The 114,320-nt window shown below is 40.7% G+C and overlaps 2 protein-coding genes and 1 pseudogene across 5 annotated transcripts; 1 reads left to right on the forward strand and 2 right to left on the reverse strand.

Moving 5' to 3' along the window:
- Window positions 1-8,529: 8,529 nt before the first annotated feature.
- CHMP3 (charged multivesicular body protein 3) lies at window positions 8,530-44,851 on the reverse strand. Of its 3 annotated transcripts, none has more exons than XM_084900284.1 (6): window positions 44,675-44,848; window positions 27,676-27,736; window positions 22,152-22,331; window positions 15,807-15,928; window positions 15,169-15,283; window positions 8,530-9,040 (listed from the first exon to the last, which is right to left on the reverse strand). In XM_084900284.1, exons 1-6 carry the CDS (start codon window positions 44,717-44,719, stop codon window positions 8,895-8,897), a joined length of 669 nt encoding a protein of 222 aa, XP_084756410.1. In that variant the 5' UTR covers window positions 44,720-44,848; the 3' UTR covers window positions 8,530-8,894. The 3 variants fall into 3 exon arrangements, with proteins under 3 accessions (XP_084756410.1, XP_084756411.1, XP_084756412.1); XM_084900285.1 differs by lacking the exon at window positions 44,675-44,848 and adding an exon at window positions 44,584-44,606; XM_084900286.1 differs by lacking the exon at window positions 27,676-27,736 and having other exon boundaries at window positions 44,675-44,851.
- Window positions 33,053-33,566, forward strand: LOC311631120 (myotrophin homolog; annotated as a pseudogene). The gene has a single exon. The product of its transcript is annotated as a myotrophin homolog (transcript).
- Window positions 44,852-61,764: 16,913 nt separating the features above from the next.
- RNF103 (ring finger protein 103) lies at window positions 61,765-81,919 on the reverse strand. Its single transcript, XM_084900235.1, has 4 exons — window positions 80,751-81,919; window positions 77,472-77,611; window positions 68,273-68,388; window positions 61,765-63,774 (listed from the first exon to the last, which is right to left on the reverse strand). The coding sequence occupies exons 1-4, from the start codon at window positions 80,974-80,976 to the stop codon at window positions 62,202-62,204; spliced, it is 2,055 nt and encodes a 684-aa protein (XP_084756361.1). The 5' UTR covers window positions 80,977-81,919; the 3' UTR covers window positions 61,765-62,201.
- Window positions 81,920-114,320: the final 32,401 nt, after the last annotated feature.

A 114,320-nucleotide genomic window follows, 5' to 3' on the forward strand; every position in this document is an offset into this window, starting at 1 on the left:
AGGACACACCAGGAACAGGAAAGGGTGAAATCATGCTGCCTTTGCCTAAAGGAAAACACTGGCATGTCATCATGTGTGTCTCACCCGAATCTGTTGAATGTATTTTAACTTAGTGAAGGGGGTGAGTTATGGTGGTGTCGTGATTGCATATGTAGTAACTGCGGAAAGCATGCCAGGGTCCCCAGAGAGTCAAGGCCAGTGGGAGCACAGAGGTCTTGTTGTCAATACATCAGAATGGCCAAGGCTGCCCTGAGCATGAGCCTGAGCCGGGTGCCCAAGGCCAAGATACCATGAGCGGGAGCAAGGACACAAGGCACACTGTGCCCTCTGTAATCAATGATGTCACTGTGGGCAGCTAGCCTTCTTTGTCTCTGGAGTAATGTGCAGGTTCCTGACGAGAGAGAGAGAGAGAGAGAGAGAGAGAGAGAGAGAGCGCAGAAGTAGAGAGCTCCGAGAAGCAGAGGCGGTAGACACAGAGGATGTAGCTCCCGTGTGTGCAGGAGAGGCCAGAGAGCTCAGACGGAGTGGGTACTGATAAGATGTAAGACTAGAAGCTCATAGAGAGCTCAGATATGGCTACCCTGTTAACCAGCCAGAGTGTGCTGAGCCAGAGAGCTTAGATACCACTACGATGTGAGGTGGTGAGTCTAGGGGGAGCTTGCGGCTGCTCAGATAAAAGCTGTGGGTACAGAGACTAATGCTGCTTTTGTGGGAAAGATGTATCTGTTCACTAGCTGGTGGGCGGCTGCCTGCCTGTATGGACTTTGCTGTAAAGCAGTGTTTCTCAAACTTTTGACATATGTGTACCCCTTCTATAATTTCCGTAATGCTGAGTACTCTTCATACTCATGAGAACGTAGAATTAGGCGCAGCTAAGCACGGTGCAGTACATACCCCCACCAAACTCTTCCCGTACCCCTGGGGGTACGCGTACCGCACTTTGGGAAACACTGCTGTAAAGAATTGTTTTGCCTGTATAAGACTGTTGTGCCACTGGCTTCTGCAATAAAGACTCGTTCTTATACACCCACTCTCGTGGCTTCTCCATCTCAGACCCGGCATCCAAGGAGGTCCAGCCCTAGGCAGAGGGGCTCAAACCCAACACCTATAACGGTGAGCAGAGAATAAAGGAGGAGCTTGGAACGTGTTCCCAACAGTTAGAACAGTGGGCGGGACTTGAGACCGAACTTGCCCTGGTGTAGTTGGGAAGAATTTAGAAGAATATATGGCTCTGGCTGGTTTGGCTCAGTGGATAGAGCGTCGGCCTGCGGACTGAAAGGTCCCAGGTTCGATTCCGGCCAAGGGCATGTACCTTGGTTGCAGGCATATCCCCAGTAGGAGGTGTGCAGGAGGCAGCTGATCAATGCTTCTCTCTCATCGATGTTTCTGACTCTCTATCTCTCTCCCTTCCTCTCTGTAAAAAATCAATAAAATATATATTTTTTAAAAAAGAATATATGGACTCAGAACAACTCAGAGAAGCAGAGCTGAGCAGTGCTCAAGCAGTGCTCCTACTGTCGCTGACAGTAGCGGGGTTTACTTCTTTAATAAGCACCTATAGAATGCCTACTTCGAGCACAGGGGTCTGTCAAGCATCTCACAGATACCATTATCAGATGCACCACACACTGGCCCCATAGGAGAGCAAAAATGATACTGACAGACCTCTACGTTGTCAAGAGAGACCCCAGCAAGTGTTGGGGAGCTGCTGGTTAGACAAGCTGATCTTCAGCCATGGGGGAAAACCAAAGCCGGAGTCACTGACCTCTGAGCACCAGCCCCTTTGCTAAACTTAACAACCTAATGCCCTTCTTCAACTTTATTTAAAATGTCAGATGGAAGCTGTAGGCAGATTCCAAGCATACTAAGTTGTAGGTGGGAGTTAGCTGATAGTTATCAATTCCAGAAGGCCAGAAATTGCAAAATACATGCTATTTCTGTGCAAAACTCCTTAAAGCCCAGCATTCCTAGTTGAGCACTTCTCCTGCCCCACTGGACCAAGTACATGGAAATAGCATCAGCGGCTGCAGTTAGAAACGCAGCTGCTGTCATTATTACCACCCAGACAACTGGGAGGCCCAAGGCCCTGATTTCCAGAATTACGAAGTTAGCAATAGGAGGTATGCACGTGTGGCAGTGAGAACACAGGAAAGGCGGTGCCACGGAGGCCCTCCAGGCTCATCAGGGAAACCTTGGGCCAAGGCTCCTCTCTTTTCTCTTCTTGCAGCCAGCCCATCCCACTTCCCCACTTCCTCCTCAGGTCTGAGCTCTCCTCCACCACAACCTGCCTGACCTTGCTGTCTACTTTATTCTCTCCAAGGATATGTGAACAATAATATTTTCCTGAAAATATACCTCTCCCAAGAAGACATATGAACCCCCAATAGATATATGAAAAATTGTTTGACCTCACTGGCTGCCGAGGTTCTTGTTCCGGCATTAAGAAGGGTTTAGCAATCTGGAGAAAGGCTGTGTGTGTTACCCTGTGTCTTTTGATTGGAGCATTTAATCCATTTACATTTAAAGTTATTATTGATAGGTACTCATTTGACGCCATTTTTATTCTATATCCCTGTGTTCCTTCTTCACTTCCTATTTCTTTATTCTTACAGTAGACCCTTTAGCATTTCTTGCATTGCTGGTTTGGTGGAGATAAATTCCTTCAGACTGTTTTTGTCTGTGAAGCTCCTGATTTCCCCTTCAATTTTGATTGATAGCCTTGCTGGGTACAGTATTCTTGGATTCAGACCCTTCCTTTGCATGACTTTGTATATTTCATCCCATTCCCTTCTGGCCTGATAAGTTTCTGTTGAGAAATCAGTTGCTAGCCTGATGGGGGTTCCTTTGTATGTAACTTTCTGTCTCTCTCTGGCCGCTTTTAAGATTCTTACTTTGTCATTGTTGTTTGCCAATTTAATTATAATGTGCCTTGGTGTCGGTCTTCTGGGGTTCATTTTGCTTGGGACTCTGTGAGCATCTTGGATTTGTGTGGGTTTTTTCTTCTCTATCTCAGGAAAGTTTTCTGTCATTATTTCTTGAAATACTTTTTCCATGTCTACCTCAGTTTCCTTTCCTTCTGGAACCCCTATTATTCGAATGTTGTTTTGTTTTGTATTGTTCCAAAGCTCCCGTAGGCTCTCCTCCTGTTTTTAAATTTTTTTTTTCTAGAAGCTGCTCTAATTGGGTATTTTTTTCCATCTTGTCTTCTAGCTCCCTGATGCGGTCCGCTGCTTCATCTAGTCTACTCTTGATGCTTTCTATTGAGTTCTTCATGGTAGCGATGTCATTTTTCATTTCTTCTTGGTTCATCTTCATTTCCACTTGGTTCTTCTTCAATTCCTCTTGGTTCTTCTTCAATTCCTCATGGTTCTTCTTCATTTCTTCTTGGTTATTGTCAAATTTCTCTTCCATTCTTTTTAGCCATCTTATGACCATTACTCTGAATTCTTGCTCTTGTAGGTTGCTTGCCTCTAACTCGTTTACTTCCTTTCCTGGTGATGCCTGCTTTTCTTTCATGTGCGGGCTATTTCTTTGTCTGCCCATGGTCTCTCTTTTCAAGATGTCTGGTTATGTGGTTATCTTTCTCCTGAGACCTGTGATCATGGGATCATGGAACGGAGTGCAGAATCTCTGAAGGAAGGTCAGATATGGGAGGTTTTAGCCATTGTGTTTTAAGTACTATTTCTGCTCCTTTCTCATCTTCTGGAACTCCCATAATGCATATATTAGTGAGCTTTATGGTCTTCCACAAGTCCTTTAGGCTATGCTCATTCTTCATTTTTCTTTCTGCTCCTTGGTCTGGATCATTTAAATTATTATGCATTCAAGTTCACTGATCATTTCTTCTGCCTACTCAAATCTGATGGTGAGCCTCTCTAGTGTATTTTTTCTTTCTTTTTTTTAAAAAATAAATTTTATTCTCTGTCTTTATGGACTCTTTGCTGGGGCAATCTTTAAACACTTACCCAGACATTTATGATTCTCACAGCCTGTAGGTTAGCCATGTTGAATGTTTATGTACTTGTCAGGTTTTTCTGAGCATATTTCCTGTCCTGGGCATGCATGCGGCTTTCTAAGTTCCCCAATATATACTGATGCTTTTGAGTACTTTAGTATCCCAAAGAAACCCTCTGCCTGGCTTTTCCTCCCAGTATATTTTTGGTTTTGTTTTTTTCAGCAAAAAAACTGGCCACAGTAAAAGCATACTCAGATGGGATGCTTATTAAAGCTTATTAGCATAGAAGCAACAGGGAAGTCAAAGAAAAGGGGGCCTTGGAGACAGGTGGAGGGGTTAGCTTAGTATGAGCTGCCACAGCCCATTGCTCCCCTGTTGCAAGTCTTTGGGGTCCTTGGGAGTTTAGATGTGTGCCTGTGGGGGAAGGGGGAAGGGGATGACAAGGACATGCTCTCCCGAGGGAGCACATTTTAAAAATCTCCTTTAACATGTTTTAAAGCAATGACTGCTGCTTTTCCACCATAAGTTCCAAGATAGGCACACCAAAGATGAGCACCTTATGGTAATTGTTCAGAATGACCCCTGGACAGGTTAGGGTAGGCAAACATAATTTGTGAACTAGGTCTGCTCTGTGTCTCTGCAATTAGGAACAAGGGCTCCATGCTGATAATGTGGGCTGCTTCAAGACTCTGCCAAGCTGAAGCTTGGAAACAGATGAGGCAAGGACACGTAAAGATGCCACAGGCTTTGTGTTTAAGTTTCTTTTTTTCTTTATGCAGTGTTCATTTGGATAGTGTAAACTTTTTGCTTTCCAGAATTCTGACAAAGTTGGTTGACTTTTTTTTTTTTTTTTCTTTAATGTTTCTCAGGAGGGCTGTTTGGAGCTGTCTACTCCACATTTTTGCTGACATCACTCTATAAACCTATTTTTTAAAACTATAACTATGTATAGAATTTTCTTAGCTTAAAAACAGATATTTCCCTACTGTGGTTTAAAGATTTGCATTTTTTAAATGGCTCAGGAGCTATAAAATGTTAATTCTGCTACCTCAAAAGGAACTGTTTTGGTCAAACACATTTGGAAAGAGCATATGAAAGGCTCTGAGAAGTTGTAAAGAAACGTATGTATGTACTTTTACTTTAACCAAGCATTTCCCAAGTTTATTTCACTTAAGAGCCTTGCTAACTGGTAACGTGTCAGCATTTGAAGAGCACCTGTCACTAGGGCAGGAAAAGAAAAACAGTCCTAGTGCTTCAGAGCTTTGAAAGCTCCATGTTTCACAGCTGTTTTCATAGCTGGGTGTCGGAGAGGTGAACAGGCAGGCATGACTTACTAATTGAGAACAAATATGAGTCATAGCCCCTTCTTTCCAGGAGTAATGAGACACACCTGGAAATATGCAAGACAAGGGGCCCAGGCCATGTGAGCCGTGGGTGCTGACAGCTGTCATCGCTGACAGGTGACACGGGGAGAGGTTACAATCTACCTAGAGTGCATTGCTGCCTGCTGAGTGACTACCACAAGCTAGACAGCGAGTTTTACAAAGTAAGCTGTGTTTGAAAACAAAACAAATGAGTGGGTGCTGTGGAATGCTATTATGATTACCCTTGACATTGTTTTAGGGCACCAAATAGATTGCATCTGTAGTTAATGTGGGAAGAGTGGAGGGCCTGAGCAGAGGAACACTTTTATTGCAGCTGTTTACACCACTCTTTCCCTTCCCGGCTCGGGGATACTTCCAGGGCCAGGAGAGGCTCCGACTCACCTTTATTCCAATATGTCCAATAGAGTTTCGAGGGGAAATGCAACATGAACATGATACTGAGCCAACACTGTTCTTTCCCTGGCCTCAAAGCAGGAATGAAGAATATAGAACCCCCTCTAAACAATTAAAACAAGACATACATTTAGACCCTTTTACTTAAATGGCTGGAACAGTGGTTATTATTTATTCTGACTGTCCATCCACCCACCTGGATAAATCCTGACTATCCACATAAGATCCAAAATGCCCACTTAATGAGCACTTAATTCCAATATCATGCTGTGTGTAAACTAGCCAGATAAATGCAGTCGTAAAACGGTATCTTGCCAACAAGGCAATACTTCTCAACTTGATTTATGGACTCAATGCAATCCCAACCACAATCCCAGCAAATTTGTGGATGTTGACAGATCAATTCTACTGTGTGTATGAAGAGGTGAAAGACAGAATACCCGACACAATACTGAAGGGAAAAAACAAAGCCGGAGCACTTGTTCTGACTTCAACATTTACTGTTAACGCCACATGAATCAACAGAGTGGAAAGTAAAAAGACAGTGTGGTATTGGTAAAAGACTAGGCAAATACATCAATGAAGCAAATAGAGCCTTAGATAGGCCCACATAAATATAGTAAACTGATCTTTGACAAAGGAACAAGGATAATAAAACGCAGCACAGTCTTTTCAACAAATGGTACTGGAACAACTGGACGTCCATGAGCAAAGATAAAAATCTAGATAAAGACCTTAAATGATTCATAAATATTAAATAAAAATGGATCACAGACCTCAATGTAAAACGCAAAACTATAAAACCCCTAGAATATAACACAGGAGAAAACGCAGGTGACCCTGGGTGTGGTGAGGACTTTTACAATCCAACACCAAAGGCACAATCATGAGACAAATAATTGCTAAGTTGGACTTCAGTAAAATGAAGAACTTCTGCTCCATGAAAGACAATGTGAAGAGAATGAGAAGAGAAGCCACAGACTGGGAGAAAATACTGGCAAAACATACATCTGATAAAGAACTATTACCCCAAGTACACAAAGAACTCTTAAAACTCAATAATAAGGAAACGAACAACCCAATTCAAAAATGGGCAGAGGGTTTGAGAAAAAAGAAAAAAAAAAAGACAGGAAGAAAGAATTCACGGACATGGACAACAGTGTGGTAACTGGGGGGTGGGGGGTAGAGAGAGTTTGGGAGGTGAAGGGCGTTATGGGGGAATAAATGGTTATGGAGAAAAACAAAAGAGAAATGAGCAAAAAGATTCAAACAGATCCCTCTCCAAAGAAGATCCACAGATGGCAAAAACAAAACAAAAAACATGAAAAGATATTCAACATCATGTCATTGGAGAATTGCAAATTACAAGTGAGATACTACTACACAGCAGTTAGAATGGTCAACATCCAAAACACGACCACCAAAGCGGCTAAGCATGAAGAGCAGCAGGAACTCTCATACATCGCTGGCAGGAATGCAAAAACGGTACAGACAGTTTGGCAGTTTCTTATAAAACTAAACATACTCTTACCGTGTGATCCAGAAGTGGTGCTCCTTGGTATTTACCCAAAATGAGTTGAAACATATATCCACACAAAAATCTGCACATGGACATTTACAGCTTTATTCACAGTTGCCAAAACCCGAAAGCAACTAGGATGTCTTTCAGTAGATGAACAAATAGTGTGATTCATCCAAACAATGGAAATTCAGCAATAAAAAGAAATGACCTACCAAGCCACCAAAGGACAAGGAGAAAACTTACATGCATTTTAGTAATGGGAAGAGGCCATTACTAATGTAGCAAATGTACTTCTGTGGTGTGGGAGGTGAATAGGCAAAGTGGGAAGTCTGCATGAGTTGGGGCAGGAGGCATATGGGAACTCTGTATTTCCCAGGCATTGTGATATGAACCTGAAACTGCTCTAACAAAGATGTTTACTTAAAAAACAAAGTGGATTCTGAAGATAAAATCAAGAGTAATAGGACGGTCCCTGGATTCAAGATTTCCGTTTTGCATGACGAGACTAGAGCAGCCTCACTGCAGGGACCCCTGACACTTCAGGATTTCTCTATGCAATCTACAAAAACCAACCTGTGACGATCGGCCGGGTTTTCTCCTGTCTGGTTTCCTGTACGTAGGACCTGGACCACAGGGATCTGGGCTGCATCCTGTGCAAGGTGAGCTCTTTTTCTTATTTGTAAAGATTGAGTGAAATCACGTGTCAAATGCAGAGCTTTATAAACTGTCAAACACATATAAATTGCTACTGATTTATAAATGTGACGTAGGAATATTGCAGATGTGTGAGAGCTGATTACAATGCATGGCCACACCATGCCTCTCACTGGTCAGCCCTGGCTTAGAGAAAGCACTTAAGGGTAGACCCATATCCCATGCACCCAAGACAACCAGCTCAAAGCAGGGACAGGCAACCCGAAAAGGTGCTAATCTCATAGCTCTCTGCTCTGGATACAACTTGCAATGGGAAGGAAGGGAAGAAAAGCCCACCTATCCTCCCTCTACATACCCTTCAGGACGTTAAAACAGCCACTGAAACAGGACAAAGGGTCATAATTTCCAAGCATCTTTTGAGTTAAACAGAAGGCAAAAGCACACAGCGGCCCCCATGCTACGCCTGTGAAGGCTGGGGAGAAGCATCTACAGGGGAGAAGCCCTTCTCCTGAGCTTCCAAGTCTTCTGCTCTCTTTCCACATTATTTCCATAATGAAATAATTTGGAAGAGCCAATACCTGGAAAGTTCATTGCACATGATAACCTAAAAGGAGACCAAGTGTTAAAGCAGAAATTTATTAAAACCCATTCATATAGTGTTTTACAGACAAAAAAATGTACAGAGTCCTCAACATCAGGCAATGAATTCTATTCTCAGAAGTGTTTTGCGAGAAGACCAAATTCTTGCCCTCCCTCCAAAGATTCTTCTGTTTCTACTCCAGTAAACGATGCATTTATTACATCACGTCCCCAAAACAATCCTTTGAGACCCCAAAACCTCTGCAGAGAGTGAAGTAAACCTTCTCCAGAGCGCAAAGCTTCCTCACAGAGGCGTAGTGCAAGAGATACATAAACAGCGGCCGTTCAGCGGAGTGCGCACACCGGCGGGCTGGCCATGGGAGAGCTTCAGGCGCAGCGGGCGGCCCTAGCTGCGGAGCGTGGCCAACCGCGACTGCATGGCCTCCAGCACCTCCTCCTCCTCCTCCTCCTCCTCTGAGGCGGCCGTGGCTCCTGGAGGCTCAGGCTCTGGAAGGGCATCAGTCACTTTACTAGGTGCTTTGCCCAAGGCCCCTGAAAGGAAACAGTGAACAGATCAACAACACGTTGGCTTAGGACATGGTCCATCGCCATCCCGCCTTTCAGGCCAGGGTCAGCCTGACAGAGAAGGGGCAATAGAACAAGCTGTTTAGGTTGAGGTTTTGCTCATGATGACAAATGTGCAAATACCAACTTGTAATGACACCAAAGTCATAATAACCAGAAAGATTCTGATTTTAAGAATTTTGGTTGTGAATGAACAAACTGAATACCAAGTACAATAAGGACAGACTCATAAGAGCAGGCAGACAGATCTGGGGGCAGGGGTAGAGGCGTGGAGGGACTAAGCAAAAAAAAAAAAAAGAGAGAGAGAGAGAGAGAGAAAGAGAGAGAGAGAGAAAGAGAGGGAGGGAGGGAGGGAGGGAGGGAGGGAGGGAGACACCTTGTAGACATGGACACCAGTGAGGCGACTGGGGGGGAGGGGTGGGAGAGGTGGAAGAAGGCACAGAGGAAATAAATGGTGATGGAAAAAATGAAGGAAAAAAAAAAAGAATTTTGATTCTGAAGCTCTTGATCTAAATACCTAAACACTATTGAACACTTAATTTTTAAGATTCATAAAGATTTCAAATCTAACTAAATTGTTTCTAAATCTTCAAAAAATGTTTTTTTTTTTTAAATATGGAGTAACTACCCTTCTCTCCCCCAATAAATGAAAACAAATAAAAAAACCAATAATTAAATCTCACCAATTATATATATTTTATCCAACTTGAAATTCAGAAAATCCAGAAGTAAAAATAAAGATTAAAAACTCAACTTCTGATCAAGATGGCAGAGTAGATGCTGTACTCGCCTTCTCCCACAATCACATCAAAACTACAACCGAATTACAGAATCACCACTGAGAACCCCCCGAAGACACGCCGAACAGAATTCACATCTAGCTGAACAGATCTCACAACCACGATGTGGCAATTAAGAAATGGGAGGGAACCTCGTCCGTGTCAGCTCAGAGGTTGAGCGCTGACCCATGCACTAAAGGTCACAGGTTTGATTCCCAGTCAGGCACATGCCCAGGTTGCAGGCTTGATCCCCAGTGTGCAGTGTGCAGTGTGCAGGAGGCGGCTGCCGACTGATGTTGATGTTTCTCTCTCATCGATGTTTCTATCCCTCTCTCCCTCTCAAAACATATTTTTTTAAAAAGAAAAGAAATGGGAGGGGCATCTTGGCTGCAGAGGTCCCCCTGGAGAGTGAGGGATGTCAGTCACAAACCACTTTCCAGTGCTGGGAAGGGAAGTGCCCATAATATCTGGCTGTGAAGATTAGCAGGGATTGCTCTGAGCAACACGAAGGGCCGCTACAGACTGAGGTGCTGATTATATGGAGAGAGACCACACAGACTCACTCGTTCACATACTCACTGGCTCTAAGTTCCTGCACAGGGGCAGCAGCATGAAAAGCATCAGGAGTGTATGGGAGGAGGGACATGTGGGGAGGAACTAAATTGACTGATTTCAGGGAAAGAGTTGGAGGGATAGGGGAGAAGGCAACTCTCTCCAGGGGTCAAAGTACTGGAAGGTATCAAATTTGCTCTCTCGTTTAAATTGGCTAACACCGCTCACCCTGCCTTGGTGATACCAAAACCCTGCCCCACACAAGTCCCTTGCCTGGCCTGAGCCTCTTCAGCAGCTCTTTCACACAAACAGCCCACCGTGGCCAAGCTACAGACTTTCCCCAAAATCTGTACACCTCTCATGGGTGGTGGGCACCCTAGACTTACACTGCAGACTTTTTCGAAGATCCACAAATGCCATGTCTGATGGCTGGCCTCAGCATGCATTGTAGCTCCTAAGACCAGCACAAGTGGTGGCTGACCTTGGCCTGCACCGGAGACACTCCCAAGTGGCCTCAGACCCAATAAACCTAGTGGCCAGCTTCAGATCAGACCGGAGTCTGAACCAAGTAGCTCCACAACTGACACACCCTAAGGTCAGGCTTGGCTGGCACCAGAGCCCCACCAAAGTGACTCCAGGTCTGTGGGATCAGCCTTGCACCACACCTTGTCCATTATCCTGGCAGCCAGCGCTCACAGCCAGTCAGCTGAGGGTCAAACCAAACCGCTGACATGCTGGCAGCATTTGGAGCTCAACTATAATACATCCTACAAAGGGACACTCCTGGAGCACCTGGCTTAGAAGACCAAGGAGACTGTGTCAATGAGCCACACAGGATACTTTTTATAAAACTTCACTCTGTCAAGACTGGGAGACAAAGCAGATCTACATAATACATAGAAACAAACACAGGGAGTCAGCCAAAAGGAGACAAAAACATGCCCTCAAGTAAACACTAGGACAAAACTTCAGAAAAAAGAATGAAAAGAAATGGAGAGAAGCAATCTACAAGATACAGAGTACAAAACATTGGTTATAAAAATGCTCAATAAATTTGGGAGAAAAACAGATGAACTCATTGAGAACTTCAACAAAGAGATAGAAAACAGAAAACAGGATATAGGTTGAAAATATATTTAAAAAGTCAGAAATGAAAAATACAATAGCTAGTGAGAATCTACAGCACATTAGATGAAGCAGAGAATCAAATCAGTGATCTGGAAGACAAGGCAACATGCTGCCAAGAGACCCACTTTAGATGGAAAGACACACAAAGACTGAAAATAAAGGGATGGAAAAACATATTTCATGCAAATGTAAATTTAAATAAGGCTGGAGGTAGCAATACTTATATCAGACAAAATAAGACTTTAAAACCAAGACTATCACAAAAGACAAAGAAGGTCATTTCATATACAATAACCAAGATATGGAAACAACCTAAGTGTCCATCAATACATGACTGGATAAAGAAGATGTGGTACATATATACCAGTACAATGGCCATAAAAAAGAATGAAATCTTACTATTCACAACAATATGGATGGACCTGGAGGGTATTATACTAAGTGAACTAAATCATACAGAAAAAGACAAATACCACATGATTCCATTTATGTGTAGAATGTAAAAAATAAAGTACATGAACAAACAAAAAACAGAAACAAACTCATAGATACAGATGGGAGGAGGGTTGGACAGATGGGTGAAAGTCATTATGAAGTACAAATTACCAGTTATAGAGGACTTGGAGGAGAGAATCCAAGATGGCTGCTCGGGTAGGCACCTAGCCGCAGCCGCACGCAACAATTTCAATAAAATACAACTAAAATATAAAATGGACATTACCCAGAACTACAGGAAAGTCGACTGACTGGAAATTCTACAACTAGAAGCAAGGAGAAAACCAGAAGGAGGCGCGGAGGAGCTGTAAAAGCCCAAGGTACGGAGACACACGCAGCGCGCGGAGAGGACGGAGCCGGAGAGGAGGGAGGCCGAGTGCCTGGCTGGCGTTCCCTAACGGGAAGGAGATAAACACTCCGACTGTGCTGGGCCCCTGACTGCTCTGAACCCCCGTTCTAGGCCAGACCCCGGGGACCCAGGCTCATCCAGAGGGAGCTGGGCTGTAAGGCGAACCCGGGGAAGCGGCGAAAGGAGGTCCCAGAGGCACGCACACAGCGCGCAGAGAAGGGCCGGCCGTAGGACTGCCCTGGCGGGAAGGAGACAGGGGCTCCAGACTGCTCTGAACGCCATCTCCAACTCCACTTCCAACTGAACTGAACCCCAGTTTCGGGCCCATTGCGGCAGAGCATAGACAGTTTGGCAGCAGGTGAAAATCGAGGGCACCTTTCTCTCAGAGGCACTTGCAACAAGTACTGAAGGACCCTGAGTCTCGGGAGTCGCATAGGGCGGGGCTGACGGAAGCCAAGGCTGTAGGCTCCACCCTCAAACTCCGCCCCATCAGAAAAGCTGCCTGCGAAAATGCCTAAACCAAATAGATCACAAACGAAAGAAATGGAGGACAAAAAGCGACTGGATATAGAGTTCAAAACCACACTTATAAGGTTTTTCAAGAGTATCCTAGAAAAGGCTGATAAAATAAATGAGACCTATGAGGATATGAAAAGGGATCAACAAGAAATAAAGAATACATTGTCTGAAATAAAAAATATTATACAGAGTCCTAAAAACAGAATAGAAGATCGCAACAATCAAGTCAAAGAGTTGGAACATAAAGAGCCAGAAGACACTCCTCTGCAGAAGCTAGAAGGCAAGAGAATCCAGAAAATTGAAGATAATGTAAGAAACCTCTGGGACAACTTCAAACGATCCAACATCAGAATCATGGGGGTCCCAGAAGATGAGAGAGAGCAAGATATCGAAAACATACTGAAAGAAATAGTGACAGAAAACTTCCCCCACCTGGGGAAAGAATTGGACTTACAAGTCCAGGAAGCACACAGAACTCCAAATAAGAGGAATCCAAAGAGGACCACACCAAGACAAATCATAATTAAGATTCCAAGAGCAAAGGACAAAGAGAGAATATTAAAAGCAGCAAGAGCTAAGCAGGTGGTTACCTATAAAGGAGCACCTATACGATTGTCAGCTGATTTCTCAACAGAAACTATGCAGGCCAGACGGGAATGGCAAGAAATATTCAAGGTGATGAATAGCAAGAACCTACAGCCAAAAATACTCTACCCAGCAAAGCTATCACTCAGAATCGAAGGTCAGATAAAGAGCTTCACTAATAAAAAAAAGCTAAAGGAGTTCATCACCACCAAACCAGAATTATATGAATTGCTGAAGGGGGTTCTTTCAGAAGAGAAAGTAAATAAAGATAAAAATTATGAACAACAAATACGTAACTATCAACAAGTGAATCTAAAAACCAAGGAAATTAAAAAAAAAAAATCTGATGAACAATATTAACTGTTGAATATAATAGATTCAGAGGTATGGAAGGGGAGTGAACTAATGATTCTTGGGGAAAAGGGGAGAGGGGAATGTGGGAAGAGACTGAACATAAACTGTGCACCTATGGATGAGGACAATGGGGGGTGGGGAAAGGACAGAGGGTGGGGTGGGAAGGGGGGGGGGAAAGGAACACTTGTAATAATATGAACAATAAAAATTTATTTAAAAAAAAAAACAAAAAAAAACACAAATTACCAGTTATAAAAATAGTCACAGGAATATAAAGTACAGCACAGGGAATATAGTCAATAATATATATGTGCCCTGGCTGGGTAGCTCAGTAGATCAAGCCCAATACACTAAGGTTATGGGTTTGATCTCTAGTCAGGGCACATACAAGAATTAATGAATGCCTAAATAGATGGAACAACATATCAATGTTTCTCTTTCTCCTTTCCTCTCTAACAACATCAATAAGTGAAAAATTTAAAAAATATATATGTATGTATTGTGTCAGATGGGTGTTAGACTTATCAGGGTAATCACCTCATAAGGTGAACTGTCTAATCACTATGTTGTATACCTGAACATAGTATGAACACATGTTGTGCCCATCATATAATATTGTATGTCAACTGTAAGTGAAAAATAACTTCAAAAAAAGAACAGGGAAAAAACCCAAATAAACCTCATTAACCATCACTCAGAAATAACTACCATTTTCCTATAGATGTGACTTACATAAAAATGTGTAATTCTAAAGGCTTTTTTCACATTAATACATTATGAACATATTTACATGTCACTAATATATTTATTTCTACATTACCTATCACAACTGTAATGTATTCCATTAAAACATATATAACATACTTGACTTAACCAATATTCTGTTATTAGGCATTTAACTTGTTTAGAACTTCAATATTATAAACAAGACTACTATAGACATCCTTGAGTTAAATCATTCAGCCTCTTTAATTACTAGGGTAAACTATCAGAAGTCAACCTTTTAGGTCAAGGGCTTTTGATAGCTATTGCCAAATTACTTTACAGAAATTCTACACCAATTCAAACTCCCAAATGCAGTGTGACACCAATACTTCACCTTTCAACTTGAAAACTATAGGAATTAAAAAAAAAAAATCTCTTTATTTCTGTGTCCTAAAAAAGATGTTTATAGATAATGTGCTTATTTTTCAAGAAATAACTTGCACAATCTAAAATTAAAAATGTGTAAGTAAGGAAGTTATAGCCTAAAGAAAAAGCCACTAGCTAATTCAGTGAATGCAGGAAGAATGGCCATAAAAGGAGATGAGGAGGGATGAATGTCAGGGTCATACCTGCTGTAATTTCAAACAGAATTTTGTCAATTTCCATTTCTGCTTCTTCTTCCATTTCTTCCTGGTCTTCCATGCTTTCAAAAGTGTCCTCCAACATCTCTTCTATGATCCCTGCCTAAACACAGATAAACCAGGTGACTTCCAACAGTTAAATCTGTTCTCCAAAGACACCTTTAAGGGCGAGTGCCCAGTGAACACAGCGTCTCCCAGGCCAGGCCACCCTTTTGAGGGTTAACACACAAGACCGTTGGCCACAGGAAACCCTGGATGCTGCCCTCTCCGCAGAAAGGCAAAGGGCCAAAAGGAAACCCTTCTCCAGAGGAACCTGGGCACTGTCTGTCTCTGTACTCCTGTCGGAGCCTGTAAACTCCAGCTTCCCGAATCCAAAACACTCGTTCCCTGGATCCAACTTCCCCAAGAGTTCTGGGTACACTTCCGCTTCCTCTAAGGGGCACTCTGGCAATCTGACCCAGCCTCTGCCATGCTCAGCTCAGGTGGTTTTAACCGATATTAACTGCTGCCCCTCTGTCCTCAGTGTCTGGCCACAGTGCTCCGTCCATTCCTGCCCAACCCAGCCCCAGCCTTTGCCACTTGCTGAGCGTGACAGCTGGCAGGATGCAGGGCTAGCCCAAGGTCACCTTCATCATCTCTTTGGACAGCTCCCTCATGGTGGCCTGGATTTCCGGGATCTTCACAAGAGTCTGCATGGCCTTCATCACTTCTGTGCTCTTCTGCAGAGAACCAGCCACTCGCAAAACCGCTGAAAGAGAAGCACTGCTCAATAGAAGGACCACAGGATGAAAAACAGAGAGTAAAATCACAAGCCATTCTAAGAAAAGGAAACAGTAGCCTGTGAATTTCCAAAGCCATTAATGTATCTGCGGAATACACTTCTGCACCAGGTGACCAGGTTCTCTGCATGCAGAACAGTTCCTCCTCTAGTCCTCTCTTTCCTGCCCCACCTCTGGACCTCTCTCTTCACTTTCTCCCCTCAATCAAAGCATACTTATCATCTCTTATTAGTGGAAAGCTGTTGTGAGAAAGCTTCACTTGGAAAGCATCTGATCATGACAGTGTACTCACAGCTGACAAAGTTAGCATACCACCCCTCCCAGGGACATCTGCACTTTAGAAAAAGGAATGACTGCATCCAATCATGGATTTTTCAAAGCAGCAACAAGCCAAGGGGTGGGATGGGGCACATCTGAAGCAAGACCTCTCAGGAACTCTCATTACACCATTTCTAATTTCCCCCTCTCACTCCCTCAATGCAGACTCCTTCCTCTTGCCTGTCCCAAGTCCTGTCCTCATGTACCTCCTCTGCTGTATTTATCAACAAGCAACACCTTATAATAAACCCCCCCATTTCTCTCCCTGGGGGTTCCTCTCACCAGGCAGGGAAGCCAGGGGATCCTCCTCCAGCGATCTGGACCACCCGGAATCTCCTTTCTCTCCCAGGCCTTTTCCTCTCCCTCGGTTCCCAGTGTCTTAATGGCCCTGCAGCCTTTCCATGTTCAAGGGTTTGGCACATCTCCGGCTTGTCTATACCTTCTAAGGTGACCAGACGTCCCAATTTTTAACCATTTGTCCCTCGGCATTTTGTCACTTCCAAGTCCCACTCACTAGTACTCTGCATGCAAACAGCTCCTCCTCTAGTCCTCATTCCACGCCATCCAGCAGACGGACGTATCAGGCCCTGCCCCCTACCCCCCAGGTCCCGCTGCCCCACTCGCTGCACCTGCAGTCTGTGCCTAAGTGAGCCAAGGCTCTCCGCTGCCTAAGAAAGAAATGACAATTCCTCAGCTAAACTCTCAGCTTGACTCCAAATCACCTTTGCAGCTTCACCTCCCACTGCTCCCCTTAATGCACTCTCATCAAACTGAATCAAGCTCAGTTGGCTGAACACAGCTTGAAATACTTCACCTGAGCCTGTGTGCACTCTAGTTCCTCTACTCAGCTGCCTCCCTGATTCTCCCCCAAATACTTTTCCTCTGAACTCCCACTGCATTTTATCTGCTCCGTAGCCACAGGGCATCTCAGTTTGAACGTGTCTCTAAGAACTCTTGCTTTTAACAGCTGTAAAAAAATGCTTTCTTATCCTAGCCGGTTTGGCTCAGTGGATAGAACATGGGCCCACAGACTGAAAGACCCCAGGTTTGATCCCATCTAAGGGTACATACCTGGATTGTAGGTTCGATCCCCAGCCCTGGTCAGGGTGCATGAGATACGCAACTAATCGATGTGTCTCTCTCATATTAATGTTTCTCTCTGTCTCTTCCCCTCCTTTCCACTCTCTCTAAAAATCAATGCAAAAAAATATCCTTGAGTGAAGATTAACAAAAAATAAAAAAAATTAAAAAAACAAAACAAAAAAAAACCCCGTCTTCTTCACTGCCCTGCTCACCCTTACTGGCCATCAACTACCCAACCTCCCAGACCTTCCTTCAGAGCGGAGTGCACTATTGTCTCTGCCCCGTCACCTTTGCACATACTGACACTCCAGTTGGAGCATCCCACCAACACATACACTTAATTGTTCCTTCTCCTTCAGGTTTCATTCGTGCTGTAAGGAGCCACTTTTTTTTTTTTTTTTTTTTAAAATATATTTTATTGATTTTTTACAGAGAGGAAGAGAGAGGGATAGAGAGTTAGAAACATCAGTCAGCTGCCTCTTGCACACCCCCTACTGGGGATGTGCCCGCAACCAAGGTACATGCCCTTGCCAGAAATTGAACCTGGGACCTTTCAGTCCGCAGGCCGACGCTCTATCCACTGAGCCAAACCGGTTTTGGCAGGAGCCACCTTTGACTGCATTTCCCTTTTACAGTCTCCTAGTGCTTAACACAATTATAAATATACACGTATTTTATTACTTTATTAAACTTATCCAATTATTTGCTTTCACTCCATAACTAGAGGGCAATGCTGTGCCTGTAATGTTCACTGTTTTATCTCCAGTGCCCAGCATTTTTATGGTACATAATAGGGACTAAAAGAATGTATTTATTAAATTAAAACATTTTGCTCTTTGTAACTTAGTCTATTTGCTGAAGAGACTGGAGAAAGTTCTCATGAAACTTACACTTAATGCAACCTCCCCCATTTTCCCTCTCTCTTCTTTTTTAAAACAACATTTTTATTTATTGCAGAGAGGAAGGGAGAGAGAGAAATAAAAACATCAATGATGAAAGAGAATCATTAATCAGCTGCCTCCTGCACACCTCCTACTGGGGATGTGCCCGCAACCAAGATACATGTCCTTGGCCGGAATCGAACCTGGGACCCTTCAGTCTGCAGGCTGATGCTCCACTGAGCCAAACCGGTTTCGGCTGGGCATATTAATTTTAATATACTCATTAAGACTTGAGTGGAGCCGAAACCGGTTTGGCTCAATGGATAGAGCGTCGGCTTGGGGACTGAAGGGACCCGGGTTCAATTCCGGTCAAGGGCATGTACCTTGGTTGCGGGCAGATCCCCAGTAGGGGGTGTGCAAGAGGCAGCTGATGGATGACTCTCTCTCATTGATGTTTCTAACTCTCTATCTCTCTCCCTTCCTCTCTGTATAAAATCAATAAAATATATTTTATAAAAAAAAAAAAAAAAAAAAAAAAGACTTGAGTGGAGATGCCAACTATACACTTAGTGAGGAAGTCAGGCTGAAGACAAAACTTCAAATATCAACAGCATTTAAAGGCACGAGGCTAGATGGAATCATGAGGTTAGAAGATGGAAAAGAGCCGACGCCAAAACAGAGCCTATAGCCCTTTAACACTTAAAGATCGAAGGGCAGATACTTTACTTCTCAGTTGAGATAGAACTACAGGGTAATATACATTTTAAAAAACAACATATTGTTAGGAATGTACATTTAAAGGGTAACAAGCTCTTGACTTATGTGAAGTACCTGAGAAAGCTTTTGTCATGTTTACCACTGAAAGTACATGCTATGGGAGAAAAGATTTTTTTCCCCCCACGTAAATTAATGGTGATCTGTGAGTTATTGATTGAAAAGATTTTTTGGACTCAGTACACAGGGAGAAAAGGTGACAGAAGAGAGTGATCAAGTTCACTAGTTCCCAGAAATGTTAAACAAGGTAACACTACTTAAAGCTTAAAAAGTCTGACTATAAAAAGATATGGAAAAAAGAACTCTCATCTGCTGCTGAAATATAAATTAGTAAGACCTCTGTAGAGAGCAATTTTGCAATTCTAGAATAATTTAATGCAGCCATTCCACTCTGCATATATAATTGTCTTAAAGAAACCACTTGACGTATGCAAGAGTGAAGAGACATTCACAGCAGTACTGTTAGCAACAGCAAACACTGGAAATAGCCTAAATGCTCACCAATGGGGGAAATAAAAATAAAATATGACACATACATATAATGCAATACCAACCACTAAAGTACATATTTATCACTGAGTATATTTCAAAAGTACAATGATACATGGTACAAAGATAACGAACTGGTGTATATAATCATGTAATACCATTTATACAAATTTTAAGATTCATGATACTGGTTTCCTCTAGGGAGGGTGAGAGAGAAGGAATGGAATTGGAAAGGTATATTAAAGGAGCTTCAAGTTTAGTAATAATATTTTATAATATAAAAACTGAGGCAAATGTAACAAAATATCAAATTTTATTGGTTCTAGGCAATAGGTACATAGTCTCTACTGTATTATCCTGGGTACTTTTAACTTTGCAATTGGGGAAAAAAAGAGGCTATGCATACAGTGCTCTATTCCTAGATGGGGTAGGGGAGAGAAGGCACAATAAGCACAATGTTTTCTGATGTTGATTCAGTAACGAAAATAATGAAAAATTTTATAGTAAGTTTCTCATGGTCAACTGAACATGCATCTTTTCAGCATGTTGCAGAAAAATAGGGAATATGAAAATAGGGAATAAACATGAAATTTTCAAAGCTGGCTGTAAAAGGCAAGAGTATTTACTTAAGTTTTCAAAATGACAGATAAGCCCAAACTGTGTGGCTCAGTGGTGAGCACTGACCTTTAAATCAGGAGGTCACAGTTCGATTCCTGGCCAGGGCACATGCCTAGTTTATGGGCTCAATCCCCAGTAAGGGGTTGCAGGAGACAGCCAATCGATGATTCTCATCATTGATGTTTCTATCTCTCTCTCCCTCTCTTCTTCTCTGAAATCAATAAAAATATATATTTTTTAAAATAACATAAGATAAAACTATTTCTTCATGTTACTGAACACTTGGCTTGTTCAAAGGCATAGAGAGAAGTGATATATCCAGTATTTAAAGAGCCTAAATACATTACTCTACGGCTGAAATAACAGTTTTTAAAAGTTAAGAAGACGTACCCTAACCAGTTTGGCTCAATGGATAGACATCAGCCTGCAGACTGAAAGGTCCCATGTTCGATTCCAGTCAAGGGCATGTACCTTGGTTTGCGGGCACATACCCACCAGGGAGTGTGCAGGAGGCAGCTGATTGATGTTTCTCTCTCATCAATGTTTCTAACTCTCTATCCCTCTCCCTTCCTCTCTGTAAAAAAATCAATAAAATATATATTTTTTTAAAGTTAAGAAGATGTGGTACAATGAGTTTGTCATATTTTTACTCTTTCCCAACCCATGATTATTTTCCTCAGTATCTGGAGAAAGAAATTGATGATGCAGACATTGTGCATATTTAAAAGCTACATCCAAGTGTTAAAACTGAATGTAAAGAAATAACTTCAGAACTAAATACAATCAAATAATGGATTAGGTACTAATTTGGAACCTTTACATGAAAATTCAGTCTTCTAACTTTTGAGGGTGATGTGTTCTTCAATGTAGGATCTGACAGAGCGCTGACAATACTCTTTAGTGAAAAATTCCTCCATAATTTCTGAGCTCATACTAAGTATAAATTTCTGATAGTTGTTTGCTGCCATTCTCAGCAACTATAGTTCTACATTAGGATGTCTTCATTTAATAGAAATTAAGTAAGAACAGAAACCAACTGGATGCAAAGTTTAACTCCAACTCAACTCTCAGGTCACTCTATAACACTGTTCACATGAGGAAATACATTCTAATTTTTTAAAATATATATATATTTTATATTGATTTTTTATAGAAAGGAAGGGAGAGGGATAGAGAGCCAGAAACATCGATGAGAGAGAAACATCAATCCGCTGCTTCCTGCACACCCCACACTGGGAATGTGCCCACAACCAATGTACATGCCCTTGACTGGAATCGAACCTGGGACCCTTCAGTCCGCAGACCAACGCTCTTTCCACTGAGCCAAACCAGTTTTGGCTAACTTTCTTTTTAATATATCTTTATTGATTTCAGAGAGAAAGGGAGAGAGACACATCAAAGATGAGAGAATCATTGATTGGCTGCTGCCTCCTGCACTCCCTCTACCGGAAGCTGAGCCCAAAACCCAAGCATGTGCCCTGACTAGGAATTGAACCGTGACCTCCTGGTTCATGGGTTGATGCTCAACCACTGAGCAACACCGTCCAAGCACATTCTAACTTTTAAACAAAGCAGTTTTATGTGTAGACAGCCATTACTTCAACAACACTAGCAAAAGACAAGTAACAATAAAATAATGATAGTAATATTCTGCATTTTATAAAACAGCCAAACTAAGACGATGATAAAAAATATATATATATCAAAGCCCTGGCTGAGTGGCTCAGTTAGTTGGAGCGTCATCTAATGCATCAAAAAGTTGCAGGTTCAATTCCTGGTCATGCTTAGGTTGTGGGTTCAATCCCAGTTGGGGTGTATATAGGAGGAAACAAATAAACATTTCTCTCTCTCTGGCTTCCTTCCTCTTTCTCTAAAGTCAATGAACATATCCTCAGGTGAAGACAAAAAAATAAAAATAACATGAAAAAAAAATCAGAGCTGAGACTGTTCTTTCTATTCATGGAAACCGGAACTGATAACAGCACGAGCATCAGCATTAACAAGGTGGCGGCAGGTAATGCCTTCTTACCCAGCTGGTTCTTCATCCCCATGAGCACAGAGTTCATGTGAGCTTTGGATGCATAGAGCTTGCTTACAGCCTTCCTTGACCTGATCATTTCCTTGGCCAGGACCACACAGACGTCTTTCTGACCCTTCTTGGCAGCATCTTTCACAGAGCGTTTCACTTTTTCTTCTTCTCTTTGAATGTCTAAATTTAAAGCACAATAAATAAATTAATTAATTTAAAGCACAACACAAAACTACACAAATTTAAGGGTAAACCAGGAGATTTATTGGTACTCAAATTTGTTCTTATTGTAATCTAAATATGTCTGTTAAATAGGAAAACAGGAGAATATAAACAAAAGTAAGCTAATTAACGTGGTGGGTATTTGTTATTTCCAGATCCAACGTTAAAGTAATTTAAGAGTAAAAGTAGAAGTTGCCCGGCCACTGTAGCTCAGTAGTTGAGTGTCAACTTATGAACTAGAAGTCACAGTTCAATTCCTGGTCAGGGCACAGGCCCAGATTGCAGTTCAATCCCAGGTGAAGGGCATGCAGGAGGCAGCTGATCAATGATTCTCTCTCATTATTGATGTTTCTATCTCTTCCTCTCCTTTCCTCTCTGAAATCAACCACATCTTACTTTATACCTCTTTAAGACAGCTGTTTTAGAGTTTTTGTTTAGTAAACATGTCATCTAGTCTTTCTCATGAACATTTTCTGCTCATTTACTTACTGTTGAATGGACAATACTTTAGGTTTCTTTGTATGCCTTGTGATTTTTGTTGTTAAAAATGGGACATTTGAATCATCACATAACTCTGGAAATCAGGTTCTCCCACTTTCCCCAGGATTTGCTATTTTTTAAAACTTTTATTGTATTAGGATGCCTGTGCTGAGACTCAGCTTGAGGTGTAAACTTAGACTCCTCAGGTCTTCCAGAGTCTCATCCTTCCCCGGGCATGCACTCTTAAATTACTTTCTTCTACATCCTCCTTTTCATGTGGCTGCTTTGTATCTTAGTCCTTGATGTCAAAAATGTAAAATGGTACAGTCCTATGGAAAACACTACAAAATTCTTCAAATTCTTCAAACTACTACATTCTTCAAAATTTAAATACAGAATTACTATTTGACCCATTTCTGGGGTATATACACAAAAGAATTTAAAGCAGGGACTCAGCCGGGACCGGTTTGGCTCAGTGGATAGAGCGTCGGCTTGGGGATTGAAGGATCCCGGGTTCGATTCCGGTCGGGGGCATGTGCCTTGGTTGAGGGCATATCCCCACTAGGGGGTGTGCAAGAGGCAGCTGGTCGATGGCTCTCTCCCATCGATGTTTCTAGCTCTCTATCTCTCCCTTCCTCTCTGTACAAAATCAATAAAATGTTTAAAAATAAATAAATAAATAAATAAATAAAATAAAGCAGGGACTCAAACAGATAATTGTACACTCATGTTCATAACAGCATATTCACGACAGCCAAAAGGTAGAAATAACCCAGATGTCCATCGATAGATCAATAAACAAAATGAAGTACAAACGTACAATATGATATTATTCAGGGTTTTTTTAAAATTTTTTAAAAATATATTTTATTGATTTTGTACAGAGGAAGGGAGAGAGATAGAGAGTTAGAAACATTGATGAGAGAGAGTCATCAATCAGCTGCCTCTTGCACACCCTCTACTGGGGATATGCCCGCAACCAAGGTACATGCCCTTGACCAGAATCGAACCCGGGACCTTTCGGTCCCCAAGCCGCCGCTCTATCCGTTGAGCCAAACCGGTTTCAGCTATTATTCAGTTTTAAAAAGGAAATTCTGATATATATTATTACATGGATGAATCTTAAAAGCATTATGGTAAGTAAAATAACCTTTATTCAAAGAAAAACATTGTTCGATTCCACTTTTATGAGGTAACCTAACAGTAAATTATAGAGACAGAAGGTAGAACAGTGATTACGAGGGAATGTCAGAGAGGGGGAAATGGAGTTATCACTTAGTGGTACAGAGTTCAGTATGGGATGAAATATTAGTTCTGGAGATAAACAGTGGCGATGGTTACAATGCAATGTGAATAGACTTAAGGTTACTGAACCGTATACTTAATATTTAAAATGGTCAATTTTATGTTATGTATATTTTACTGTAAGAAATACATAAAGCAGCAACAAGAGTATTATGATCCATTTATAAACAAGTGTTTGTGTATAGAGGCAACTATAGACAGAAACATATCTGGAAGAGATGATCACCAACATGCTCTGTCTAGATGGTAGGACTTTAGAGTGGTTTTAACTTTCTTATTTATACTTTTCTGCCTCAATAATAATAATATGTATATTATTACCTTTCTAGTTGGTGGGGGGGGCCAGGCTGTGTTCATCTGAGAGAGGCAACATGAATGATCTAAATTGTGATATGCCTTGGTATGGTTTTGTGTTGATCCTGTTTGAAGAATTGCTTGTTTCTGTGTGTTTGCAGTATTCATCAGTTATCATTTTATCTGATCCTTTCCTGACTCCTCTCCTTCTGAGACTCAAATTACATGCTGGGCCACTTGATAATGTTCTACAAGTTCATTTAAAAAAAACACACAAAAAAACTGTTCCCTCTCGTCCGGCTAGCATAGCTCAGTGGTTGAGCATCAACCTATAAACCAGGCGGTCATGGTGTGATTCCCAGTCAAGGCACATGCCTGGGTCGTGGGCTTGATCGCCAGTGTGGGGTGTGCAGAAGGCAGCTGGTTGATGATTCTCTCTCATTACTGATGTTTCTCTCTCTCTCCTTTCCTCTCTGAAATCAATAAAGATTTATTAAAAAACAAAAAACAAAAACATTTTTCCTCTCTGTACTATAGTTTTGGAAGTTTGCATTGGTATCTTCAATTTCATTGATCTTGTGTTCTGTAGTGTCTAATCTGCTTATTAAACCTGTTCAATGACATTTTTATTTTATTTTTCTTTATTTCAGAATAGAGGCCCGGTACATGAAATTTGTGCATTCGAGGGGGTGGGGGTGTCCCCCAGCCTGGCCTGTGCCTTCTCGTAGTCTGGGAGCCCCTGGGGGATGTCCGACTGCAGGCTTAGGGGAGCAGGCCTAAGCCGGCAATCTGACATCCCCAGCGCTGCCCGGAGGCAGGAGAGGCTCCTGTCACCACCGCTGCGCTCACCAGCTGTGAGCCCAGCTCAGGGCTTCTGGCTGAGTGCACTGACTACTTGGGGCAGCTCCTGCATTGAGCATCTTACCCCTGGTGGTCAGTGCTCGTCATAGCAACCAGTCATTCCACTGTTCAGTTGATTTGCACATTAGCCTTTTATTATATAGGATCTTTTATTTCTAGAAGTTCCACTTTGCTCTTTTCTTTCTTTTTTTTATTTTATATATATTTTTTAATTTATTTCAGGGAGAAAGAAGGGAAGAGAGATAGAAGCATCAATGATGAGAGAGAATCATTGATTGACTGCCTCCTCAACACCCCCCACTGGGGATCAAGCCAGCAACCCAGGCATATGCCTTTGACTGGAATTGAACCCAGGACCCTTCTGTCCATAGGCCAACATTCTATCCACTGAGCCAATCCAGCAAGGGCACACTTTGCTCTTTTCTTTATCTTCTATTTATCTCCTTACTGTGTTCATGCTTTCCTTTAAATTCTTCAACGTATTTATAATAGCTGTCTAAAATTCTTGTCTGCTTTCTACCATTATTGTTTTTTTTTAGTCTATTTATATATTTTTTTATTTTGATTCCCACTTTTCTGCTTCTTCCCAGTAATTGCTAAGTGTCTAAATTTTTTCTTTTTCTTTTAAAGAGCAGCTATACTTGGAAGACAGTTAAACTGCCTGCAGATCAGCTTTCAAGACTTGAATTTAGGCTCTGTTGGTATGGCCTGTAATCTAGGGCTATTTAGCCTTAATTTTAGGCATGGTCCTTCTGGGTTCTCTATTAACTGTACTAGATGCTCAAAAAGGTCTCATTACTGTGTGGGATCAGAACTCTACCATCTCTCAGTTATTTGTTAGTGCTGGGACTTGTTTAGTCTGTAGCTTCCTAGTAGTTTGTTCTGTTCTCAGTAATTGTTCTTTGACCAACCACTTGAAATCTCATTCTAAGTATACAGGGCACAGTATTTGGCCAGAGACTCAATGAGACGCCATGCAGATGTTTGGGCTTTTTATCAGGAAATGCCCTTCTCTCTGATACACTGGCCCACAAAGTCCAGCCACTGCAGCTTCCTTGATCCCTGATTTGTTTCCCCAACTCATGCTCTGTTTAGAACCCCCTTCCCATGTACTGTGTATGATCCAGAAAATTGCTCCAGGCAGAAAATCAGGGGCATACTAGTACCTATCAGGGCTCTCTCCCTTTGTTTCCCTTCTATCGGTGATCAAAATTCTGTACCGCCAGTTGTCCAATGTTTGCAAACAGACATTTCATAGACTCTGTCCTGTTCTTTCTTTATTTACAATGAGAGTGCAAGTCTGAATCCCTCACTCCATCGTGGCTGGGAATGAAATTCCCCTCTCCGATTCTTTTTTTAACCAAGATATTGGGAATACTTTTATGGTATTAATTTTATTCTAATCATGAAAGTGTTAAAAATCATTAAAGTTTTAAATGTCATTATCTCTTTGCAATTCACCTTACTTTTAAGCGATAATCAACAATACTTAATTTTATTTCCCTCAATTTAAAGCCATGCTTGGAGTAGTAAAAATGGAATTGCATTCCTTACTTATGTAAGTTTATTTAATTTGCATTCCATAAAATCATTTCTTTAGAGTTTTCTTTAGTTCTTTATTATTAATGGCTTAAAACAACGCATTTATTCTTCTGTAATTCTGGTGGTTAGGAGTCTAAAAAATCAATGTGTTGGAAGGACTGTGTTTCTTCTGGAAGCTTTGTGGGAGAATCCACTTCCCTGCCTTTTCTAGCTTCCAGAGGCCAACAGTGTTCTCTGGCGCACGGCCTGTTCCTCCGTGTTCAAAACACATCACTCCAACACCTGGTGCTGTGGTCACATCTCCTTTCCCCTCACTTTCCTCAACACAGTGCCTCCCTCTTCTAAGAACCTTTGTGATTACACTGGGCGCCCCCAGACAGCCTGGATTATATCCCCACTTCAAGAACCTTAATTTAATCACATCTGCACATTCCCTTTTGCCAAGTAACATATTCCCAGGTTGTCGAGATTAAAATGTGGACATCTGTGGGAGGACATTATTCTGTCTACGATAGTATATGAGCATCTGCTTTGTTTCCAACTCTGAGCTCTAGAAAATCAGTAATGAATGAGCATGACCCCTCTCCCTTGAATAGCTGAATTCCAGGCCAGAGAAAGATTTAGTTCTAACAAAATATAAAGTTTCTTTGAGTTCATCGGAGTTAGTTCTTCTTATAATTATTAGAAAGCAAAACAGGATAGTTAGAACAATTATAAATAACTTAAGAATCAACTATATTTTGAAGCAGCTTATTTTTAAGAACTAATGCAAAATACACTAAGGGAGTGAGGGAACAGGAGACATAAAATAATAATTTACCTCTTATTTGCCTGTCAACAACTCTCATTTCCTTTCTTATCTTCAATGACCACTCATTGACCTGGGAAAGATTTTAGAAAAGGAATTATAAGAGAAGCCAACCTTCTAACTCACCAAATTTTATAGAATTTTATATTAATTCTATGTTTATTCTAGTACAAAATAAATAAAGCCATTTTCAAAAAAGAGTTTTAGGGAAAATTCCATTTTTCATCTATTTAATCATAGTACATAGAAGTCCCAAGCTATTCAAAGAGTCTTATCTGAAGGTAGGCAGTAAAAAGCATTTCATACAAGATCTCAGAGAGAGTTCAGTACCCTGCAGCTACATAAAGATTTTTCAAAAGCTGCATGGGTACAGACAGGTTTTAAGGGTATCAGATTTTCAACTACTACAGATAATTATTTCAAACTGCTCTGCCAGTGTCACGAGAGTTCTCCTTTTCCTTTTCCCTTTTAACAATGCTTTTTCATTTCACAAAGAAAGACAGTCCTCTAACCTATCCCTCTTATTACCTTGAATGTGTTTCCCTGAAAGGCAAAATCTCTAAAGCAGTAAATATAAGGGCAACTGGAAATACTGGTGTAAATGCTGAGGCAGTAGTGAAAATGACAGACTCTAATGATTATCAAATTCTTATGCAAGTATAAAGTGTTTTCCAATTCTTCAGTTTCAAAAAAACTGAAGGAAAATCTGAATTATCAACTGATAAATCACTACAACTAAATTTTACAGTAAATCACACTGTGTGTTTTTTTGGCATATGACATAGAAATTCAAAGAACTGAGTGACACAGACATACAAAATGTCCATTACAATCTACTTATTTATATTAACGATGTTTCTCAGTTCTTATGGCTAACAAAACATAAAACAGGACTTTTTTTTCTGCTTGCAGAGCCTCACAATGAGGACATCTCATGTACACCTGCAGCCATGCCATCCGAGGGTCCTCTGCAGTTGGGGCAGGTCTTAGGACACAAGAAAACTGCTAGCGCCATGGCACATGGCAAACGGGGCAACTGCCTCATTAGATTATGGGTGCTCCCTGAACATGATCCAGCTACACACTGCAACACAAGCTCCGGGAGCCTGCTCTGCCTCTGGGCAAGGAACAATGAGCTGGCTGTGTCCGTGTGACGGGTGATCACGTGACCCAGATTTACGCAATATGCCAGTCCACCTCCAAAACCCTGGTGACCTAGTACCAAAAATATGTGGATAGGCTCCAAAGAAAGAGATCAAAGACATTCTCACCCAGTATGAATATACTATTCTGGTTGCTGCCTGCCTCCGCAGCAAACCCCAAGAGTTAAGCGACCCTGGTGCCCATAATCACTACCAGAAATTCTATAAAAAAGCCCATCATGAAGATCAGAATTCACCTTTCTAGTAGACAATGGTTGTGAGAGTTAAGATTAAAAATAATCGTATCTAATAAAAGCCTAATATGCTAAGTGACTGGTCAGTTGTTCAACCAATTAAAGCATAATATGCTAATGATATGCTAAACACTGCTCACTGACCACCCTTAGGAGGCAGACAGTGGACTGGTCGACCAGTCACTATGACATGCACTGACCACCAGGGGCAGATGCTCCAATTGGTGGGGCAGATGCTCTGACTGGTAGGATAGCTGGCTTTTGGGGTCTGGCAGATCAGGACTGAGCAAGATGGGCTGGGCACGCCCTGGAGCCCTCCCTGGTTGGTCAACCTCCCACATCCCTCCCCGGCTCTCCTGGTGCACTGGCGGGGTCCCTTGGCGTGGCCTGTGCCCTCTCACCTTTGGCCTGCCGGAGAAACGACCGGTTACCAGTGGTCCAGGGTTGTGAGAGGGACATCCCCCAAGGGATCCCAGATTGGAGAGGATGCAGGCTGGGCTGAGGGGACCGCACCCCAGCCTGCATGAATTTTGTGCACCAGACCTCTAGCTTACTATAAAATAGCTCATAGAAAATTGAAAAGAATATTTAAAGTATCACATTTCTATCTTGTTTTAACAGTAATAAAAATCAAGATTGCTAATAACCATTAATATTACAGTTGATTTAAATCTTAAAAAAACAATACTATCCATAGTATTGCTATTTTCATACCAAGAAAAAGATATTAAGATTTTTATTTTATCTTTTATATTTTATTGATTTTTTTTTTACAGAGAGGAAAAGAGAGGGACAGAGAGTTAGAAACATAGATGAGAGAGAAACATTGATCAGCTGCCTCCTGCACACCTCCCATTAGTGATGTGCCCGCAACCAAGGTACATGCCCTTGACTAGAATCAAACCTGGGACCCTTCAGTCTGCAGGCCAACACTTTATCCACTGAGCCAAACAAATTTTGGCAGATATTAAAAAGATTTGAGAATTCAAATCTGAAATCTGCTGAGTCTGTCTCCAGTTTTATAAAGGCTGCAGTTCTTTATCTGAACTGGCCTTTTGTAAGTGGACTCTTCCTTAATTTAGGATCCCCATGCTTTCCTCATTGGACACTCTGTACATAGTATTAGTTTCAGAGCTTGTGGTGCCCCTTACTTTATCTCCTCCTTAGAGCCGTTTCTGCCCTTCACATACCCATCTTACCTGTTCAAGTTGGAGCTGCTTTTAATCCCCCTTATGGCTCCCTCAGCTGCTCAGGTTAGAACTGCTTTTGATCTACCTTATGGCTGCTTTGATTACTCAGGCCAGAAATACTTTTGTCCTTGGTTTATGGCTGTTTTAATTGTCAGGCCAAAAATGTCTCCATCCTTTCTGCTCCCCGCTTCCTGTTTGCCAAATTAAGCTAGCTAGCTACTCTTATAAATCTGATTGGTTTATTTGAGGATTTAAAAAATATATATTTTTTTTATTTCAGAGAGGAAAGGAGAGGGAGGGAGAGAGATAGAAACATTAATGATGAGAGAGAATCACTGATTGGCTGCCTCCTGCACACACCCAATGGAAATGGAGCCCCTCCCTGGCCATGTGCCCTGACTGGGAATCAGAAATCAAACTGTGACCTCCTGGTTCATAGGTCAATGCTCAACCACTGAGCCATGCCAGCTGGGCTATGAGGTTTTTTAAAATAAATTTCATCTTTAAAACAAAACTTCTGACTGAGCCTGGCCAGCATGGTTCAGTGGTTGAGCTTTAACGTATGAACAAGGAGTTCACGGTTTGATTCCTGGTCAGGGCACATGCCTGAGTTTTGGACTGGATCCCCAGTGTGGGCATGTAGGAGGCAGCTGACCAATGACTCTCTCATCATTGATGTTTCTATCTCTCTTTCCCTTTTCCTTCCTCTCTGAAATCAATAAAAACATATTACAGTCAAATAGTTCATTTTATGTTAAATGACTTTCACCTCAATAAAGAAGAAAGCAGTAAAGAAAGAAAAAAGAAAGGAGGTAGCTATTAAGACAAAGCAGACTTCAGAACAAGGAAACTTAGCTGAAGAACATTACATAATGATACACAATTCAACACAAATACATGCAATCCTTAATGTATATGCACCTACAACAGAGTGTTGAAATATATGAGGCAAAAACTGATAAAACTGAAAGGGGAAATGGATGAATCCACTATTATATCTGGAGACTTAACACCTCTCTTTAGGTAATTAACAAATGAAACAGGCAGAAAATCAGTAAAGACACAACTGACTTGAATAGTACCATCAGTCAACTAGTTCTAACTGGCATTTATAGAATACCCACGATGTCCAACAACAGAATATATATACTTTTGAAGCTCAAACGGAACACTCCTAAAAACATGACTTTCTGAGCCATAACACACACACCCTAACCCACTTACAAGAATAGAAATCATGCAAAATAGGTTTTGTTTTTTATAAACTTTTTCTTTTCTTTTTTAAATATATTTTTATTGATTTCAGAGAGAAAGGAAGAGAGAGAGAAAAAAACATCAATGATGAGAGAACCATTGATCCTGCATGCCCCTCACTGGGGATTGAGTCCACAACCTGGACATGAGCCCTTGCCTGGAGTTGAACCCAGGACCCTTCAGTCCTCAGGCTGACACTCTATCCACTGAGGCAACTGGCTAGGATCATACAAAATATGTTTTGAGACCACAATGGAGTTAAACTAGTTATCAGTAACAGAAAGATAGCTGGAAAACCCCCAAGTATATAAAGATTAAACCACACACATCTAAATAATGCCATTCTGTTTTCCACTGTGGCTGTACCAGTCCGCAATCCCACCAGCAGTGAACGAGGGTTCTTTTTTCTCCAACAATCTCCATTTTATCAACATCTGAAAATAACAAATTCTACCTTATACTTGGCAAAGTATTTCTATTAGAAGCACTGAGGCATGAATTGTAGCAATTTAATAACATGTCGGAGGTGGCAACTAGCTGATAGCACAATTTCACATAACCAACAGAGAATATTTCTTTCCCTAAATGTTAGTAATAGTCAGGAAAATAAAGAGTATGTTATCTGAATTTGTTCTTCAAGTCTCAGCTTAAATGTTACTTCGGGGAGGGCTTCCTCCACCCCCAGAATATGTTAAATTCCCTTGCAGTATAAATACAGAGGCTTATTCCTCCTCTCTTCTGTAAACTACATTATTCTTAGTTACTTACACACTCCATGCTCCAGAAAGTCAAAGGCTTTCCTTACTCACTAAGCCCTCGCACAATGTCTGGCACAAAGCAGATGTTCAATAACTACCTGCTGAATTTAACTGCATGGAGTGTGTGTTGTGCAGAAGGAACATAAAATTTTAGGCATCAGTAACACAAACAAAACATGTTTTTAAATGTCAGAAAAGGTTTCATAAAATCTGTCAAACATTTTTTAATTTACACAAATCAAAAGGGATTTTTGCAAAAGAAAAACTTACCTAAGAGAAATGGGAATAACCAAAATTATCCAGCCAGGTCCCAGATCAGTGGTTCTCAACCTGACTGCACTTTGTCACCTGGGAAATTAGGCTGGAAGTAAAGCCCAGATGACTGATAGGACTTAAAATCTCTCCAGGTGATTCTAATGTCCCATTAGGGTGAAATACAGCCTAAGACAAAAAACTCAAGGACCTATATCAAGTTTCATAACTATAAAGATCACTACGATTAACAGCAAGAAATTAAAAAGATAAAAAGGAGGGGAAAGCGAAATGGAGGGGTTTGTGTCCAAAGGTTGTCAGTTTGTGGTCGGCAAACTGCAGCTCGAGAGCCACATGCAGCTCTTTGGCTCCTTGAGTGTGGCTCTTCCACAAAACGCCACAGCTTGGGTGAGTCTATTTTGAAGAAGTGGCGTTAGAAGAAGTTTAAGTTTTAAAAAATTGGCTCTCAAAAAAAATTTCAATCATTGTACTGTTGATATTTGGCTGTTGACTAATGAGTTTGCCGACCACCGGTCTAACCTAATGGTCTGTAATCTGGCCTACAGCGGGAAGCTGCAGGAGTTGAAGGAGGAGATCCTGGCCGATAAATCCCTGGCTACTAGAACTGACCAGGATAGCAGAACTGCATTGCATTGGGCATGCTCAGTAGGACATATAGAAATTGTTGAATTCTTGCTGCAAATTGGAGCAGCAATGAATGATAAAGATGATGATGATTGCTGTCATGTTACTGGAAGGCGGGTCTAATCCAGATGCTAAGGACCATTATGAGGCGACAGCAATGCACCAGGCGGCAGCCAAGGGTAACTTAAAGATGATTCATATCCTGCTGTGCTACAAAGCATCCACAGACATCCAAGACACTGAGGGTAACACTCTTTTACACTTAGCCTGTGATGAGGAGTGGAAGAAGCAGAACTGCTGGTGTCCCATGCAGCAAGTATTTACATTGAGAATAAAGAAGAAATGACACTCCTGCAAGTGGCCAAAGGTGGTCTGGGTTTAACACTCAAGGGAATGGTGGAAGGTTAAACAGTTGGATTTGTTCTTACTTTGTATGTTTTCTGGTTGTCCTATGTCCTGGAACAAATGTACTTCGTGCATAAGACATCATCTATGAATGATGAAGTTTTTTTCACCTTCAAAGTCTTATAAACATTTTGAATATTGTTCCTGAGATATTTGTTCTTCTGAGTTTACAATTTGCTTCCCAGGCATGTAAAAACTGTTGAAATTGTTCTACTGTTGATGTATAGTCTATATAGCATTTTGGTTAATTTTGAGTGGTTCTGTGGCTGAGACTTTAGCACTCTCCTGTGCACCCTGTCCCTCTGAAGCAGAACCACCCAGCTGCCTCAGGCCAGTTGTTCTGCCAAATGTTTTAAGGTGGATTCCAGAATGTTCCTTCTGTCTAGTTGAAACACATCCTAACTTGTTTTGCAAGCTCACTCAGAGACCTATAGCAAAAATCGCTGTTTTTTCAGCAGTACATTTAATTTCTTTTTGTTATGGGAGGAATACTTACATATTTAGAGGACCAAATTTTCAGTTGGAGGGCCTGTTATTCCAACTTTGGTATTCAGAAGCACTAAAATGATGAAAAAAATGGTAGCCTGTGTACCATGTATCTTTTTAATAAGCTGTTTCCCTCCATAAAATGTGTTGTTTTTAAAAGGAAGTTTAGCCGGGACCGGCTTGGCTCAATGGATAGAGCGTCGGCTTGGGGACTGAAGGGTCCCGGGTTCGATTCCGGTCAAGGGCATGTACCTTGGTTGCGGGCATATTCCCAGTAGGGGGTGTGCAAGAGGCAGCTGATTGATGACTCTCTCTCATCGATGTTTCTAACTCTCTATCTCTCTCCCTTCCTATCTGTACAAAATCAATAAAATATATTAAAAATAAATAAATAAATAAATAAATAAATAAAAGGAAGTTTAAAGTACCTATATTAAGTCATCCTGTATTGAAATGAATGTAAAGCCTGTTAACATGCTTTATTACAAAAAAAAGTACTTTGATTTGTATTTCAGAAACTAAAAAAATAAAATGTTGAAAGAAAAAAAGATAAAAAGGAAATTGGACAATCATTTATCTAAAACCAGTAAGTTTCATAATAAATTAGAAATATTTATAATTGGCTAGAGGCCCAGTGCACAAAATTAAGCACTCGGGGAGGGGAGGTCCCTCAGTCCTGCCTGCACCCTCTTGCAGTCTGGGAGCCCTCGGGGGATGTCCAACTGACAGCTTAGCACTGATGGACATCCTAGCACTGCCACGGAGGGAGGAGGCTCCCGCCACTGCTGCTGCACTCGCCAGCCGTGAGCTTGGCTTCTGGCTGAGTGGCACTCCCCCATGGGAGCACACTGACCACAACAGGGCAACTCCTGTGTTGAGCATCTGCCCCCTGGTGGTCAGTGCACATCATAGTGACCGGTCATTCCTCCATTTGGTCAATTTGCATATTAGCCTTATATTATATAGGATAAGTAAAATAGAACATAATCAAGGAGCACAGTATAAAAAATTAATTTAGCCCTAACCGGTTTGGCTCAGTGGATAGAGCGTCGGTCTGTGGACTGAAAGGTCCCAGGTTCGATTCCAGTCAAGGGCATGTACCTGGGTTGTGGGCACATCCCCAGTAGGGGTTGTGCAGGAGGCAGCTAATTGATATTTCTCTCTCATCGGTGTTTCTAACTCTCTATCCTGTCCCCCTCCTCTTATTAAAAATCAATAAAATATATTTTTTAAAAATTTTAAAAATCAGTTTATAAATTAGATAATATACTGTGAAAACCATAAGGAATCTACAGAGACATCCACACTATCAAGATGTATATTTTATTCAAATTAATTCACAGAGAGTCTACATGCCAAGAAAACTAGGCACAGAAATGAAACAAGACAGCATTTTCCATAAATAGCATGGAGACAAATGGTAAACCAAATGGAAAACAAAATGACTCTCATCATCATTCACTGGAATTAATTCCAAGTGGATTGAAGGCTTAACTAGAGATTGCAAAACTGTGTTACTTTAAAAAGACAGTATAGGAGAAGACCTTTATGATTTCAGATTAGCAAAGGATTTCTTAAACCAGACCAAAAGCCAATAAGCACAAAGGAAAAGACTGATAATTTTTAAAAATATATATATTTTATTGATATTTTACAGAGAGGAGGAAGGGAGAGAGATAGAGAGCCAGATACGTCGATGAGAGAGAAACATTGACCAGGTGCCTCTTGCACACCCCCTACCAGGGATGTGCCCACAACCAATGTACATGCCCTTGACTGGAATCGAACCCGGGACCTTTCAGTCCGCAGACCGATGCTCTACCACTGAGCCAAACCCGTTTCGGCAAGACTGATAATTTTTATTTATGTTGAAATCAAATCTTTTATTCATCATAAGACACCATTCAAAGGAAGAAAAAAGGTTACAAATTTGGAGAAGATGGTAACAAATAAAAAGCATTTATAAAGACTTGTATATGTTAGGTCTGATCAAATAATTGAATTGATACCCCATCCCCTGGAACTGACCTTTAGGCCACTTCACAACAGACATTCCCTTTTGCTTAGACCACATTCCACTTGCTATGGCATTATCTCTCCCCTCCAGACCTTCCCAGGATCCGGACCTGCAGAGAATTCACCACCCAGAAAAAGCCTGCATAGAGTCCTTTAAAAACCTCTGATTCCCCCAACCTTTTGGGGCTCAGCCAATCTAGTATCCAGATGATCTAATCTACACTAATAAAAGGGAAACAAGCAAATTAATCATCACTACACTATGCCCACAAGCCATGCCCACCAGCCAATCAGGAGCAAGTATGCAAATTTATTTAACCAAGATGGAGCCAGCCACGGAGCTGGAGCAAGCAAGAGGCTTGGGTTGCCCCGGCAATGGAGGAAGCCAAGCTTACCGCCCATCCTGGCTGGCCCTGGCCTCCACTCAAGACTACAAAGTTTCAATGATAGAAGACTACAGGCCCGGTGTATGAAATTCATGCATGGGGGGAGAGGGGGGGGTTGTGTGTGAGAGGTGGGGCGGTGGGTGTCCTTCAGCCCAGCCTACACTCTCTCCAATCTGGGACCCCTTGAGAGATGTCCGACTGCCTGATCCTACTAGGATTGGGCCTAAACAGGCAATCAGACATCCCTCCCATGATCCAAGACTGCTGGTTCCCAACTGCTTGCTTTCCTAATTGCCCCTAACCACTTTTGCCTGCCAGCCTGATCACCTCCTAACCACTCCCCTGCCAGACTAATTGCCCCTAATTGCCCTCCCCTGTAGACCTGGGTCCCCCCAACTGCCCTTCCCTGCAGTCCTGGTTGCCGCCAACTTCCCTCCTCTGCTGGCCTGGTCACCCCTAATTATCCTCCCCTGCAGGCTTGATCACCCCTAACTTTCCTCCCTTCCAGGCCTGGTCCCTCCTAACTGCCTTCCCATGCTGGCCTGATTGCCCACAACTGCCCTCCCTTGCAGACTTGGTCCCTCTCAACTGCCCTCCCCTGCTGGCCTGATTGCCCACAACTGCCCTCCCTTGCAGACTTGGTCCCTCTCAACTTCCCTCCCTTGCTGGCCATCTTTGACCACATGGGGGCAGCCATCTTGTGTGTTGGAGTAATGGTCAATTTGCATATTACTCTTTTATTAGATAGGATAAGTAAATCCCAACCAAGGGCACTGGCCAGAGCTGAAGCAAGCAGGAGGCTTGGGTTGCCCCCGGCAATGGAGGAAGCCAAGCTTTCCGCCTGCCCTGGCTGGCCTTGGCCTTCGCTCAAGGCTACGAAGTTTCAATTATAGAAGATAAATAAATCCTAGATACTTCCTTTCGGCCAGCCCTGGCCTCCGCTCAAGGAGGCGCTGAAAAAAAAAAAAGAAAAAGAAAAAAAGGAGGGGCTGGGACCTTGGGTCACTGGGTGGTGGTGGGGAAGCCGGGGGTGATCAGGCCAGGATGGGATGGCAGGGGCCGTTGGGGATAAGCAGACCAGTGTGTGTGTGTGTGTGTGTGTGTGGGGGGGGGGGCAGTTTGGAGTGAGCAGGCCAGCAGGGGAGGCAGTTGGGGGTGAGCAGGCCAGCAGGCAGAGTGGTTAGGGGCAATCAGGCAGGAGGGCAGGCAGGCAGGCAGGTGAGCGGCTGGAGCCAGCAGTCCTGGATTGTGAGAGGATGTTTGACTGCCAGTTTAGGAAGTAGGGCATCTTTAGAGGGGTCCCAGATTGGAAAGGGTGCAGGCCGGGTGAGGAACACCCCTAGCCCCCACCCATGTGCACAAATTTCATGCAACAGGCTACTAGTAAATTTATAAGCCCTTATCACTTTGGCCTCATGCATTCTTCCTTCAGCAACCCTAACAGCATCCAGAATATATAGACTTTTTATGAATCAAAGTCTCTCTTTTCTTTAAAACTGAATTCTGAATATTGTGTATAAAAATTGGCTGGCTAATCTGTCTCTGGATGACGTCATTCTTCTTCCAGACAAGACTTATATTTGCTTCTGGTAAACATCTAATCTAAGAGTACTGGCAACTGGTTCATAATTAAGCTTAATGAATCCAATCAGGGATAGAGATCATTTGAAACTGGACATCAGTCTTTGTGAAGGTCAGTTTATTTCCTGCTCACTGTTACTGCTAAGGTGTATCATAGTCTCAACCAAAACCCTGGGATTTATCTGAGTCCCTTATCCTTGGTAAACTCTAATTTTTGAATCCCCTAACCACAGGGTTTGTCAAAAGCTCTACTCAAATTCTCAGTTTCTCAACCACTGCATTGGGAATTAGATGATCACTTTAAGGTAAAGTGGTCCCAAATAATTGTCTCGTGTAATTGAACTTCCCTCTTTTCTAGGATCTTGATTTTTAATTACTTCACTGCCTTGGTAGCTTTCAGTGATTTCAAATAGTTATATTTTTTATCTAGCTCTTCTATTATTTTCAGCAGAATTGATACGAAACACCTATTTTTAATTACCCTCATGAGTTTTTTAAATAGTATATAGCATCATTCAATTGAAAGGTCTAGAAAAGGGGTGAGGAACCTTTTTCTGCCAAGGGCCATTTGGGTGATTATATCTTCCCTGGGCCATACAAAATTATCAATTTAAAAATTAGCCTGCTATATTTGGACAAACTTTTAATTAACTCACCCCTAATGCCTTGGCAGGGCCAGCCCAAATGATTTTGGTGGCCTTGCACGGCCTGCGGGCCAGGTGTTCCCCACTCTGGTCTAGAAACAAGAACACTCCAGTAGCAGTAAGCACCAAAAGCACATAAATTTTGGTTTCTAAATGCTATTCCCATTAAAACAAACCAGAACTCCTTGGAGAACTGGCTGAGAGATACAAATCACCTTGCTATCAACACCAAAGTTCCTATGTTGAAACATACTCCCTGATCTGAAAGTAATATATTGTATGACAACTCTAATTGAAAAATAAAAAAATATTTTAAAATAGAAAGAAAGAAAAAAAGCTAATTCCCAGATGTGATGGCATTTGGAGGAGGGCCTTTGGGCAGTAATTAGGCCACAACAGTAGAACCTCAGGAACAGGTTTGGTGCCCTTAGGAAAGAGACCCCAGGAGCTTGACTCCTCCTTCTCATCTTTCACTATGAGGACACAGTGAAAAGACGGTGGTCTATCAACTAGGAATGGGGTCTTCAATAGTCACCAAATCTGTGGGTGCCTTGATCTTGGACTTCCCAGCCTCCCGAACTGTGATAAATTTATGCTGTGAATAAACTACCCAGCCTATGGTATTTTGTTACAGCCGGGGACTAAGAGGGTATACAGTGACAATTAAGTTGTTCTCCCACTTTTGACCCTCAGCTATCCAGCTCCTCTCCTTAAAGGCAATCTCTGTAAACTAGGATTTTGGTATCATTCAAGATTTAAAGCAGATGTAAAATTAGAAATTAGCCCAAAGCAACAAGCACAAGTGAACTTAGGCCAAAATTTGCCTATTCTGATCACTCTCAGCTGTACTTCAAATGTGTTCGCTTTTTCTCTTGCCAACTCTACTTCTATTCATCAAGCCAATATTTGTTAGGCACTTTATTCTTATTAAGAGAGTTTAACACTATGTTGGCCCAGTGGACGACAAATAAAAACATGATCCTTTCTCTTAAGCTTATACTTATGCTGTGTAGGCAAAGTAGAAAAATATATATTTTCCCAGGATAACCCACTCTCTAATGTCTTCCCTGATCTCCTGAATTCTGCCTAAAATTGAGCTTTGTGGCTCCTCCCCCTCCACCCATAACCATCCCATCAAACCTGCTCTTTTCCTGAATTCTCTCACGTTCAGTTCAAGGTACAGACACTCAGGGGGAAGGTAGGTTTGATTAGGGGTGGGGTTAAATAAAAACCTACCAGTAATTTTTACATTCATCCTACATCCAACAGATGAGCAAATTCTAACTGTATATCATAAATATTCCTAAAATTAGGAATCCCCATTTTCATTTAGTTGTAAATCCACATCATCTCTCACCAGGGTCATTAACTGGCCTCCATCCCTAAGTCCCTTCCCTCCAATTCTTACTCCAAACCACTATTCTGAATGCTCCCCATAGGCATGGCACACAGCCCTTTGCTAATCTGCCCTCTAACTTACCTCTCTCTCACTCCTGCATCCCACTCTGATATAACAGTATCTCTTCTTCCAACCACTCTGAACTTTTTTCAGGTATTTCCACCTATGTTCCACACCTCCACACCTTGTACATACAGTTAATTTTGCTTGGACTGCCTCCCCTTTCCTAATCCTACACCAACCCATCCGCTAACGCCTCTTATGACAAGGCCTGATACCCTCCCTGACCAGTTACACTTTTCCACTCTGAACTGTTAATCACTTCTTCCACTGTGACATCACAGATCTTGTACATATTTCTATTATTCCTTGCTGTTGCTGTATTTAACCTAAAATATAAATGTGGTATTCTTTGAAATCTTCATACAGTTTTATAAACCTGGTATCCAACCCAATGCATAACAAAATAAACATTCAAAAAGGAGAAAAAACAAAATAAATGTTTGTTGTACAACCGAGTGAAGCTTTATCTTTTTCTACAGATTCCCTTCTCATTTTCTTCTCTTTTATGATTAATGCCCCACAACCATGAATTACGACCCAGTCTAAGTTATGTTAGTAAGATGATTTCAGAATTCTGATGCCATGGAAGGAGACAACTCTACCCAAAGGCTAAATCAGTGAAGTCTCCAAGTAAAAATAGCAATTTTCCAACAGAAGCTCAACTCCGAGAGAAATCTCTCTTTCCAGTACAATCTCATGTCTTCTTGCTTCCTTGGGTTATCCCAAGAGAGTGACAGGCTTCTAAATGAATTACAAGGTTCCTTGATCCTCAGCAGGCCCAATCTAGTCAGGCTGCACACTTTTTAAGATAGAACAAGTTTCACTACTAGGATATCTTCATCAAGGAGTCTGAGATGCCTGGGGGCAAAGACTTTAGTCTGTAAGGCTTCTTGTGTAGCTAATGTTTCTCTGAGTGTCTTGAATATTACTCATTTTAGGACTGTTGACTTTAAACCTTACTTTCTCTTTTTCTGATACTCATTCATCACTTGATATTTATTTAGCACCTACTCTGTGCTGCACACAATACCAGAGCTCTGGGACCATTACCCACAATTTTCTTTTCTTTTCTTTTCTTTTCTTTTCTTTTCTTTTTTTTAATATATTTTATTGATTTTGTACAGAGAGGAAGGGAAAGAGATGGAGAGTTAGAAACATCGATGAGAGAGAGTCATCAATCAGCCGCCTCTTGCACACCCCCTACTGGGGATATGCCCACAACCAAGGTACATGCCCTTGACCGGAATCGAACCTGGGTCCCTTCAGTCCCCAAGCCGACGCTCTATCCATTGAGCCAAACCAGTTTTGGCATTACCCACAATTTTCTTACTTGCCTGACCTAACTGGTTACCTGACTTATGGCTGAAATGACAACCAGAATGCTGTGGCATGGCTACACCTAGCCAGTTTATCCTGTGCTGGGACCTAGACCCGCAAGCCCTCATGTTCCAGTCCCCAGTGGAAAGGGTACATACATTTATACTAACTCAAAAGGTCCCCAGCTAAGACTACAGCCTTTAGTAAATTATCTCCTTTTTTCTCTAAATTTTTTCTCTCAATATTCTTATTTTGTTTTAAAATTTTTAACCTAGCTTCTTTTCTTTTTAGAAATATATATATTTTTATTGATTTCAGAGAAGAAGGGAGAAGGATAGAAACATCAATTTTGAGAAAGAATCATTGATCAGCTGCCTCCTACATGCTCCACACCAGGAATCAAACCAGGACTTCCTGGTTCATGGGTCAATGCTCAACCACTGAGCCACACAGGCCGGGCACCTAGCTTCTTTTATAAAGTTGAACATATAATTTTTTTCCTTTTCCTTCTTAAAGAAACACCAACAGAAAACTAAAACATCAGACATAACCTGTTTTCTTATTCATATACAGCTCCAATACAGTGTCTGTGTGTCAGCAGCTCTCCAGAGAAAAAAGTGTTTATCTCTGCTCTACTGGCACTTTCCAGAATTACAAACTCTCTGCTAATAATTGTGGCAGGTGACAAAACACTTTGCTTAGTCATAAATCACAAGGTAGAAAGAGGGCTTGGTAGAAGCTGAACCTAAAGTAAACACAGATTTCTTATGATAAATTCGAATAAGATATAATCAGAACTGAAAGGGAAGCTTGGAGTACTGTGAGGGGGAAGTTGAAGAAAATGCAAGGTAGATCCAGCACCAGTTAAAGTAAAAAATCTAATACTTGCCTAGCTGGTTTGGTTCAGTGTATAGAACGAGAGCCTGTGGACTAAAGGGCCTCAGGTTCGATTCAGGTCAAGGGCACAAGCCTGAGTTGTGGGCTCGATCCCCAGTAGGGGGAGTGCAGGAGGCAGCCAATCAATGATTCTCTCTCATCATTGATGTTTCTCTCCCTCTCTGAAACTAATAAATATATCTATTTTTAAAAATCTCATACTACGTAAATACCGTATTCTCCGGCGTATAAGACGACCCCTTAATTTTAGTTAAAACATAGGTTTAGGCCTATATTTGCTGTATAAGACTACCCCCCACTTCTGAGGCAACACCAGTTCTTTTTTTACTGTTTCTTCAGTAATATCATTCCAGGCTTTTATGACAAAGTTACACAAAACATCCAATTGTGGCGCACGCATGTTTCCGCCAGACGATTTTCGGGATTGAGTTGGAAAATTCATTTAGCGGTATATCGAGACGGTTTTTGGGATATTCTTGGCATATAAGGCGACCCCCGATTTTCGGTTGACTTTTTTTCGTTTCAAAAGTCGTCTTATACGCCGGAAAATACAGTACTCAACCAACTCACACAGACAAGAGGTGTGTGGAAAATATAATAGTGGAGGGCCAAATCATTTCTGATTATCCCAGTGTGGGGCTGATCACTCCAATTCCTGTAACTATTTATGTGGTACCCAATCCAGACTTATTCTTGTAATGCTTATCTTATTTGCTTGGTAATTTCCTTGGCTGTCTATTTCATCTTTATAATTTCCCTCTGGCAGGCAAAATTAAAAAAAAAAAAAAAGCAAATCTCATGCATCAATTTTGATATTTTTCTAGTGTTATTTTCCCAAGGTAGGTTAACTCACTGGAACAATATACTAACATCATGTTCTCAGCAATTATATTTATCACCTAAAAATAGTCTAAGTATTATACAAATAATACATAAACTCAAGATCAGTTTAATAGTAATGAGACTGTTTCCCCATTTGTATCTCATTTTGTGAATGGCAAAGCTAAGGCCAAACAATGAAGGTAATGACCTTTTTCTAAAATCAAAAATGCACTTCTAAAATAACAAGCATCTTATAACACATACATGCCACAAAAACGTGCATCTATATAGTGCTCTATATTGGCAAGTGTCACACACTCTTACCTTATTTAAGCTCCACAATTTTTATTTTACAGGGAGTAAAACAGTATTTACAGGGAGTACTTCCTGAGGGAATTAATATTTATTGAGTACCTACTGTTCTTTGATCCATGACTAACAAATATGATAAAAGTTAACACATTATATGCCAGCAACTTCATGATGCACATTGGTTTTTAAAATGCCTGCCAGGGAGGAATGGGTGAGATTATTTATTAAATAAAATATTTTAGGGATCTTGCCAGAATTCAAATTATTACTCATCAGGTCTTGGGTAGGACCCGAGTTTCCTAAGAAGCTCTTAGGTGACGCTGGTGCTATTGGCCTGCACTAGTGTAAGCTGTAAAATTTATGAATTATGAACCCTAGCTAGCACTACTAAAATAACAAATATTATAGAGTGCGGATGTACCGGGCACCTCTCACATCCTTTCACCTTCAATGACTCTGAAGTAATACTATTATCATTTCTACTTGACAAACAAGACTAAGACACAGAAAAGTGAACTTTTAATAGATCGCACGTCTGATAGATGAGGAACCAGGATTCAAACGTAGGCAGACTGGACCCTGCAGGGCACTGTTAACCATTACACTTACATCTAAGTCAACAGTCAGATCAGAACTCAAAGCCCGGGTCAGTGATCTTCGGTGCCCATCTCCCATGCCTAGTCCTGCTATAATGATTGTGTCGGGACCACATGATGCCAGAGGGCTGGGAAAAAGAGAAAAACAGAGCCTTCCTCTCAGCAGAGCAGATGGGGGACGGGTCGGGGCAGTGTCCTGGATCTTCGCGCGAGAGGTCCGACGGCTGGCTATGGGCGGAAGTCAGAGGGCGGGGCCTGCGCCAGGGGGAGGTTCCGGGCGGGACGGTACCACCGGGCGCCGGGAAGGGGCTTCAGCGTTAGGACTACGTGGCTGCTCTCGCGCCTTGTGCCGAGGCTGAGCATCACTCCGGCAACTCGGCTCTCTGGAGTTGTGAGCGCTGAGTAGCGGGGCTCTCTCAGGCCACCACCGTCTCCTTAAGAGACTCTTCCTCCCGCCCCTCAGCCGAGTGGGAAGCCCCGGAAATGGCGGCCCAGCGGTACCTGGCCAGTCGGGGTGGCAAAGTGTCCGGTCGCTTTACCAACTCCACTGCGCCCCACGCACATCCACCCATTCCTTCGCCGCAGCCCTTACCAGCTCTTTGGGCGGCTTCTCCTGGGTCTTTCCAAACAGCCCCATGGCCTTTATTGAACTCGTCTTGCCCCTTCCGGCTGTTCGCTCCCTGCGCCCAGGCAGGTCACGGGCAGCCGCCGGGGCGGGGCCGGAGAGGGAAGGAGCCCGCCGCCCGGAGAAGGGAGCGGCCGCAGGGAGGGCAACGCGCATGCGCGGCGGCGCGGGCAGGCGGAGCTTTGTCCGGAAGATTGACGCGAGTGCGCATGTGCTGGGAGGGGATTTCTTAAGGGAGGCGGCCCCGTAGGTGTTTTTCCGTGCGATACGGAAGGGAGTCACCTGAAAGGTAGGAACTTATTGACTCCACCTGGTGATTACAGCTGCTCCCGGTACTTCCTGGATGTTGTTGTGCCAGAAATCTGAATCTCCGCCCAGAAAAGGTACAATTACAGCCACTTTCCAAACAGCTTCACCTGAGTCCGGTAGGCCACTCACAGGCTGCAGCCAGATGAGTTGCTCCTCCCCCCTGTTGTCACCACCATCACCTGGTCTCTAAAACCTGAGCATCGTCTTCTCTCTCCCCTTCTTGCCGGTTCCCAGCGATTGTAAACTTTTCAATACACTGAACTCCAGCCTCTTGTTTTCCATTCCAAGTATCCCAGCTTTTACTCAGGCCGAAGCCATGGCAAACGTGGGTGATATCTGTGTGTTTGTTCCTAGACTCCAAATGGACTGTGACCTTTATCAGATTCTCAGAAGAATCAGAGACTAAAAAGGTCTTCTATTATAGATCCCTTTTAGTTGGCCAGTCTGGTTGAACTACACGGGTAAGCTGATGGTTAGTCACCTCACTTCATGATAGGGAAGAGACCATTCATTTAGTGCAGCAACCCCATACCATCTCATGGGAATATAATATGGTACAACCACTTTGAAAACATACTGGAACTTCTTAAAATACTAAACATAAACCCCTCTTAAGTCATTCCACTGCTAGCTATTTACCCAAGAGGAGAAAATTTAGATGGCCTTACAAAGACTTGTACACAGTGTTCGTAGCTTATTTGTAATAGACAAAAACTAAAAACAATTCAAATGTCCATCAATAGGTGAATAGATAAAACCCATTATGATAGGTTCATACAATGGAATACTACTCAGCAATAAAAAGACCAAGCTTTTGATACGTGCATCAACATGGATGAGCCTCAAAATAATTATTTGAGTGAAAGAAGCCAGAAAAAGAAACTCTCTACTATATGATTTCATTGATATATATTCCAGAAATGGAAACTATAATGATAGAAAGTAAATCAGTGGTTGCTAGGAAATGGGTTGGCTTGGAAAAGGAGGAAGAATTACAAAGAGACAAAATGAAGCTTTTATGGATTATATAAATTATCTTAATTGTGTTGGTTTCACAAATGTATATGATGTCAAAATAAACTGGACCCTTAATATGTCAAGTTAATGTCAATCAAACTCAATAAATTTCTTTTCAAAATAGCAGTATATATTTATTGTAAAAGTAAACCTCCCATTTATACTTCCTCATAGGTAAAGGGCACAAAGAATTCGCACCAACTAGTTAGTGTCAATCTATACATATAAAAGCCTAATATGCTAATTGTCCCTCTGACCAGGGGGCACACGAGGAACACGGCAGGTGCTGACTGTGATGGGATGGTGGAGCAGGTGAGCGGGGATGCCAGACCAAGGCCATGGAGCAAGCCTCTGGTGATTACTGAAAATTCTTTGCTCCCGCGCACTGTGGTCCCACCGGACACTCACACCTGCTGCCAGCACCAGAGTCACTTCTCACACCCGCTACCAGTACCTGGCATTGGCCCTGATTGCCCCTCAGGGCTACTTCACCTCCCCCTGCTCCTGAGAGGTGATTGGGGCAGCAGCTACCTCTCGTACCCACTAATTGCGCTGGCCCCAATCGCTTCGCACCATTAGCGGGTGTGAGTGGTGCCGGTGTCAGTGTGTGGGAGCAACCTACAGATGGGACAGGGGATGGAGGGCCAAGGCGGGAGGGGCCAAGACCTTCCCCTGTGCCCACTGCAGCCTTGTGGCCCACAGTTCATTTCAAGGTGCACAAATTCGTGCACTGGGCCCCTAGTTAAATTATATCGATAAGTATAGACACAGTTTTGAAATCCCAACAGTATATAAGCCCATCCTATTACTTAAATCCTTGCTAACAATTATTATTAAAAGTATTGTTTCTAATTTTCATTTCTAAATGAGCATCTTTTTGTATATTTGTTGGCTACTTTACTTTCTTCTGTGAATTGTCTCTTTGAATCCTTTGTTCATTTTCCATAGAATTATCTCTCTTCCTGCCACCTTCCCCACTTTCCTTCCTACCTTCTCTCTTTCTTTCTTTTTTTTTTTTTTTAAATGGGAAAGAGCTCTTTGAAAATGAGGGTTCTGTGGAATGTTTTAAGGACTTCTTATCTTTTTTTTTTTTTTTTTTTTTTTTTTGAGAATGAAATATAAGCCAGCAATTTTTCAGGTAGGAGAACATTGGACTTCCAATTAGTCAATGGTATTTATTGAATGTCTACTATGTTTCAGACATACTACAGAATAGGAAAACTGCAGTGAACAAAAAAGAAACCCATACAATCCTGTGAGAAAAACAGTGGGGATAAATAAAAATGATGGTAATAAACAAAATTGAGTAAATTACTACAAATGTGAAAAACTCTAAATATTAAGAAGAACATGGTGATCAGTGAATCTTTCCTGAGCAGGTGATGTGTAACCTGGGACCGAAAAGATGAACTAGCAGGGAGATGAAGAGTACCTAGTGCTAAAGAAAGAACATGCGCCCCAAGAGTCTTCCCAGTCTCCGGGTGGGGATTTTGGGCCCCAAGGCATTTCAGTTCCTAAAGGGGACTTGTTCTGAAGTTGGTCATCAAGGGCAGAGGCCAGAGTGTGGAGGAAGGTTTAATTTGGCATGTGGCATCTCACTGAACTACAGAGCCCTCTGCTAGTAAACACATCAATGTGGTTGCTCCTCAGCAACCAGAAGGGCACTGTACATCTTCCACATTTTCTGGGCTCCATCCTCAGAGGAACGTATACCTTCTATTCATGTCCTGACATTGTGTTGGTGTTGGACAAAGTTTAAGCTGTGGTAATGCTTTTTTCCTATATGGACCTTATGAAGCAGGCACCAGGTCCTCCCACCCGCTAAGACTCACATCTGAGGGGGTGGGAAGAACTAAGTGAGCAGGCATGCTAGCTCTGTGCTCCTGCCAAGCACAGCAAGTGTTTAACAGGATCACCATTCCCTGCCATATGTCACAAAGATGTTTACTCACACACATTTTTAAAGGCTGCGTGTACGCACTCTTCCCGATCCATGAAAAATATTATAAATGCATGCATATCCTTGACTTGAGGAGTCCTGCAATGCCTGATGCTTTAAATCTTTCCCTGATTTTAACATGAAAAATAGGACTGTGTTTCCTCCATTCCCCGGGTTGTCCTTGCTTATTTCAGTCAAATTTTAAATTTTAGGGAGCTTCCTGGCTCACTACTATTCCCCACTTACCAGGTAGATTATTAAATGAAATGCTTTGGGCAAGAAAATCACAACCCAATTCCTGGCAGGAATTTTGGTCTAATAAGTCCAAGATACACTTTATTTCCTAAAATTCCTTATTTTATTTACTTATTTATTTATTTATTTATTTAGTTAGTTAGTTATTTTTATTGATTTCAGAGAGGAAGGAAGAGGGAGAGATAGAAACTCCAATGAGAGAGAATCATTGATTGGCTGCCTCCTGCACGCCCTCTACTGGGGATCAAACCCACAATCCTGGCATGTGCCCTGACTGGAAATAGAACTGTGACCTCCTGGTTCTTAGGTTGATGCTTAACCACTGAGCCCCACAGGCTGGGCAATACACTTTATTTTTATAACAAACTCTTAAAATATTAGATATAAAACAACCTTTGGAAAGTTGAATTCCTTCCCATAACTTATAATTTTGAAGTGGATTTATCTTCACTTCTGACTAACCTGCAGATTCCACAGACTCCTAACCACGACTTGAGATAAGGAGAAAAAAAAACAAAAAAAAAGACCTTCAGTGATCTCTTACCCATTTCCAACCTCCCTCCACCAACCTTCGATGACACTTGTATTAGTTTCCTAGAGTGTGTTATAATAAAGTATGACAACCCAGGATAAGTTTATCCTTTTATAATTCTGGAGGCTATTAGTCCAAAATAAGGTCAGCAGGGAAATGCTCCCTCTTAGACTCTGGGAAGAATCCTTCTCTGCCTTCGCCTCGCTTGTGGTGGCCATCAATCATCGGCATTCCTCAGCTTGCCTCTATCATCATAGGGTGTGTTTGTATTGCTCAGCTTGGGCTGTCATAATAAAATACCATAGACTGGGTGGCTAAACAATAGAAATTTAATTCCTCACAGTTTTGGAGGCTGATATCTGAGATCAGAGTGCCAGCATGGTCAGGCTGTAGTGAGAGCTCTCTTCCTGGCTTGGCCATCTCACTGTGTCCTCACATGCTATTGCTTCCTTTTATGAGGACACTAATCCCATCATGAGGGTGCCACCCTCATGACCTCATCTAAACCTAATTATCTCCCAAGGGCCTTGTCTCCAAATACCGTCACATTGGGGTTTAGGGCTTTCATATATGAATATTGGGAGGACACTATTCAGTCAGTAGCAATGTTCTCCCTCGTGTCTTCTTATAACACACCAGTCATACTAAGGACACCACCCTAAATCCAGTATGACCTCATCTCTAATTACCTCTGCAATTACCCTATATCCAGATAAGGTCATTTTCTGGACTTCAGCATGTCTTCTGAAGGGATATAAATTCAACCTGTTACAACCCTCATCCATATACGTGGGTCCCCCATTTTAGAGAAGAAAAAAGGTGATAGAGGGTGGAGGAGCTGAATCCTTGGAAAATAAACTAATCTCTACCCTCCATGAGTGGCCCCGAAGTAGAGACAGTTTCCACTTGGGAAGGTCAAGTAGATACCCGAGACCTGACTCTAGCTTAGAGGCATACCTTCCCTGAGAAATCAGAAATCACTGCAGCCACCCACATTGCCACTTAGAGCACTGTTGCTACCACTTAAGACTCTTCTCATGGGGGACTTTACACACCTTCCTGTATTTTCCCAGAGCACAGCAGAGACAAAGCCTGAATTAAAAAAAAATTTTTTTTCAATTGGAATATTTAAGCAATACTTTACTAAAGTCTCCAAACACCATCAAAACTAGAAGATTAGCATGCAATTTACACATTCAATATTATGGTAGACTGGAAAGTCTCTTTAAAAAATATATTGATTTCAGAGAGAGAAAGGGAGAGGGAAAGAGAAATAGAAACATTAATGATGAGAGAGAATCATTGATTGGCTGCTTCCTGCATCCCCCTCACTGGGGATCGAGCCTGCAACCCTGGGCATATGCTGTGACTGGGAATTGAACTGTGACCATAGATGGATGCTTGACCACTGAGCCACCCCAGCAGGGCTTCAGTAATATTCAAAGCAGCTTATACACAACAGCAAAAAACTAGAAACAAATGTCCATCAGTAACCAAATGAATAAATACATAGTGGGTTATTCATACAACGATATACTACACAGTAATACAAAAAATAAACTATAGGTAACTGCATCATCATGGCTGAACCTCAGTGTTAGGTTCCCTAACCCTAGCCCTGACCCTAACCTTAGGGTTAGGGTCAGGGCTAGGGTTAGGGTCAGGTCTAGGGTTAGGGTTAGATCTCCCATCAGGCCAGCAGTGATGGGAGATCACTTTGCTTTGCTTGGACTTGAGCTCTAATCAGGAAATTGCCCTAGGCATGCAGAGAGCTGGGTAAACATTGGCTTACTAGGTTAATTTCTCTTCTTTCAGGGATCAGCCTTGTACTGCCGGTTGTCCACTGCCTGAAAACAATGTCCTCGTATATATTTGTTTAGTCTTACAGTTATTTGTGACAAAGGAGTGGGTCTAGTACCAGTCACCCCACAATGGCCAGAAGTAGAAGTTGTGAATCATTTTTAGGAAGTCATATGAACTGCACTTGGGAAAACAAGGTGAGAGTAAAGATGAGAAGGAAACTACAGGAATCTTTACTCATGCTGGGACTGTTGATAGAGGACATTTAGATGGATGGATGGTTAGTAAAGTTTGGGTATCATATGATTGAGATGCTATAATAGTTAAAGAATAACATGCTATAACAGAAGGACCCCCAAAATGCAATAATTTAAATAAAATAAAAGTGTGTTTATTTATTTATTTATTTAGAATAGTATAGTGATCTCCATAGTCAGGCTGTTCTGCTCCATGAGGTGATGCAGGGACCTAAGCTGGTGAAGTAGCTTTGCGTATTGGTCACACCTAATTTCAAGGTTGCTTCAGTTGTCACCATACCTTACAGGTTGGAAGTAGAGAAGAGAGAGTAGTAATACACATAACCCACGTTTTAAGTCAAGGTCTGGAAGTGGCATGCATCACTTTTACTTACATTTCATTGGCAAGAATTGCATTGTTCACATCTCACTACAATGTGGGCTGAGAAATATAGACGGATAGCTGGGTATTTGTTTAGCTAAAATTGTATTATTAATGGAAGAATAAATTGGTGGTGGGTTTGGGAGGGTGACAATCAGCAAGTCTGCCCTGGATGCTTTTGGGTCATCCAGGTGAAATGCCTAGCAGATAGCTTTATATAGGGATCTGGTATGGAATAGTGTGTTCTGGTCTGGAGATGTGGACTCAGAAGCCAAAGGACAAGAGTACTGATAAAATCACTCACATGGCACTAGCCAATTTGGCTCAGTGTTTACAGTTCTGGCCTTAGGACAGAAGGTTCACAGGTTTGATCCCCAGTCCTCGGTCAGGGCCTGTGTGGATACAATTAATGGATGTGTGTCTCTCTCTATCTCTCCCCCTCCCTTCCATTCTTTCTCTTAAAAAATAAAATCAATGGAAAAAAATACTCTCTGGTGAGGATTAATCACCCACATGAATTGAGCACTGGAACAGAACTCTGGTGGAACAATAACTCTGAAGAAGCAAGGTATGAAGAAGAAAGGAAATTGTGAAGGAAGGATAAGAGAAGTAGCAGGGAAAACTAGGTAGGACTAGAGAAGCCTATGAGAAAGGTATTTCAAGGAGTAGTCAACAGAATTGCCACATGCAGAGAGCTCAGGTAATATAGGTACAAAAACATATTCAGTAAATTCAACTATTAACACAATTGGATTTAATACAATCTATCTATACCAATAAAAAGGTAATATGCTAATTAGGCCAGGAGACCATCTGGAAAAAGCCATGGTGGCAGAGCCAAGGCAGAAGTGATTAGGGGCAATCAGACCAGGAGAGGAGGGCAGTTGAGGGCAAGCAGGCCAGCAGTGATGGGAAGTTGGGGGTGAGCAGGGCAAGGGGGGGGGGGCAGGGACAGTTGGGGGTGAGCTGGCCTGCAGGGGGGGTTATTTGGGGGTAAGCAGGCTGGCATTCTGAGTGGTTAGGGGTGATCAAGCAGGCAGGCAGGTGAATGGTTAGGAGCCAGTGGTCCTGGATTGCGAGAGGGATGTCCAGCAGTCGGACATCCCTCAAGGGGTCCCAGAATGGAGAAGGTGCAGGCTGGGCTGAGGGACCCTCCTGTGTGTGTGTGTGTGTGTGTGTGTGTGTGTGTGTGTATGTGTGTGTGTGTGTGTGTGTGTGTGTATGCCTAATATGCTAATTGTCCAACTGTTTGACCAGTTGCTATGACATGCACTGACTTCCAGGGGGCAAATGCTCTGACCAATAGGTTAGCTTGCTGCTGGGGTCCGGCTGATCAGGCAATCTCTTCCCGTACTCTAGTGGCATCTCTCGGCCTGGCCTGCACCCTCTTGTAATCTGGGACCCCTCAGAGGATGTCTGCAGGCCAGGTTGAGGGACCCCACCAGTGCACAAATCTGTGCGTAGGGCCTCTAGTAAATATATAAAGAATAAACAAAGGAGTGTTAAGTGAAGTAATAAAGGCTTAAAGGATTGCCAATGAAAGCAAAATGACAGATAAGGGTGATGAAAGAGGGTGATTTTTAGTGGGGACACTAAACGATTTGCCGTGAGTTGATAATTATTGAAGTTGGGTACATGGGGATTCATTATAGTAATGTCTCTACTTTTGTATATGATTGAAATTTGCCAAGGAAAAATAATTTTTAAGAAATCCTTTTTTACCCCAAATATATATATATTGGACAAAGGACTTATTATCTAGAATATATAAAGAACTCCTATAATTCAATAAGAAAAAGACAGACAGCAACCCAGTAGAAAAATGGAAAATATATTTGAACAAGAATTTTTTTAAAAAGCAGTAGTAATTCAAATGGCCAACAAACATATGATAAAAGTCTCAGCCTCATTAGTCATTGGAGAAATGCAAATTAAAACTACAAAGAGAGATCTATGCATCCACCAGAATTGTTAACATGAAAAAACAAATCATAGCATCAATCTTATTAAGACTACGGAACAAGTAGGACTCATAATACTGTTGAAGAGGGTGTAAATTGGTACAACCACTTTAGAAAACTGTCAACATCTACCAAAACTGAATTTAGGCATAATCAGTAACCCAGAAATTCCACCCTCAATAGAAACGTGAATACATGTGAACCAAAGTCATATATAAGAACTAGAGGCCCAGTGCATGAAATTCATGCATGGCTGGGGCCCCTCTTTGCATCCGTCTTGGCCTGGTGCCATCTGCTCACCTGTTCCACCATCCTGTCTGCCATGGTCCCACTTTCATCGGGTCCCATCGGAGTCAGCAGTGCCCCACTGCTGCCGTCTACCCTTGCCGAGTTGCTGACGCCCGCCATGTTCTGCACTGTCCCCTGGTGGTCAGTGCATGTCACATGTCTAACTCCTGGTTGGTTGAACTCCCACCCATAGGTACATTTTGCATGTTAGCCTTTTATTATATAGGATTTTCTTAGCCTTATTATTTGTAATTGTCAAAAGCTGGAAAATTGTGGTATGCTCATACAATGTAAAAGTAATGAAAATGAAAAGACTTCTATCCACAATAGAGATGAACCTCACAAACATAATTTTAAATAAAACTATATATAAAATACTACATGTTATATGATTCTAAGAGAATCATTTAAAAATAGGCAAAACTAATCTATTATTTTAGAAGTTATCAGAGAGGTTACATTTGGAAAGGATGGTGAAAGTAGTGACTATAAAGGAATCATGGGAGATTTCTTGGATGTGGTAATTCTGTTTCCTTATTTGGGTGATGTGTTGACTTTGTGATAATAATATGCACATTTAAGATTTATATAGTTTTATATATATATATGTTGCCTTGTAAAAACTTCAACTAAAGGGAAAAAACTAATGTATTTTCCCTAAATGGCTGAAAGTGATTAAAAGACTAGATGGTGAAGATACTGTGTTTTTGTTTTTAATATATTTTAATAATTTTTTACAGAGAGGAAGGGAGAGGGATAGAGAGCCAGAAACATCAATGAGAGAGACATTGATCAGCTGCCTCCTGCACACTCCCTATTGGGTATTTGCCTGCAACCAAGGTAGATTCCCTTGACCAGAATCAAACCTGGGACCCCTGAGTCCACAGGCCAACGCTCTATCCACTGAGCCAAACCGATTAGGGCTGAAGGTACTATTTATTTGCTCCATCTTTTTAAAAAATATATATATTTTATTGATTTTTTACAGAGAGGAAAAGAGAAAGAGAGTTAGAAACATTGATGAGAGAGAGTCATCGATCAGCTGCCTCTTGCACGTCCCCTACTGGGGATGAGCCTGCAACCAAGGTACATGTCCTTGATTGGAATCGAACCCGGGACCCTTCAGTCCACAGGCTGACGCTCTTTCCACTGAGCCAAACTGGTTTTTGGCTGTTCCATCTTTTTATTGCACTGTTTTTAATTGATTAGTACCTGTTACGAAGCATTGGAATCCTTTCCCACTTCCCTCCTTTGGTTTGCCCTATAGGAATAATGATATTTCGGGAAACACTGGTATGCATTTGGACTATGGAATCATTCTCAGATAAATAAGCAACGTAGTTAACACCACATTCTCGGCTAAAAACTCCAAGCTGTTTAAACAAACTCCAGGTCTCTGATTACCAGATTCTAAATAAAACATATATATTTCCCCTAAGTGAGTCAGTTAATTTCTCCTTAGAGTTGAAGGAATATATCTGAATGAATTATTGCAGTTGTATTTCGCCCTTAGAAAACATAAAGGGTTATTTCTCCAATTTCTGTATAACTCTGTCTGGTGCTCATTATGCTATACACTCTCTTTTGTTTTGGTCATATTACCTCTCATCCTTTCCATAGCCAGGAAGTCTGCCTTCATTTGGTGACAGCAGAGAGTATGCTTGGCTGAAGCAGAAGAAAACTGTTCTTATGTCTTCTGTTCCCTGATTTGGAGATAGACATACAGGATAATAGAAGGAGTTTGGAGCTGAACTCATGAGGATGTAAATGTAATACCTTACAGTTGACAAGTTTCTTTCTGAATGAAACTCCAGGTTAAATATGTGTCAGTGTGATGAGTAAATGTAAATATTTATTTATATTTCAAATTAAGCTTTTCAACAGGTAAACTCCTGATTTATTCTCTTTCCCAAAGGTGGTGACAGGGAGTGTCCAACTAAGTGTCCAAATCTCGGCTTTCAGCACCTGCTGTTGCTACATTGCCAGTTTACTCCATGCTTTGTGGGCCCTGGCAGGCAGACTGTTTATAGACTTTTGCAAATGTAGCATGCTTTTTGATAGGTGATGAGTGTGCCAATTGAGTCATTACAGGGACATCAACAATCTAAATTAAGATAGAAGGTTGGAGAACACGGCCTTTGCTTCCAACACTTAGATTCTATTATTTTAACCAGGAAAACTGTAAGAACTACATTCTTTTCTCTCTCTCATCAAACAAAAAGAGGTGTTTTAAAGCAAAGCAATGCAATATACATAAAAAATTGGTCACAGTCCACCACGTTCTATACTAACAAATCATTTGAACTCTGCTGTTTTAAAAGCCCAAGATGCTGCTGTGTTTGGCATTTTAAGAGGTGTCTCCCATACCAGCCTGTGGCAAGAAAGCCAACAGTCAGCTTGAGGCATTTTTGTTCCAGAAAACTGTTGTTTTAGCAACGTGACTCAGGAATTCAGTAAAATGAAATGGATAACATTTAAACAATAAAAACAGAAGCAGCCCTGAAAATACCAGAATTTCATTTTTGCTGTCTGAAACCCTGCTTTGTCTTTGTGACAGGACTTAAGAAAGCTCCAAATAAGTTACCTCTGTGGAAACATGTCAGCAGATTCTGCTTTACCAACAAATAGACAATGGTCTTAAAGTACTTTACCAAATGAAAAGAGCAAGGGATTTTACTTTACTAACAGTTGTGACACTGACAGTGTGACACTGTGTATGTAAGTTATTTTTCTAATATACAACCGATGGCATCGTTTATGGCAAAGACTGCTAGGCAATAACCTTTTATAAGGGAGACAAGGAACAAGGTTTCTGTGCCTCTAAAGGGGTTTTCCAAGAAACAGAAACTTTTCACTTTGTTAAAATGTTTAAAAGTTAACAATTTTGAATATCATAAAATGAATTTTCTGACTTCTTTTGCAGATAGTGCTGGTAAAATGTTCTGGTGTGTGATGACACAGCGTTATTCTTGGCAAGTCAGTGATATCCTCTCAGGAAATTATTTGCCATGGCACTCCCTGGCCACACACCACTGTTTTTTTGTTTTGGTCCCTCCTCCCCTCCCCCTTCCTTAATACTTTTATCCCTTACTGTCAAACTATTGTAACAATACCTTCCTTGCCTGGCCTTCCATTAGCAGGATCCTCCCCTATTCCATAGTCGCTTTACATGGAGCTTCTATTCTACAGACTAGGAAGCTAGGTCACTAAGCCATTCAAATTCTATGTAAAGTAAGAATGCATTTTCTCTGAGTAAGCATTATCATGGCTCTTCATTCATTCAGTAGATGCGTATAAAATATTAGATGTCATCAATTAATGAATGGGGAAAGAAGACATGGTATCTATACTAGTATATATACAACAGACTATTATTCAACCGTGAGAAAGAAGGAAATCTTGCCATTTGTGACAACATGCATGGGCCTTGAGGGCATTATGCTAAGTAAAATAAGTCAGACAGCAAGACAAAACTGTATGATATCACTTCTATGGGAGATCAAAAGGCAAAAATGGGGAAACTTCCAGTTAGAGGGGAGTAAATTTGAGGGATGTAATGCAACACATTGTGATTGTAGTTAACAGTATTATATTATATACTTGAAAGTTGCTAATAGAGTAGATCTTAAATGTTCTTGGCACAGAAAAAGAAATGGTAATTACGTGATGTGATGGAGGAGTTAGCTAATGCTACAGTGCTAATCATATTGCAATATATAAATGTATCAACACATTGTGCAACTTCAACTTACATGATGCTATATTTTAATTATATTTCAATAAAGCTTTAAAAAACAAAAATAAATAAAAAACAAATAAGAAAAGGAAACACTAGTACCTGAACTTTCACATCTTTTTGGGTACCTTTCTATTTTTAAGCTTACTTTTGTTAATTAAATCATGCATCCTGTAAGTTCATGATTACAGTTCTAAGAGTATATTTTAAAGGACTGTAAGTGAGAATATCCAAGCTCCAAAGGGCCTATTATCCCATCATACACATAAACTAAAAGGACTTGACAATAACAAGTGTGCGATTTAGCACCAACATAAAAGGCAATATAAGTTTTACATCAGTTATTTTCCCATAGCTGTCTTTTCCACAAACACAATTCTAAGCAAACATATGGTAGAAAGAGCCCTGAGCAAGATAGCATGTTATCCAGAGACTACAGAGGCTCCCACCAGCTTTGATTTGCTGATGTGATCTTCTAAAAAATATTTGAATACCTTTAGGTGGAGCATACACCGTGTTGCTCCCACCCCTCCTTACTCAAACTGTTTCCCTGGGCCCTGAAGGCATTCAAACTTGAAAGCTGTGTCCTAGTCACATCTTTAACTATCTTGCTTGTCCTGAGTTCTTGTAAAAGGACAATCAGTGGGTTCGTGCTGCCTGTCACTACTTGAGCCAATTAAGCAGAGACAGGGTTGAATCCTGTGTGAGCAGTTATTCCAATACTGCGGGCAAAGTGGGAGAGCAGCAGGTCGTCCACAAAAATCTGTTCTGCTCTCCACCACAAGCCAGCTGCTTATATTGGGTAGAAGGACCAAGATTACCAGGTACGTATATGGGAAAATAGACAAAAAGGGTATGCCAAAAGGGCAGTTTACAGGTAATGAGGCTGGAGATTTGTAATGGCCTGAGGGTATGCAAAGGCTGGGGGTCTTTAAGGGGCCAGCTCTGGTTTCTGGCTCTGGTTTCTGCAACAAGATTGTTAATCTTTGCATGATAATAGGCAGCTCCCTGTGGAGGAGGAGAAGCTGTGTTTCCAGATGAGCTCCCAGCTAGAACATGCCCTGGAGCAGTGGTTCTCAACCTTCCTAATGCCAAGACCCTTTTTATTCAGTTCCTCATGTTGTGGTGACCCCCAACCATAACATTATTTTCGCTGCTACTTCATAACTGTAATTTTGCCTAAGACCATCGGAAAACACAGATATTTACATTACGATTCATTAACAGTAGCAAAATTAGTTATGAAGTAGCAACGAAAATAATTTTATGATTGGAGATCACCACAACATGAAGAACTGTATTAAATGGTCGCAGCATTAGGAAGGTTGAGAACCACTGCCCTGGAGTGACAAGCAAAATGTCCCAGGAAGTTTAAGATGTAGGCCATTAGAAGATTATGCAGGGCCTTGAAAGCCAGTGTTAAGGAGTCTGGTTTATCCTCTAGTCTAGTAGTTTTCAAAATGTGGTGTGCCCAGGGATGGAGTGTTGTGGGTCGAACCCTGGAGTCAAAAATAAGACCACAGGTGGCAGCTAATTGATTAAAAAAAGCAAGCTAGGATTTATTGAACTGGCCAGGACAGCTGCGAGAGCACCACACAGGTGGAGTCCACTCACCACCGCACTATTCCAGGTGTAGACAGTCCTTTTAAAGGTCTAAACCACAAAAATTTTCCTTTGTTCTAAATTCTAAATGCTGGGAAGCCACATCCTGCTGGACATTGGAATGTGGACCTATCTTGCGATAGCAGATAGTACAGAAGCACAGTTAGTAATCTCTAAAGGTCATCTATAGTTTCTACTCCTGAAGCTACCGAGTCAGTGGGAATCAATCTCCTGTGGTCCTGGTCCACAGGCAAAAATTGCCTTAGCCTCCAGGTGTCAATCTGGAAGCTGAGGTAACTACCCTATTGTTTAAGCAAGTGAGTGAGTGCAAAAAATTTTAGCAGGGTTGAAATTCAAACAGCAGTTTTTATCCAAGTATGGTTGCTACCATACTTCATGGAGGATAAATTTTCATTGCCTTTTAAAATGCCTATACTTGTGTGTATATTTCATAGTGGACAGTATTTGTATGTATATGATGACTAACTGAAATCAGCACCTTGAGAGGATGGAGGGTGCAGAGAGAGAATGAAAAGCTGTTACACTTACTAAGTACTTAAACACATCCAGGATGAGCTGCTTAGCAGACAGCTCTATATGAACTGGAGATTTTGCCCTGGCCAGTGTTTCTCAGTGGTTAGAGTCTACACACAAAAGGATCATGGGTTCGATTCCCAAAGGCATGTACTTGGGTTGCAGGTTCGCTCCCCATCCCTGGTTGGGCACATGCAGGAGGCAACCAGTCCATGTGTCTTTCATATCAATGTTTCCCTCTCTCTCCCCTTCCCTCCCTTCCATGCTCTCTGAAAAGTAATGGAAAAAAATATCTTCAGCTAAGGATTAACAAAACAAACAAACAAAAAAAGATTTAAAAAAATAATAAAAGTGAAGATCTGGGGAAAGGCCTTTGCCTGGACACAGATTTGGGACATCCATTTGAATACATGAGAGAAAAGATGGTGGAATTCTGGGAAACAGTAACATTTACAATAACACAATTACTTTTTTCCAAAACTAAAATTAGAACACAAGGAGCAGTGTGTCCCTTTTTTTCTTTTAAATATGTTTTTATTGATTTGAGAGAAAAGCAGATGTGAGAAACATCGACTGGCTGCCTCCTGCATGACCCTCTCTGGGGATTGAGCCCAAAACCCGGTACATGCCCTGACGAGAATGGAACAGGCAACCTTTCAGTGCACAGGACGATGCTGAACCAACTGAGCCACACTCGCCAGAGCTGTGTTTGCCCTTTTTAAAATTTAAAGAAGTTCCCAAAGATTAATACAAAGTAACTGTTAATCTTTACCATTTCCATTAGTGTATGAAAATGAGGCTCAGTGCACCATGAAGAAACATTTCAGCAGCAATCCAGGATGTTAATTTTTTCTTGCTGTTTTGAGGGGCACTCAGTAAAAGTTCACCATGAAACTTGGGCCTTTTGAAGAAATGGCTTGATTACAGGGCTGGGCTAGGGAAACTGCAAAATGAGCCAGAAAATCTTGCATCAAAAAGCAAGGAAATACCAATAAGATTTAAGAGTTGGCTTAGAGGGACTCTCACCAAATCTGGGATGATTTGAGCACAAGAATAAATTTTGACACATTGAATATAAAAAGAATCTGTGAGTCTACAGTAACATTCAAATGTGAAAGCAAAGTGGAAAATGGAAAGCTCTTCTTCACACACACACAAATGCCAAACTCCTGATTAATAACTGGTCCAGTTTAATAATCATCAATGGATAGTAAAACACTGAATTAAAGGTTATTATTTTTAAATATGTTTTTAGTGACTTTAGAGAGGAAGGGAGAGGGAGAGAAAGTGAGAAACATCAATGATGAGAGAGAATCATTGATCGGCTGCTTCCGGCACGCCCTGCATTTGGGATCAAACCTGCAACCTTGGCATATGCCTCTGAGTGAAACCGAACCTGGGACCCTTCAGTCCGCAGGCCAACGCTCTATCCACTGAGTCAAACCGGCTAAAGGTTATTGACCAACAGGATAGTCACATGGCCTCACAGATTAAGATAAAGTGAGACAAACTGACTTCATGTGCCTCCTGATGTCAAGCAAATGGAAAGTACATGTAATCTAGGCAAAATCTTTAATTTACATCTAATCACGAAGAAACACTAAAACAAATCCAGAACACAGAACATTCTGTAAGCCAACTAATCTGTACTCTTCAAAAATGTATTAGCTAAGACATTAAAAAAAAAAAAAATTAAAAACAACTTTTAAAAGAGGAAGAGAAACTGCTCTGGAGGAAAGAATGAAATAGAAGGATACTAAACTCAAGGTGTAAACCTTGCCCAGTTCACAACAAAACAAAAATACATATAAATAATACTTTGGGAGCAATTGGGGAATATAGATTATGTATTAGATATTAGATGTTATATTTGTTAGGTATGATAATGGTATGCTGGTTATGTTAAAAAAAATGCCTTTGCTCTTGGGAGATAGGTAGTGATATATTTAGCTATAAAGCACCATGAAAACTGAAATTTATTTTCAAAGGGATCAGAAAAAACAACCAAAGAAAGAAAAAAGATAAATACATACAGAGAGGACAGAAAGCAAATGTAATAGAATGTAAATACTTGGTGAATTAGAGAAATGAATGCTTATTTTACTGTATTTCCCAATGTCTCTGTAGTTTTGAAATTTTTCAAAAAGCAGGAAAAAGATATAAAGTAATCTATGTGAGGCTAATTACTATAGTTGATTTTATTTAGATTTGGTAAATACTAATAAGTGATTGAAAACTTATAAAAAAAAAAAAAAGCCCACTATAAAGTTCTTTCCCATTAAAACTAATCAACCTAAAAGATCAACTAACATCACCTCTGGCCAGTGTTATCACATAATTTCTGCCTTTATTTTCCCCACGAGACAAGAATCATATTTGCCTTATCTGTGAAACTAACAAATCAATAAAATGCCTATAAAATTCAGACACCTTATAAAAAACAATTTAACATTGGAAAAGCTATAATCTTTTGGTTTTAAAATAATTTATTTCATAGATCTGTTTTAATTTCATGTCTCAGAGCATACATTATTTAACCAAGAGATGCTGGACAGATATTGTAAAAAGGGAGGAAACATTTAGGATAAGAAACTGCCTCAATTTCATTAGGTTTTGATCCTACTTTATAAAGTCTTGCTAGGATAAATTTCTATCATACTTCTTTTGTGCTTACAAAAAAACATTAACTTCTCAATTGCCAATGTTGTAAATAAAAATCTTTACAATTAAGTATGCATTCAATTGACACACAGGCAACCAAATAATTGTCATCAACATTAGTATAATGTGTTCTGTCACTGCACTAACATTAAACTAAACTTCAAACCACAAAAACATCGTGACTAACATTAAAAAGGCAAGCTGAAGATACTCAAAGCTTATAAAGGACAAATTGCACATGGTTAAGATGGGACATCATTTGACAGGGGCTGATGTTGTGCATATGGCTGCTTTTTTTTATAAGAAGGCCACCGGCAAACAGGGCAACAGTGTCGGCCCCCAGCCAACCACATTGCAATGCAATTCTGATGGAATACATGACCACAAGGCAACCCCATTAGCAAACATCCATTTTCAAAATTCTCTAGACAAACAACACATTCAGTACAGTGCAGCATATCAGCAGGCCAAGTTAACCAATCAGGTTCCATATCTTCATTAGTGTTATATGATCCATATGACCTCCCTTTCCTTTCATGTAGGCTGGTCTGACAATAATTATTGGCACACGAACAAGCCTCAGCACCACAGTGACTTACTCTTCCTAGAGAATTGTGAATTATGCTTTGTTTATCTTCAAATACTTCCTTCTCACTGTTCAAAGTGTCTGTGCTCTCGACATCTGAGTCATTTTCAGTATCGCGAGAACTCTCCGACAGTTCCTCTTCAGACAGGATTCCCAGACACTTAAATTGCCACATTGGCAAGTTTTTTATATAATCAGTTGGTATCAAAGGGTGAAGCCAAAGGTCAGGGAAAGCTAATCGCTCCAAGTATAAGTCAGGGTCTTCATCCCAATCAGATTCCACAGGGAAGTTCTGAAAAGAAGCAATCGGGTGGAAGAGGTAGCTGGTGTACCAGTCCCAAAGACTTGATAACCACTCTAAGTTATTGGCATTGATGTCATCATTGTTGTTGCGTCGTCTCTTCTTCTCAAAGTAATCAATTAGTAAACCATGTCCAAGGTATGTGCTGAGAAACAGGGCTGGGTGTGAAGAATAAAACATCCAGTCCGCCCTTACCCAGGAAGCCAGTGTGGTTGTATTAGAATATCTCAACAATTTTAAGCTATATTCATAAAAGCTATCTAAGTAAGGGAGCTGTAGAAAGCCCAATACTGGTAGCCAGGAAATAATTAATAGAGAATTATATGTTCCTAAAGTGCTTATGAGAACCACAAATCTCTTTATGGTAGCTCCTTGTGTGATAAATAAGTCCATCCAAGCCATAAGGTTAACTAGAACCAAGCTCAAAACAAACAAATCGTTTACTTCAGGTTGTAATGAGCGCAAAAATGAATCCATGGCCTGAAGGGAAATAAATTCACCTGTGTGATTTCCATATCGGTAAATTCCTTCAGGAGTTCTAAGTATGTATGATGGCATGTTATATATACCAATATCTGTCATATAACTCCTGTTGTTCCAATTTTCCACATTAACAAAAATAAACTCAACTCTTCCAGTAAACTTTATACTTAGTGCAGAGAAGAAAGCTGGGGGTTGGTCAAGGTTTGCAAACAGGTATATTTTTACCCAATATTGATCACTTTTATTCCATTCTTCTTTTAAATGTTCAGCATTATAAATGGTTTTGATCCGAGAAGCTGCATGAGTAGTTATCCACTTAAAAATGTGTTCTACTTCAATCTTGCGTCCACTGTATTCTTTAAGCATGACTTTTCCTTTAGAAGTACTTGTTTGTGGGACAGACATAATGAGTGTGGATCGCACCCAGCCTCTTCTCTTGCAGTATCTGTAAGAGAGTAAACTGTAAGTCAACAGCTGGGCTGCTCGATAAGCTTCCTGAGTATTATGCAAACAATCTGTCTGCTCCTGACAAAGTTCTTTAGAACTTGAAAGATACCCTCTCCCCGAAACCAAATAAACTCTACAAAATTAAAAGTAGTATCAGTATCTCACAGTTTGCTCAATAGTTTGAAAAGTAAGCTCTCTTTTTGTAGTTTTTTTTGTCTAACCTCTCTTTTTAAGAAGGTGTAGCTTGAAAAGTAAGGAATCAGCAAATACTTCAGCATCTATTATGAACCTACTAACTGCATTAGTGTCAATAAGATCCAAAAGATAAGAGAAAAATAATTCCTGCTCACCAGGAATTTAAAATCATATTAAGGAAACAAAACAAGTATAAAACTGTACATATTCCATTATTAAATATGTTAAGAAAAAGTCCAGAAAAGGAAATATTGATATTATTGGAAGTTTGAACTGGTGAAGATTTTGTGAAAGGTTTGGAAACTAAAGTAGGTCTTGAAGATTCAGATGTGCAAAGAAGAGAGAAGGAAATGGATTATCCTACAGCATGAGTCGTTGACTTGAATGCAAGCTCTCTGAGGCTAGGAGCCATGCTGTACCCAAACACCCACCACAATGCCTGAGGCACACAGGCAGTAAAAAGTAATGTGCACAAGCTCCTCTAGGAAAGAGCAAGTCCCATATTGTTTTGTAGTCTCTCATCTCGTTAAAGAAGACCATGAAGAGGAGTGTTTAACATAAAGACAGTAAGTTTTCTGTTTAAGAAGAGATTCAGTGCAACTATGACCCCATTTTATAACAGAGTAAGTACAAAAAAGTTACCTAAAATTAAATTGTTTAGATTTATTCATAGGGTCATGACTCCAATCCCTTTGGAAATAAATGGACTGATTCTTACTATAATAATTGTGATATCCCTCTCCTCTAAAAAAACTAGATTACAAATGAAAGGGAATACTAAAAAATAAAAATGGCTATTGTATTACAGTGGTGAGATAATAAAAGTTTTAAAAAACCTACCCTGTGGAATTTTATGTTATATAAATTTACTTCAATAAAGTTGTGGGGCAGTTTACCATGTGTATACATTTTTTTTTTTTAAGTACAAACAACTATCAGTTGATACATTTTGTTTGTTACAGATTTGTAATGGATGGTGATGAAGTAAAGACAACATGTGTCATAAGGACAAGATTAGTGATGACTCTGGGAAATGATCTGGGTGACTCCGGATCATAGACCATAACTCAGCTTCTTGTTGAGTTGATTCACTTCCTTAACAAGATAAGATTCCATTAAAATGAATATTGCTTTAACTGAAATGTTTTAGAATTATATATCCTAAAAAATAAAATGTTCTATCCCTTAACAAGATATTTTTCTAATGCAAAATAATTCATTGATATTAATTCTATTTTTACCCCCCAAATCAACAAATTAAATGAACATATGGATAAGTGCCTTATTAAATATCTTTAAATAGCTTTATTTTTTTAATTGCATATGGTAGTTATGATGACACATTTCTTCTCTTGGTCATTCTTTTTATCTTTGAAACCACTTCAGAGAATATTTGGCTTCTGATTTGTGTTATAAATGGAATAACAGCCTTTCTGATAGAAAACCTTAGTCCTTTTTTCATGCGAGAAAACAAATGTACTATGTGCTTTCTTTTCAGTTCAGAGCTAAATGATAGTTTTAAGGTTCATCATTACAGATGAAATTTAAGAGTAACCAGGAAAAAGTAATTCTTCATGTTATCATTACCTTTCAAATTAAATCATGTTTTTAGATTTAAAAAAAACTCTAATACTTACTTATCTAAACACTGTTCTAAAGAAATAAAATACACAAATCAAGTATATCATTAATTTAAACTATACTGCTAAATAGAAGTAAAGCCTAATGTACATTATTATTTTTAATGAATATACTTATAAAACACCAGGCTACTAATATATATTTAAACACCACTCTAAAAAAAAAATCTAATACACAAATAAAGTATAGCATATTAATTTAACCTTTACTGTTAGAAATAAAAGCGAATGTAAATATTATTTTAAAACAATGTTATATTACCATTTATCTGTATAAAAACTTTTATTGTAATTTAATAAAAGCTTTTGAAAGGTCTGAATAAATTCAGTAACAACATCATGAAAATATCCTCTAGTTTTTATTTTATTTTATTTTATTTTTTTTAAATATATTTTATTGATTTTTTTACAGAGAGGAAGAGAGAGGGATAGAGAGTTAGAAACATTGATAAGAAACATCTATCAGCAGCCTCTTGCACACCCCCCACTGGGGATGTGCCCCCAACCAAGGTACATGCCCTTGACCGGAATCGAACCCGGGATCCTTCAGTCCGCAGGCCGACGCTCTATCCACTGAGCCAAACCGGTTTCGGCTATCCTCTAGTTTTTAAAGTAAAATTTTTGGGATCTCTTAGAGAATTTGAAGACTAAAAATGATAGAAAACTTGGCTTATGAGTTTTGGTACTTGAGTTTCTGGTGAGGCATGCTAAATTAAAAAAATTTTGGTATTGTGTTTATGTAATGCTATTTTTTCAGATGAAGTCATTGGTCATCTTGGCCTTCCTCCAATCTCTCCTTCACTACTTATTCCATGGGCCTCCATCCCTGATATTCTCACTGTACACCGCCCTGTTTACGACTTAGCTTCATGCAATTCCATTGTCCTCCCATTTGTTCAATGCCCCTAATCTCTCTAACCGCCCCCCGCCCCCCCCCCCCCCCGATATATACTCATTTTACTTTCTATTTTCTCAAAAAAAGAGAGTATAGACCTGAAAGGAACAGCTATCTGAGCTAATCTCTTGTTGGGGGAATGAGGGGAACTATGGCCCGGCAAGCTGGATTCTTAAGTACAAAAATTAAAACTTCTGCCATAGAAGGAGCCAAACACTGCCCAGAAGTGGGGATCCTGAACAGTCTCATGGGGGTGAAAATGGGCAAGAAACTACTGCTGTACAATGGGACTGGCACACTAGAGGCGGCTGTCCTGAGGCCACCCAGAGAGAAAACTACACACTACAGCCGGCTGCGAGTTTGATATGCTTGCAACACAGCCCTAGCCAGTTGGCTCAGTGGATAGAGTATCGGCCTGTGGACTGAAGGGTCCCGGGTTCAATTCTGGTCAAGGGCATGTACCTCAGTTGCAGGCTCCTCCCCAGCTGGGCCCTGTGGGCACAAGCGGGAGGCAACCAACCAAAGTGTTTTTCTCATATCAATATTTCTCTGTCTTTCCCTCTCTCTAAAAATCAATGAAAAAAATATCTGCAAGTGAAGATTAAAGAAAAAATAAAAAGAACAAATATTAGAGGGAAAAAAAAGGAAGGAAGAACACAGACGGTGGAGTAGAGAGTTTTGTTGTTTTAAAAATCTGAGATCAAAATGATGGCTCAATTATTCAAAATATGATTAAAACACTTGCTGAATAACTGGATTCCCTGGCCAGTTCTTCTATATCTCCATAATCCTTAAAAGGAGAAACAACTAACCCTGAATAAGCACAACTTCCAGAGCAAGCACAGTTCTTACTCGAGGTGAAACACTTTCCAAAGAAAAGGAAAAGTGAACATGACAATATTGAAACTGATACAAGTAGCTGTGCATCAAAATCTTCATCTTTGTGCCCTGGCTGGTGTGGCTCAGTTGGTTGGGCGCCGTCCTGTGCCCTGAAAGGTTGCCGGTTCAATTCCCGGTCAAGGCGTATACTGAAGGCAACTAATCGATCTTTCTTTCTCTCAAATAAAAAAAAAATTTTTGAAAATAAAAATTTATTGCATAATTAAATAAATAGGTGAATTTAGATGAATTTAAGTTGTATAACCTGATGGCACTACAATTGAAAATAAAATGCATTATAAAGAACAAATAATGGAAAAATAAAACATCAATTTGACAGACTAATATTAGAGATGATGACAAAGAGAAAAACAAAAATGCCTGCAAAGATTCTTGTCTGAGAAAATGGGAAAAACAAACAATAAAAGATAGAAAAGGAAAGGTTTATTAAAGAAAAAGAGGATGAATCTGAATTTGGATACCAGGTTTAGCAAACAGAATGTATGAGAGATAATGGTAGAGCAGGTGAAAATGAGTGTCAAAATGAAAACCAGAGATCAGAATTATGGAAGAAGATTTAGGCCAGTACAAAGATGTCACCAAAAACTATAAATGTGAAGTCTCTCTGGGAAAGAAAAGTGAACCAAAAAGGACTGAAGACATACAATTAAGAATGTCCCTCACTAGAAAGAACACAGAAGCAGCAAAAGGAGAGAAAGTAAATAACTGCCAGCTTATCAAAAACTATTAATCAAACATCTGCGTAACTAACAGTGTACTAAATGAGAGAACTAGCTTTCATTTTAAAGAGGCTTCTAATAGCACTGTCTTTATTTTTAAAAATTCTGGTCAGAACTCAGATTCTAAGAACTGTCTAATCAACTTACCTGGGGTCACTAGAACAGTTGAAAGTGCCTGTCCGTATTCCAAATCTTGACACCTTTTTCACCATTTTCTCCCAGTGGATTTTACCCACTAAGGGACTTCTGTCATTTGCTATGACCTATTTTCCCCAAAAGAAAAACAGAATCATTAATAACTTAAAATAGAGTCAAACCAACAATTAATAATATAACTTCACTTAAAAAAATTCTGTTTACAGTTCTTTGCTGTACCATCATATCACAACTGCAATTCTTATAAAAGGAGCCACTGTTCAGCTGGAAAAGCTTCAAATATTGAATACAGTACATTCAACTCCCACGTTCTTTGGTAGTTACACAGAAGGGGCGTCAAAGCCATATTAAAAGGCTAGCCACATCCTTTTCTCACCATGTGGCCTGTTCTCTAGAATTTCTCTGCTTAGAAATTTTGGGAAAAAAAATATTTTATTGATTTTTTTACAGAGAGGAAGAGAGGGATAGAGAGTCAGAAACATCAATGAGAGAGAAACGTAGATCAGCTGCCTCTTGCACACCCCCTACTGGGGATGTGCTCGCAACCAAGGTACATGCCCTTGACCGGAATGGAACCTGAGACTTTTCAGTCCGCAGCAGACGCTCTATTCACTGAGCCAAACTGGTTTTGGCTCTGCTCGGAAAATTTTAAACAATAATACAAATAAAGCTTACTTCAAAATGATCACATGCTCAATGAGTTCAAATTTTACTTTTTTAAAAATATAATTATGGAGCCGAAACTGGTTTGGCTCAATGGATAGAACGTCAGCTTGGGGACTGAAAGGTCCCTGGTTCGATTCCGGTCAAGGGTATGTACCTTGGTTGCGGGCATATCCCCAGTAGGGGGTGTGCAAGAGGCAGCTGATCGATGACTCTCTCTCATCGATGTTTCTAACTCTATCTTTCTCCCTTCTTCTCTGTACAAAATCAATAAAATATATTTTTTAAAAAAAATAATTCTAAAAAAAAAAATTATGGAGCCACGAGTCAAACACATGTTTTATATTAAACTAGGCTTTGACTAAAATCAGTACTACTACTTCTATGTCTTTTCATAAAAATCACGAAAGGTTCTAACACATAAAAAGAATTATCATAATGAATTCTACATTTTTGAATTTCTACTTCAAATATGCAAGTTGCTTTCAAACACAATTAGCATTGGGAGAAGAAAATACTTTTAAAAATATATATTTTATTGATTTTTTACAGAGAGGAAGGGAGAGAGATAGAGAGCTAGAAACGTCGATGAGAGAGAAACATCGACCAGCTGCCTCTTGCACAACCCTACCGGGGATGTGCCCGCAACCAACGTACATGCCCCTGACCAGAATCGAACCTGGGACCTTTCAGTCTGCAGACCGACGCTCTACCACTGAGCCAAACCGGTTTCGGCAGGAAATATTTTTTTAAAAGAAAAATAAAAACACTAACCTAAGTAAATGAACCTTCAAATTATGTAATGACTCCTTTCTCTGTCTTTCTGATAGTTAAAACCCTTTTCCTTTTTTTTCTAATAATCCTGCCTTGAATGAAGGCAAAAATTGAAAAGTATATATGTACATTTGCCTTCATTCAAGGCAGGATGGTTCAGTTGGTTTGAGCATTATCCTGCACACACACACACACACACACACACACACACACACACACACAAAAAAAGGTTATGAGTTTGATTCCTGATCAGGGCTCATATCTAGGTTGTGGGTTTTATCCCTAGTTGGGGAGCATAGAAGAGGCAACTAATCAATGTTTCTCCCTTTCTCTCTCTAAAAATAAAAACATATCCTCAGATGAGGATTAAAAAAACAATAAGAAACAAAAACACAAACAAAAATAACTAAATAGAAACTGAAAGGAAAGCCAAAAACATCTTCATGAAAACATCTGTTTGATTTAAGCCCAGGGTGTACATATTCCAAGTGTTGTTTTTTCTTTTCTTTAAAAAAAAAAAAAAAAAAAAAAAAAAAAAAAAATATATATATATATATATATATATATATATATATATATATATATATTATTGATTTTTTTACAAAGAGGAAGGGAGAGGGTAGAGAGCTAGAAACATCGACCAGCTGCCTCTTGCACACCTCCTACATGCCCTTGACCAGAATTGAACCTGGGATCCTTCTGTCTACAGGCCAATGCTCTATCCACTGAGCCACACCAGTTTTGGCTGTTATTGTTTTTTTCAGAATGCTGCATTACAAGAACTATTTAATTGAAAATTACAACACAATACTCGGAGGGCCTCTAATCTTTCTGGAAGGAAGGGCTATTTTCATGTTCACAAAACCTCCAGGAAGTGAAATCCCAGGGGAGTGTGTGAAATGAGTGCCAATAGTCAACTCCCAGGAAGAGGCAGGAGACAGTACAGCTACCTCATCTGTGGCCCCTCTGCTTGGAAGACTAACAAATTTCAAGGAGAGCACATGTAGTGACAAGTGACACTTTTAAGTGCCAACAGTCCAATAAACCCTGCCACATACCATTGATATTATCATCCTTGTGCCTACAGAGACATATATACATACGTAACATTTTGTAACATAACTTTGATGCTTAATAAGTAAACATACATAGTACTTTTTAGTGACAATAAATGGTCATATTTAGGAAGGCATGAGTTATTATTCAAATGCTGAGATGGTTGAGGTAACTAGAAAAAGGGCAATTTGAAGACATGATCTTAGTAGATGTAGGCTCTTTCTGAGGAGATACACATCGGATACAAGTAAGTGCCTACCTTTCAAATTTTTCCACAGTCCAAAGGTGTGTATAAATTTTACTTGAAGAATAAGGGAGATCAAGCAAGACAAGTATTTCTTTTCTTTTTCCCCTACCATTCAGGAGTCAATGTAGTAGTTCTTTTTCCCGCCAAGTAATCAAAGAAATCATAAACTTATTTTTTTCAGATTACTCAGCGTTAAGAGATCACCATAATCCTGGTTCTGCCTTCTTTTTAAAAGAACTCCCTTGCAGAAAACCAGTTTGGCTCAGTGGATAGAGCATCAGCCTGCAGACTGAAAAGCCCCGGGTTTGATGCTGGTCAAGGGCATGTATATTGGTTGCAGGCACATCCCCAGTGGGGGGTGTGCAGGAGGCAGTTGGTCGATGTTTCTAGCTCTCTATTACTCTCCCTTCCTCTCTATAAAAAATCAATAAAATATATTAAAAAAACCAAAACACAAAGAACTCTTTTTCACTCCCATTTTCTAATCAACCCTGCAAATAAACATTTTCAGGTCTGTCTTTAAAATTACATTGCATTAAGAGATTAATCAAGAGGTTGCTTGAATCAATTTAAGGTTTGGCCCTAAGTCTAGGGGCATCTTCCAGTGAAGTTCCTGATTACTGCACAGGACTCTTTCAGACTTATAAGAGCTCCAGGGCTAGGAAAGGAAGTAGGAATGACAGGGGATTGTTCCCAGGCACTCAGGTTACAGTACAGACATAGAAGTGTGTGAAGAGAGGTGGGAACATCCTTGTGGCAAGTACATGACAATGTTTAACCCCAGGGCCTTATTTATATCGATTCCAACACATGCTTTTGAAGAGTTTAATGATCCCTGACTGAGAGAGCCACACAAAAATGAAAAATTCCCTGGATGTTGCATGAAAGCATTTTATTTGACTCTATAGTTGTTTATGCAATTAGAAATTATTTTGTTCAATCTCCTACAGTTATATTTATTCAATTAGAGGCTTAGCATAAATGAATTTGGTGGAGGCTGAATTAAACTGCCACTAAAAATCTTAATATTTTCACAAAATAACTCATCTGACTGAGTCACATGGCACAACAAAACTACTTTAAGCCTATTACTTCTGGGTCACACCAGTAAGAGTTCCCAATGATTGCTTATAACAAAAAGTATGCATAATAATTCTGAAAGTCTCTTACACTTCTGGTCTTATTAAAGGAGGATCATAATTCTTGGCAGTTCAGAAAGGATGTTGCAATCTCTGTAAGGAATATTCTGGGAGACTAGAAAAAACTAGGTAAAAGTACAGTCTGAATTCTACATCTGGGACAGACTTGGCAACAGGCTAAAGTGAAGCCATCATTTCATCTCCTTCCCAAGTCTAACTGGCATCCCGACACTTTCTCACCATTGTATTTCCTGAAGCTAGCCTAGTGCAGCATGCCTAACTCACTTGGTATTGATTAAATATTTAGCTTTTAATGTTTTAGTACTCATTCTTCTTTCTCTGATTATACAGGTTCTCTAAAGTTTCCACGTTTATTACTGATATAATGAAAGTGCCTTCCCCCAACAACTTGTCATCTAGAATGTTTTCTGGGCAAACACAAACATAAATAGTTCCTTCCTATGTAATTGAACATCGATGTCTTTAACCCTAGTCTGGCATAAAAACTAATCCAGTGTATTTAAAAATACTCTTTTTCCAGAAGAAGACTACTGCAATTTTCCTAGGTTCCTTCTTTTTTTTATTTTTTTTTTATTTTAATATATTTTTATTGATTTTTTACAGAGAGGAAGGGAGAGAGATAGAGAGCTAGAAACGTCGATGACAGAGAAACACCGACCAGCTGCCTCTTGCACACCTCCCACCGGGGATATGCCCGCAACCAACGTACATGCCCCTGACCGGAATTGAACCTGGGACCTTTCAGTCCGCAGACCGACGCTCTACCACTGAGCCAAACCGGTTTTGGCAAGGTTCCTTCATTGTGTAATGGACTTCTTTAGGATCCTTTAAGATGCTAGCACCACCATGGACCATCTAACTCAGCTGGAAAAGATAATCAATTATATACTAAGATTTTTACTGCTCCACACATTTTAGTAAACCAAACTAAGCTGTTTTATTGCACAGACTATATGTTACTCACATTTGTGTTCTCAGTGCTTATCACAAGATTTACATATTTGTTAGATAGTTGGACAAATGGATAAACCACTGGTTTGCTGGTAAATGTTTAATAACCAGTTCTTCAGAAGAAAAAGAAAGCTCTGATTTGCTGATTTCCTTAGTGTAAATACTCCCAGATGGCCAACTTAGCAACATGACATCTCTAAATACAGAGTTGGGAAGAGATGTTAACTATCGCCCTTCATGACACAGTATGAGTTGGCTCCAGCACACATCACTGGATGGAACTGGGTTGGACAGGATGTGATGCCAAGTGCCCATATTTGCTGATGACAACCTTATGTAGTCCAGTTAAACTTACAAGGAAAAACTGGGCTTCAGGTTATTGCCTATTCTCCTCCACACGTCCTACAGGTGCTACACTGATATACCGTAAGAAAAAGCCACAGACTTTTGCCTACACATGTATTTTAGAGGTGGGCTTTATTACTAATCAGAACATTTAATATATGCCTTTTAATATTGTTAATCCCCATACAACAACATCTAGGCTAAATTATATAACAACTGCACAGAATATGAGTGTTGTCCTATTATATTTTTTGCATCTCTCAGTAAATCATTTTAACAGGGAGTTTCCACTTTCAAAATTATAGACCAACCTAAATATATATATACACAAATTGTATAAAGTCATTAAAAATGAATATGAGTTCCAGGACTGGTTTGGCTCAGTGGATAGAGCGTCAGCCTGTGGACTGAAAGGTCCTGGGTTCGATTCCGGTCAAGGGCATGTACCCTGGTTGCGGGCACATCCCCAGTGGGGGATGTGCAAGAGGCAGCTGATTGATGATTCTCTCTCATCGATGTTTCTAACTCTCTATCCCTCTCTCTTCCTCTCTGTGAAAAATCAATAAAAAAATATTTAAAAAACAAAACAAAACAGTTGCACACAAAAAAATAAAAAAATAAAAAAAATGAATATGAGTGATTGACAAAAACAAAACTCAGAGGCATTTAATTATTTCTTTGGTTTTCTCATAAGCTTTCTCTATGAGAAAACACTAAAGTTTTTGAGAAATACAAAATAAAGAATAAAGTGGCTGGCTATATATTTCATCTATGGAATAATGTCAAGAAAGGAATAAATAGGTTAGGCTCTTCCTGGACAAAACTATTGTCTAGGAGCAAAGGTGAACAAATTTTAAAACAGCTATTAACTCTTTTCAGCCAAGCAGGAAATATATCAGCATAATACTTCAGTCAATATTGACCTAAAGCTTACTTCAAGCTTACTTACTTGCTTTTCACTGCTATATCAAGTCTAGTGATGTTAAATTTCCTTATGATGCGACAAAGCCGGTAGAGAACAAATATCACAGTCCTTCTTCGAACAAAAGTCAAAACAGAAACAGAAATCTTAAGGCTAAATCCATAAAACCCATAAAATATGCAATGTTTTCCATTTCAGAAGCCTATCCACTGTTCTATCTGCCTCAGAGTCTCCTGAGAGAAAGTAATTGTCTTCTGTTTCTGATGCTAAGATTATTGGGTGGCAGCAGAACTAAGGAATCCACAAAACTGAAAAATAGCTAATGAAGGATATAAGCTTAGGTTAAAAACAAAGCAGAAACTAACAATGTTAAAAAGAACTGTTAGGAAAAAGAGCTGTTCTTTCCACCTCATATTATAGAAAATGTAAGATAGACAGAAAAGTTTGACATGAAAGGGAGTATCCTAATACTCTATTTTAACATAAGAATAATCCATGAGCATGAATACATCTTCATTTAAGGAGAAAAATACAAAGATCATTGACATATATTATTCAGAAAATAAACTCATGAATTATAGAGAAGATAGAAATCATCTATCTATCTATCTATCTATCTGAGCATAATTTGCAAATTGACTGGATGGCGGAACGACCAGTTGCTATGATATGCACTGACTACAAGGGAGCAGACACTCAACACAGGAGCTGCCCCCAGTCCACAGGCCCCAACTGCCCGATGGGGAACAGGGAACCAGGAGCAGGTGGCAGCGGGTGTGGGCGGCTCCCGGCCAAGGTGGGGGCGAGCAAGTGGAGCCCTGATCACCCCGTTAGTTGCCTCACATAGAGTGTGACCAGCAGAGGGTCAGTCAGCCAGCCTCCTGGTCCCTCCCCATACCAGCAGACTCTGACTGCCCCATGGGGAACGGGGAACGGGGGGTGGGTGGTGGCAGACACAGGCCATGGGGGGTGGAGTAGGCTACTGGCATGGGGGAAGGTTGGCCCTGATTGCAGGCCAGGCCTAGGGGCCCTACCTGTGCATAAATTTCATGCACCAGGCCTCTAGTAAGGAATATATATTAAATATATTATAGAAAGTCCTTTTCCTTTTGTAGTGTTATTCCATATGGAGTGCTACCAAAAAAAGATAATCAATCTAGAGTGCCAATCAATTGATTCCAGAAAAATAATGAAATGACCAAGTGATGGAACAGCTTAGTCATATACCCATTTATTAAAGTCACATTTTCCCTAAATAAGTAAATATAGACATCTTTTCAGTAAAATAGTATATAAAGTTTAAAGTGCTAATCATCAGTTATATGCCACCTAATTACATTTTTTCCTCAATAAATACAAAAGAAAATTGTAATTCATCTGTATGAGGGAATAATATTAGAAAACTGGGAGTTAAAAAGAGAGAACTGGGACGTGTTTAACTATTTTTTACATAGGATACCAAAAATAAAGGCAATATGAAAAGGATTGAATTGGCCAAGATTTATGCATTCTCAGGATTTAAAAACAAAACAAAATGACAGAACAAACTGAAGCTAAGTCAGCTTCTTCTAAAATACCGACAATTAGTGTGGCTGGCATGGCTCAGTGGTTGAGCTCTGACCTATGAAGCAGGAGATCACAATTTGATTCCTGTCAGGGCAAATGCCTGGGATGTGGGCTCCATCCACAGTGCGGGGTATGCAGGAGGCAGCTGATCAATAATTCTCTCTCATCATTGATGTTTCTATCTCTTGCTCCCTCTCTCTTCCTTTCTCAAATCAATAATAATATATTTAAAAAATAAGTAAAAAACAAAATACCAATCATTAGAAGAGATAATTCAATTTGTTAAAAACTAATTCTTGAAAGTTATCTTTTACGAGATTAGAGAAATATGATCTGAGCTGAAATCAGTTAAAAAATTATTTTTAAAAAAGGATATCCAATGTAATCACCTGAAGAATTCCCAAGCCTTAACCCGTTAGTCCAGTGAACTTCAGTATTATTGTATCCTCTTTAGATATATATGTATTTATTTGAGACCATGTGCAACAGAAGTCTACCTATCCACAATCATAATGCAAATCAGTGACAGAAACAGATGTACACTAAGGTCTCTGAATTCAGCTTTTTCTACCATTTTGTAGTAATGTTCCCATATTGAAAGTCATATTGAAACATATATAAAGCAATGCTATTTTGATTTTTATACCCTGAATCAAACTTTGCCAATCCCAATGTGAAATGACAAGAGCACTAGACAAGAAACTAGGAGAGCTGGGATTTAATCCTGGTTCAATAATCATAATTTTAGCTGAACTCATGATGGTAATTTACTTAATATGATACTTAAGGAACATACATTTTAAAAATTTAAATAACCTTAGCCTTGCCCTAATGATATTTATAAAATTACATGTTCGATGCATTGATTTTTCTAACTTACATTAAAATACATAAATACATAAATGATAATGTGTGCCCACTCGTGTACAGTGAGTGGTATATAAACTACACTTTGGGAAATATAAAACATATTTTTAAAGTCCTTCATAGTTATAAAATTCCAATATACTAATTAAATCTTACAGTTTTCATTAAGAGGTAGGGTTTTAAATTATAGTCTCATCAATTTCAGAAGCAAAATAATGAGTCCCTCTGACTCCCAACCCCACCATCTCCTACAAGAGTTCTATGGTCACAACAGTTGGCTATCTCCCTACAGAAAGATACCTTTACTTTTTTTTTTTAGCTTTAGGTTTCTTCTTTTAGATACTGAAATCATTTGGGTCCCTTAATTAAAAATTGGAGTTCATAAAAATTAAGAGAGATGGTATAAACCACTAAATAAAAGGAATATACCAGTATGTATGAAGATCCAACAACTAAAATGGATTTGCTTCTGCTGTTTCTAAACAAAGTGGTCAACTCTCTTTCCCCAACACTTTAAGAGGACACTGGAGCCTTCTTGAGTTATGAGAGCTGAGTTATGTTTAAGAAACCTGACATAAGCACACGGAAGTGTTACTATCTTGGTAAAAATAAATTCACTTCTATCCCTGTTTGTGATACCTGAACCAGCCAGATGCCATCTTTGGTGTCTTCTACAAGCTCATAGAAGTGCATTTCACCACTGAAATTGGTGCTGGAAACAGATTCAGATGCTTCTTCTTCCTTGAGTGCAGAATAGAGCTCACCTTCCATCAAGTCACCTGAAGGCAGAAAAAATAACACTAATAAGATTTTAGAAATCCATCGTTCTCATCTTCAATAATTATTTCCACTTTACAGTGTTAAAAATCACATTATACTTTCATTCCACTGTTCAGAATCTGAATATACCCATTTAAAATCCACACATACAATAAATCCTACCAAATAATAGAGTAATATGCAAATTAACCATCACTCCACTACACCGACCAGTCACACCCACCAGCCAGAGTATGCAAATAAACCCAACAAAGATGGTGGTTAATTGCATACACGGAGGAAGGGAGGAGTGAAGACTTAAGACAGCATAGAAGAAAGAGGGAGGGAAAGTGGAAAGCAAGGCAGCTGCAGCTGCTGGTGGGATAGCACTGGCAGCAGCACGTGCAGGGTGGGGTGGGCGAGGTGCTCAGTGGCGGCATGCGCAGCTGTGGAGTGGGCTGCGGTGGTGGCAGCATGTGCACAGTGAAACCGGGCTGTGGCTGTGGTGGGGCAGGCGGGAGAGGTGGGGGAGGCGGGAGAGGTAGCAGTGGCGGGAGGGAAGCCAGCCAGAAGTTCTACAAGAATATTCCTGCAACAGGTCCCTAGTATATAATAAGAACCTATTATGTATTAGGCAAATATGAAAAAAAAAAAAAAAAAAAAAAAAAAGACAAAAATCCTTCTTCTAGGGGGCTTATATTCTCGTGGGGTCATCAGATAAGTTACTGAATGTATACCAGTCTAAAAGCCACCACAATATCATTTAGTTTTGTATACAACATATCCAGGCTTCTAATAATTATTTATAAAATATGTTTTCAATGATTTTAGAGAGAGAGGAAGGGAGAGGGAGAAAGAAACACTAATGTGAGAGAGAAACATCAACTGGTTGCCTGCAGTGTGCACTCAGACTGGGGATCAAACCCACAACCTAGGTATTGAACTGGGAATCAAACCCACCACCTTTTGGTGCATGGAATGATGCGCCTGAACAATTGAGCCACACCAGCCAGGGCCAAACAATTTTTTTTTGTTAATCCTAAACGAAGGATATTTTTTCCATTGGTTTTTTTGAGAGAGTGGAAGGGGGAAGTAAGGGGGAGAGGGGGAGAGGGAGGGAGGGAGAGAACATCCACGTGGAAGAGACACATCAATTGGTTGCCTCCAGCACCAGCCCTGATAGGGCTGGGTATGAACCTACAACCCAGGTACTGACCTTGACCAGGAGTCAAACCCTTGACCTTTGGTGCTCTGGCTGGTGCTCTAACCACTGAGTACTGGTCAGGGCCAAAAAATTTTTGAACAGTATGTTTTATATACTTCTGACTTACAAGATTTAGAAATGAGTTTACAGAATTTGCCATTACTGAATGCTTAAAATAGCAACAGATCTTATATGACTTGGAAATTAGATATAAAAGATTACCTATAAGAACAAACTCCATATTCACATAAATATTAACAGTATAAATTTAGAGCTCACATCATCAAATAAAAAGCTAATGTCAAATCATTTTAGCATTTGCCTTAAATTTTAAACCTGAGAAAACAATCACTTTATCACGATAGCAACAAAACGATTCACAACGAATAAAGTTAAACTGCAATCCCAAGACTTCTTTGCTATAAAATGTGTGATCTGAGTCATATTTTTGTGGGCTCTGTGTATTCTTCAAGTGATATATACACTGCTGTATACTCAAAGTGTCAAATATTTTTAGGCCCAAAAAAGGCAACACTAAATAAAAATCAAAGGAAAAAAAAGTGTTATTAAACTATTTACCATGAAGATAGCTTTGACAGTTAAGACACTTCTCATTTCTAAACCTAAATGTTTACTTATTAGAAATCTACTTTACTCCATTCCCTCCACCCAGAAATAAGTCACCATAAACCAGTTTGTAAACAAGAGGCAAGAATAATACACAATTTTGTTTCCTCTGAAGAACAATGTATCACTTTTCCATGGAGGCTTCCCTCCTCTGCACAACAGTAATATGAGTTTAATAACCCTTAACTTGCAAATATGTGAGTGCTAAAACCTCCGGAATTAATATTCTCGTCCAACGTAATTTATGGCTATAGGATACTAAGTAAAGAAACAAGTTTTCTTGTAAAAGATAGCTGACAGCTATACTTAAAACAACAAAGAAAGATAGCCATCAGTTTCAACTGCTATCTACAACAACCCAGAATGCCTTTCCCAAATGATAGCACATCCCCCCTTTCAGGAAGAATATATCTAAATCTAAACAAGGATATTCTTTGTCCAGGGGTGGAAAAAAAAAATTGACCATATTTCTCACCAAATCCTACCCCAAAACCAATCATTTGCATTTTTTAAGATGCAATTCTCTCGTTGCTATGTCAGTTCTATTTATCAGCTCATTTAGGTTGATGCGGCAGTGCCTGTTTCATAGAAGAAAAAAATTCACATCCAAAATACAAGGAATTTTAAAAAGCCCTGACAGAAATATAAAACGAGGTAGGTATTCACACACAAAAAAAATCCACTCCATTGTCACCACACTTAAAAGTATGAAAAGCTAATACGGTACAGTGTACACTGTATGTTTAAACTCATTTTACATTTAATGATGTAAAATCATTACATCATTAGGCCTAACTGCATCCTTGATATTAAGTATTCCAATGACAGCTTCCCCTCTAGGCAACTGGCTATTGTTAATCGTGACAAATATTGCTATGCACGGACGCTTGGTGTTTTTCTTATGGCCTTATGAATTTCAACTGGCAAATAATAATGCTTTCCAGTCTGTAACATTCCCCAAGTTTGAGAAAACAATACTAACCGTAAACAATATTTAAAAAGCTGCACTTAAAACTGTCATTTTAAAATAACCTTTAAAAGATACACCTATCCCCTATAAATAATTCCAGACCCCTTGCTCAGTATGGAATTTATATATATATATATAAAATTTATTTATTTATTTTTTGTAGAAAACCTGGACAAAAAAAAACTGGGCAGCTGTCGGAGGAGTCGGCTTAACTCTTCTTCCAGGGAAGGCCTCATTTTGAGGGACCACCAGGTGCGAGCAAGTACAGGTCGCCCGCCAACCCCAACCCCCACCCCAGCCCAGCCCACCCCACCCCGCCCCGGGTGGAGGACCCCTCAGGGGAGAGCCCCATACTCGCCTGACTTTTCCACCAGCTCCCGGACATCCTTCTTCTCGGGGAGCCCGGAGTAGCCCAGACCCCGGCACTCCAGGATGGTCTTCAGCTTCTTGAAGCTCAGAGCCACCGGGTCCACCAGCTGGGTGGCGAAGATGCCAGTTTCATACCACACGATGGCCTCGAAAAACCTGGCCAGGACGAACAGCACCAGGAAGTAGAGGAGCAAGAAGAAGAGCTTCAGCCACATCTTCCCCGGCGTCTGCTCCCGCTCCGGGGCTCCGGGTGCGAGGCCGGGGCGGGCGGGGAGGCCGTGCTCTGGCCCCCGGGCCGGGGCTCTCCGCGCGCGGGTCCGGCTCGCCGCCGCCGCCGTCACTGTGGGCACATCCCCGGCCCCGCGGCGGGCGGCGCTGGGTGAACCTGCAGGGCGAGGGCCAGGCGAGGAGGGGCCTTCCGGTCAGGAGGCGAGAAAAATAAAAGGAGAGAACTTTAAAAGCCCCATCAATCAATCACACACGGGGAGGAGAGGGGCGCGGGGAGAGCCCGCGCTGGCAGGGGGCGCTGCCCGAGGTGACGGGCCGGCCTTCCCGCACCACAACCTTAAGGGGAAGGGGGAAGCAAAAATAAAAAATAATAAAATAAAATTCCGACCCACAAAGGAAGCCGGGTGCAAGCTGCAAGCGGGCCCGGAGAGGCCGGCAGGGACCCCGCGGCGGGTCAGGAGGACGCGGCCCTCGGTCCGGCCAGGCCCGGGGCCCAGCGCCCCGCGCGGGAGGAGCGGCCGCAGCAGCGCCGCGCCCGGTGCCCAGGGCCCCGGCCCCACCGGCCGACCAGGCTCCGCGAGAGCGCGGCGGGCACGGCGGCGGCTCCCGGTTCGCTCCGGCCGGCGGGCGGCGCCTTTCAGGCGGGCGAGCACGGCGGCCCGGCCCGGGAGGGGGCGTCGCGGTCTCTGCAGAGGGAAACGGGGCGCGCGGAGGGAAGGTCCTGGAGACAAAAAAGGAAAAAAAATAGGCCCGAGACGGCTCCCCGGGCGGCTATCGAGGTGCCTCCTCGCCACGCTGGGCCCGTCCCGCTCTGATGGGCGCAGTGGGTCCGGGCCGCCGTCCCTGACGCCCGGGTCACCTCACGAGGCCGCGACCGACGCCTCCGGAGCCGAGGACCCGCGGCGGCCGCAGCCCCAGCCGTGACGTAACAGCTACGTCAGCGAGAGGGCGGGGCCTGGGGGCCTGGGCGGGGCGTGGGCGGGGCCCGGAGGGAGGGGGAAGCGCCGGCCTAGCGGTGGGCGCGGACCACGTGCGAAGCCACCGCCCTGTCTGCGCTCGGAACTGCTCCCAAAGGCGCCCCTCCAGTGTGTTCTCTGAACTCTTTCCCTTTGCCCTGCAGATGTCAACTAATCGATTTCATCCGAGGTCTGGACTTTGGACTGTGTCGCTTTGTTTATGTTTTGTAAAAATGGGTCACTTAATTGTCCTCTTAAAATCGGTAAAAAATAGGAGAGCATGTTGATGGTAGGTCCTGGTGAACTGGGAAAATCTTGGCGCAGTTTAAGGTGACCTGGGAACTGAGCGCTTCGATGGCTGGTTTTGAAGGCCCCTCAGCCTGAAGGCGGGCAGGGGAGAGACTGTGACAGGCAGGAGGCCAGTGGACCTGGCTCTACCTGCCCTCTGGCAAAACCTCTTCTAACACCCAGTGCACCAACTACATCCCCACCTGGAGATGGAAAAATCATTGTTTTCTGGGTTTCACCCTCCACCACCTCAAACCAAAGGGCAGTTAGAACCAGGTCCACTGGCCTCCTGCCTGCTACAGTCTCTCCCCTGCCCGCCTTCAAGCTGAGGGGCCTTCAAAACCAGGCATCGAAGCGCTCAGTTCCCAGGACAAAGGTTGTTGAATGTTAATGTGTCCCAGTGCAAAATGTACCTGCATTTCTTGTCATTACTCTCACCGGGTGTGGGAGCAGCTTACATAAAATGAGCAGTGTGGGTGAGCATGCAGCACCGGGTTCTGTATTTATTTAACCCCAGTGGAGGATACTCTTTACGACATTTTCTGTGCCAGTCCTGAGGGAGAAGCGGGTTGCTTGCATACATAAACTAAGCAAGGCTGGCTTCTAACTGCCCCCTTGTTCATGAAGGGGAAAAAAAAATCCCAAGAATTATAAGAGAAACAGTAGCCAAACGTTGTGCAAAGCTATCATACGTCTCTAAGCAGGGGTGAAAGTTTTAGGAAAAATAGGGGGTGATCCTCACTCTTGGAGCGAATGAGGAATGGGAAACAAAGAATGAAGTGGGAGAATGTAGCCTTTAAATGGCAGGTACCCCTTTAAAATAAAGCAAACTCAGCATTTCAGGGCACAGCTGGTGAAGGAGGACTTAGAAGCGGACCCCCTGGGGCAGGGAGAAAGAATCAGAGGAGGAGGTGAAGGAATGTAAGACCAGCCTTGGCCTCTGCTCCTGTGTCTTAATTAGCTTCAATGTGGCTTTGTTTCCATGGCTGGCAGATCAGTGTGGGAGTCTGTGTTAAACAGTTCATTCTAACAAGTCTGGTTCTGAAATTTCAGAATCCTTGGGCATGTCACAGTGACCCTGTTACTGGGCAATGTTGCTGTTCAAACCTTGACATCGAGGGTGCAGCCCTTCGTATCAAAGGAATGTATTCACTAGCATGGAAAGGCAGACCAAAATGCAAATACTATAAAAGAGGGGCAGACGGGAAAGTTGTGGTGTGAGCTGAAGATGGAACCAGTCAAGCCAAAGTTTCAGATTTGAAAAATATTAGAGGGAAAAGGGATTAAAGAACTCTGACACTTCTTGCTTGGCTCAGCTGCTTCCGACCCCCCACACACCCTTGCCTTGTCCCCTCAAGGTTAACATTTAGGAAATAACAGCACTGATAAAAGAACCCTCAGGGTTGTGGGGTATAGGAATATGGACGTTTAGATCCTCTATTGATGGAAATGTACGTAAAACCTTTCAGAAAGGCAGTTTACAATGTGAATTAGAAGGGCTCTGAAATTCTTGCTCTTTGGCACAGTAATCTCACTTCAAGGAAGTTATCCTGAGGAAATAATTGGACATGAACACAGAGATGTGTGTGCAGAGTTTTGTTGCTGTAAAGTTAATCATAGAGAAAAAAAAAGAAAGAAAACAAAAACAACCCAAGTATCTAGCAACGGAGGATTAGTCAAATTCAGTAATACAAATGATGAACTATTAGGCAGCTACTAAAAAGAAAGATATATACATATGAGTATGGACATGAAACCATGTCCAAAATGCAGTGTTTGAAGGGGAAGAGCAGGTACTGAGAAGTTTGCATGATATGATCCTATTTTTGCATTCGTGCAAGAAAAAGACAGATGTATATATACACTAAAATGTTAATGATAGTCATCTTTTATTTTTAAAAAATATTTTATTGTTTTTTTTCACAGAGAGAAAGGGAGAGGGATAGAGAGCTAGAAACATCGATCAGCTGCCTCCTGCATACCCTCTACCGGGGATGTGCCTGCAACCAATGTACATGCCCTTGACCAGAATTGAACCTGGGACCCTTCAGTCCGCAGGCTGAGGCTCTATCCACTGAGCCAAACTGGCCTGGGCAATCATAGTCATCTTTAGGTGATCGGATTTAGATGATCTCATTTTTTTCTTTTGTGCTTTATTTTGTGCAAGTATTTTACTATTTTTCTTACATAATGATGCATTATTTTTATAACTTTAAGGTATCTTTTTAAAAATAAGACAACCTTACAGCTGCTTCCTGGTCAGGAGGTTTAGCAGTAGAGATTCATTCTTTGGGATTTCAAGAAAGAGGTTGGCTATATTCTCATACGGGTGATTTCAGTTTCCTAACTATGCCTAATTGAGAAGCCTAATTAGGATTTTTGTTCAAAGACCAGGATGACAAGCCTAGCTGGTTTGGCTCAGTGGATAGAGCATCGGCCTGCAGACTGAAGGGTCCCAGGTTCGATTCCAATCAAGGGCACATTCTCAGTAGTTGGTGTACAGGAGGCAGCCGATCAATGATTCTCTCTCATCATTGATGTTTCTATCTCTCTCTCCTCCCTTCCTCTTTGAAATCAATAAAAAATATATTGAAAATAATACATAAATAAAATAGAACATCAATATCTTAAAAAAAACACACACAACAACTAAAAAACAAAGACCAAGATGACAAAAGGATCTTTGAATTTTTTATTGTTTTTCATAATCTGTTTCCTAACAGCTAGGCTATTAATCTGGGTTCTTGATTTTTCATCTCAGATTCTGTTAGTTTGTGGGATGGCTTAAACGTCTTGTCATTTGGTTTTGTGGCAGGAGCATGAGAACCGTCATTACTGGGCCTGGTCCAGTGTAGTCTATTACATACAAACTGTGTCATCTTGTTATGAAGTCACAAGACCTCTCTAAATCACATTTTTATCATCTATAAAATGGGATAGGATATTAATCCCATGAAGCTGTTGTAAGGATTAAATGAGGTAGTGAATGTAGAAAGTGCTTTGAAACAAGCGTATTGCTTGTATTTAATTTTAAATGAAGAATTACTTTTAGAGTCAAAGATAATTAAAGTCTTTGACTGAACTGAATAAAACAGTTATTTTATTTAGGGTCCAAAGAGCCCTCCCTTTTTATTTATTTATTTTTATTACAGTTTTACAGATACATAGTTTTAAAAGCAGAATAACACTTCAAGGCTTCATCCAAATTTTGACAATTTTGAGAATAAAAGGAGCAATAACAAAATTATGCCAGACTAACAAGGATAAACTGGGACTGTCCCAGACAAACCCTACTTATAAAAAAATATAGATTCTCTTCTTATCCCTACCCACTCTGATTCCTATTTCTCAGAGACAGTTCTTTAAGCATTTTTCTCATGTTTACATCTGTATTTCCAATAATAAATTTCTACTTCTTTTCTATTTTATGCATCAATTATTGATTTCTTACTATGGAATATGAGGAATGATCTCTTTTATACCACCATTCATATACCATTTTCTTTCTCTCATTCCCAATTCAATTATATTATATATTCATTTTTATATTAATATGACCATATAAATCTTGTTCATGGCTGAACCACATAATTTATTTATTTCCTTTCTTATGCAATTGTTCAATTTCCCTGGAGTTAATAATTAACTCAAATTTTGCTTTATCCTATTTTCTAGGGTCCTGTCCACTTATTCATCTCTGTCTGAACTATGGAACTATAGAACTACTCCAATGCTAATCTATGAGTTCCAAATTTTAATGGTTTATGTAAACCTCTTTCCTTGGTCCTCCTGCTCCAGGCTAGATTGGTTCCTTTCCAAACCAAATGTATAACCATCATCCCCTCTCTTCTATGTTGGACTTGTTTTCTTTCTTGATCCCATGGCTGCACTTTGCTCTTTCACTTCTTTGTTTGCTTGGAACACAACCATTATACAGTGGTTTAGTAAGAGAGTAAACAAAGAGATAAACTTTAGAGACCGTACATATCTAAAAATTCCTTTGTTTTACCTTTATTCTCTTTTTTTTTCAAACTTAAAATATGTGCAAGAATATTACCAAAACCTCCTTAATACCCTTCAGCAATTCACCAGTTTTTAACATTTTGCTGCACTTGTTTATCATGTCTTTTCTCTATATTGTATATGCATATTTTTTCTTGAGTCATTTGAGTTACTTGCAGTTTACCTTTCATATTTGAATGGTCGTTTGGCCACATATAGAATTCTAAATTGGAAATCATTTCCTCTCAGAATTTTGAAGGCATCAACCCATTATTATTTTCTCCTTCTCCTCCTCCTCCTCCTCCTCCTCCTCCCCCTCCTCTTCCTCCTCCTCCTCCTCCTCCTCCTCCTCCTCCTCCTCCTCCTCCTCCTCCTCCTCCTCCTCCTCCTCCTCCTCCTCCTCCTTCTTCTTCTTCTTCTTCTTCTTCTTCTTCTTCTTCTTCTTAATAAAACAACAACAACTTCTTTATTGAATTTATCAGGGTGATAAAATTATATAGGTTTCAAGTGTACAATTCTATAACACATCATCTGTATATTATATGGTGCATTCACTACCCCAAGTCCAATTTCCTTCCATCAGTATTTATCCCCCTATAACTTCTACCTCCCCCAGCCCCCCTGATTCCCTCAGGTAATTACAATACCATATTGCCATACTGCTATTTGTGTCTGTGAGTCGTGTGCGTGCGTGCGTGTGTGTGTGTGTGTGTGTGTGTGTGTGTGTGTGTGTTTTGCTTAATCCCTTCACCTTTTTCACCCAGCCCACCAGCCCCCCTTCCCTCTGATAACTGTCAGTCTCTTCTCTATCTATGAGTCTGTTTCTATTTTGTTTGTTAGTTTATTTTGTTCATTAGATTCCACATATAAGGGAAATCATCTGGTACTTGTCTTTCTCTGTCTGGCTTATTTCACCTAGCATAATGCTCTGCAGGTCTAACGATGGTGTTGCAAAGGATAAGATTTTCATATTTTTTACAGTTTAGTAGTATTCCACTGTGTAAATATACCACCGATTCGTCGTCCCCCCCCCCCTTCCCCATCTACTGATGGACACCTGGGCTGCTTCCGAATCTTGATTATTGTAAGAAATGCTGCAATGAATATAGAGGTGCACATATTCTTTTGAGTCAGTGTTTTGGGTTTCTTTGGATATATTCCCAGAAATGAAATCTCTGGGTTATAGGGTAGTTCCATTTTTAATTTTAATTTTTCATTGTTGTTAATCCTCACCTGGGGATATTTTTTCTATAGCTTTTCAGAGAGAGTGGAAGGGAGGGGGGAAGGGTAGAGAGAGATAGAAACATCGATGTGAAACACATTGATTGGCAGGTAGTGAACCTGAAACTCAAAACATGCCCTTGACTGGGAATCGAACCCTTGACCCTTTGATGTGTTGGCCAATATTCACTGGGACACACTGGCCAGGCATTCATTTTTAATTTTTTGAGGAAACTTCATATTGCTTCTACTGTGGTTACACCAATCTGCATTCCCACCAACAGTACATGAGTGTTTCCTTTTCTCCACATCCTCATCAATGCTTGTTGTTTGTCGATTTATTAATTTTTAATTTTATTTTATTTTTAAAAATATTTTTATTGGTTTCAGATAGGAAGGGAGAGGAAGAGAGAGATAGAAACATCAATGATGAGAGAGAATCATTGATCGGCTGCTTCCTGCACACCCCTTTCTGGGGATTGAGCCCGAAACCCAGGCATGTGCCCTTGACCCTTCAGTCTGCAGGCCGATGCCCTATCCACTGAGCCAAACCGGCGAGGGCTGATTTATTGATCATAGCAATTCTGACAGGTGTGAGGTGTATCTCATTGTGGTTTGTATTTCAATTTCTCTGATGATCAGTGATATTGAGCATTTTTGCATGTGTCTATCAGCCATCCATATGTTCTCTGGGAAAAGTGTCTATCCAGGTCCTTTGCCCACTTTTTAATTTTTTTTTTTTTTGGTGTTGCTATTATCTTCTGGTGTCTGTTGTGCTCTCTGTAAGTTCTTCAACTCTTCTTTTCATCCTTGATGTTCTGAACTTGTACCGGGATGTGCACTAGTGCAGGTGTGCTTTCCTTCCCTGTTCTGAGTGCCCAGTGGGCTTTTCAAAATGACAACTCATGACCTTCGTTCTGGGAAATTCTTTGATAATTTCCCTGTCCATTATCTCATTTTTCTGGAACTTCCTAAATCGATCATAGAATTTTATTCTCTTATTTCTCCAGTTTTCCTCTCTTTGCCTTTTGTTCTACTCTCTGGGAGACTTTTTTCAACTTTCTCTTTCACCCCTTTCTACTCAATTCTTGGTTCTGTCTATCCTACCTTTGTTTTAATTTTCAAAAGCTCTTGCTTGTCACAAAAAATACTTAGAATTGTCTCCTGAACAATGAAACGTGCTTTTCCTATGGCAACCTTGTTTTTTTTCTTTTATGTATACAATACATTCTCATATCTCTCTGAAGATACTAATTAATAATGCTTTTATCCCTAAGCTTTCTTTTGCTCTTTATATTGCCTCTTAGATCTGGATTAATTTTCTATTTTTGTATTTTGTAGTCTGTCTTTCATTTGAGAGGCTCTCTTTAATTACTTAGTAATTCTTGGCTTTCTCTTTGTTCACAGGTTTATGAATGTGAGGTGCTGAAAAGCTCATTGGAAGATTCTCTGCGAGTGAATGGGGCTCACTGTAGGGTGAATGGTCGGGGCCCAGCCATTTCACTGGAAGGATCTATTAAGTCCTTACTCCTAGGCCAGTGGTCAGCAAACTCATTAGTCAACAGAGCCAAATTAACAGTACAACGACTGAAATTTCTTTTGAGAGCCAAATTTTTTAAACTTAAACTTCTTCTAATGCCACTTCTTCAAAATAGACTGGCCCAGGCCGTGGTATTTTGTGGAAGAGCCACACTCAAGGGGCCAAAGAGCTGCATGTGGCTTGCGAGCCGCAGTTTGCCGACCACAGACCTAGGCCCTTTGCTTTCATTGAAGAGGAATCCTGCCTGGAAAGGTAAAGTATGGCTGTCAGTATCCTGGGACTGAGTGGGAGAAAGAGGCTGGGAATGTCAACTCGTAGCCATTAGACTTGAACTTAATACTACCATGGTTTCTGGTGGGGTTTCTCATCTTCACATACCTATGTTGCTATTTCCAAGTCCAGAGCCTGTGTGTTCACTTCAAAGGATAAACCGCCCACCTTCTCCTGGGGTGCGAGAGGGACAAAGGTCTGCACAGGATCGAAACTGTACTTTATGAAACTTTTAGTAAATCTTCCAGTTTTCAGCCCCAAGCTTCCAACACTTCGGGCTTCCAAAATGTTGTGCTTCCAGTGTCTGAACGTTTCCTAGGTTTTGTGGCAGCGTCTGCTTAGTGTGGCAGAGGGAGTGAGTGCCCCAGACCGCAGCTTTCGCCCTTCTTGCAGTTAGGTTCTGAGGCTGGACTGAGGCCAGCGGGAGGCGAGTCACTGTGATGTGTATGCACCCTTTTGGGCCTGGCCCTCATAACAGCCATCAGCCCTCCCCAGGTGTGGTGGCCAGGAGTGGACCCAGAGAACAATCCTAACAACTGCACTATTACAGGTCCTGGGGTCCCAGTTTTTTTTCTTCCTGATTCTCCACCTCCATCTTTTGATGACAGAGCTCTCTGCGTTAAGACACAGCCATTTCCACAGAGTTAAAGGAGGAAGGTGGGACCTGCGGAAACCTCAGTAGGATGGACAGGGACCATGGGAAAAGGAATCCCAACATCTGCTACTTGGCCTTCTGGTAGGGGCAAGGAAATAACACCGTTTTCTTTACTTTTCTCTCTTACCCCATTGTCAAGAACACATTTTGGTAAAGATGGTTAAAATGGCTAGAAAGTATTTAAAAAGTGACTGGACATCTAAGTCCTATGTACATACGTTGGGTGTTTATCATCTTATGTCTGGTTACAACCCAGCTAAGCATAGATTTTAGGCAGGTGAAAGAGTGACTTTAAGTTTATCTGCAGCACAGACTGAAGTGATTTAAGTCCGTCTCCAGCATAGAAATATATTTCTCATTTCAAGGACCTAAATGTTCATTTCATTAGTAACTAATAATAAAAACACCATACGGTAGCCCTTTACTTAGAGAAGCTCACCCTTCAGCAGTTTCTCCTGGGAGCTCTTTGCCAGATACACACAGTTAGGAGGTGGTGCCAGGGAGGGCACCCATACCGCCCCGGAAGCCTACTGTCCCCTGGCTTCTCCCTCCTCTGCCCATGGCTCCTCTACACTTTTTTGGCTCATGCTTCCCCACACTTCCCATCCGTGCACAAGCCCCTTCCCTGAGAAATCTCCTTAACAATGGAACAAAATTAACTGAACATGTATAAGATCTATTTCCTTATTACCAGAGTCAGTGATTTACATTTTGAGGACTTCCTATTGGACGCTATACAAGTACACGGTTTACAGCTGATTTGACTATGGCATTTATGGCCATTTAAAAGAGAAGAGTTCAGATGAAACCCTCCGGCGTGCAGCTCCCTAGCGACATTGTTTGTGTATGAAAACCAGATTTACCCCAGAGGGCCTTCTCCAGAGACGTGCCTGGCTGTGACTGAGAACTGTCTGCCCTGTGCTTTCCATGTGGAGATGTCCCTCTTGACTGTCACCCCAGCCTCGAACCACGTTGCTTTTCCAGGGCATGAAGGCCCTTGTCTGCAGGAATAAGCAGTATCAGGAAGCAGTGTTCGGAGACCTGCTTGGCAGGCAAGCAGGCATCTTTAAAGGGGGAACCTCTCTCCGCCAGAGGATCCCTGCGGAAAGTGGCTGAGAGCCGAGCTAAAAGGGACGCCCGCACCCCGGGGCAGCTCTGCTTCCAACGTCGCCGTCCATGTAACAAACAGCCCTTCTCTCTGGCCAGCGCCGTGGCCTTCCGACACCAGGAACTGAGTATGAACACTTCGGAGACAAAGGTAAATAAGGGTGGGGTGATCACATTCGTCACCTTTCCCCTCAGAGTAAACCGTCCCCGCCCCTGTCACGGGCAGCTGTGGTGAGACGTGGTCTGACCATAGAGCAGCAGGGCTGGCTGTATGATTTCCCTGCCCAGTGCAAAATGAGGATACACTCCCCTTGTTTAAAAAAGCAGGAAGACAATGGACTGGTGAAGGCACTCTATGCAGCTTTCCCTCTCTTTCCTCGTTGCTCTCTTGACCTGCCTTGGTTTAATGTAACTCCCCAGGGGAGGGGGTACTCGCAGGGTAAGTGCAGGTCCTGTCTGGCAGCTGGATCCCCTCCTCCGGCTGCTGGCCCTGCAGCAGTCTCAGCGCCTGAATACTCAGTACCTGGACTGGGGGGTGGGCAGAGGCCTTTACTCCCCCACACAGTCGTGGTGCCCTGGCAGAGACCATGCTGTCACCCGCACTTTGCTGAAAAGCATTCCCGGGGTGTGGGGGACACACCCACCCTTCCTGGGCCTCAGCCCAGGGCCCCACGGGGGTGGGGTGGGGTGGGGTGGGGGGGCGGAGCGTCACAGCAGAACACGGGCCTCAGAACATGAGCCTCACAGTACAACCTGGGTGTCACCGGGTGGAAAGAGGCAGTGGTCACAGTGGGGAGGGCAGACGTGGAGAGGGTGAGGCCTGGCAAGGCCCCAGGCACCAGGTGATGGAGCGCGGGCTGCCAAAAGGCGGGGAGCTGGCAGCAGGCAAACCCGTGGCACGGCACATGCTTCCAATGTTCAGGAGACTTCATTTACGAAACAGAGATTTAAAGAAAAAAATACTTAGAATTTCAAGGTGGCAACTGCATAGCATTAAACACCAAGTGCAGGGTTTATTGGAACTTGGGGTCCCGTGCCACTGCTCAGTTCACATAATTTGAAGCCTGCCATGTGGGATAAAAATATTGACATCAGTGAAGGTCCAAAAAGGTCTTGCTTTTTATCACATTTGTGGCATTTTTCATCTGGCCTCATACACAGTTTCATTTCTCTACCTTCTTCCCTGCCTGGATGCCATCTGCAAGGCTTGGCTCCTGCTCTTACCAACTATTCTCCGGCATTTTACAGCCCCTCTTTAAACGTTATCCACGAAATAGAAATAATGCAGTGATCTCATAAGATTGTTGTAAGCCCTGGCTGCTGTGGCTCAGTAGAGCATCAGCCTGCGGACTGAAGGGTCCTGGGTTCGATTCCGGTCCAGGGCGCACGCCTGGGTTGCAGGCTCAATCCCCAGTGGGGGGCATTCAGGAAGCAGCCGATCCATGATTCTCGCTCATCATTGATGTTTCTAACTTTCCCTCCCTCTCCCTTCCTCTCTGAAATTAATAAAAATATATTTAAAACAAAAAGATTGTTGTGAGGACTTAATGAAGTAAAGCTTAGAGGGCACCAAGTCTAGTGACTGGCATATGTTTTATACAAATGGACATACACATATGTAGTATTTACCCACATACACAATACCCACACCTCTCTGCTGGGACACAGAGGGACAGAACCAGAGTACGTAAAGGGCACATAATAAGTAATTCTGGACAAAAGAATACAGTTAGTAAGAACCTGTTTTTACATGTCAATCTAGCTAATGGATGCTTTTGGCAAAATGCAATGCAAATATAACTTTACAATTTAAAAGAAAAACCAGAAAAGCATATTTCAAAATTTCAAACCTGTTATGGTAGACTAATTCAGAACATAAACTTGACTGAATTGAAAACATGGAGAAAATGAAAAAATTCTGAAAAAAAGAACTCACGATTTCGGAGTGAAAACAAGGCCTTGTCAAAAAAGAAGAAAAAATTTGTTAGCCTGGAGTAGGGTAAGAGAGGACTTTAATAGCAATATTGCCTTCAGTTAAAAGTGTATATTTTGTTCAATTGTAGTATTGGTTTATTATAGAAAACTTAGAAAATACATATTAGCAAAAAAAATTAAAATATGCACACTCCCATTGAGAAAGTTTGTACCAATTGATATTCCTACTGTAAATATAGGTTTGACACCCTTGATAATAATGAGGCATTTTTATTTTTAACATATATTTGCTAGTTTTACAGATGAAATGGCATCTCATTGATATTTTTATTTTTAAAAATTTTATTTATTGATTTTAGAGATGAGGAAGGAGAGAGAGAAAAAGAGAGAGAGGGAGAGAGAGATTTGTTGTTCTGTTTATTTATGAATTGATTGGTTGACTCTTGTACATGCCCTTACTGGGGATTGAACCCAAAACCTTGATGTACCAGGATCACGCTCTAACCAACTGAGCTACCTGGCCAAAGCAAAATATTAGAAATGTTTTAAAGTACATATAAAAAGTACAGAAAATAATAGAGCAGATGCAGCATTTCTATGTGTTTTTCAGAAAGAAGTCCTGCTAGGGGTGAGTTAGAGGCTGTAGTAATACAATTTGCCATGTTGCTAGAAAACGAAGTAAAATGTTTATCTTTTTTCCCTACTGTTGTGCAAGAGTTTTTTGTACAATAAGGATGTTAACCTTTTTCTATGCCACAGAGCTTTTACTATAATATTTGTGACCAGTTCATCACAGTGACTGACAAGAGCCCTGGCCTCGTGGCATGGTTGGTTGGAGCGCCAGCCAGTACACCCAAAGGCTGCGGGTTCCAACCCCGGTGACAGAACATACCTAGGTTGAGGGTATGATTCCCCATCAGAGCATGTACTGGGGGCAACATATCAATGTTCCTCTCTCACATCTATGTTGCTCGCTCTCTCTCTCAAATCAGTAAGAACATATCCTCCAGTAGGATTAAAAAAATTTTTTCCCCACAAAGTGACGGATATAGAACAGAACAAAAATAAATTAGTTTAAATTTAAAAAACTTTAGTCAGACATGAGAAACAACTTCTTGACCATGAAGAGAATAAACTTAGGAAATAATTTGCCATTATAAAGTCTCTGACCCTCCATCTGTCTTGTGTGATTTACACTTAATCTAATTAGGTAGGAGACAGGAACTAGATCAAATGGCTGCTCCTGTTTTCTCCTAGTTCTGTTTATTTTCTTAAATTATAAGGAGCACTAATTAGTAGGGAGAGGCCTGGCTTACTTGGACTATTTGATTTAACTCACATTCCTCACTATTACAAGCGAAACAACTGAACCTTTGCAGGACTGTTGAGTGAGGGCTGCTAAGTCTACTGTTGTTTGTTGGTTCTGTAAGTAAATGTGGATTCCATTACATAACAACTAGGACAAGAGTTCTATTTATAAAAAAACAAAACAGCATGCTTGCTGCTGAGTCACCGGGACTCACTGGGACTGGACACAAACACAGATATTCAACGCAAAGCAGCCACGTGGTAAGAATGCACTTCTCTAGCCCCTGGCAAAGAGGTGTGAATATTTAGTGACTTTCACTGGCCAACGAAACATGACCGGAAGGAACATTTTCACTTCTGGGTCCAAGTTTTAAAACAAAAAGTTTACATGTAGTTTATTGTATGTCACTGACACCTCAATAAAGAGGTATAATTTTATATACAAAGTTTCTATGCATATACATTTTACTAAAGTTTATATATAGTTTATAATAAACTGCACGTGTTTAAAGTGTACAATTTTAGCCAAAACCGGTTTGGCTCAGTGGATAGGGCGTCAGCCTGCAGACTCAAGGGTCCCAGGTTGGATTCCGGTCAAGGGCATGTACCTTGGTTGTGGGCACATCTCCAGTAGGGGGTGTGCAGGAGGCGGTTGATTGATGTTTCTCTCTCATTGATGTTTCTAACTCTATCTCTCTCCCTTCCTCTCTGTAAAAAAAAGAAAAATCAATAAAATATATTTTTTAAAAATAATAAAGTACAATTTATGAGTATACACCCATGAAATCATCACTACAATCAAGATAGTGAACATACCTGTCACCTCCAAAGGTTCTCACTTGTAATTCCTCCCTCTCCCGCCTCCCTGTCCCCTATTTCCAAGCAGCCACCAATCTCCTTTCCATAACCTTAGATGAGTTTTGAATTCTCTATAGTTTAGTCATACAGTATGTATTATTTTTTGGCTTGCTAGTTTCACTTAGCATGATAATTTTAAGATTCATTTATGTTGTGATATGTAGCGATAGTTCATTCAGTTTTTACCAGCTGAGTGGTATTTCATTTGATGAAAATGCCAGTTTGTTTATCCATTCACCTGTTGATGGACAGTTGAGGAAATATTTTCACATCAGATATCTGATAGAAGTCTTGAATCCAGCTTGGGTTCTACTACAAATAAAACTTGTATAAACATTTATAAACAAGTCTTTATATGGTCAGTAATTATTATTTTTTTTTTTAGCAAACACTTAGGAGTGGACTAAGGGGATCATACTGTGTTCCTTGTATGTTCAACTTAAGAAACTGCCAAATTGTTTTCCAAAGTGGTTGTAATATTGACATTGTCACCAGAAGTCCACAAGGGTTTCAGTTCTTCCCATCCTCATCAATACTTGTTATGGCCTTGGCTGGTATTGCTCAGTGGTTGGAGCGTTGTCCCATATACCAAAAGGTTGCAGGTTCAATTCCCGGTCAGGGCACATACCTAGCCTACAGGTTTGATCCCTGGCCCCAACACATATGGGAGGCAACTGATCAATGTTTTACTCACATCAATATTGCTCTCTCTCTCTCTTCCCCCTTCCTCTCTCTCTCTAAAAAATAAAAAAATCAATAAAAACATATCCTCAGGCAAGGATTACAAAAGAAAAAGCAAAAGCAATAAAGGACATCCAGATTGGGAAGAAAGAAGAAAAACTGTCTTTATTTGCGATGACGTGATAGTCTATGTAGGACATCCAATGGTACCTCCCAATTCTGTTGTAGGTTTAGAGTAAGCACGTTTAACTGGATTGTAAAATACAAGATCAACTGACAAACATCAGTTTTCCTATATACTAGCAACAAACAATTGGAAGTTGAAATAAAAATTACCATTTATAATAGCATTAAAAAGTTGAATAGTGATAAATCTGACAAAAGATATAAAATATATCTAAGAGGAATTAAAGAAATTAATAAAAGAGATTTACTATGTTCATGGGCCTGATGATTTAATACTATTAAGATGTCATTTCTCCCCAAATTGATCTATAGGTTTAATGCAATTTAAATCAAAATCACATCAGCAATTATTATGGTAGAAATTGACAAGCTGTTTCTAAAATTCATGGAAATGCAAAGGACCTTTAAAAAATGAAGACAGCCATAACCGGTTTGGCTCAATGATTAGAGCGTCGGCTTGGGGACTGAAGGGTCCCTGGTTCGATTCCGGTCAAGGGCATGTACCTTGGTTGCGGGCATATCCCCAGTAGGGGATATGCAAGAGGCAGCTGATCGATGACTCTCTCATGATGTTTCTAACTCTCTATCTCTCTCCCTTCCTCTCTGTACAAAATCAATAAAATATATTAAAAAAAATAAAAAGTGAAGACATATTGAAAAAACAGAACAAAGCTGGAGCACTAACACTAATTCTAAAATTTTTATAAAACTTCAGTAATGAAGACAATGTAGTATTGACAAAAAATCAGAAAAATATATCAATGAAATAAAATAGAGAGTCCAGCAATAAACCCATACATATATGGGCAACTGATTTTTTTCAAAGATACAAGACAATTTAATGGAAAAAGAATAGTCTTGTCATTGCATGGCGCTGGAACAACTGGATATCCATAGGCAAAAATCCACCACTAAACTATACTTCAACCCATACTTACGCCATATATAAAATGTACTCAAAATAGATCTTAGATCTAAAACTACAAACTTCTTAAAATAAAAGATAGGAATTAATCTTGGTGAATTAAATTAAAGATTTCTTAGATATGTACCAAAAGTACAATCCATTAAAAAACACACACAAATGAATAAATTAGACTTAATCAAAATTAAGCATATCTGTTCTTCCAAGGACAATGTAAAAAGATTGAAAAGTGTAGCCACAGATTGAGAGGAAATATTTTCACATCAGATATCTGATAGAAGTCTTCAATCCAGAATACATAAAAACTCTCAAAACTCAATCATAAGCAAACCAATAACCCATGCAAAAGTTGGCAAAAGATTTAAATAGAGAATTAAAGAAGGTATATTTAAAAAAATAAACATATGAAAGGGTGCTCAACATAATTAGCCACTAGTAAAAGTTAAAACCACAATGAGGTGCCAGTATATACTTACTAGAATGACTAAAATGTAAAACTTACCATTCCAAGTGTTATCATGATGCAGAAAAATTAGAATTCTCACACTGTTATTGAGAATGTAAAATGTTATGCTTACTTTAGAAAAACCCTTTGGCAGATTTTTTTTAAGTTAAGTATATATCAATCTTATGACTCAGCCATTTCACTCTTAGCTATTTTCCCAAGAGAAAAGAAAGCATATATCCATACAAAGACTTGTACATGACTGTGTATAGCAGCTTTATTTGTGATAGTCATGTATTCACTTATCTAAAACTCACAGCCATCCTGAGTTGTGTACTGTCATTATCCCCATTTTCTAGGGGGATAATTTTCTAGAGGGATTTCTATTGTTAAAAAATGAGGATGTGAAGCACTAAGTTGGTCACTTATGCTTGTCCACACTGAGACTAATAATAAAATCTGCCTCAAATATGTATTACTATTATACATTACAAACTACATATTATATTATATTATATTATATTATATTATATTATATTATTATATTATATTACAATATATTATATTATATTATATTATATATCTGCCTCAAAGTTCAAAGTGGGTTGGAAAGTTCAAATTGAATAATAGATGTACATAGTGTAATGCCTAGCATATTGAATATATTCACTAATGTGATTGCTGATGATAATTATTTGAGAGTAGGGAATGATAGTTCAAAAATATGTGAAAATATTTTCACATCATATATCTGATAGAAGTCTTGAATCCAGAATACATAAAAACTCTCAAATTTTGCTGCCATGCATCTATAGAGAAATGAACATAGCTCCTTTTTTTTTTTTTTTTTTTTTAGGAAACGTTATCAAATTTTAATAACATACTATTGAGTTCTGGAGACAACGAGTGAGGTTTACAGGCTTCATTCCTTTAGCAAATAGATAAATCTGTTGAAATGAGGGCCAAATTGTCTGCAACAGAGCGTCAAGCAGTGAAACCTGTAATTCCTGATTACTCTGCAGTTGTGTGAGCAGAGATGGTCACGGTGTAAAGTGAGAAGACCTGTTTTTGGAGTGACATGTCCTTTTGTCCGAGGGACCCACAGTGAAACATTCTTACTTACCTTACTTTGTTGACTTGGGACGTTTTATTAAACTAGGCAGGGCCATTAACTCTTCAAATAACTCTTCTAGCAATCAAAACATTGTGTACTGTTGTCATTTGATTGCATACTAGTAATTTTTCTTTAGAGAAAAATAGAAAAATGTGAGCAAGCAAGACAATATCATACTTATAACCAAATAATCTCACCTTTCTATAAATACCTTAGTGGAAACTTTTCCAGAATTCCTATACATTTTTAAAAGAAACAAAAGTAGGATAATAACACAATATACATTTTTTAATAAATTGCTTTCTTCATTTGGCAATGTATTCTGATTTTTTAAAAAAATGTTATTTAATGCATTTCTGCAAAATCATTAATCTTCGTATAGATATATAATCATCAATGTAACCAACCCCCTAATTTTGAGATTCCAAACAAGGCTTTGTTGACCATCTTTGATTCTACCACACGACTCTACATATTGTCATCACTGATAATTTTCTTAAGAGAAATTCTCTAAAAGAGAAATTGCCTTGTCAAAGGATGTGAACATGTAAAAGATGTTTTACATATTTTCCCAATTGCTCTTCAAAGAGGTTGTACTGACTCCCCCTGTCAGTGCACATACTGTCACTTTATGACAAGCTCCATAAAAGAAGATTGTAATAAACTCATGTATGTCCTTTTTATCTGTGAGTAGTCAAATACAATGCAAATAGATTGCTTTCTATATCTAAATTGGGATTAGGGTAGTCAACTCAGGGTAATCTCAGAGGTGGGAGCTTGAAAGCATAAAAATAGAAGAAGAAAGGAAAAGCCTACTCAAGGAAAGGTGAAACAATTGGTAGTGTATTTCTGCTGACCATGTAAAATTGCTTTTATTATTATATGTTTCACAAGAGAGCTTCAGAGAGGTCCTTCCGAGGCTGGAGGGTAAAAGAACTAGGAAGGGGCTTGCCAGGCTCAGAAGCCATTGGAAGAGAGGACCTCAGGAAGTCCAGACTGAAAATCTAAGAATTAATTGTTAGCAACTCATGCTTAACAATACTTTATACTTTACAAAATACTTTTTTTTTAAAGAAAGAATTAATATATATATATATATATATATATATATATATATATATATATATATATTTGTTTTCAGAGAGAAAGGGAGAAGGTGAGAGAGATAGAAACATCAATGATGAGAGAGAATCATTGACTGTCTGCCTCCTGCACGCTCCACACTGAGAATCAAGCTCGAAACCTGGGCATGTGCCCTGACCGGGAACTGAACCGTGACCTCCTGGTTCATAGGCTGACACTCAACCACTGAGCCATGCTGGCCAGGCCTACAAAACACTTTTAATGAAATGTAGGGAAATAGCAGGATATCCGCTGTAGTAGGACCATGGCAGTGGATGGTGCTGGGGGCTTCTACACTAGCACTGCACTGGCCACTCTTAACTTCTTGTGACTTGCAGTATAGAAACCACTTACTTTTTTCCTCAACAGCAGCCGGCTGCTCTAGAGTGAAGGTTTGTGTTCCCCCAAAGCTCAACCTGATCCCCAATGTGGTGGCATTTTGGGGGTGGGTCCTTTGGGAGGCAATTAGGTCTTGAGGATGGAGCCCTCATGAAAGGGATTAGTGCCCTTATATGTACAAGAGACCCAGAGAGCTGCCGTGCCCTTTCTGTTGTGACTGCCATCTATGCACCAGGAATCTTCCCAGACACCATATTTGCCTGCACCTTAATCTTGGACTTCTCAGCCTCCAGAGCTGTGAGAAATAAAGGTTTGTTTGTTTTGTTTAAGCAAATGGTATTTTTGTTATAACAGCCTGGACAGACTGACACTTGCTATCTTTTACATGGTAAATGCAATTCTAACTCCTAGGTTGGAGTGGGGGGGTGGGGGGTGGGGGCTGTTGCAAGATGTTATGTAACTGTGACAAAGCAAACCCTGCCAGAAAAAGCATGGAGGTGCCTCTCTCCTCTCCTTGGTCTTCCTTTAGGTGTTTCTCTTTGTTTCTTTTCTCCCAAGCTCCAAGGATACTTCTTTTGCCTCTGTAACTTGTTTTCTTTTCTTTTTCTTTCTTTCTTTCTTTTTTTTTTTTTTTTAAATATATTTTTATTGTTTTTTTACAGAGAGGAAGAGAGAGGGATAGAGAGTTAGAAACATCGATGAGAGAGAATCATCGATAAGCTGCCTCTTGCACACCCCCTACTGGGGATATGCCCACAACCAAGGTACATGCCCTTGACCGGAATCGAACCTGGGACCCTTCAGTCTGCAGGCCGACGCTCTATCCACTGAGCCAAACTGATTTCGGCTGTAACTTGTTTTCTAAGCCCATGGAGCCCAGCTTACTCACTTCTGCCATGGCTTGCTTCTTCTTTGCTTCTTCCTCTGTGACTTTCTAAATAAACTTTTGCTTGTATTTGGAAAAAGGAAAAAACAAAACATGGAACGTTAAAGAGTCCAGAGGCATAGGAAATGCTGGGTGGTATGCTAGTGATAGAGCAGTGGGTAATGTCTACTTGACCCAGGGAGAATGTGCATAGTGAAGAGAATAGAGCTAAGGAAAGTTCAGAGGAGGCCAACATCCTAGGGTAGGGAAAGGGCCAGGGAAGAAGGGGGAGCGAAAGAGAAAAGGAAGGAATGGCCAGACACCCAGGAGGAAACCAGCAGTTAAGTCAATGGCTGGAGAAGGGAAGAAACAGGAAGGACACATGCACTGTTAACCTATTTGAAGGGTTTCTCGTGGGAAAGAGATTTAAGTTGTTTTCTATAACAAGTATGTGACAAGTATTTAGATAATACAAGAGGCAAACAAACCCAGTGGTGAAGGTGCAGGTAGGAGGATCGGTTTCGATTTAACATGGAGTGAAATTAGTGTTCTTGTCTAGTCTGGATGCCTTCCCCTCCCCATCGTCATCTGTTGATAACCTGGCTGTTGGTTATAAAGTGGGCAATAATATTATTCTATTCCTATGGCCACAGTGACTGATCCAGTGATGAAGATATGATGTCAGGCAAGACCATCAGAATTCTTGTCCAAACATTTTCTAATTTGACCCGTCTTCTTTTCTTGCCTTTTGGTGATTGGATTTTTTGGCTATGAGCTCAGACCTGGAGGGCATGCTGCCCATTGAGCACTGAGACTTCGTCTGCAAGAGCAGAACTTCAGCACACATTTTCCTAACATTAATTAGTTATGAGCTGATTAATTAATAGAAAACATGATTTGTGTGATGCATCAAGTGCTGCTGTTATATCCTCCTTCAGAAGTAGCAAGCAGAGCAGGAGAATCATAAGTGGAAGCAGCACCAGCCTGCAATGTCTGAGTGACTACATGCCTTGCTTATCGAAGCAGTGGGTTATAAAGTTGATAAGAATGTGTACAGGTTGTATTAGTGAAAAGGAAGGCTGAGATAGTAAAAGAAGGGTCATTGCTCTTGAGTAAGAACCATATGTTATATGGAAATAAAAGGCATAGAAAGATCTTAGATTTGTGCAAGGTTAATATTATTGATGGGAAGTGCAGGAATAAAAGAATATAGTCACCAAATGTTATGCTTCCTGGTAGGAAAAGAAAGAATCCTATAGAAAACTAATGAGGTAAGGGGGAAATCCAATTTAAATGTAAATCTATTAGATTACTCATGAAATGCCATTTTTAAGTCAAAACTGTTAAAGAACAGCAATTGTATATGGTTTGATTGTCTTTTGTTATGGCAAATAAGAACCAAGATACTTTGAGGTATTAAATAACTAAGTACAGTTTAATTATAAAGTTCCTGTTTAATTTCCCAGGAACATAATTTTTAATGGCAACTAGTGGGATTTGGGAATGGTTCTAGGAGAGACATTTGCAATAGTGTTGAAGGCTGCTTGACTTAGTAGTGGAGACAGAATAGAAAAATATCCCAGGCCATGGGCAGTAGCATAAGTAAAAGAGTGGATAGCCAGTGAGTACAGTATGCTATTTTTTGTGTAAGAAAGGAAAACAAAGTACATATTATTTGCTTGTGTAAATGTTTAAATTTTCTGAATTCTTACAAGAAATTAATGTCAGTAATCAGCTTTTTAGAGTTGGGTATGGAATCTGGGTGGATGGGGGACAAGGTGTAGGGAAGAATTACTACTGGGACTAGAGTTTAAGATCTAAGAGAGAATTTAGTGGCCAGCAGGACTAGAGTGGTGTTCCATCATGAAAACCTTGAGTGCTGCGAGGACAAACTCCTGACTCCACTGTGGGGCAGGGCGGAGTTATCCTCCATTTTGCAACTGAACCCTAGCCCTCACCCAACCAATCAGGGTTAGCCGAGGCAGTGACATCACCACCGACCGGAGTAAAACCCCTGGGCTGGGCGAAATTTGCTCTCTCTTCTGCCATGCTGCCGGCGTGAGTGGGACAGAGCCCATGCTAGCATGGAAAAGGCTCTTTTGTTTATTGCATCGGACTCCTTGGTGGTCCTTGGGGATCACGAAGTCTGGGCATAACAATAACCCGCCAACCTCTGAGTGGTAGCAATTTGCAAGGTATTGATTTATTTGACTCTTGTCCTAGAATACACAGTTAAACTTGCTTCTTCCTTTAAAAAAAAAAGAAGAAAAAAAAAAAAAGAAAAGAAAACCTTGAGTGCTTTATTACAGGGTTTGTGCTTTAGTTTCTGCGTAATGGAGAATCACTACAGAATTTTTAGTAGAAATAACATTTTCATGGAAGAGGTAAGAATTTTCTCTGTAATACCTGAAGTGCAAGAAATGTTTCATTCTTTTGTGTTCCAAAATAAAATCAATTTTGTTTCATCCCCCATTTACTACAATTGGAGAAAAAAAACAACAAAAAACTACCCACCCAAAACAGTGTTTTTGAAATGGTTGTGTTGGAAAGGAGTTCTCCCCACCTTCCCAACTCCATTAGGATCATATAAGAATTCTGGGACCTTATGGTGTCCTAAAAAATTCTCTCAGCCTATTGTCTCAACTTTGCTGTTTCTTTAGTTACATACTAGTAATTTGCAGGGCTCAGTGCAAATGAAAATGCAGAGCCATTGTTCAAAAATTAAGAAATCCAAGATGGTGACAGCTGAGCATTAAGCCAACTATGGGGTCCTTCTCTGTGGGGGGCTCTTTGAGACTGTACAGATCTTAGACTCAAAATGGGACACTCTTTTTCTTCTTCTTCTTCTTCTTCTTCTTCTTCTTTTTAAAAATATATTTTATTGATTTTTTTACAGAGAGGAAGGGAGAGGGATAGAGAGCTAGAAACATCGATGAGAGAGAAACATTGATCAGCTGCCTCCTGCACACCTCCACTGGGGATGTGCCCGAAACCACGGTATGTGCCCTTGGTTGGAATTAAACCTGGGACCCTTCAGTTCTCAGGCTGACACTCTATCCACTGAGCCAAACCGGTTTCGGCGGGACTCACTTCTTTGCCAAACATAAGCTCTAGGAGTCTCCACTGTATTTTCTCCAAAGTAGGTGCTTGTGGCCTAGGCCCGTGGTCGGCAAACTGTGGCTTGTGAGCCACATGTGGCTCTTTGGCCCTTTGAGTGTGGCTCTTCCACAAAATGCCATGGCCTGGGCAAGTCTATTTTGAAGAAGTGGCATTAGAAGAAGTTTAAGTTTAAAAAATTTGTCTCTCAAAAGAAATTTCAATCATTGTAGTGTTGATATTTGGCTCTGTTGACTAATGAGTTTGCCGACCACTCGTCCATGCACTTGGCTTTCTCCTCATCATCACTGGCTATGATTTTGCCACCTCCAGAGCACGGCTGCCCTGCTTGCTCAGTTCCTCCTCAATTTTCTTACCACCTGAGCCTGAGTTTTCCTGAAAGTAGAGCCTAAAATAAGGACTTGGGTGCAGTAGTTATTTGGGAAGTTGACCTAGAAGCAGGAGTGAGAGTTACAGGAAGCCAAAGAGGCCAAGGCAATACATAGATGTATAAGTGAGTTGGCCATAACTGACCACTCCTACCTACTGCTGGAATAGGAAGTGAGGCCAGCTGGTCCTGGCCGGATGGCTCAGTTGGTTGGATAATTGTACTGTACACCAAAAAGGTGGTGGGTTCAATTCTAGGTTAGGCCACATACATAGGTTTCAGGTTCAATCCCATGTTAGGGCATTTGTAGGAAGCAACTAATCAATGTTTCTCTCTCCATTCCTCTCTCTCAAAAGATCAATAAAAAACATATCTTTGGGTAAAGACTAAAAAAAAAATCTCTCTATATAAAAGCCTATGCGACTATTCTACCGTTCTACCAGTAGCTATGACATGAACTGACTACCAGTGAGCAGATGCTCAATGCACAGGCATGTAAACATGGAACAGACTGATGAATCTCAGAGGGAGGGGGGGCTGGAAGAGATTAACCAAAGATCATATATGTATTCTAGAGGCCCGGTGCATGAATCCTGGCCTGTGGGGGTCATGCTGAAACCGGCAGCCTGACATCCCCTTGGGGTCCTGGATTGTGAGAAGACGCAGGCCAGGTCGAGGGACCCTAGTAGTCAAATAAAAGAAGTAAGACCAATAAGGGACAAGGGATGTCCCTTAGAATGCTTCCCAAACTTTATTGTGTTCACAAGTCATTTGGGGATATTGCTAAAATGCCTACTGTGACTCAGTATTCCTGGGGTAGCACTTGAGATTCTACATTTCTGCACACTCCCAGGTACTGCTGGGGCTGGTGGTCTGCAGATCACATTTGATCCACAAAGTATTGCATATCAACCTCAACCCTATGCCTCTCCTTCTGTTTCTCCAAGAGCTCAGACTTGGTGTCCAAGCTGTAAGCACACAAAACACAAGGGCAGAGAAGGAGGTAGAGATCTCCTTTCCATCTATAAATTGTGCTTATTTCCTCATCAGGTTACTGAATGGATCTATTTTAAAAAGATAATTCAGATGTCAGCATGAGGCATAGAAAAGAATCATGAAGAAATGAAAGACAGTTATATCAAGCAAGAGTTGACAAGGGTCCTTAAAGATTATAATGGAAGTAGCCACTCAACCAGTGACTCAGTTGGTTGAGTGCCATCCTGTGCACCAAAAGGTTGCCAGTTCCATTCCTGGTCAGGGCACATACCCAGTTAGGGCACATATCTAGTGCACATACCTAGTGCACATACCCAGGGCACATACCCAGTTTAATCTCTGGCCAGGGGCAAACAGAAGGCAACCAGTGGATGCTTCTGTCCTCTATGATTCCCTCTTCTCCCCTTTCCCCTTTGCAACTCTCCCCTCTGCAACTCTCCCTTCTTTCTCTCTCTCTCTCTCCCTCTTCCTCCCTCCCTCTTCCTTCCCCTCTCTCTTAGCATGTTCTTAAGTGAGGATTAAAAAAAAAAAAAGAAGAAGAAACATTTGTGATCTTATTCCCCAGCACATGTTGTCAGAGATTGGCTCAAATAAACTCATAACAATTTTCTCTAGAAAAGAAAAAAAGAATGGAAGCAGCCAGAAGAGATTTTTCAGAGGTCACCTCAGCTGGCTGAGGGAGCCAACCTGATGTTAGCAGGAGAGTGAGAAGGATGAAATAAAGGTGACTCCACAGGAGTTTTGCGCTTGGATGTGCCTAGGATGATGAGGGTGCCATTAGCTTGTGGGGGAATGTGAGTTCAGTGTTATTCCTTATATCTAGGAGAAATCCTAGATCAGAACAAAATGGTAAAATAAATACCGTAATGGATATCAAGTGAGTATGGACGTGAAGTACAAAAGTTTAGGAATAAGAATGTTGGGGCACATGTTCATGGAGTGGAAGAAATCTAAAATAATGGCGGGAGACCGTTTTGGTAGTGTAGGAAAGTGCTACGAAGAAGTTTCAGATAAAACAAAAACCTTTGCTCATAAGCAGGCGTGTAACATTTTCTTCTTTAGCAAACCGTTGTAAATCTTCCAGAAAACCTTTGAAGCTTCCAGGAAAGGCAATCCAGTCCCTGCCATATCTGCTCCGATATTAGCATCTGAGTTGCTGGAGTTACTTGTCTGGTATCTTTTATGAGCACTGCTTATACACAAAATAGTCTTCTGTGTCCTCTTTTAATGAATGTGTTTTGGAAAGTAAATTTCTTTTCTAATTGTTTAAAATGTACTAACAACTTTATAGAAAAGGATACATATAGAACAACTTGGTAGAGCCTTTGGATCTTCAGTTGTTATTAGTGTACGACATACCAGTATCTGCTCCTTGTGGTAATGGCTGTGAATCATTGGTGTGTAAATTGTTTGATGACCACTCATCCCTTTGCAATGTGCCCTAGATGTTCCCCACATCAAAATATGGAGTCTGTTGCCTCTCTTCTTGAGGCCCTAGGACTGGCTTTGACCAAGAGATTACAGTATCTGCTCTTGCCCTCTTGCAATGTGCCACAAAGATGTGAAGAAACTTGCCCTAGCCTGCTTCCTGTGAGAGACCATGCTCAAAGAGAAAGGCCCACCCTTCAGCCAGCACCAAACCCCAGACATCTATAGACGAGTCTGCATGAGTGAGCAGGGACCAGATTCTGAAGGACTTTGTGAGACATGCTAAGGAAGCTGGACTCTGTGGCATGGACAGAGGGAAGTCAAGGAGGCATTTGAAGCAAGGGAGGGAACTTACCACACATTTTAGAAAAATAAATCTCAGAGTAGGGAGAAGAGCAAATGGTTTGAGGAAAAACCTGGAGTTAGAAGATCTGAAGGCGGAAACACTGTGGCAATAGCACAGGTGAGAGATGAGCTGGGACGGAACTAATATAGCAGCAACAGAACGGTTGAGATTTGGGGCATGAGGAGGTGGGAGGACCTACCTAAGGGTAACTAGGATGGTGACAGATGTCCTGACTAAGATAGGGAATGGGGATGGGGAACAGGAGGAGATAGCACCACAGCAAAGAGAATGAGTTCATTTTGGGCTTGTTGGATTTGAGACACTTATGGCATGTCCAGATGGAGAGGACTATTTATCAATTGGATATGACGACGTAGGGTCTGGAAGAGGTCCTGCTAGAAATAGGGATTTGGAATTTCATCAGGACAATGGTAGAGGATCCCAGAAGGTAAATAAGGTTAGTTAGAATAACAGCTGAGGTGGAAGGGCTGGGCATTAAGAAGGGAAGCCACAGAAGAAGCCCGAAGAAGAGAGGCCCAAAACGACTGTGGAAAATGGAGGTCTTAGAAGTCAGGCTGAACATTACAAAAAGAGAGAACCTACAGAGAGGTAGGTGAGGTCAGAGCTGCAAAATAACTCTGGATCTGGAAATTAGATAACTGGCGAGCTTTCCATAGCAGTTTCAAACGAGTGGTAGGAGTGGGAGCCAGATTGCAGAGAGTAGAAGAAATGGATGGAGGTAATTAAGAGTTCCCTTTCAAAAAATTTAGCTGCAGATAAAAAGAAAGATGGTGGTATCAAGGTTAAAGTCAGTTTTTGTTTGTTTGTTTCTTAAAATAACAAATATTTGATCTTGTTTACAGGCTATAAAGAGCAAGAGATTGAACCAGCATTGGAGTGAAGCGGTAATTGATGGATTGGGACCCTGGAGTTGGGAATAGGAAATGGGCTGATGTGCAGTGACAGAGGGATTGGGTAGGAAGTGAGCCATTTTGTCCTTTGAGATTGGAAAGCTAAAATCCCAATAGACAATGAAAATTGCCCTACCTGGTTTGGTTCAGTGGATAGAGCATTGGCCTGTGAACTGAAAGGTCCCAGGTTCAATACCAATCAAGGGCACATGCCTGGGTTGTGGGCTCGGTTCCTAGTGGGGGACTTGCATAAGGCAGCCAATCCATGGTTCTCTCTCACCACGGATGTTTCTATTTCTTTTCCCCTCTTCCTTCCTCTTTGAAATCAATAAAAATATATATATATTTTTTAAAAGAAAGAAAATTAAAATCATTCATTTTTGAGGACACCACCCTGCTTTCTGGTGTGGTTTGCACCAGAAGTTTTCAGCAACCTGTTGTAGGTAGAATGTTGGATTTGCTTACTGTTAATCGCAGAGACAGGGTCTAATTTTTCAACATTTTAAACAATGGCAAAAGCCATTTTTTATTAGTTCCTTTTTTTCTTAAAAAAGTATAACATGACTGATACACTTGAATGCCTGACATACTTTCTCTCCCTTTCTCCTTTGAGGTAACCACTGTCCTGAACTGGCAATATGTCATTCCCATACGGCTAACGTTAGATTGCACTAAGTATTTATTATCCACAATTTATATAAACATTGTTTTGTATGTTGAAATACATTTTCCCCCCCAAATTATAAAAGGAAGTTTATTTAGAAAGGTAGTGAGGTAGTAGAAATGAGCCAGCTGGGCTGCCTAGTCTCAGGAAACAGGTTCCAGAGGCAGAAGAAGGGCCCTTGGAGCTTTTGAGAGAGAAGAGAAAGGCAATGCACCTGGGGCGGGGGGTGGGGGGGAAAGGGGGAGAAAGGGGAAGGTGCGGGCCTGCTCCCCAGAGGGAGACCACCTAAATAATTTTAATAAATGGGTATTTTACTTTTCATTCTGAAATTTACTCCTGCTTCTTTTTATTATTCTAATTCTCATCTGAGGATATGTTTTTACTGATTTTCAGAGAGAGAGAGAGAGGAGAGAGAGAGAAAGAGAGAGAGAGAGAGAGAGAGAGAGAGAGAGAGAGAGAGAGAGAGAGAGAGAAACATCGATGTGAGAGAGAAATGTTTATCGTTTGCCTCTCATAGGCACCCTGCCCAGGGGTGGAACCTGCAACCTGGGCATGTGCCCTAAGTGGACTGGTACTAGAGACATTTTGGTGCGTGGGATGATGCTCAACCAACTGAGCCGCACTGGCCAGGGCCAGATTGTTGGAGTTTAAATCACAGCTAGTTAACTTAACGTCTATGTAATCTTGATGAGATTACCTAAACTTTTTTTTACTTTCTTCAATTCTCCTTCCCTTCCCTTCCCTTCCCTTCCCTTCCCTTCCCTTCCCTTCCCTTCCCTTCCCTTCCCTTCCCTTCCCTTCCCTTCCCTTTCCTTCCCTTCCCTTCTCTTCCCTTCCCTTCTCTTCCCTTCCATTTTTTTTTGCTTCTGTTTCATCTGTAAAGTGGGGTTATTACTAGTACCTACCTGTTGGATTTTATGGGAATAATATGTATTAATGCATATAAAGTGCTCAGAGCTAGAGTTCCAGTCAAGATGGCAAAGCAGGTAAACACTGCATTCACCTCCTCCAGTGACTGTTAAATTAGACAACCAATCAGCATGAGGGAATCCCTCCCATTTGTGACAACAGCAATCAAGGCTCAACTACAACAGAAGGGCAGACACAATCCACAGGGAAACCCCAGAGCACTCAGCTCAGTTGATCAGGGAGACTAGGCCTCACAGGACACTTACTATATAAGGCCACTCTACCAAGACTGGGAGCTGTAGCAGCTCTACTAATACATAGAAACAAAGATGGGAAAGCAGCCCAAATGAGAAGACAAAGAAACAAGTCTCAAATGAAAGAACAGAACAAAACTCCAGGAAAAAACCTAAATGAAATGGAGAGAAGCAATCTACCAGATTCAGAGTTCAAAACGTGGGTTATAAATATGCTCAATGAACTTAGAGGAAGAGTAGATAAATTCAGTGAAAATTTAAACAAAAAGATAGGAAACAAAAAAAATGGAATTTGTGTTACAAATTTGAAGGGGTTTGTTCCCCTATTTGCATCAAAGCCCAAACAATTGCAAACCGAAGTAAAAGTTTATTTAAGGAAATTGGGCCATTCCCGGAGTCACAGGTGAACTAGTGGTTTAATTCCTGGCTCCTTCAATTCCTGGCCTGCATGGCACAGATTTTAAGGGGGTGGGATTTAATCATGGTGATTAAGGGAGTTGTGGTCATAGGGTCTTCTGATTTGTTGGAGCCAGGGTAGGGAGTAGGTGGTTATTAGATCAGGTTTCAATATCAGCTATGGCTCCAGTCTGTCTGGGTACATGAGGGTGTGGTGGGTAGCATCATTCCACTTTCCTGAGCCTGGGGCTGAAACACAACTGAGATTAAGATGTTATCTTTAGTTTGACTAAAACTTGGTTACCTTGATCAACAGACTTGAGGCTTAAATCAGTTTGACACTGACCAGAGCCTGATGTTCTAAGGGCTCTAAGGTAGAAGAGGAAAAAAGAAAGAGAGTCATGGTGCCATTAGAATGAGTCAAGAAGACAGAAAGGAGAAAGCATCATGTTAAAGAAATAGAGTTTCTGTGTAGTTAAATTAGAAAACCTAAAAATAAGAATCAGCCAGAAATGAAGAATACAATAATTGAAATGAAGAATGCATTAGAGGGAATCAACAGTAGATTAGATGAAATTAGAGGACCTAATTATTGATTTGGAATACAAGTAGCAGAAAACACCTAATCAGAACAGCAAAAAGAATAAAGAATTCAGTCAGGACACATACAAGAAGCAATCAATAAATGCATAAATCTCAATCTCCCTCCCTCTCTCTCTCCCCCTTTAAATCAGTAAAAGAAATAAAAATAAGGATAAAGAATTCAAAACAATGAGGATAGTTTAAGGGGCTTCTGGGACAACATCAAGTATAACAACATTCTTATCATAAGGGCACCAGAGGAGAAGAGGGAAAGAAATTGAAAACCTATTTGAAGAAATAATGACTGAAAACTTCCCTAACCTGGTAAAGGAAATAGACATACAAGCCCAGGAAGCTCATAGAGTTCCAAACAAGATGCAAAGTACAGCATAGAGAATATGGTCAATAATATTGCAAAAACTCTGTATGGTACTAGACTTATTGGGTTGATCACTTTGTGAGTTACATAAATATCTAATCACTGTGTTGTACATCTGAAACTAATATAATATTGTATGCCAATTGCAATTGAAAAGTTAAAAGCATTTTTAAATAGAAACCATTAGAAAAGAAATCCATTTGGAGCATAGAATACTACAGACATACACATAGATGAATATTCATATGTACATACAATTATTATAATAAAATGCTATAAAGATATATCAGCTTTAGGTGACTGTTTATGTTTCAGTGTATTTTTGTACTATTATTTAGAAATCTAAGTTTGATAAAAGATCATGCAGAAATCCACAATTTATTTCAGAAAGACACATTCTTCTGCTCCTGCACCCTTCAATCTCAAGAATTTGCAGTACTGTTTACCACCACTTGGTAGCATTGTACAGCATATGTAGGACTAACTCAAACTTCATATTCATCTCCGAAGGTTTAAAATTGCAAAACAAATATCATAAGGTGTCAACTTTGTGATGGACACTCACTCATGAAAAGGTCATATGATAAGTAAAACTAGAGTATTTGGTTAAGAAACACATTAAATGCTGACAGTTTTATCTGCAAGATAAATCCACAACAGGGAGAGATCCGGGAGGGCTCTCACGAAGTGTGGAGGCTTCGAGGGAAAATGAGGTAAGCTGGCCTGTGCAGTGTAGGGTTAGATTTCAGGGGACTGAGAGAAGGACATTGGATTCGCAGAGGGATGGGACAGAAGCAAGAACAGTGTGAGCAGAGAAAATGAGACTGAAAATGAGACAGAACTGAAGGTTCATGCTGGGAAGTAGTTCGGAGGCCAAAAGGGTGAGCAGTGAGCAGGACAGGGAGGTTATTGGATTTATAAGGGGGCCGTGTGCGGAGATCCCTGGAAGTGCTATTTTAGGAGACTGGTGGTCAATGGGCAGAACTACTCATTATTTATAATATACTGTTTGATTTTTGTGTGAAAAATATTCTTGATGAAAAATAATGCTAATATCCTAAAGATCCCTATTTTTATGCTTTTTGGGGGGTGGGGGCGGGGTAAATCAGATCTTTAGCCCTGATAGATGAAATAGCTTGAATACATGCATTTATTTTTTAATTTTTATTTCAATAATTTAAACCTAAAAGCTTAAGTTTGTTTTTAAAATTCCAATGTTTTAAAAAAGAGAAAAAATATATTTTCTGGCTGACTGGTTTGGGAACAAGAAAAATAGATTTTAATTATTGTGTCATTAAAACATACACTTTGAAAATACCATGCTATTAAATAATGACTGGGTTATCAAAGAGATCAAAGAAGAAATAAAAAACATCGGGCAACAAACGACAATGAAAACACAACAATCCAAAGTCTATGGGACACAGTAAAAGCAGTCATGAGAAGGAAGTTCATAGCTCTACAGGCCTACCTCAAAAAACAAGAAAAAATGGTAATAATTATCTAACCTTACAACTCAGAGAATTAGAAAGAGAGCAACAAGAAAAGCTCAGCATAAGCAGAATGAAGGAAATAATAAAGATCAGAGAAGAAATAAACAACATAGAGACCAAAAAAAAAAAAAAAACAATACATAAGATCAACAAAACCAAGAGCTGGTTCTATGAAAGGATAAACAAGAGTGATGAACCTCTAGCCAGGCTCACCAAGAAGCAAAGAGAGAGGACTCAAATAAAATCAGAAATGAAAGAGGTATAGTAACAACCTGACCCACAGAAATACAAACAATTATAAAAAAAATACTATGAACAACTCTATTCCAACAAAATGGACAATCTAGATGAAATGGACATATTCTTAGAAAAATGCAACCTCCCAAAACTCAAATCAGGAAGAATAAAAAAACCTAAATAGGCCTATAACTACCAATGAAGTTGAAGCAGTGATCAAAAATCTTCCAGCAAACAAAAGCCCTGGTCTGGATGGCTTTGTAGGGGAGTTCTACCAAGCATTCAAAGAAGAACTAAAACCTATTATCCTCAGATTATTCTAAAAAATTCAAGAGGAAGGATCACTTCCAAGCTCATTCTATGAAGCCAGCATCACCCTAATTCCAAAACCAGATAAAGACACTACAAAGAAAGAGAACTACAGGCCAATATCCTTCATGAACACTAAAATCCTCAACAAAATGTTAGCAAATTGGATTCAGCATTACATTAGAAAGATCTTACATCATGATCAAGTGGGATTTATTCCGGGGATGCAAGGAATGTATAATATTGAAAATCAATAAATGTGATACATCACATAAACAAATTGAGAGACAAAAATCACATAATCATATCAATTGATGCAGAAAAAGCATTTGACAAAATTCAACATCCTTTCTTAATAAAAACTTTCAGCAAAGTGGGAATAGAGGGATCATACCTCAACATAATAAAAGCCTTATATGATAAACCTACAGCCAACATCATACTCAATGGGCAAAAACTAAACTTATTTCCTTTGAGAACGGGAACAAGACAGGAATGCCCACTTTCACCATTCCTGTTCGATATAGTGCTGGAAATGCTAGCCATAGCAATCCAAATTGGAAAAAAAGAAGTCAAACTGTCATTATTCACAGATGACCTGATATTACATAGAAAACCCCCAAAACTCTATCAAGACACTATTAGACTTAATAAATGAATTCGGCAATATATCAGGATAAAAGATTAACACTGAGAAAACTGTGGCTTTTTTATACACCAATAATAAACTCACAGAAAGAGAAACCAAACCAAACCAAACCAAACCAAACCAAAACAAAAAACCCATTTACTATTGCACCAAAAAAACTTAAGATACCTAGGAATAAACTTAACTAGGGAGATAAAAGACCTGAACTGGGAGAACTACAGGACATTGAAAAAAGAGATAGAGGAAGACATAAACACATGGAAGAATATATCGTGTTCATGGATTGGCAGAATCACATCATTAAAATGTCCTTACTACCCAAGCAATCTAAAGATTTAATGCAATCCCCATTAAGATAACAAGTGCCTATTTCATAGACCTAGAATGAGCTCCCCAAAAATTCATATGGAATAAAATAAGACCCCACATAGGCTCCCACCACTGCCGCTGTGCTATGGAGCAGCAAGCCAGGCTTCT

The sequence above is a fragment of the Pipistrellus hanaki genome (genome assembly GCF_964339955.1).
Source record: "Pipistrellus hanaki genome assembly, chromosome: 12".
In the NCBI taxonomy this organism is placed as follows: domain Eukaryota; kingdom Metazoa; phylum Chordata; class Mammalia; order Chiroptera; family Vespertilionidae; genus Pipistrellus; species Pipistrellus hanaki.

Excerpts from the sequence above, each read along its gene's own strand:
- CHMP3 (XM_084900284.1), bottom strand. The coding sequence starts at position 44,719 with ATGGGGCTGTTTGGAAAGACCCAGGAGAAGCCGCCCAAAGAGCTG. Across the intron at positions 22,332-27,675 it reads TGTTGACAGGCAAATAAGAG|ACATTCAAAGAGAAGAAGAA; the intron begins GTAAATTATTAT and ends CTTTAAATTTAG. Across the intron at positions 15,929-22,151 it reads GGGGATGAAGAACCAGCTGG|CGGTTTTGCGAGTGGCTGGT; the intron begins GTAAGAAGGCAT and ends CTTCTCTTTCAG.
- RNF103 (XM_084900235.1), bottom strand. The coding sequence starts at position 80,976 with ATGTGGCTGAAGCTCTTCTTCTTGCTCCTCTACTTCCTGGTGCTGTTC. Across the intron at positions 77,612-80,750 it reads GGAGCTGGTGGAAAAGTCAG|GTGACTTGATGGAAGGTGAG; the intron begins GCGAGTATGGGG and ends TTCTGCCTTCAG. Across the intron at positions 68,389-77,471 it reads ATGGCATCTGGCTGGTTCAG|GTCATAGCAAATGACAGAAG; the intron begins GTATCACAAACA and ends TGGGGAAAATAG.